At 50.1% G+C, this 141,627-nt stretch overlaps 3 protein-coding genes and 1 pseudogene across 5 annotated transcripts; 1 reads left to right on the plus strand and 3 right to left on the minus strand.

Moving 5' to 3' along the window:
* The first annotated feature begins 1,668 nt into the window (after nucleotides 1-1,668).
* EXOSC3 (exosome component 3) lies at nucleotides 1,669-6,735 on the plus strand. 2 transcript variants are annotated; one of them, XM_062207929.1, is made up of 4 exons: nucleotides 1,669-2,017; nucleotides 3,341-3,490; nucleotides 5,270-5,421; nucleotides 6,298-6,735. In XM_062207929.1, the coding sequence occupies exons 1-4, from the start codon at nucleotides 1,694-1,696 to the stop codon at nucleotides 6,497-6,499; spliced, it is 828 nt and encodes a 275-aa protein (XP_062063913.1). In that variant the 5' UTR covers nucleotides 1,669-1,693; the 3' UTR covers nucleotides 6,500-6,735. The 2 variants fall into 2 exon arrangements, with proteins under 2 accessions (XP_062063913.1, XP_062063914.1); XM_062207930.1 differs by lacking the exon at nucleotides 5,270-5,421 and having other exon boundaries at nucleotides 6,298-6,415.
* Nucleotides 6,736-8,763: 2,028 nt separating this feature from the next.
* TRMT10B (tRNA methyltransferase 10B) lies at nucleotides 8,764-42,403 on the minus strand. 2 transcript variants are annotated; one of them, XM_062207931.1, is made up of 9 exons: nucleotides 42,354-42,403; nucleotides 23,627-23,829; nucleotides 23,052-23,160; nucleotides 21,667-21,791; nucleotides 19,889-20,041; nucleotides 14,119-14,197; nucleotides 13,472-13,539; nucleotides 10,084-10,207; nucleotides 8,764-9,518 (listed from the first exon to the last, which is right to left on the minus strand). In XM_062207931.1, exons 2-9 carry the CDS (start codon nucleotides 23,810-23,812, stop codon nucleotides 9,412-9,414), a joined length of 951 nt encoding a protein of 316 aa, XP_062063915.1. In that variant the 5' UTR covers nucleotides 23,813-23,829; nucleotides 42,354-42,403; the 3' UTR covers nucleotides 8,764-9,411. The 2 variants fall into 2 exon arrangements, with proteins under 2 accessions (XP_062063915.1, XP_062063916.1); XM_062207932.1 differs by lacking the exon at nucleotides 10,084-10,207.
* On the minus strand, nucleotides 16,691-18,552 carry LOC133771849 (KATNB1-like protein 1; annotated as a pseudogene).
* A 3,302-nt stretch (nucleotides 42,404-45,705) lies between the features above and the next one.
* On the minus strand, nucleotides 45,706-92,837 carry FRMPD1 (FERM and PDZ domain containing 1). Its single transcript, XM_062206962.1, has 15 exons — nucleotides 92,737-92,837; nucleotides 80,007-80,164; nucleotides 79,087-79,189; nucleotides 75,393-75,438; nucleotides 70,120-70,227; nucleotides 66,370-66,465; nucleotides 60,946-61,071; nucleotides 59,772-59,891; nucleotides 58,947-59,083; nucleotides 57,806-57,932; nucleotides 57,603-57,698; nucleotides 55,235-55,417; nucleotides 53,775-53,922; nucleotides 50,822-51,589; nucleotides 45,706-48,130 (listed from the first exon to the last, which is right to left on the minus strand). Exons 1-15 carry the CDS (start codon nucleotides 92,835-92,837, stop codon nucleotides 45,774-45,776), a joined length of 4,674 nt encoding a protein of 1,557 aa, XP_062062946.1. The 3' UTR covers nucleotides 45,706-45,773.
* Between the last annotated feature and the right edge of the window lie 48,790 nt (nucleotides 92,838-141,627).

The following is a 141,627-nucleotide window of genomic DNA, read 5'->3' on the forward strand; positions in this document are numbered from 1 at the left end:
CGGGTGCAGGGCCCAAGCACTTGGGCCATCCTCCACTGCCTTCCCGGGCCATAGCAGAGAGCTGGCCTGGAAGAGGGGCAACCGGGATAGAATCCGGCGCCCCAACCGGGACTAGAACCCTGTGTGCCGGCGCTGCAAGGCGGAGGATTAGCCTGCTGATTAAACTTTCAAAAAGTCTAAAAATGCACTTGCAAGCCCGGTGCCTCAAAGTTGGGCAGCTGAGAGCAATCCATCTGCACCTCCCAGTCGCCGGGAGCTCTCAGCTCTGCAGAGGAATCTGGTCAAGTACTGACTGAAGGTGCCAGTTGATAGAAAATGGCAATTTCATTAACTATGCCTGACTCAACAAGTTGGAAGATTGGAAGCCCTGAAGTACCTGTACAAGGTGTTTGGTTTCTCACGTGGGCATCAAAAGTGTGCTCTAGGTAGGAATGTAACTCAGTTACTGATTTTCCCAGGCATGCAGAGATAATATGTGAATGTGATGTGTATTTTTGCAGGGTGAAAAGTCTAGGGGCAAACGTGTGTCACAGTATTACTATATTCATTTATTCATCAGGCATTGTTTCATACCAGACCTTGGACCACAGTCAGAACTAGAGTGGACAGCATGGAAGAGAACACAAACAGGCAAGACCAATACGTTGTTTTCTTCTCTGGTTTTCAACAATGTGAATAGATTTCTTCTCTAGTTACAATCAAGGGTTTTTTTTTTTTAATGATTTATTTTTATTTATTTAAAACGTAGAGTTACAGACAGAGCTCTTCCACCTCCTGGTTCACTCCCCAAATGGCCTCCAAGGCAGGGGCTGAGCCAGACCCAAGCCAGGAGCCTGGAGCTTCATCCAGATCTCCCAGGTGGATTCAGGAACCCGAGGACTTGGGCCATCCTCTGCTGCTTTCCCAGGTGAGCAGGGAGCTGGATGGGAAGTGGAGCAGCCGGCACTCGAACCACAGCAGCCTTACCCACCAGGCCACAACGCAGGTCCCCAAAAAGTTTTTATGTATTTTTTTTTTTTTTTTTTTGGACAGGCAGAGTGGATAGTGAGAGAGAGAGACAGAGAGAAAGGTCTTCCTTTTTGCCGTTGGTTCACCCTCCAATGGCCGCTGCGGCCAGCACATCTCGCTGATCCGAAGGCAGGAGCCAGGTGCTTCTCCTGGTCTCCCATGGGGTGCAGGGCCCAAGGACTTGGGCCATCCTCCACTGCCATAGCAGAGAGCTGGCCTGGAAGAGGGGCAACCGGGATAGAATCCGGCATCCCCCCAAAAAGTTTTACTTTGAAGAAAAAGTACTTTTCCTGGTAAAGGTCAGCACACTTCTGAAGGTAGCATCCGAAAAGAGCCCCACAAAGCAGTTTCCAAAGTCCCTCTGCTCAGCTCCCGCAATTCTCCAGGGATCCTATGAGAAGTATCTTGTAGTCCAGGGGTGCGACCAGAAGTGCAGGCTTCTCCAGGGGACTCAAGCTGGGCGTGGCTCACGCCGACCACAAGACAGGTGTTCGGGTCCTGACACAATCGCAGCCGCCTTGGGCGAGGAGCACCCGCGTGCTGGCAGAGACCCGGTTCGCAGACTTGGGTCCAAGGCCAAACGCCAGCCGCGGCCGGAAGCGGAAGTCCGGGCGTGGGCCGGCTGCTGCGCTCGGAGACGGAAGCGGAAGCTGGGTACCGGAAGCAGTGTTTAGTGACGCCTGCTATGGCTGAGTTGGCGCCTGTGACAGCGGAGTCGCTCGCGGGCAGCGGGGCGCGGGCGGCGCGCACGGTTCTAAACCAGGTGGTGCTCCCGGGAGAGGAGCTGCTGCTGCCGGAAGAGGAGGACGCGGACGGCGCTGGCGGGGCCGGGGAGCGGCCGTTACGCCTGGATGCTGGGGTGCGCTCGCGCGTGCGCGTGGTGTGCGGCCCGGGCTTGCGGCGCTCTGGCGACCGCCTTCTGGTCACCAAGTGCGGCCGCCTCCGCCACAAGGAGCCCAGCAGTGGCAGTGGAGGTGGCGTTTACTGGGTGGACTCGCAGCAGAAGCGGGTGAGCTGGGATCCCGGGGGGGACGGGGAGGTAGGGGCTGGCCGTGAGCGTGGAAGAAGCCGCCGTGGGGCCTTGCTATGTTAAGGTGGGGGGCGGGGGCGCGGCCGTGGACTTGTGTTAAGGGGGGAGGGCGCGGCCGTGAGCGTGGAAGAAGCCGCCGTGGGCCTTGTGTTAAGGGGGGTGGGGTCGCGGCCGTGGGGCCTTGCTGTGTTAAAGTGGGGGGTGGGGGCGCGGCCGTGAGCGTGGAAGAGGCCGCCGTGGGTCTTGTGTTAAGGGAGGGGCGCGGCCGTGAGCGTGGAAGAGGCCGCCGTGGACTTGTGTTAAGGGGGGAGGGTGCGGCCGTGAGCGTGGAAGAGGCCGCCGTGGGCCTTGTGTTGGGGGGGGGGGATGGCGCGGCCGTGGGGCTTGCTGTGTTAAGGCTGATTTGGAACCACCGTGGTCCAGGGCCCACCTCAGCAGCCACTGTATTTAGGATCGTGAACAGGAGGAACGCAGCCTGACAGAGGCCTCTGGAGACTGAATCACGGCTATTGTCTCTAAAATCCCAGTGGTCCTGGAAGAGCAGGCTTGACCTTTGGAGTCCCAGCGAGCAGAACCAGGCTCAGTGAGTGGCAGTTACAGGGAGTTAAATCGCTCTGAGGTCAGAACTTTCCTGGTGGGAAAAAGTGTCTAACAATGGAATGTGCTTTCCCGGTTCTAAGGATCGCAGTGCCACTGGACTTCGATGCAGCAGAAGCTAGGGACTTACTGGTAAATACTGGCTCAAATGAATAGAAGCTGTAGGGGCCACGCTGTGCGCAGCGGGTTAACGCCCTGGCCTGAAGCGCCGGCATCCCATATGGGCTGCTCCTCTTCTGATCCAGCTCTCAGCTATGGCCTGGGAAAGCAGTAGAAGATGGCCCAAGTCATTGGGCCCCTGCACCTACGTGGGAGACCTGGAAGAAGCTCCCGGCTCCTGGTTTTGGATCGTTGCAGCTCTGGCCGCTGTGGCCAATTGGGGAGTGAACCATCGGATGGAAGACCTCTCTCCCTCTCTCCCCCTCTCCCCCTCTCCCTTCTCTGTGTAACTCTGATTCTCAAATAAAAATAAGTAAATCTTAAAAAAAATGAATAGAAGCTGTAAACCTGAGAGTTTATACTGTGATTTCTCTTTTACTGAAAATGGCATATAATCAAACTTGTATGGGTTAACTTGTAAACTTGCATTTCAGAATATTTTAAAATTATCTCTTTAATGACAACAACTAAGGCACTTGCTGGAGATATCTTCCAATGATAGCTTGCCATTTATGGCTGTTCTCTCAATTCTGTTTTCTTTTGTAGTATGTTCCAGTGAAAGGAGACCACGTGATTGGCATAGTGACGGCTAAATCTGGAGATATATTCAAAGTTGACGTTGGAGGGAGTGAGCCAGCTTCTTTGTCTTACTTGGCATTTGAAGGTGCAACGAAAAGAAACAGACCTAATGTGCAGGTAATGATGGTGCCTTTGACCCCTAGGACGTTCATTTATCCAGAAGCTGCCTGACCTGTCTTCAGAGCCTGGCCATTCTCCCAGTTGTGCGGGCTCATCTCTGAGTGTTCAGGCTCTCACAGTCCCTTCAGAGTCTGCAGGAGCAGAGGCACACACTTGGTTTATATTTGTGACGTTGGTTCCTGGGAGGCTTCATCTCGGAGGGGAGAGTTCTGTTTTCTCCGCTGTTATCTGTTAGGTCCGTATCCACTGGACAAGGTCAGGCACAGCCTTAGAGAGGGGGAAGGTCAGGTGGTACAGATCAGCAGCAGCTGTCTGTCCACCCTGCAGAGGAGTCGTCTTCTTACCTAGTTTGCAATTGGCCTTCTCAGGTCGCATAGCCACAGCCTTCCTGTCTACCCAGGCCAGGAACTTGGTGGCTTCTTTGCCCTTTCACCTCTGGTCACTAGTTGCTTAATCCTATTTTGAGCCTACCTCCATCCCTTTGTCTCCACTTTGCAAGTTCAGGCCTTAAACCCCCACCCCGACAACTGAAGTCAGTCAGTGGTCTTATTAACACCTTTACCTCCACCCTCTTACCCCATCCATAGAGGCTTTGGGGAGCTGATATCCCCTTTCTCATACCAAAAGGAAGATTCTTCAAAGCCTGCAGAATTCCTCGGCGTTACCTCCTTCGCTGCATGTGTGAATCACACCATCCTCTACTGAACTCAGTTTCCTGCCCGTGTATCTTGCTTGGTCGTTCAGATTGTTCCCTGTCGGGATTGCACAGGCTCACCCTTTGGCATCTGGGGTGAACAGGACCATCTTTGCGAAGGCATTGCCAGTCATCACTTTTTTTATCTTTGCTTTAGCACTTAACTGAATTTGGCCTCGAGTGAAATCTAATCTGTACATCCCAGCTGCACTCCAAGACCAAATGCTTCTGAAAGGCAGGCAGGGTTTTGTTCCTCTCTAGGAACATGGTCACCGACAAAAAGTAGATTACTTAATGTTTCCTTGAGGGAACAGAACAGTGGAGGTAGGCTCAAAATAGGATTAAGCAACGAGTGACTAGAGGTGAAAGGGCAAGTCCACTCCGTTTCCTCAGTTCTGTCGCTCTGAAATTTAGCCTATGAGACTTCTAAGTAAATCTCATGTGGAGAAGTGTCAATTACCACCGTTGCATCTTGCTTTGGGTCATGTGCATACCTGGAGTTCCTTTCTCTGTCCATAATACTGTAATTCTGTAGAGTAACTTTCTGTAAGATTCTGTTTTCTGTCTGCACTGACTAGCTTGGAAGTTACTAGCTACATGTGGCTGCTGACCATTTGACGTGTGGCTGAGGCACGGATTTTTAAATATCTGATTTTTTAAAAATGCTTTATTTATTTACTTATTTAAAAGGCAGAGTGACAAAGAGGGAGACAGATTTTCCATCCACTGGTTCACTCCCTTAATGGCCACAATAGCCAGGGCCCTGCTGGTCCAGGCTGAAGCCAAGAGCCTAGCATGCCATCTGTGTCTCCCACATGGGTGGTAGGGCCAAGTACTTGGGTCATCTGCTTCCCCAGTACATTAGCAGAGAGCTGGATTGGCTCCCAGCTGGGATTCCCTGACAGCTGCAGGGGGCGGGTGCATGTGTCCATTTTGCCTTCAAGACTCAATTCCAAAGTGGCTGTGGACATCCTAGAGCAGTCAGTCCCTTAGCCACAGAACCGCAGATAGCTAGCATTGAGAATGAACACAACCTGTAGATTGGTGTACTGAGAGGAAATTAACTTTTTTTAATGTCATAGGTTGGCGATCTCATCTATGGCCAGTTTGTGGTTGCTAATAAAGATATGGAACCAGAGATGGTCTGCATTGACAGCTGTGGACGAGCCAACGGGATGGGTGTGATTGGACAAGACGGGCTGCTTTTTAAAGTGACTTTAGGCTTAATTAGAAAGTAAGTCTGGCTTGCCTGCCTTCTGTAATGACTAATCTTTGGGAATTACATTCTTGGTAACTGATTTCTCCTGGAGCTTAAAAATCACTATCCAAGTTAGCATATTTCTAAACTCATGAATTTAGTTGTGTCCCGAACATAAACTTATCAAATCCACATGTATTTGTGTAGCTTCTGGTGCTAGTGTAGTGGAGGGGCTAATACTTCATGCTTCAAGCTCATACTCAGATCTTCTCTCCAGTAAAGCCTGCTGGGCTTACAGGGTCAGGAAGATCAATCTGAAATGTTCTTTTAGCACTGTAGGTAACAAAAAAAGCTATCATTGTGAAGTCTAGAATTGAGGAGCTGAGGGACAGGTATTTGGTGCAGTGGCAAAGCCGCTGCTTGGGCTGCCCATATCCCGGTTCACGTCCTGGCTGCTCTGCTCCTGATCCAGCTTGCTGCTGATGCACACCCTGGGAGGCGGCAAATGATGGCTCAAGTACTCTGGTCCCTGGCACTTAACTGGGAGCTAGAGTTCTGGGCTTCCAGTTTTGTCCTAGTCCAGCTGTTGCAGGTATTTGGGGAGTAAATCACCAGATGGAAGATTTATATCTCTAGTAAAATAAAAAGAATTAAGGTGTTCTGACAATTCAGGGGAAGAAAGCTGGCGACACAGGAGTTTGATTTCCTTGTAAGGGACAGCCCACCCCTTGTGCCTTTGAAAAGTATAAAACTTCTTGGAAGAAAGGGTGGGAAATGTCATCATGCGCCTTTTTGGAATGAAGTTGGTAGAGCTTTGAACAGCTATAGAGAACTGCCCAGGAAAGGAGCCTCTTTGTAAAGGAGAGTCAGGAACACCCTACCACGTCATTAAAGTTCTTTTCTTCCCACCAGGCTGTTAGCTCCGGATTGTGAGATCATACAGGAAGTGGGAAAACTCTATCCACTGGAGATTGTATTTGGAATGAATGGAAGAATATGGGTTAAGGCCAAGACCATTCAACAGACATTAATTTTAGCAAACGTTTTAGAAGCTTGTGAACATATGACAGCGGATCAAAGGAAACAGATCTTCTCCAGATTGGCAGAAAGTTGATGTATGTGGACTTTTTTAATGGATCAGTTGAGCCAAGAGACTGTGGGTTTCCTGGGGGAAACTTTTTTCAGGTAAACCTCTTGTTAAATCTTCAGAAGACAAGATGTAAATGTATATTGTCTTATTAGAGTCCTAAGTATTTTTGTAAGAAAGTTACTGATTTTTACTCATGCTCTGTTGGTGAGAATAACTATAAAATTGTAACTTTTTTGTTCTGTACAATAAAGTTTACTAAAAAGTCATTACAGTTTATTGGAGTTAATTTTTTGTTTTGTTAGAGTGCAGCTTCAATAATGAGGCTGGAACTCTGAAAATAATTCTCTGATAACAGTAAAGCATGTAGAAGACAAAAAGAAACAAAAGCCACCTTTACCTCCAGTATTCAGTGAGTAAGATCTAACAAGTCTTGTTGGCCAAATACCAAGTACTTTCCAATCACTTTCAAATGGGTTAACTCATTTCTCCCTCATAGCTGAAGAAACAGAAAATTTAAATTGGTCTCCATTCCCAACCACTATGTATATGGTTTTAAAATTGGCATTATAAGATACTTATACTACTTTCTAATCTACTTTGTCCATTTCAAATAACATGAATCTCTATCACAATTGCTAACAAAAATTCAGTAGTTGCGTACTTCACTTTTTTCTTATTTTATTTTATTTTTGACAGGCAGAGTGGACAGTGAGAGAGAGAGACAGAGAGAAAGCTCTTCCTTTTTGCCGTTGGTTCACCCTCCAATGGCCGCTGCTGCTGGCGCATCATGCCGATCCGAAGCCAGGAGCCAGGTGCTTCTCCCGGTCTCCCATGTGGGTGCAGGGCCCAAGGACTTGGGCCATCCTCCACTGCCTTCCCAGGCCATAGCAGAGAGCTGGCCTGGAAGAGGGGCAACCGGGATAGAATCCGGCGCCCCGACCGGGACTAGAACCCGGTGTGCCGGCGCTGCAAGGTGGAGGATTAGCCTGTTAAGCCACGGCGCCGGCCACTTCACTTTCATGTTACAGGATTTTTATATATTTTTTTGTTATACAAATAATACTATAAAGATTTCCGAATCTAAACTGTCCAAATCTTAGTTTGCAAAAATCATTTCCTAGAGGCCAAACAAAAGGCTATCTTTTAAGGTTTTGGATAAATGGGAAAGGTTTATGATTAAAGTGAAAAAGGATTTAAAGATTTTATTTATTTGAGAGGTAGAGTTAGAGGGAGAGACAGAAAGGTCTTCCTTCCGTTTGTTCACTCCCTAAATGGCTGCAACGGCTGGAGCTGTGTCAAACTGAAGCCAGGAGCCAGGTGCTTCTTTCCAGTCTCCCAAGTGGGTGCAGGGGCCCAAGGACTTGGGACATCTTCTACTGCTTTCCCATGCCATAGCAGAGAGCTGGATCGGAAGTAGAGCAGCTCATATGGGCTGCCGGCACTGCAGGCAGTGGCTTTACTCACTAAGCCACAGCACCGGCCCTCACCTGTTTTTAAACAATATAAAGACTGGGGGCCGGTGCTGTGGCATAGTGGGTAAAGCTGCCCCCTGCAGTGGTGGCATCCCGTATGGGCGTCAGAGTCCCGGCTGCTCCACTTCCTATCCACTCTCTGCTATGCCTGGGAAAGCAGTGGGAGATGGCCCAAGTGCTTAGTTTCCTGCACCCATGTGGGAGACCTGGAAGAAACTCCTGGCTCCTGGCTTTGGATCGGCACAGCTCCAGCTGTTGCTGCCATCTGAGGAGTGAACCAGTGAATGGAAGACCTCTTTCTCTCTCTCTGCCTCTAACTGCCTTCAAGTAAAAATAAGTAAATCTTAGAAAATCAGTCTTTGGATTTTTTTTTTTTTTTTTTTTAAGTGATCATGACTCCTGAGGGATTGAACAGTGAAGATGAAGGGGCAGCAGAGAAATACCTTTTGCTTCTTTTTGAATTCATTAGTAGTTTAACTAGCAAGTTAACTCATCCAAACGGCAAGAGCAACTATAGGACACAAGGAAATATGAAATTTGTGTAATAAGAGGTAGGCTATTTTATCTAAAATGCTGTCATAATGCAACATTTCTGGCTATTTTCAAGTTAGATTTTTATCAACACTTTTTGTTTTCAGTTTGATTGCTTACAAATATACAGTCGTCCCCTCATCTGGGGACATATTTCAAGATTCCAAGGGATGCTTTATACCACAGAAAATACTGAAACCTGTATATGCTGTATATACCTACCTATGATATGGCTGAATTTAGAAATAAGACACAGGAAGATATTAACAACAATAAAGTGGAATGTTTGCTATAATAAAGTGATTAAAACATGAATTATTTATTTCCAGGATTTACCAATTATCTTGACCCCAATTAACTGTGGATAAGGGAGGACTACTGTATGCAAAGAACCTAGTTTGTAGAAGTCTAAGAAGGATACAGGGCTATTAATACAAATCCTCCAGTAGGATCCTTGCCCATACTCAAAACAAGGGAGTACAGGGCAAGAGCCCCAAGAGGAGACAAAGGAGAGCCAGGTCAGGAAAGACTGATCCTTACAAAGCTGTTGACAGCTCATTACTGAGCCAGGAGAAAAATCAGCATGATCAGAGGCAGCCGGGGAAATGCATACAATTTTATGATGCCAATTTAGTGAAAATTCAATTCTTGACATAACAATAAACAGTCTTTCAGTCTTTGACAGAGACAGGTGAATCAACACATACACAGCCATATAGTTTTAGGGCTAATTGTTATGTAAACTTTTTACTTAAAATATATTCGGGCACTTTCGGTGAGCTAGGCACTATAGGAGATACAAAAGAGCACAAACTGTGGTCCCTGTCGTTAGTAGGTTATATCCTAGGAAGACCCAAGACGTCAAGTAAAGGTGAGTGTGTGCACTGCCACCCTCTGCCCTGTTTCTTGGTGAGGAGGCTGCTAGGCTGCCCATCATTCCACCGAACTGCGCAGCACGTAGCCTTTTCCTGAAGAGACGCCTTTCTTCAGTGCTTCGGGCCAGCTGTGAGTCTCAAAGTAAGTGGCCAGGACATCAAATACTGTTAGAGAGAAACAGAAAACACAGTAACCAAATAATCAAAACCAGTGAATGACTAACGAGGAAATGCATGTTCTGGAATATTTCATTCAACAAGTCTACTGTGCACCACACACAGCAGTAGGTTGTGAGGGGACACAAGTGAAGACAACTACTTGTTTGCAAGGACCTCAGTCTACACTGAGAGAAACAGGCCTATGATAGATATTGCTACAACCCAGAATAAAACAAAGAAGGGGCCCAGATGACCTGGGAGTGGGAGGGAAGCTGGCCAAGATGCTGCTAACCTGAATGTCAAAGAACAAATAGGAAATCACTGGTCAAGTAGGGGCTGAAAGCAGGACATTGTGGGCCAAGTGGACAACTGGAACCATCTCTGCCATAACTGAGCACCAGGGAGAAAATGAAGAATGCCACTCGATGTCCAGCACAGACGCCACAAGGTGTTGCAGTAAAGTTCAAGCACCTGAGTCACTGGAGACTGCTTCAAGGGCCATTTAACTGTAAACACTGCAAAGATGCAGCGCCACAACGCACGCACGCGGTGTGGGCCACGGGAGAAGTACCTTGGTTGATGGCCAGTATCTCTGAATGATAGTTTTTCCCATTCTGGCATCTGACCATGTACTCCTGGATTGGCAAGCGGGCTGTCTTGACAGAGTGTTCCCAAGCCTTTTGAAATGTTACTTTCTGTAATCACAGTTAAATATTTTTATCACAAAATGTATGCAAGTTTATTCTCAACTCCATACAAATTGTGGGAATTCTATTTACAATTTCCATCTCTACTTATATAATTAAAGGATAAACTTTTTTTTTTTTTTTTTTTGACAGGCAGAGTGGATAGTGAGAGAGAGAAGGACAGAGAGAAAGGTCCTCCTTTTTGCCCTTGGTTCACCCTCCTATGGCCGTTTGCAGCTGGCGCATTGCACTGATCTGAAGCCAGGAGCTTCTCCTGGTCTCCCATGCAGGTGCAGGGCCCAAGCACTTGGGCCATCCTCCACTGCCTTCCCGGGCCATAGCAGAGAGCTGGCCTGGAAGAGGGGCAACTGGGATAGAATCCGGCGCCCCGACCGGGACTAGAACCCGGTGTGCCGGCGCCACAAGGCAGAGGATTAGCCTGTTGAGCCATGGCGCCGGCCAGGATAAACATTTAACATAAGTAAGCTTGCATAAGATGATGACCATCGGACTGCTTCATTTTAATGGTACATTTTTGCCTTTGTAATCTGTAGGTTGATATGTAAATAGCTGGTCCTTCTTTCATTCAGTCAACTGCCTGAATCAGTATTACACTGGGAGTTACAAAATTAAGATTTTTTAAATTCTATTATGCATTCTTTATTTATTAGATGATATTCTTCTGTAAGAGATCTCTTGACTATTTTTTATATTTTTCAGTATGGAGTCATGGAACACCAATATTTTAAAATTAAATGCAATTAAGCTATCACCTGTGCTAAAAAGTATACGTATATAAAAATATATCCACATATATGAAAGATATCCATGTAAAATAAGTATACAAAACATTTATGTGTGATCACAGACTACATTGAGGAAGATACACAAGAAAAAAAATTTTTTTAAAGATTTATTTATTTGAAAGAGTTACACAGAGAGAGGTCTTCCATCCGATGGTTCACCCCTCAATTGGCCGCATTGGCCGGAGCTGCACTGATCCGAAGCCAGGAGCTAGGAGCTTCTTCTGGGTCTCCCACAAGGGTGCAGGGGCCCAAGGACTTGGGCCATCTTCTGCTGCTTTCCCAGGCCATAGCAGAGGGCTGGATAGGAAGTGGAGTAGCTGGGACTAGAACTGTCACCCATATGGGATGCCAGCACTGCAGGTCAGGGCGTTAACCCGCTGCACCACAGCACCAGCCCCAATACAAGAAAATTTAACAGTGGTTGTCTTGAGAAGGGAAGCCTCATTTCTCACTCTACTCTTTGTACATTTTTTTTTATTTTTTTATTTTTGACAGGCCGAGTGGACAGTGAGAGAGAGACAGAGAGAAAGGTCTTCCTTTTGCCGTTGGTTCACCCTCCAATGGCCGCCACGGTAGCGCGCTGCGGCCGGCGCACCGCGCTATTCCGATGGCAGGAGCCAGGTGCTTCTCCTGGTCTCCCATGGGGTGCAGAGCCCAAACACTTGGGCCATCCTCCACTGCACTCCCTGGCCACAGCAGAGAGCTGGCCTGGAAGAGGGGCAACCGGGACAGGATCGGTGCCCCGACCGGGACTAGAACCCGGTGTGCCGGCGCCGCAAGGCGGAGGATTAGCCTGTTGAGCCACGGCGCCGGCCTACTCTTTGTACATTTTAACTATTATATCATTCCTTTTTTTTTTTTTTTTGACAGGCAGAGTGTATAGTGAGAGAGAGAGAGAAAGGTCTTCCTTTTTGCCGTTGGTTCACCCTCCAATGGCCGCTGCGGCCGGCGCACCGTGCTGATCTGAAGCCAGGAGCCAGGTGCTTCTCCTGGTCTCCCATGTGGGTGCAGGGCCCAAGGACTTGGGCCATCCTCCACTGCACTCCCGGGCCACAGCAGAGAGCTGGCCCGGAAGAGGGGCAACCGGGACAGGATCGGTGCCCCGACCGGGACTAGAACCTGGTGTGCCGGCGCCGCAAGGCGGAGGATTAGCCTAGTGAGCCACGGCGCCAGCTTATTATATCATTATTTAACATACATATTATCTATGCAATATATGTTAGTAAATATAAACAAAGGAAATTAGCAACTATTTTTATAATAGAAACACGTTTCAAAACTCTGGTGATGCTCCAATTATTCCACTAAAACTCCCATTCAACAAAAGACATTTGGACAATCATATTAAGGATTAAGTGTGAAATTCTGGGATAAGATTTATGGCAGGAGATCAGCACTGTGGGCAGTGGGTTAAGCCACTGCCGGTGACACCAGCATCCCATATGAGCTGCTCCACTGCTGATCTAGTTCCCTGCTAATGCACCTGGGAGGGCAGCAGGGGATGGCCTGGTGCATGGGCCCCTGCCACCCACGTGGGAGACCCACATAGGGTTCCAAGCTCTAGCTTCAGCCTGATCCAGCCCCAGTGGTTGCTGCCATTTTGGGGAGTGAACCAGTGATGGAAGATCTTTCTATCTCACACTCTATCTGTAACTCTGCCTTTCAAATAAATAAATAAATCTTTAAAAAACAAATCAAAACAAACAAAAAACAAGCTTTCAATCAGAAGGGAAGGTGGTTTGGGAAGGAGCAAACTACTCTCACAAAGATTAAACCGAATGCTGAGCCAGTGCTCACCTGGTCAAGATCAGTGTTATGCCCTGTAAAACTGAAGAGAACAAAAGCAGCTAGGGCCAGCCCTGTGGCACAGCAAGTTAAAGCCCTGGCCTACAATGCCAACATTCCATATGGGTGTTGGTTGGGAGTCCCGGCTGCTCCACTTCTTATCCAGCTCCCTGCTAATGTGCCCAGGAAAGCAGCAGAGGATGGCCTAGTCCTTGGACCCCTGCACTCATGTGGGAGACCCCCAGGAGGCTTAAGGCTCCTGCCTCCTGGCTTTGGATTGGCTCAGCTCCAGCCCTTGTGGCCATTCAGGGAGTGAACCAGTGAATGGAAGACCTCTGTCTCTACCTCTCTCTGTAATTCTTTCAAATAAATAAATATATTAAACACAATGTATAGCAATTAACCAAAAATTATTTTTTAAAAAAAAGGCAGCTCAACAGGTCTTTTTATGTAATTATCAAACACAACTCATTCCAGTTCCTGACTGGATTCAGGCTCAGGACTGGGGCCAGTGTGAAAAGAGGTCACGTCACAGCCTGGGGCCAACCCAGGGAGACGAGGCTTGCTCCTCCTATTCCCTCAGTGCTCAGGCCCACTGGGTAAGATTACGACAGAGCAAGAACCTCTAAAAGTGAACACTGCTTTTTAAAATGCAGATGTTGAAGTCAACATGAATACTGACCTTCTGAATACTTTCATCCACAAGTCCACCAAGGATGTAAACTTTGTTTAGAGCAACATCTTCAAGAGCTAATGAAACAATAAAAGTCAGAGATCAAAACTGTTTGTTAATTACTAAACTCAAAGAAAGCAAAAGGAAATAATTAACAGTACAAGCAGAAATTTAATGAAAGAGAAAAAAAGCAGTAACTTGCTCAAGAAAACCAAAGGCCAATAAACAGTCAAGTTATTGGTATTTTTTAATCAAAAAGGTAGTAGACCCAAGGTAGTAGATTTAGAAAGGAAACAAAATTAAAAGAGAAAATAATACTATGAATAGCTTAATAACAGTAAACTTAAAAATTATGTGAAATGGATGATTTTCTAAAACAAGCAATACCTTAGCATTGATCCAAGAAGGACCAATGGGGGCAGCTGAGCAGGGAACCTGGGAAGGGCTGCCTGGCAGCACATAACGCCTAGCGAGGGTGGAAACCCTACATCTGTGTTGCTGTGTGCACAGGGCTGAACACACACAGAGAATCCAGCGAGGGATCTGCTCATCAGAGGAGAGCAGTTTATGTTCAATCTTTGACTGGCTTTGATAAATTCTGCTATGGGGAACAACGGAACAGATCACTACATGAATCCACGCAGTGAAGCACATACCGTGTTCTGAGTCAGGAGTCAGGTACACAAGGGTTTCCAGAGGAAATAAGTTAAAGCAGTCTTCTTCTGTGATATCTAGCTGAAAAACACAAAGGATCCAAGTGGGAAGCTGGTTAAAAGACAGCCACATTCAGTAACTAGCCACTGGACATCTAGTTTCTTATCGTCCGTGGCCCCAGGTGCATCAGGGAGCTGCACTCCTGACAGTGTTCGGTCAGGCAGGGGAAGTAGAAAGGCACAAACATTTAAACTATGAAATGAGACAGAAAGTGATACAGGGCACCCATAGAGGTACAGGGAACAGAACTAAAGCCAGGGAAGACCTGTGGGTGAAGGAAAGGCAGGAGCTGAACTCCTGAGAGGAAGTCAGGTTGATACAGATGAAAGGAGAACCATTCAAAGCAGACGATCACCTAAGAAAAGCAGGAAGACAGCAAAGCAAGGGATGACATTATCTGTGAAATCATAAAAAAGTGCAGTGGGTAGGGCTCAGTGCTGTGGCGCAGATTAATCCTCTGCCTGCCACACCAGCATCTCATATGGATGCCGGTTCTAGTCCCAGCTGTTCTCCAATCCAGCTCTCTGCTATGGCCTGCGAAGGCAGTAGAAGATGGCCCAAGTCCTTAGGACCCTGCATCTGCATGGGAGAACCGAAAGAAGCCCCTAGCTCCCAGCTTCAGCCGCTGCGTCCATTTAGGGAATGAACCAACGGATGCAAGAGCTTTCTCTCTGTCTTTCCTTCTGTCTATAACTCTGTCAAATAAATAAATTTAAAAAAAAATAAAGTGCAGTGGATGAGTGTTTGCCACAGTGGGTAAGATGCCACTTGAGATGCCAGCACCCCATAGAGGAGTGCCTGGGTTCCAGTCCCAGATCGACTCCTGATCGAGCTCTTCTAATGCACACCCTGGGAGGCAGCAAGTGATGGCTCCAGTATCCGGGTCCCTGCAATCCACGTGGGAGATCCGAGACCGAGATTCTGGCTCCTGACTTCAGCCAGGCCCAGCCTTGGCTGTTGCAGGCACATGGGGCGTCAATTAGCAGATCAGAGAGCTCTGCCTTTAAAAGACAGACATAAAGGTGGATATGAGTGCACTTCAGGCGAGATTGTTAAGACAGTAATATCAACACTGGCTGTGTAGCACCACAAAGTACACCCTTCACACTTCTCGCCTAGAGAAGGCCGCCACTGCGCAGCCTCAGCTACACAAAGCAAACCCATGAGGGCGTTCTTAATGACAGTTCTTAGAGGGTGGTCTGGATTCTCATGTGTCTATACTACATTACGACATTCTTGGGAGAGTTGAAAAGCATCCTAGTACTTCCTAAAACTCACTTTAAATCCACACTACTTTTTTTTTCTTAAAAGCAAAAAACAGAAATATCTAGTGAATTTACTCAAGTGAAGAAAGTTTAAATGATACAGAAATGAAAAATATTAGAAATATATACACAATAAAAAGTGAATATAAATTAGCTAATTTCATGGACATTTCCAGTTAAACACTCATACAAACACATATTCAACTTTTTCTTTATATAGCGATAATACATGGCACAATGATTCTGGCAAAAAAAAAATAAAAGATACCAAAAATATTCTCAAGGTTTAAAAATTGTGTGGAATATATCTGAACAATAACATTCTATGTGAATGTAAACCCCCGATGTAATGCCCAGAATTTTATATTGCCAGAAGCATGGTTGGCTTAAATTTTTTAAAACAGATATTGGTATCATCATATATTGGCTTAGTAATAATTAAGGCATTTTGCATACACAGCATCTCAATGTGAACAAAAAATTTTTAATAATTTACTTTGATGTTTTCACATTCAAAGTCTTTCAACAAAAGAAAATATCTGGTCGGCGCCGTGGCTTAACAGGCTAATCCTCTACCTTGCGGCACCAGCACACCGGGTTCTAGTCCCGGTCGGGGCGCCAGATTCTGTCCCGGTTGCCCCTCTTCCAGGCCAGCTCTCTGCTATGGCCCGGGAAGGCAGTGGAGGATGGCCCAAGTCTTTGGGCCCTGCACCCGCATGGGAGACCGGGAGAAGCAGCTGGCTCCTGGCTTCGGATCAGCGCAATGCGCCGGCCGCAGCGGCCATTGGAGGGTGAACCAACGGCAAAAAGGAAGACCTTTCTCTCTCTCTCTCTCACTATCCACTCTGCCTGTCAAAAAAAAAAAAAAAAAAAAAAAAATCTGCACACACTTAAGTGTTTTTTTTTTAATAAAACACAATCTTAAAAAAATCATGATTGGTTTTTTTTTTTTTTTTTAAGATTTATTTATTTGAAACACAGAGTTACAGAGAGAGGTGAAGACAGAGAGAGAGGTCTTTCATCTGCTGGTTCACTCCCCAGATGGTCACAACAGCTGGAGCTGTGCTGATCCGAAGCCAGGAGCTTCCTCCAGGTCTCCCACATGGGTGCAGGGGCCCAAGAACTTGGGCCATCTTCTGCTGCTTTCCCAGTCCATAGCAGAGAACTAGATCAGAAGAGGAGCAGCCAGGACTCAAACTGGCACCCATATGGGATGCTGGAGCTTCCAGCCAGGGCTTTAATCCGCTGCGCCAGTGTCAGCCCCATGATTGGTCTTTGTAGTTTCTAGTAATAAGTTTTGTCTTACTTTTGCAGAGTACAAATTATATTCTTATGCATGACTGTATTAAGACCCAGTAGTTCTTAAACAATGTTATTAAATAACCACATGGATCCCAGATGCAGCAAAGGTGAACAATCTTCATAGTGCCCTTTCACCTTACTGAAGTTGAAGCTGCTCCTTTTGGATACTACTCCACATCAATGTGAAGTAGATTGTTAGGGTTTAATTAGCGGTTTCATTATATGGCTTTTTAAAAGAAAAAATGATTTTGATTTCTTCCACAGTTCAGTTCTCAGGAAAGACCTATTTTTAGAAATCTTATAGTGCCAAGATATCTCAAATAACCAAATGCTGTTTAGTAGTAGAAAAAAAACTCTCAATGCAACTGCAATAAATAAGCATTTATATCCTTAGCTATATTACCAGTATATCCTGGCAGTAAGTAAGATGGTATTCCTATTCCCACAATCCACTTCATTGTTGTTTTAAAATCTGAATATTTCTGTCATTTCTGATTTGATTTGGATGACAGCTCTGACCACCACCTTTTTAGGACTGCTTGAAGCCCGTTTACACGACCTATTACATATTCTTCCAATCTGCTTTTAAGTAATGACTTTATTAGAGGCAACAAGTCCACACGGCAGCCAAGGGAGATCTAGTAAACTGTGGCAAACTGCCTGTGGTGAGCACAGACAGGCAATCCACACCTCCAAGATCTTCTATCCTCAGCAGCTAGGCTACAAGTTCACTTATGCTCCTCTTTCTCCCGAAAGTTGAAGCTACGTTCAATCGCAAACTCCTGCTGAATAAAACTTGGGTCACTGCTGCTTGGTCCTGAGAAACCTCAGGGAAAAACCCACTAGATTTTGATGATGGGCTTTCTGTCTGTGAAGAGCCAGGGTCACTGGAATTAACCAAATATGTGCGACTATCATGGTGTAAGTTTTCAGGCAGGCAACCTGCACAAGCCAGTTCATTTTCTTTATTTGCCATACCATAGCCCTCACTGCTAGGGGACTGTTTTTATTTGTAACAAGGATTTGAAAAGGGGTGATGAACTTTCTTTCTGCAATAGATCACCTTATATAGTTTATGTGCAGTTTTCACAGTTTGTCCAACTGTTCTATTTATGTAAGCAGCCACCTGGGAGATTTTTTAACCTCCTTCATATTCTTATTGGTGAAATTAGAGATCTTTTTTCTAGGAAGATCAGTAGAATGATCCTCAATATTATTACAAAGTTCCATTTTTTAACACTGTGGGTTTCAAATGCCACAGTCTCTTATATACCTGCGCTCACGGTACCACAGTGCCTCAGCCCTGCCCAGGAGCTGACGAACTGTGCCCAGCAGCCTAGCATGTCCCTCGGTTCCCCCACCAGCCACATTACTTTTGTTTGGTTTTAAACTATTTGAGAAGCAGAGACAGAGAGTAAGTGTGCGCACTTGCGCGTGCGCGTTTGTGTGTGTGTGTATGTGTGTGTGTGTATGTGTATGTGTGTTTTCCCATCTGCTGGTTCACTTCCCAAATGCTTGCAACAACCAGGGCTGTGCCAGGACAAAGCCAGGAGCCAAGGACTCCAACCAGGTCTCCACATGGGTGACAGGGACCCAGTATCTTTGGCCATCACCTGCTGCTGGGGAGCACATCAGCAGGAAGCTGGGACTGGTAGCAGGGCTGAGACCCAAACCTAGTTATTCATATGTGGACAGGGCATCTCAGGTGCCAGGCCCAGTACCTGCCCCTAAATTCACATTACTTCCTAAAGCATTCCTCCACTTCCTCCATAACGAACTCTGCATTACCAAGAACAAGAAAGGAGTCATGGGGGCCAGCGCTGTGGCGAGGCAGGTGGGGCTGCCGCCTGCAGTGCCGGAATCCCATATGGGCGCTGGTTCGAGTCCCAGCTGCTCCACTTCCGATCCAATTCTCTGCTATGGACTGGGAAATAAGTTGAAGATGGCCCACGTCCTTGGGCCCCTGCACCCTCATGGGAGACCTGGAGGAAGCTCCTGGCTCCTGGCTTTGGATCAGTGCAGCTCTGGCCATTGTGTACAATCGGGGAGTGGACCAACAGATAGAAGACCTCTCTCTCTTTCTCCGCCTCTTCTCTCTCTGTGTAACTCTAACTTTCAAATAAATAAATAAATCTTTAAAAAAAAAAAAAAAAGGAGTCACGGCACTTTCCAGAAATACTTCTAGAGTATACAATCTAGCATTCAATATACAGGACACAAATTACAGTCCTAGATCCTGGGAATATCAGTTTGTCAATATAGTTGAAGGATGAGAAGATTTTTTTTTTTTTTTTTTTGACAGGCAAAGTGGACAGTGAGAGAGAGAGACAAAGAGAAAGGTCTTCCTTTTTGCCGCTGGTTCACCCTCCAATGGCCGCCGCAGCTGGCGCGCTGCGGCCGGCGCACCGGGCTGATCCGATGGCAGGGGCCAGGTGCTTCTCCTGGTCTCCCATGGGGTGCAGGGCCCAAGCACTTGGGCCATCCTCCACTGCACTCCCTGGCCACAGCAGAGAGCTGGCCTGGAAGAGGAGCAACAGGGATAGAATCGGTGCCCCGACCGGGACTAGAACCCGGTGTGCCGGTGCCGCAAGGCGGAGGATTAGCCTGTTGAGCCGCGGCGCCGGCCGGATGAGAAGATTTTTTAAATGAAAGAATGGAGAAGGTATGAATTCTTCTTTTAGATTTCAACATTGAAAACATGTAATTAACACATACATAAAATTACAGTGTCATTCACTATCTACAGGGGATTGGGTTCCAGGACCTCCAATGATACTCCAATCCAAAGATGCTTAAGTCCTTACATAAAATGCCATAGTATTTGCATATAAACTATGCACATCTCTTAGCATTCTTGATTATTTATAATACTTAATACACTGTGAATACTATGTAAATAATTGTCATAGTGTACTGTTTAAGGGGTAATGACCAAAAAAAAAATCTACATTTTTTCAGTACAGATGTAACTGTTTTCCTGAATCTTTTCAATCCTTGGTTGAGTGACTGCAGATACAGAACCTATGAATTCAGAGAGGCTGACTATACATCAAAATATGAAAAAGCGAAAACACAAACTTTTATCATTACAATACAATCAGTTTTCAGATATTGTAGTTCAAATAATTTGCATAAAGGGACTTACCAAGTAACTGGAAAATCCATCATTCATCCTCAAACACTCTTCATAGAGGGGGCTGTCTGTTGTGAACCCAGTGAGGTAGATCCAAAATGGCCTGTCAGCCTTCTTGTTTGAACCGTACAACCTTCGGATCTGCCCAGCCAGTCTACTCAGTTCCTTCAAAGAAATAAGGACAACCAGGTGGAAACAAGCCAACTCCCTAAATTCATTACCAACAAAAGCTATGAACATAGCAAGTCCACTGAATGCTACTCTAGAAAATGTCATGAACTAGGATGGCCTCTTTTATTCCAGGAGTGAGCACACGTATGTGTGAGTGTGTTACAACCTATGATGTCACAACTTATGGATGAAAGTTCAGATAAAAATGTTAGCTAAGAAATAGTGAGTGCGAGTTAGTGGGAAAGCAGAATTCTTTGTCCTGAGGGCCCTATTGTTATACATTTAATATAGATAAAATTACTTCAGCTTTTACTAAAATCATACCATGTGATGGTGACTATTTGAGTTATTAAAAAGAGATCAGATAACTAGAAATTTTTATACTTCAATAAACTTAGCACCTCCTCCCTAACTCCAACAGATGCCACAGGGGTTGGAAATTTTAACTTCCCATGCTGATTCAGACATCACTCTTACAGAAAGGCAGCTTCACAATCTAGCCCTATTTATTCAACAGAGAAGAAAATGCTGCTGGAGGCAGGCGTTTGACCTAGCAGTAAAGACACCGGCTGTGATGTCTACACCCCTATTGAAGTGACTAGTTTCCGGACATGGCTCTGCTTCTGCTTCCGACTTCCTGCTCATGTGCGCTTTGGGAGGCAGCAGGTGGTGACTGAAGTAGCTGCGTTCCTGCCATTCATGTGAGAAACCTGGACTGAGTACTTAGCTCCCAGCTTCAGCATGGTCCAGCCCTGGTCATTGCAAGCATGTGAGGAGTAAGCCAGTAAATGAGAGTTCTTCCTGAATCTAGACTTGATTTAATCTGATATCTAAGTTAATATAAACAGTAGAGACTTTTGGTTTACCTTTTTGGAGAACTATAATTAAATTCCATGTTAAGGACCTACAGTTTTCCTAATTTTTCTGAAAAACATGCAAACACTGGGGTGGGTGTTTGGTGCAGAATTCAGATGCCATGTAGGATGCCCACATCCCACACAGGAGTGCCTGGGGTCCCGGATCCACTTCCAATTCCAGTTTCCTGCTAATGCATATCCTGGGAGGCAGTAGCTCAAGTATCCAGGTCCCTGCCACCTCTACAGGAGACCTATACTGAGTCCGGGCTTCTGACTTCAGCCTGGCCCATAAATAGCTGTTGTGGACATTTGGGGAGTGAACCAGCAGATGGAAGATCTTTCTCTGTCTCTCTCACTCTACCTTTCAAATAAAAATAAAGATCATAATTAAAATTATTAAAATGGTGATCTCCCAACAACATGCTACCCAACAGATATTCCTCTCCCCAGTAGAAGGCCAAAGAACTGGTGTGTAGAGAAATGAACCTGAAAGACTCACTTCAGACTGGGGACAGCACGAACAGAGAGGCTAAGGGATCAAAACGGATGACAAGGTAAAAATATGCAAGCTAACCGGGGGATGCACCTCTTCTTCCAGATTCTTTACAGTAACCATTTGGAATCTAGTAGGCCAGTGTAGAAAGCCAAACACTGGGTTTATTACAAATCGGACGCTGAAGCTGCTCATATTCTTCCTGACAAATGCACCCTTCTGGGCCTCCCTCATCAGAGCAGGAATTCCAGGCTTAGCGAATGCTCTACCTTCTTTGACATATGGTGGCTCATACTCAAATCAATACACAGTCTTGGTCCTGAGTGTTTGGCTTCCAAAAGCTTCTCTTTGGTTAAGGCTTTCAGAAAACGCTTGCTGTGCTGGGGGCAGACGCCTAGAGCAAAAATATCAGGAAGGAAGAAAAGTGGGAAAACAGAGGAACAATCTTCCACAGAAACAAATCTCCCTGGCCAGCTGCATAGTTTTTGTATAGGAAGAGAAACCTGAGGCTCACGCACGATATTCGTTCATTAGATTCATGCATGGCAGAGTGGTAAGGAGTATAGGCTCTGGTGCACACAGGCGGGTTAAATGCAAGTTTAGTTTGTTCACTTATTAGCTGATTCATCTTGGGCATATTACTTAATTTCTCTGAGCCTCTATGTTTTCACCTATAAAACAGGGATGACAATAGTACCAACATCCTAGAATGTACAACTCTTAGAACTGAACTTAGCACACAGCTCTGAACAAATGTTAATGGTTTCTGGTATCATTCCTTCTAATTTCAAGCTCACAACCTCATATTCACTAGATAGCTTGTATCTGAAAAGCAGCCTTTGGAATGCAGACATTTTGTCACAGTGGGTTAAGCAACTGCTTGGGATACCCGCATCCCTTATTGGAGTGCCAGTTCAAGTCTCAACTACTCTGCTTCAATCCAACTTCCTGGTAGTGACCTGGGAGGCAGAAGATGATGGTTCAAGTGTTTGGGCCCCTGATACCTAGTTTATAGAGATTCAGATGGAGTTCTGGGCTCCTCTTATTTCAGCCTGGCCAAGCACCAGTTATTGAGGGCATTTGAGGAGTGAACTAGTGAATGGAAAATCTGTTTCTTACTCGCTCTCTTTCTCTTTCTGTTTCTCTCCTTTTCAAGTAGATGAAAATAAACATTTAATGAATAAACATTTTTAGGGATTTATTTATTTGAAAGGCAGAGTGAGAGAGACAGAAACAGAGAGCTCTTCTATGCGCTGGTTCACTCCTTAAATGCCCCCAGCAGCCAGGGCTGGGTCAGACTGAAGCCAAGAGCCAGGAACTCCATTTGGGTCTCTCACATGATTGGCAGGAACTTAAGTACTTGTTTCATCATCCCCTGCCTCCCAGGATGTGTAAGCAGAAAACTGGATCAGAAATGGAGAAGCCACGACTCAAACCAGCACTCTGACATGGGATGTGGGCATCCCAATGGTGGTTTAACTGGCTGTGCCACAAAACCTGACCCAAATTTCTTTGATACTATGAACCCAAAAAATAGGACAACAAGCTCCACCTTACAGATATTTGTCCATTTAAATAAAATTCCTATTTGCCTAAGAATATGCAGACACCAGTTTGCTAAACAACAAATATGATTCCATGAGTAATCTATTACCTGGATTTTCAGCACGATTTGCTTTTCTTCTTTCTTTTTCTTGCTTTCTTTTACTCTTCTTTGCTGCAACTATCTTTTCCCAATGTCTCTGTTTCCTTTGGACATTTTTCTTATGTTATCCAGAAAACAAAATTGTTTGAGAACTTCATAAGCACCAAAAAGGAAAATGAATATTAGAAACAATTACTTTTAATTTTTTCACTTACATGTAAAGTTAGGTGAGAAAAAGGATATCATTAAAAACTCTCTACTTAAGAGAAAATAGAGCCCCAGAAAGAGATGTGACCCACCCAGAGACACAGTAAGTTAATCAGGAACGGGGCCAATAGCAGAGTGTAGACTCCTGACCCCTCTGATGTGAATTACAAGCTCCTTTTGAACTTTATTTACTTTTTCCTATGACTCAAATGGAACTGAAATTTTAAACCAATTACCAGGAAGTTAATTCATCACTCAGAATACACAAGACTCACTCCTAGCCTCTTTTTTCCATGATCAGGATCTACCCCGACAACAGGGTGCTCCAGGACATCCCATCATTCAAGGCTCTTGGCCAAGCCACTGACTGCACTCACCGAGCACCATGGTGCAGTGCCTGCGGGTGAGGTCTCCCCACCACCGCACTCGCATCCCACGTCAATCTGCAGAAGCTGGAAGCTTTCAGAGACGCCATCTTCATCTGTGTCCTCCAGGACGCCTTCCTGCTCCTGCACCACAGCTGACCGTGTCTCCTGGGCACTCCCTTCAGACTTCCACTCCATGCGCTCAGTCCCCGCTCCTTCAGAAAAAGGTGCAATAATTTGTGAGATATTACATTACTGTTTACACAGCCATTTTCCTGTATCCAAAAGACCAATGGTGTTAAAATACTGACCCAAATTTAATGAACTAAGAAAAGCAAGTGTGTCTCCCAGAGAAAGGATTAACACAGAACAGTACCAGCACTTAGTTCAGTACTAAGGGAGCCAAATATTCTCCTTTCAGGACAAGCACAATCAGTGACATCTCTAAGCTATCAATCAAGATCCACTGTTGCAGTGACACAGATAGCCAAGCTACCTATTGTGTTCTCCAAAATGTACTGTATGATTGTACCTCAGCCAGCTCATTTTCACATTCTTTAGCAAATATATATTCAGCACCTCCTATTTTCAGCATCCTCCAGTAGAAACATCCTAGGAGAATGAGGGGCTAGCTAAAAAGTAGGACAGAGTGGCACAAAACCAGGCAGGAGTTTGTCTAGGCTCTAGGAGATGTAACAGAACTAGCTTTTTCAAATGATATATTCCCTCCCCTAGACCAGCTGAGTACTGTGGCAGCAGGGAGCCAGTGACCAGTGACGATGTTTAACATTCCTCAAAAGAGCCTGAGGTTGGAAAACATGGACAAGCACTGGTATAGCACATTTAACAAATGATGCCAAAATTTCAGCGGTGTTCAAAATCCCTGAGAAAGACAGTCACAAATGCTCTAGTTGGGGCTGCCGCCTGCAGTGCTGGCTGCTCCACTTCCAATCCAGCTCCCTGCTAACACACCTGGGGAAGCAGCAGAGGGTGACCCAAGTGTTGCACCCATGTGGGAGACCCTTAAGAAGCTCCTGGCTTCAGATTGGTCTAGCTCCAGCCATTGTAGCCATTTGGAGGGTGAATCAACAGATGGAAGACCTCTTTTTTCTCTACCTCTGCCTCTCTGTAACCCTGCCTTTCAAATAAATGAATAAAAAAGAAAGAAAAAAAGAAATGCTCTAGCCTATGGTCAAGTGTCACAGACCAAGAATAGTGTGGCCATTGCCATGATCTTCTGAGTCACACTATTATAGGGAAACTGCATCCTTAAAAATATGTCATATGATTCATGTATATGGTTAAAAAACAAGGTCTTTTATAATGAAAAGTGATGATCCTCACCCCCACCCCTTCACCTCTACGGGCAACCGTGGTTAACCGGTTGTCTTTCATTCTTCTCGTAACTAACACTTTAACCTGAAGTTGTGCTTATACCATTACTTCTTTTTTTTTTTTTTTTTGACAGGCAGAGTGGACAGTGAGAGAGAGAGACAGAGAGACAGAGAGAAAGGTCTTCCTTTGCCGTTGGTTCACCCTCCAGTGGCCGGCGCACCGCGCTGATCCGATGGCAGGAGCCAGGTGCTTCTCCTGGTCTCCCATGGGGTGCAGGGCCCACTTGGGCCATCCTCCACTGCCTTTCCGGGCCACAGCAGAGAGGTGGCCTGGAAGAAGGGCAACCGGGATAGAATCCGGTGCCCCGACCGGGACTAGAACCCGGTGTGCCGGCGCCGCAAGGTGGATGATTAGCCTAGTGAGCCGCGGCACTGGCCTCCATTACTTCTTGATTCATCAGCTTTGAATTCATTTGCCCCTGATATAAACATAAGAACTGAAACCACTTAAATCAACCCCCTATTATTTCCACTTCTCTACATGTTATCTTGCCCTAAATATTTTCTTTGATATAATTTTACATACAGCAAATCACAAAATCATAGGGTACAGTTCAGTTTGTGGAGGGGGTGGTAAAACATACTAGTGTGGTGAATTTTTTTTTAAGATTTATTTATTTCTTTATTTGACAGGTAGAGTTACAGACAGTGTGAGAGACAGAGAGAAAGGTCTTCCTTCTGTTGGTTCACTCCCCAAGTGGCTGCAATGGCCGGAGCTGCGCTGATCTGAAGTCAGGAGCCAGGAGCTTCCTCTGGGTCTCTCATGCAGGTGCAGGGGCCCAAGGACTTGGGCTCTCCTCCACTGCTTTCCCAGGCCACAGCAGAGAGCTGGACTGGAAGAGGAGCAACCGGGACTAGAACCAGTGTCCATCTGGGATGCTGGCACTGCAGGCGGAAGATTAACCTAGTATGCCACGGCACCGGCCCCCTAGTGCGGTGAATTTTGAAAAAAGCACAGGACTGATGCTATTCATATTCTCATCAAGATATAAAACATTTCTATCACTCCCAGAAAGTTCCAGTTCTTTTTGCATTTTCCACATTAATGCCCACCCTGCCAAAGGCAGCCACTGTTCTGTGTTCTACATCATAGATTAGCTGTGCGTATTATAAAATTTCTCATCAATAGACTAAAATATGTACTATTTACAATGTGATTTCTTCCCCTTTAGCAAGTTTTTTTATTACTGGGCAATTCTATTGTATGACTAAGCCACACTTTATTTTCATGCAGCTAGACATTTGAGATTTTCTCCAATTTGAGGATATTTTGATAAAACTGCTATGAACATTCTCGTACAACTGTTTTGTGGACATGTGTTTTCACATCAACTGGCTAGGAAGCTAAAAGTAGAATTGCTGGGTCACAGGATAGGTGTATATGTAACTCAGGAGAAACTACATCAGTTTCCTGAAGTATAGTGCTATTTGAAAGGCAGAGACAGAGACAATGTCTGCTAGTTCACTCCTTAGATGCCCACAACAGCCAGGGCTGGGTTGGATCAAAGCCAGAAGCTAAGAACTCAATCTGGGTCTCCCACATGGGTGGCAGGGACCCAAATACTTGAGTCATAACTGCTGTCTCCCAGGGTGTGCAGTAGCAGGAACTGGAAGAACGTTATTGGGCATTGCCTAAAATAGTCCCTGACAACATGGTGCCTGGTGGATGTGGGGGGGGGGGGGGGGTGTGTGGGTGTCTGTGGCCGCTGCAGTTAAACCACGTGAGATTTGACCACCTGCAGGGATAGGTCCGATTTAGTTCCAGACACGTGGACAGTGCATGATCCCTATACCTCACTTAAGATGCCCCTGTGCATGGTCCACCCATGCTTGCGTGACCTTTTCACTGATTGGCTCCCCTACTGCACATATCTTTCTTAAGCTTTATAAGCCTGCACATTTCCTCAATAAAGTAGTTCCTGCTTCGACAGAACTCACGGGTGCTTGCTGCGGTGTGCTTGACCTGTCGGCCTTACCTCTCCCGTTCGCCTTGTCAGGGAGTGCTTGTACTGTCCCCTGCTGGTCAGGGGCCAGCCTCAGGCTTAAGACCCCAACAGAAGGTGAACCCAAGCACTCAAATATGCAATGTGGGCATCCAAAGCAGCGTCTTAACTACTGTGCCAAACGGTCAGCCCTACTGTATCTTTTTTTTTTTTTTTAGTTTTTTAAAGATTTATTTGAAAAGCAGAATGACATAAAAAGTGAAAATGAAAGAATCTTCCATTTGCTGGTTCACTCTCCAAATGGCCACAATGGTCAGGGCTGGGCCAGGCCAAAGCCAGTAGCCTGAAACTCCACCCAGGTCTCCCATGTGGGTGGCAGGGGCCCAAGTACTTAAGTCATTATCTGCTGCCTTCCCAGGTCCATTAGCAGGGAGCTGGTTTGGAAGCATGGCAACAAGGACTTGAACCAGCACTCTGAGATGCTGGCACTGCAAGCAGCAGCTTAACCCACCGTACCACGATGCCAGACCCTGTGCCCTTTTAAGAGACAGAGAAAGATACAGAGATCACTTCATCCACTAGTTCACTCTCCCAAATGCCCCCAGTGCCTGGGGCTGGGCTAGGCTGAAACCAGGAACCAGAACTAACTCCATGCCTCCAATATGGGTGACAGGAGCTCAGCTATGGTTCACAGTAGCATGAAGCTGGAATCAAAACCTAGAGCTAGGAGTCAAACCCAAGCACTGTGACATGGAACACGGACATCCCAACCGGCATCTTAATCACTATGCCAAATGCCTACACTGTACCGTACCATTTTATACAGCTGTGAGCAGTGTATGAGAATTCCACATGGCCCCTATCATAGCAAATCTGCTGCTGTCAGGGTCCTAAACCTTAGTCGCCTTTTTAAAGAATTTTCATTTACTTATTTATTTGAGAGGTAGAGTTTATAGACAGCGAGAGGAGAGAAGAAACAAAGGTCTTCCACCCCCAGTTCACTCCACAAATGGTCACAACAGCCAGAGCTGGGCTGATCCAGAGCCAGGAACTTCTTCCAGGCCTTCCATGCGGGTGCAGGGGACCAATCACTTGGGCCACCTTCCACTGCTTTCCCAGGCCATAGTAGAGAGCTGGGTTGGAAGAGAGCAGCCGGGACTAGAACTGGCAGCACTGCAGCAGAGGCTTAGCCCACTATGCCACAGCACCAGCCCCATTAGTCATTCTTGCAGAGTACATTGTTATGTTTTCATTACACATTTCACTGACTGATGATGATTCTGAACACTTTCTCATGTTATTTATTAGTCACTTGTAATGTCTTTGTGAGACACCTGATGTCGTGTGCTCACTTAAGCCTTTTAAGTTATTGAACTGTAGACATTTATCATGTATTCTGGATACAAGTCCTTTCCAGATACATTTAGTGGAACTATTTGCTCTCAGTCTGTGACTTGTCTACCCATTTTCTTAACATTCCCTTTTCATGAGCAAAAGCTTTAAATTTTCATCAATTTATCATTTTTTCTTATATATGCTTTTTGTGTCCTCTAAGAAATCTTTGTTTACTCCAAAGTTTTAAAAATATTCTGTTCCCTTCAAAAGTTTTATTTTTTTTTTAAAGATTTATTTATTGGGGCCAGCACCATGGCTCACTTGGCTCATCCTCCGCATGCGGCGCCAGCATCCCATATAGGCACCGGGTTCTAGTCCCGGTTGCTCCCTTCTGGTCCAGCTCTCTGCTGTGGCCCGGGAAGGCAGTGGAGGATGGCCCAAGTGCTTGGGCAGCTGCACCCGCATGGGAGACCAGGAGGAAGCACCTGGCTCCTGGCTTCGGATCGGTGCAGCGCAGCGCCGGCCATGGCGGCCATTTTGGGGGGTGAACCAGCGGAAGGAAGACCTTTCTGTCTCTCTCACTGTCTAACTCTGCTTGTCAAAAAAAATAAAAAGATTTATTTATTTATTTGAAAGGCAGAGAGACAGAGACAGGAGCTCACCCATCTGCTGGTTCACTCCTCAAATGTCTGTAAAAGGCCAGGAGTGGACCAGGCCAAAGGTAGGAGTCTGGAACTCCATCATATAGGTCTCCGATATGGGTACAGGAACCCAAATACTTCTGCTGCCTTCCCAGGCACATAAGCAGGTAGCTGTATGAAGTGGAGCAGCTGAGACTTGAATCAGTCCATATGGTATGTCATTGTTGCAGGGGAGACTTAACCACGGCACCACAAAACAGCCCCAAAGTTTTATACTTCCAGTTTTACATTAAGGCCTATACTCCAAATTAATTTCTTAATTAATCAATTAATTTGAGAGACACAGAGACAGAGCTACCATCTCCTGGTTCACTCCCCAAATTCCTGGACAACAGCTGGGGCTGGGCCAGGCTGGGAACTCAATCCAGGCCTTCCATATGGATGGCAGGGATCCAATTACTCAAGCCATCACCACTGCCCCACAGGGTCTATATTGGCAAGAAGCTGGGGTCAGGAGCCAGAGCTGAGCATCAGTGCCAGGTACTCTGATAGAGAACATGGGCATCTTAACCAACAGGCCAATCACAGCCCCTCATTTTTGTGTCTGGCATTTGTAGAAAAGACTTTCTTTTTCAGCTGAACTGGTCTGGAATTTATATATTGCAATGAACTTGTCCATTTTATCTAAACTGACAAATTTATTAAGATAAAGCTACTTACAAATATCATCCTTTTGAGGACAGTTTCCAAGATGGAAGAATAGGGAGAGAGCTTCCTGCTCTAGTCTAGGGGAAGATAGATTAAAAAAAAGTAGAGAGAGTGCAATCTTAGGGAAGAGATAGGGAGAAAACAGCAGAGAAAATCCATGCAAATTAGAGGGACACTGTAGATCTATGTGGAGGGTAAAGACACACACAACCCAGGACCCCAGCAGCCGAGAGCCTCAGCACCAGTTTGGGAGAATGAGGTGAGGCCAGACTGCAGCAGCCCACCCACTGGCAATAAAGCTGTGGGAGGAGCCTGGCATGAGTCTGGCATGAGCCCTGTGGAGGATAGTGTCCCTGCCAACCTTAAGAGAAAAAAGGGGGTGCATTCCTCTCTCCCTGACCACCTGGCACCAGTGTCCTGTAACTAGCCAAGAGAGGGTGGGCACCATTTTGGACATATGTAACAGCTGCGCCAGCTTGTGTCCATGTGCCCAGCAAACAGCCAACAGGAGATGCCCGAGTATGACTGGGAGAACTGACGGGGGCTTGAGTGCTTGTGACTGTGGGAGCCTTGTGTGCTGCGACTGTGAAAACACCATGGCTCCCTGTGATAGAGCAGGGTGTGGCTGGGTCTTTGGGCAGTCACTGTGGGCAGCTTCACATGCTCAGGACTTCCTGATTCCCTGGTGAGGGTCATTGCTGAGGGATCCGTGTTCACACCAAAGACTGCATGGATCATTTGTGTGGTTCTTGTGGTGGCATGGATGAAAACTACTCCCTGGGGCTAGTGCCCAGGCACTGGAGGAGAGTAGGTAAGCATGAGATTATGCTAGCAGAGCTGAACAAACCTCCCCTGTGATTACAACAAAAAGAGAGTGATTTATCACACCCAACTTGGGTGTCACATTGGACACTCCCCTCACTCTGGAGCACTGAACAGAGCTCTCTGACCACATTCAACACACGCCTCTGGGTAGTCACTGAAACAGTGGACACTCCACTACGCCAGAGAGGCATAGTCCAAAGATAAAAACCATCACAGGGAAAAGGGAAAAAAATAAAAAACACCAAGTATCTCCAAAATGTCTAATAATAAAAACAGTAATTCAAGAAACAAGTATGAGAAAGACAACATGACACCTCTCAAAGAACACAATAACACTTGAGTACTAGAACGTGAACATGAAGAGACTGAAGAAATGCCAGAACAGAATTAAAAAAAAAACTGATTGTAGGATTGCTTAGAAATAATCACAAGTGGCCGGCACTAGGCTAATCCTCCACCTGTGACGCCGGCACCCCAGGTTCTAGTCCCGGTTGCTCCTCTTCCAGTCCAGCTCTCTACTGTGGCCCGGGAAGGCAGTGGAGGATGGCCCAAGTGCTTGGGCCCTGCACCCCATGGGAGACCAGGAGGAAGCAAAAAAGAAAAAAGAAAGAAGTAATCACAAGCAAATCCGTAAACTACAGAAATCCGTACATGACATGAAGGAAAAATTTTCCCATGAAATTGAGATTTTAAAGAGAAATCAAAACAAAATATTGGAAATGCAGAATTCAATAGAACAAAAAATGCAGTGGAAAGCTTTAACAACAGACTCAGCAACGTGGAAGAACATCTGAGTTAGAAGACAAATCTCTGGAAAGTTTACAGTCAGGCCAAAAAAGAGGAAGAAATTAGAAAGCTAAAAAAAAGTGTTGGAGATTTATGGGATACCTTCAAACAACCCAACACACAGGTCTTAGGAGTTCCTGAAGGCGTGGAAATAGAGAATGGATTAGAAGGCCTTTTTAGTGAAATATACAGAAAACTTCCCTAATTTGGAGGAAGAAAAGGATGTCCAAGTACATGAAGCACACAGAACTCCTAAAAGACACAACCAGAAAAAGCTCTTCAGCACGACACATTGTAGTCAAATTCTCCACAGTAAAACAGAAGAGATTCTCAAATGCACTTAAGAGAAAAGCCAGATTACTTTCAGAGGATCTCTAATTAGACTCAGAGATGACTTCCCCTACAGGCTAGAAGAGAATTGAGAGATATATTCCAAGTCTTAAAGAGAAAAAAAATCTGTCAACCCAGAATACTATACCCTGCAAAGCTCTCATTTATGAATGAAGGTGAAATAAAGACCCTCCATAACAAACAGAAATTGAAAGAATTTGTCACCAGCCATCCAACCTTACAAAAGATGCTTAAGGATGGGCTACACACAGAGACACAGTCATCACTATGAAAGAAGGTGAAGGCAGAAAATCTCTCAATAAAAGTACACAGGAAATCCAAAGTAAACATAGTAATATTTACAGAAAAATGGCAGGGCCAAGTCATTACTTATCAATAGTCACCTTGAATGTAAATGGTCTCAGCTCTTCAGTTAAAAGATACAGAATGGCAGAATGGATTGAAAACAAAACCCATCTCTTTGCTGCTAGAAGAAACACATCTCACCAATAAAGATACACGCCGACAGAAAGTGAAAGGATAGAAAAAGATATGCCATGCAAACAGAAACCAAAAAATAGCTGGTAGAGCCATCCTAATAACAGGCAAAATAGAGTTTAACAACAACAACAACAACAACAAACTATTAAAAGAGATAAAGAAAGGCACTACATAATGATTAAGGGATCAATTCAACAGGAAGATGTAACTATAAATGTATATACACCTAATTATATGGCACCTGGCTATTTAAAAGAAATGAGAAGGGATCTAAAGGGTGACACAGAAACTAATACAATAGTAATGGGGGACTACAATACTCCACTTTCAGCAATGGATAGATTAACCAGACAGAAAATCAGCAAGGAAACAACAGAGTTGAGTTAAGCGACACTAAGATCAAATGGACCTAACAGATATCTATAGAACTTTCCAGCCTACAGTTGCAGAATACAAATTCTTCTCACCAGTGTATGGAGCTTTCTCTAGGATTGACCACATGCTAGGCCATAAAGCAAGTCTCAGGAAATTAAAAAAAATCGAAATCATACCATGCATCTTCTTGGACCACAATTGGAATGAAGCTGGAAATCAACAACTCAGGAATTTCTAGAACACACGCAAACACATGGGGGCTGGCGCTGTGGTGCAGTGGCTTAACGCCCTGGCATGAAGCGCCGGCATCCTGTATGGGCATCGGTTTGAGACCGAGCTGCTTTACTTCTGATCCAGCTCTCTGCTATGGCCTGGGATAGCAGTAGAAGATGGCCCATGTCCTTGGGCCCCTGCACCCACGTGGGAGACCTGGAAGAAGCTCCTAGCTCCTGGCTTCAGATTGGTACAGCTCTGGCCGTTGCGGCCATCTGGGGAGTGAACCAGCGGATGGAAGACCTCTCTCTCTCTCTGCCTCTCCTCTCTTTGTGTAACTCTTTCATATAAATAAATAAATCTTAAAAAAAAAAAAAAAAAAAAAGCAAACACGTGGAGACTGAACAACATGCTCCTGAATGAAGATCATTGAAGAATTCAAGAGAAATAAAAAAATTTCTGGAAACAAATGAAGATGACAATACAACATATCAAAACTTATGGGATACAGCAAAAGCAGCGTTAAGAGGAAAGTTTATAGCAAAATTGGTGCCTACATCAAGAAACTGCAGGCCGGCGCAGCGGCCTCAATAGGCTAATCCTCCGCCTGCAGCGCCAGCACACGGGGTTTGAGTCCCAGTCCGGGCGCTGGATTCTGTCCCGGTTGTCCCTCTTCCAGGCCAGCTCTCTGCTGTGGCCCGGAAGTGCAGTGGAGGATGGCCCAAGTGCTTGGGCCCTGCACCAAGGGAGACCAGGAAAAGCACCTGGCTCCTGCCTTCGGATCAGCGTGGTGCGCCGACCACAGTACACCGGCTACGGCAGCCATTGGAGGGTGAACCAAGGGCAAAGAAAGACCTTTCTCTCTTTCTCACTGTCCACTCTGCCTGTCAAAAAAAAAAAATTGGAAAAGCATCAAAAATAAATGCGCTATCAATGCATCTCAAGGACCTAGAAAAACAACAGCAAACCAAATCCAAAATTAGTAGGAGAAAAGAAATAATTAGAGAATAAACAAAATTGAAACAAAAAACAAGAACACAAAAGATAAGCAAAATGAAAAAGTTGATTTTTTAAAAAAATAAACAAAAGTGACACACCATTGGCCCAACTAACCAAAAAAAAAAGAGGAAGAAGACCAAAATCAATAAAACTAGAGATGAAAAAGGAAATGTCAGACACCAGAGAAATAAAAAGAATAACCAGAAATTACTACAAAGAGCTGTATGCCAACAAATCAAGAAACCTAGAAGAGGGGCCAGCACCATGGCGCACTAGGTTAATCTTACACCTGTGGCGCCGGCACCCCATATGTACACCGGTTCTAGTCCCGGTTGCTCCTCTTCCAGTCCAGCTCTCTGCTGTGGCCTGGGAAAGCAGTGGAGGATGGCCCAAGTCCTTGGGCCCTGCACCCGCATGGGAGACCAGGAGAAGCACCTGGCTCCTGGCTGTGCTTGTATTCTTCATTGTGATAGTACTAAAGATTACTTTAATAGTGTTTGGTGTGACTTGTGGTATAATAATATTAATTTTCTGGCAAATAAGTGATATTGTTAAGTATATATTAAGATAAGTAGTTACGTCAAGCTAAGTAATTCAGTAATTGTGAAGTCAGCTATATTAAGTTTAATTATTGATATTATTGTAGTGATATTGATAAGTGTGTTAAGTAGTTAAGTTAGGTGACCAGGCCAAGTAGTTATGTTAAGTATAATTATGTTAAGCATGTTAAATGGAAAAACTGATAAGCATATTGATACTGATGAGTATACTGATCCTAATAACTAAGCAGTAGAGCAGTGTGATAAACCCCTGGTGTGTCCCCGGTGTGTAAGCAATAAAAATCCTTCATTGGAAAGGCAACCTTGTCTCCATGTGTTCCTTTCTTTCCCATGACTGATAAGTCGTCCGTTGCACTTGCTGCTGTTGAGCTGCGTGTCAGTAAGCACTCGCGACAACAGGGGATCCAAAAGATTCCACTAAGAGACTATTTGAACTCATAGAAGAGTTTGATAAAGTGGCAGGATATAAAATTAACACACAAAAATCCATAGCCTTTTTATACACAAACAATGCCACCACTGAGAAAGAACTTCTAAGCTCAATCTCATTCACAATAGCTAAAAAAAAAAAAAAAAAAAAAAAAAAAAATCAAACACCTTGGAATAAATTTAACCAAGGATGTCAAGGATCTCTACCATGAAAATTATAAAACATTAAAGAAAGAAATAGAATAAGATACAAAAAAAAAAAAAAAAAAAGAAAAAAATCTTCCATGTTCAGGGATTGGAAGAATCAGTATCATCAAAATGTCCATACTACTGAAAGCGATTTACAGATCAATGTGATGCCTATCAAAATACCAAGGACATTCTTCTCAGATATAGAAAAAATGATGCTGAAATTCATATGGAAAGCTTATACAACAAAAACAAAGCAGGAGGCATCACAATACCAGATTTCAAGATATACTACAGGGCAGTTATAATCAGAACAGCCTGGTACTGGTACAAAAACATATGGATAGTCCAATGGAAAAGAATAGAAGCACTAGAAATCAACCCATGCACCTACAACCAACTTATGTTTCACAAAGGAGCTAAAATCAATCCCTGGAGCAAGGACAGTCTCTTCCACAAAGGGTGCTGGGAAAACTGGATCTCTACATGCAACAGTATGAAGCAAGACCCCTACCTTATAGCATACACGAAAATACATTCAAAATGGATTAACAACCTAAATCTATGACCCGATACCATCGAATTATTAGAGAACACTGGGGAAACCCTGAAAGACATTCACATAGGCAAAGAGTTCTTGGAAAAGACCCCAGAGGCACAGGCAATCAAAGTCAAAATTGACAAATGGGATTACATAAAATTGAGAAGCTTCTGCACTGCAAAACACACACTCAGGAAAGTGAAGAGGCAACTGACAGAATAGGAAAAATTATTTGCAAACTATGCAACTGATAAGGATTAACAACCAGAATATATAAAGAGCTCAAGAAACTCAACAACAAAACAAACAACCCAGTTAAAAAATGAACAAGGGATTTAAACAGGCATTTTTCAAAAGAGGAAATCCAAATGGCCAACACACATGAAAAAATGCTCAGGATCACTAGCCATCAGTGTTAAGAAAATGGTGCAGTCTTATCTATGGCGCGAAATATACCCTGACACCATCTTAGGCTCTAGCCCCCGCTGCCATTGCTGGAAGCCAGGTGGCCACATGGCCCCACCACAGGTGTCAAGCTCCACTCTCATCCTAATGGGATTCGCTGCTCCTGCTTCCCTGCTTGCCCTCCAGCAAAGTTTTAAAAGGACCTGTTCCTGAACACATGGTTCTCTTCTCTACTGCTCTCTACTCTCGCTCTCTCTTGATCACTCTCTTCTCTCTGCTCTCTCGTTTCCTCTCTCTCTGTCTCCTATACTCTCTTTCTCCTTCCTCGCCCCTTCCCTATGGCCTGCTGAAATTTGCCCCAATAAACCCTTTCCCTTACTCCAGTGTTTGGTGTGATCTTACAATCAGGGAATGCAAATTAAAACCACAATGAAGTTTCACTTCACCACCATTGGAATGGCTTTCATACAAAAATCAACAGCAAATGCTGGCACGATGTAGGGGAAAAGTTACCGAACCTACTGCCGGTGGGAATGTAAATTGGTACAACCACTGTGGAAGACAGTAGGGAGATATCTCAGAAATGTGAATACTGAATATACCCAGCCATCTCACTCCTGGGAATTTATCCTAGGGAAATGAAATCAGCATATCAAAGAGTTATCTGTACCTCCATATTTATTGCAGCTCAATTCACAATAGCTAAGATATGGAATCAACCCAAACATCTTCTACTGAAGATGGGATAAAGAAATTATGGCATATGTACACTATGGAATACAACACAATGGTAAAAAAAAAAAAAAATGAAATCTGGTCATTTGCAACAAAATGGATGAAACTGGAAAACATCATACTTAGAGATAAGTCAGTCCCAAAAGGACAAATACAGTATGTTCTCTTTGATCTGTGATAACTAATAGCGTACCTAAAAGGTAATGTATAGAGGGCCAGCGCTGTGCCATAGCAGCTATAGCTACCACTTGCAGTGCTGGAATCCCATATGGACACCGGCTTGAGTCCCGGCTGCTCCATTTCCAATCCAGCTCTCTGTTAGGGCCTGGGAAAGCAGTGGAGGATGGCCCAAGTCCTTGGTCCCCTGCACCTGCATGAGACACCTGGAGGAAGCTCCTGGCTCCTGGCTTCAGATCGGCTCAGCTCTGGCCGTTGCAGCCAACTGGGGAGTGAACCAGCGGATGGAAGACCTCTCTCTCTCTCTGCCTCTCCTTCTTTCTCTGTGTAACTCTTTAAAAAAAAAAAAAAAAGGTAATCTATAGAAATCAAATTGAATCTTTTGGAGATGCAACAACTTTGAACAGCCCTTGTCTCGACTGTTGAGGAAGTTTATTTTTTCACACTATTTGTCGAAATCTTAGTATAATCATATATGTATAAAGTTAATTGAAAAATGGATCTTAGGAAAAAATGAGAATGTGAATAGGAGAGGGAGGAGGAAGAGGGGTGGGAGTCTGAGTGTTTTATTCGTGTTTGTTGTTTAAAAAACTGGAGGCTGGGTACAGTGGGAAGAATTGTTACCGGAGAAATTGCAGGGTTCTTGTCTTCGCGCAAGAAAGAATTCAGGCGTGAGACAGAGAGTAGTGGGAGGTAAAAGTAGCAAAGTTTATTAGGGTAGGGACATCCGTAAAAACGGATGGGCACCTCTCCAGACAGGACCTGAGAGAGAGTGCCCAGCCTGCATTTAGGCTGGGGTTTTTAAAGAAGTAGGTCTTTATCTTCACATGCTTCCACCTGGAAAGAAAGACTGATAAGAAGCTTCTTCCTGTGGAAGGTCTGAAACAAAGGACTTTATGGATGCAAATGTTATCAGACCTGAGGAAGGGAGCAGGGTGTTTTGAGATGCAGATGCTGGGCTGCACCTGGGAGACTGAGGAAGATTTGTCAGGCAGGAAGCAGGAGGGGGTGAGGGCCTCCTGCCTGGCAGGTTATCAGGTAGAAGGGGGCAGGGCAGGCAGGATGCGAAATCTGGGCGCCTCCGCCTGGCAGGTTATCAGGTAGAAGGGGGCAGGGCAGGCAGGATGCGAAATCTGGGCTTCCCCTGAAACCTTGTTAGGATGACTTTGAGATGCAGATGCATATAGATGTCTTCTGTTTGGGCCTGTCACACACACATAAGCTCATAACTGACTTCCTACCTAACAGAATCACTATGTTCCTACAGTTGTACTTATGAAATGCATGAAGTTTGTATTCCTTAAATAACAGGTTTCTGAAGGAAAAAAAATATCCTTTTAGTATCTGTAGTACCTATAGTGACATCCCTGGGTCTGTTAGGTAGGAAGTCAGTTATGAGCTTATGTGTGTGTAACAGGCCTAAGGAGAAGACATCTATGTCCAGCATATGCATCTGCATCTCAAAGTCATCCTGACAATGTTTCAGGGGCAGCCTGGCCCTTGCATCCTGCCCTGCCCCCTTCTGCCTGACAATCTTCCACAATCTCCCAGGTGCAGCCTAGTATCTGCATCTCAAACACCCTGCTCCCTTCCTCTTGTCTGATAACATTTGCATCCATAAAGTCCTTTGTTTCAGACCTTCAAGAGAAGTTTTTCTATTTACATCCAAAAAGCCCTTTGTTCCAAGAGGAACAGAGGTGGGGAAGCAAGACCCATCTCTTTAAAAACCCCCAGCCTCAACTGGACTGCGCTGCGCGCTCAGCTCTCTGCATCTTTGCTGAGCCGCCCGCCTGGCCTGGCCAGGTGTACTCCACTCACCCATGCAGCCCCGCTCTCCCCCAGTCTGAGCGACTGGGCACTCTCTCTCAGGTCCTGTCTGGAGAGGTGCCCATCCATTTTTACGGATGTCCCTACCCTAATAAACTTTGCTACTTTTACCTCCCACTACTCTCTGTCTCACGCCTGAATTCTTTCTTGCGCGAAGACAAGAACCCTGCAATTTCTCCGGTAACAGGTCCATTATTAACATTCATACTTTGTGTCTTTCTCATTAATAAAATTTTTCCCATGATCTGTCCATTTAGGGGCTTATCATTTTTTTAAAATTTTAGTGATTTTTTTCTCTATTGTTTCTTTTCTGCTTCATTAAAATCTGCTATTTTTTTTGCTTACTTTTTTTTTCTTCAATTTTTTTCTTCTTTCCCCCCAGCTTCTTAGGATTATTGATTTTATAAACTTTTTTTAAAACATGAGTACTTTATATTTTAAACCATAAATTTCCTTCTATATGCTATTTTAGCTGCATACCATTAAATTCTGACATCTTGGGTGATTCACTACTTATTACTATGAAACAAATTACCCAAAACTTAGCAGTTTAAAAAACAATCTGGGATGTACACAGTGGTTAAGATGCTTCTGGGGACACCAGCTTCCATACTGGAAAGCCCATGTTTGAGCCTCACTCTGCTTCAGAATTCCACCTTCCTGCTAAGTCACATCCTTAGGAGGTGATGGCTCGAGTATCTGCTCCCCGCCACCGACACGGGAATCTGGACTGGGTTCCCAGCTTCTGGCTCAGGCCTAGCCCAGACCTGTCCTGCCCCAGCTGTTTGCATCAACGGATGGGAGATCTGTCTTCCTGCCTCTCAAATAATAATTGCGTTCCCACCATCCACATGGGAGACCAGGAGTGAGTTCCTGACTCCTGGCTTCAGTGCTGCCCAGTGTGGGGGTTGTGTGGGCATTTAGGGAATGAACCAGTGGATGGGAGCCCTGTCTGCCCCTTCTATGTGGGATGCGGGTTTTTTTTTTTTTTTTAAAGATTTGTTTTATTTTTATTTGAAAGAGTTACACAGAGAGAGGAGAGGCAGAGAGAGAGAGAAGTCTTCCATGCACTGGTTCACTCCACAGTTGGCCATAATGGCCAGAGCTGCGCCAATCCAAAGCCAGGAGCAAGGAGCTCCTTCCGGGTCTCCCACGCGGGTGCAGGGGCCCAAGGACTTGGGCCATCCTCTACTGCAATCCCAGGCCACAGCAGAGAGCTGGATTGGAAGAGCAGCAGTCAGGACTTGAACCAGCATCCTTATGGGATGCCAGCACTTCAGGCCAGGTCACTAACCCGCTGTGGCACAGCGCCAGTCCCAGGGTTGCAGATTTTCTAAGCAGTGGTTTACTTAACTCACTGTGCCACAACGGCCACCCCATGTCTTTTTTTTTTTTTTTTTAGATTTTGAAAGTGTTGGAGCAGAGAAAAACAGGTCCTCCATCCACTGGTTCACACCCCAAATGGCCAACATCCAGGATGGGCCAGGCTGAAGCCAGGAGCTTCTTCCAGATCCCCCACATAGGTAACAGGGACCAAAGCACTTGGCCCATCTTCTGCTGCTTTTCCCAGGCCATTAGCAGGGACATGGAGCAGGGACATCGGACATGGAGCAGACAGGACACAAACCCGCACCCATATGGGATGCCAGTATTGTAGGAGCTGGCTTTATCTGCTGTCACAACGCTGTTCCTGCTGCACAACACCAGCCCCACACCATATCTTTAACAAACAGTACTCTGACCTGTCACAACTCTTTCTTTAGAGGACGAAACAAACTATAAAGCCAATCGCGAGTCATCTGGATTTTTCTGCATTTAGGCATTCACAAATGAAATGAAAACTTTAGCATGAATGGATTCAGTTAAATTCATTTTATTAGGGTGAGAAAAACACCAATTTGTTAAATGAATGCTACTTTGCCAATAGCCACGTAGTCTCTTCTACCTGTGAACTTCGCAGCACTTTGTAGTTTTATTCGTGTCTGACCATTTAACCACTCAACACTGAGGTCCTCCTCTGTGGCAGGCCTTGCTGGGGAACGACTAGGCAGTAATGCATGTGGATGTCTCTAAGGAAAAGGGAGCTAGGAGAGGGGTAGCTTCAGGAGCTGACAGCTGTCCATTGTTTAAAAAATTGGAAAGGGGCAGGCGCTGTGGCATAGCAGGTAAAGCCCCACCTGCAATGCCGGCATTCCATATGGGTGCCGCTTCAAGTCGCAGCTGTTCCACTTCCGACCCAGCTCTCTGCTGTGTCCTGGAAAGGCAGTAGAAGATGGCCCAAGTTGTTGGGCCCCTGCTCCCACATGGGAGACATGGATGAAGCTCCTGGCTCTGGATCAGTGCAGCTCCGGCTGTTGCGGCCATCTGGGGAGTGAACCAGCGGATGGAAGACCGACATCTCTCTCTCTCTCTCTGTAACTCTCTCAAATAAAATAAATCTTTTAAAAAGTAAAAAAATTTAAATTGGAGAGCCAGAGTTGATCATTTCTCTCGCATCAAACTGAATTCTTTTGCAGGAAGGATTGTGAGATGTAGGTGTCTACATTCACCTACACACTCAACAACTCCCAGCAGTGTTGATGCTTACTGGACTGCACTGGATTTTAGCCCACCACGCCCTTGCCCCGTTTCCCCTTCCTGGTACTAAGCCTCTTTAAATTCCTATAGTCCTTGAGGATATTTTCGGACCAGGAACCGGGGTGCAGTGACCTTGAAAACTTACTAAAGACGACCCCGCCCACTGCCTCCAGGGTCTGTAACACAGCAGACTGGCCACTCCTGAAGGCACGCACCATCTCGTTCCCGTCTTTGTCCCCCTGCTCATCAGCACAAGGCCTGGCACTAAACGGGAGCTCAGAAAAATGCTGAGAGGCAAGCTGGGCACCACGGGAGCACGGACCTGCTGAACTGATGTGGGCCGTCACCTATGCCCGACCTAGCACTTCCTTATTCGAGAATCTTTTCTGAGCCTCCATCACAGGCCCAGCGGGGAGAGGCGGAATTAAGAGTTACTAAGTACCTAAGTCAGAGCACCTGCCCAGGACCTGGGGCTGGCATTCACTCTGCTTCAGGGGATTCCAATCATCGACTCAGCCTGGATTACAAGCCCTCCCAGGGAGCAGGGGAGGAAGAATTCACCTGCACTCCCCAGTATGCGCAGCCTCAAGGGCTAAGAACTTTCCAGATGTTTGACAGTCACAACCCCCTTCTGCTTAGAAGCCGGCAGGGCTCTCCGTTTCGCTTACAGTAAATAACCCAAACCCATACAAAGGCCTGCCCAGGCCATTTAAGTCTACCTCCTCCAGCTGTCTCCCTGCGCACTCTCGGGCCCACCTGCTTTTCCCCAAACACACGCACCGCGGGGCCTCTACGTTCGCGGCCCCGCATTATCTCACTTCCTTTTCGTCCGGCCCTTCCCCACCCCCACAAAGGACGCCCCTTCCATACCGTGCGGGCTGGGGTAATAATCGTCCTCCCCCACCTCGGGCCCACACATGCCCAGACCCTTCGAGTCCAAGCCCTCCCCCCCACGAAGGCGGCCCCCGCCGGCGCCACGCCCCAGGACGGAGCAGCCGGTGTGCCCACGTCTCTCTCCCCCTCACTCCAAGCCGCAGCCCCCCGCGGCCCGCTCCAGGCCTCTCGGCCCCTTCGGCTCTGGAACACCCCGACCCCAGGCCCGAGACCACTCAGCTCCCGCCGGGCCGCCCGCGGTGAGGCAGCCAGGGGAGGCACCGAGAAAGTGAGGAACCGCGGGCCACCTAACCGAGAACCGCTGCTGTCCGAGGCCGGACCTCGCAGCCCTCGCCAGCCCGAGCCCCAGCCGTACCTAACGCCGTCACCTCCTGCTGCGGCCGCGGCGAGCAGCGCGATGCAGTCTGGCCCCGCCCCCACGTCACTTCCGGTTCCTGTCTACGGCCCCGAATGGCATCTAGGGAAATGTAGTTTTCCACCTGAGAGCTCGGTGGGATTGGGACAGAGCAGAGGTTTCGGCTTCCGTTTTCCGCGGAGAGAGCCGAGCCGCGGCCCGCTTCTCTGAGCCTCGGTTTCCCCGTTTGTTAGGTTACAGTCGCAGTCCCTGGGAGACCTTACAGACTCTTGTAGGCAACCTTTATTGGCTGTCAGGTGCTGGACGTTGCGCTACTGGGATGAAACCAAGACTGGGACCACTTTATCCCGCGCCGTGAGGGGCTTGGCCACCCACAGGTGTCCCCGCGATCAGCACGGTGCAGGAGCTGACACGGCCTTTACCTGAGCACACGGCCCCCTTCTCCGCCACCTGGCTGTGCAGGCTTGCCACAGAGATGTCCGGGCTCTGGCGGATAAGGGGTCTAGCCTCTGGGCACTCCCCTTGCTTCGTGTCCCCGCACGTGTCATCGGGGAAACTGAGGCTGGGAGACGCGAAGCAGCTGGTCCAGCCCTAGGCCTGACAGACTCGCAGCCACGCCTCCCTGTTCTGTGGCTGAGCTGAAACATCTCCCTCTCTAGAAAGCAGAGCCTGGTTGGATCCCTCCTGGATCTCTGAAGCTTCTCTCCCGAGCTCCTGCCCGTGCTTCGGACACACCCAGGACCTTTCTTAGTGTTTGCATGGCTGCTGTCCCATTCTTTTGGACCGCAGCCTAAACGTCCCCTCTTCAGAATGGCCTTCCTCGGCCACCCTGTGTCGCACTGGCTCATTCCAGCCCTCTCTTGGCCTCTTCGTTTTTAGCAGCACCTCTCAGTCCGGAATGGATTTTCCTGTGTCGGTCCTACTAATTGGGAGTTCTCTGAGGAGACTGTGCCATGTTCATGGCTGTATTCCCAATGCCGCCACATAGTAAATCTTTGCTGACACAGTACAGGTCTCTTTCTCTCTCTCTCTCTCTCTCTCTCTCTCTCTCTCTCTCTCTCTCTCTCACCAGAGAGAAAGAGGGAGAAAGAGAGAGTGCTCCAATCCAGTATTTCATTCTCAAATGCCTGCCACAGCTAGGGCTGGGCCAGACCAGAGCTGGGAGCTAGGAGCTCAATCTGTGTCTCCCATGTGGGTGGCAGGGACCCAGTTACTTGGGCCAACACTACTGCCTCCCATTAGCAGGAAGCTGGAATTGGATTTTCTCCATTCTTGACACATCCAAATTCTGCCTACAAAACCCATGGCCTGACCCCTCACTGAACACATACTTAGCATATTAGTTCTAATTAATGCTGCCTCCACAGGATGCCTTCCATGATTACTCCTCTGCCCCCGGCTGTAGAGATGAAATCAAAATGGAGTAAGTGTTGCTAAAAGCTAACTGCGTGATTTCCCGCTTCTGTAAAGATCAGTCTTGCCTGCTTGCTAACGGCTATCTTGTGAAACTGTGTGGCGCAAAGTCCAGGGAGTGATGTTTGGGGCCAATTCCAGGAACGGAGAAAAGGCCCAACCCAGTGTTCTAAGATTAGAGACTTGTGCCTCACCACGTTTATCTTACAACTACATCCTGGGCCTGGTAACTGCATGACAAGAAGTTTCAAAACTGAGCCCTAGTGGACAGAATGCTATATGAATCTGTGTAACTCGCTGTTGAGGGCCGCACTCTGGTGAGAGCTGTCGGTCCTGATCGGTTGTTTCGCCTTTCAAATAAAATGTTAGTGTGTGACTGTCGCTAGCCTCTGTAACATTCTGTTTCAGTGAATGAGTGGATGCAACACCGGTCCCCAAATTATTTCTGCCTCCTTTGCGCTCCCATGGCCCCTTATCTGTTCTCGTTGGCACTCTGAGCACAGCGTGCCTTATGTTGCAAATCTCTGTGTGTCCTCTAATCACCAGGAGCTCTTCAAACTAGGATTCTCACCCCATTATTTTTATGCACCGTCCTGCATGAGGCACCAGCTGGCACGGGAGCACCACCAATGGACGCTGAGAGAAAGGAGTCCTGTGGTGCGATGGGTGAGTGGGGAAAGGAAGGCGGGCTGTAAAACACAGCCGCTCCTCAGTCAATAACCACGGGCTCTCACACCGCGGCCAGGCAGCCGTCCCTGCCACCTCACATGCCAGGCTCTGCGTCTCAAGGCAAGGGTCAATGGCGCAGCGCCCCCTGCACCTCACTGTCTCCATAAGCCGCACTGGTGGTGTGCATAAGAAAACGCACACGAGCCCTGGGGAGTGGAGCCACAGGGGCAGCCCTGAGCTCCCAGCTGGCCAGGGCATGAGAGGGACAAGGGGACCCCTTTAGTGAACTCTAGGATCCCAAGGGGAGCCACTACACCACCTCTGGCCCAGAGAGGCCAGGGGGAAAGGCCCCCAAGGTGGTCTTGAAATGTTTCCCTGGCACCTGACAACAAAATGCAGGGCGAATTTCAGACCGGGACAGGCATTCCATGAAAGCTGAGGGTCGGGACCAACACTCACCAAGCGTTTCCTGGATTGTCTTTACTACATGCACAGCCTGTGACGTGGGCACGGGTTAGTGTCCTAGTTTATGCGGAGAAAACGAAGGCACCGAGAGGGTAAGTAGCTTGTCCAAGGTCCACCAGGATTAACTGGGATTAACGGGCTCCAGTGAGATTAGTGAGAAAGGAACCAAATAGATTTCTTTTGCTCTAATATTACCCTTAAAAAGGCAACTCTAATTCTGGGATTTAATATTTAAGTGTATTTAAAACAGAAACAGGGTGCAAGATTCAGGGGTGCAATCTGGGAATAAAGTGTAGAACACGCCTGCCTGTGGGATAGAGGCACCTGCTGCCACCTGGTGGCCACCTATGCTTGCTGCAGAGAGGCCCCCAAGACTAGCAGGCCTCCCGGAACTTGGGAAGGTGGAATCTATCAACTCTTACCTGTGCGCACTGCAAAGGTTATCGTCACATTGGTGTGACGTGAGAAGTCAAGGCTGCTTCTTGGCGACCTTCATTTTTCTTCCCTCGTCCCTGGCTCCTTCCATATCCACTGTGTCCACTCCTTAGATGGTGCACACTTGCTAGTGGCAATCTGTTCATCTATACTGCAGGAGGCCTGTGGCACCCTGACAGGGGCAGGGACTCACCTTGACCTGTAAACCCCAAATCCCAGCACAAGCCCTGACCCAGAGGCAGTTACGGAGGGCAGGTTTGTTGAATGAATACCAAGGACTGCTTTTGACTCAGACTCATCACCACTCTATGAGATTCAGGTCAAGTTTATTTGAATACTCTATATAGTAAACATTTGAGGGGGGTGGCAGGGGACCGGAAGGGCTGTGTCCAGAGCGGTGTCCAGGGCAGGCAGGGGGCCTCCTCGCAGTGGATGGGCTCACAGGGCGGTGGACGCCCGGAACTTCTGGGTCAAACAGAACACGGCGGCCGTGAGGGCCGTGCAGTGGCGGGCCAAGAGCTTCACGCTCAGGTCGTGGTAGCCCCTCTCGCAGGTGAGTCTGGCAGCCTCCACAAACTGGTGATAGGTGTACACCACGTCCCTCAGGTTCCCGGCCGCTTCCCTGTGCCGGCCGGAGCAGCGGCTGCAGTCCGTGAGCTGGAAGCACAGGCCGGCCAGCTGCACCAGGTGCTGGAAGGTGTCGCGCACGGCCCCCTGCATCTCTTCGGGGGACTGGTCCATCCTGATCACGTGCTGACAGCTGGACAGCAGCTTCTGGGAGCCCATGCAGAGGCGGCTCCGGCTTTCGGAAAAGTGCCAGGTGCACTTCTCCGGGGGGTGCTTGTGGCCAACCCCCCAGGAAGCTTCTAAAATGTCTTGCAGCTCCAGCAGGCTCTCCAGGAGCCGGATGAAGCCCTCCGGGGTGCTGGCAGGAGTGGCTCTCAGCTGCCTCAGCGCCCTGGAGCAGAACTCCGGCCAGATGTGGCTTTTCCTGGGCAGGGGCGCGGTGCTGCAGCTGTGGGCCCGGCCAGGCCTCCAGGGCAGAACCAGGCGGCTTCCTGCAGAGGGTGGTGAGGTGAGGGGGGCTGTGGGGTGTGCTGCCGGGTCCCTGTCTTCTTCCTCCGTCTCGGGCTGCAGGCCACGGAAGCACGTGGCGTAGGAGAACTGACAGCTGCATTGCTCCATCCCGATCCTGGGGCCCACGGTCTCATTCAGGCCTGCAAACCCCAAAGCCGTGGCCATTCTGAGACTGGTGGAGACTTCGGGATGGCTCTCTGGGGCAAAGCACAGGAAGGAGTTCTCGGCGGCAAGGCAGACGCTGGACCGGTCCTCTGCGCTTTCTGGCAGGGGGCAGGGGTTTGAAGCTTCTGGGCGGGGCTCCCCTGGAGGGCGGGGCTCCCCTAGAGGGCGTGGCAGTGGCTTTGGCAGCGCAGGGCCAGGATTATAGCAGACTTGCTGAGCTTCGTCCCTTGGGGCTGTGTCTTCTCTCGGCACGTGGTTAAGTGGCTCTGCCTTGACCCCCACTGGAGGGAAGGCTGAGGGAACGGTCTGCTCCCCAAGTAAGAAATCAGGCTCCAAATCTAACTCCACCAATAGTTCTTGTTCCTGGGTCTGGCAGGCCTGGCCGGGGGTTTTTCTGCTTTGTTCCAGGGGGTGTCCCGGGGGAGGCAGTGGGGTCTGCTCCACACCCATCCCAGGAGGCTCCAAGGGGAGGGAGGTCATCACCCCACCAGCCGGGGCCTGTGGCTCGGTGTGTGACACGGAACCCTCAGCGCCACCCGAATCCCTCCCAGCTTCCTCCCGAGATCCGCTGGTGCCATCTTTGTTCGGAACCCAGCTGTCACTTCCCGAAGACGGCTGTCCTTGCTGCCCCTCCTCTGCAGGGATCGGGCTCATGTCCCCTGCCGAGCTGATTCCCCCTTCGTTGCTCCCAGGCCCATCCCTGGCAGGCCGCGATGGCCCTGGGTGCCGGGGGCCCGCTTCTTGCCCGTGATTCGTACAGGACGAGCCCAGGCCCGCTTCCAGCCGCAGCCCTGCCAGCTCGCAGGTGTCTCCCTGAGGGCCGTTTGGCGGTCCTGGGCTGCTGGCCGGGGGCACTCTGTCTGGGTTAGGGGGGCCGCTGTCCCCGGGCTCCTCGCTGAGCTCTTTGGGGGCACTGCTCGGTGGGGCCTGAAGCGGAGGGAAGGTTTGGCAAGGTCTGGTCTGTGCAGTGTCTGGGCCAGGAAGCCCCAGGTTAGAACAGCAGGGGGCGCCCGCGGAGACAGTTACAGGGGCAGCCCCGGAGTTCTCTTTCTGAGCGGGGTCAACCCGGAGGCGAATGGCAGAAATGGAAGACACGCGGGAGTCGATGACCGACTTGGTCTCCATGGTCTCGGGCTCCATCTCCATGATCCTGGACGCGGGGTTCTTGTTCTTGGTCTCCCTGAGCGGCGCCAGCAGCCCCAGGGCCTTGGTCTCCAGGAGGCCCGGCTCCCCCTGCACGTGCTGCAGGGAGGACACGGTGGGCGAGGGGGCCCCCAGGGCGAGGTAAGGCTCCCTGTCGTAGTAGCACACGTCGTCTAGGCTCTCCAGGGAGGCCGCCGGCGCCAGGGGGAAGGAGACCTGCGAGGTATACTCGGTCTGCAGGAGGGACCGCCTTTTCCTCAGGCTCTTGGGGTACTTCTTCAGCCCACCCCTTCTGCTCGTCTCGCTGCCGCCGGGCCCGGGGCGTGCGCTGTCTGCCGAGCTGCAGGTGCCGGCCTCACCCTGCGCTCTCGGGCCACTGGGTTCTGCGGCAGCAATGGTGGCTCTGGGCCCTGGGAATCAAGAGAGGAGAAAGAACATTAATAAACAGACAGGCAGGGACAGAGCTTCGGGCTCAGGACTTGGGCTTGTCTGGGTTCAAACCCCGGCTGGGCCTTGTTACCCAGGCAAGAGAAATCTCTTATTTAAATATATACTTTTAAAGTTATTTCTTTATTGAAACATTTATTTGAAAGGCAGATAGAGAGAGAGAGAGAGAAATATCTTCCATTCACTGGTTCACTCATCAAATGGCCACAATTGCACCTCCTGGGCCAGGCAGAAACCAGAAGCCTGGAATGCCATCCGGGTCTCCCATGTGTGTGGCAGGGGGCCACGTACTTGGGCCATCTTTTGCCTCCCCAGGCACATCAGCAAGGAGCTAGATTGGAAGTGGAGCAGCTGGAACTTGAACTGGCGCTCCCATGCGGGAGGCTGGCTTAAGCCCCTGCACCACAACACTGTCCCCTGCCACGTGAAACCTTGATCCCCTCCATTTCCTCACTGGAAGGATGGGGACAATAATTGCGAGAGAGTTTGTTTTTGTTTTTGGTTGCCCAAGATCTGCTTCATAGTCTTTTGTCACAGTACCCCAACTTCCTTTCAGGGAAGTCACCTCCTACGGGAACTATGAATGAAGTACCTGCCTACCCCAGCCAAGCCGTCAAGTTCATGACCCAGGCACTCAGCTTGGCTCCCTGTGAAAAAACATGGTATCTAGTAAGACCTTATGTCCTGGTGAGACCCCCATAAAAAGGCCCTGCCTGGGGCCGGCGCTGTGGTGCATTGGGTAAAGCCGCCTCCTACAGTGCCGGCATCCCATATGGACGCCGGTTCAAGTCCCAGCTGCTCCACTTCCAATCCAGCTCCCTGTTAATGTGCCTGTGCAAACAGCAGAGGATGGCTCAAGTGCTTAGACCCTTGAACCTACGTGGGAGGCTGAAAAGAAGCTCCTGTCTCCTGGCTTTGGATCAGCCCAGTACTAGCCTTTGCAGCCATTTGGGGAGTGAACCAGCAGATAGAAGATCTTTCTCTCTCTTGCTCTAACTCTGCCTTTCAAAATAATAATAATAAAAAAGTGTTTTAAAAATAAAAAGGCCCTGGGGCCGGTGCTGTGGTGTAGCAGGTAAAGCCGGGGCCTGCAGTGCCAGCATCCCATATGGGTGCCAGTTCGAATTCTGGCTGCTCCACTTCAGATCCCAGCTCCCTGCTATGGCCTGGAAAAGCAGTAGAAGATGGCCCAAGTCCTTGGGCCCCTGCATCCACATCAGAGACCTGGAAGAAGCTCCTGGCTTCAGATTGGCATAGCTTTGGCTGTTGCGGCCATTTGGGGAGTGAACCAGCAGATGGAAGACCTCTCTCTCTCTGTCTCTCTCTGCCTCTCTTTCTCTCTCTGTGTAACTCTTTCAAATAAATAAATAAATACATAAATAAATAAATCTTATTTATAAATAAATAAAAAGCCCTGCCTGAGGTCTCTGCTGTGTCCCCCTGCACAATGGCTGGCCCGAGGGGCAGGGAGGGCTGTTGGTGGGGTTCTTCGGGGGGAGCAGTGAAGTCCGGCCATGGTTTCTGGCCAATGACTAAATTCATTCCCGTAGCAACAACTGCCGGGCACCGTGTCCTGGGCACACGATGATGAAAGAAAGACACTCTGAGTGCCCGCAGCGGGGGGAGTTCTCAGGAAGGAGAGCCATTCGCACTGCGCCACACCAATGCACTCACAGAATCCCAGGCACTGACTGTATGGTGCTGGAGGCAGGTGTGGCAGGGATGGCCACAAGGTCTTGGTCTGGCCCGGGAAAGTGGGGAGCTGCTCCCCAAGGCAGGGCACGTCCTTGGGCAGACGGCGGGGCCTCAGCGGCCGAGGGAGGACAAGGCGAGGCGTGTCCGGGGCGGAAGGAGCAGCACGTGCAAAGGCCGGAGGTGGCAAAGAGACTGGCGCTTTGGCAACATGGCAAGGAGATCTGGTCTGCGTGCCCGGAGTGCAGAGAGGCCTGCTGCACAGCGCCCACTGAGGAACTGGCCTTTCTCCCATGAGCGAGAAACCAGGGTTTCCCGTGGGGAAACCACAGGAAGGAGGGCAGGAGCAGGGAAGCAGAGAGCAGCAGCAATGGGCTGTGGCCGTCCCGCGGGGCACCCTCAGGGTCCAGGGGCTGCTCCCCAGCACCGCCCCTTCACTCTTCAGCCAGTGTGGGACTGTGTGCGTGTGTGTATGTGCGTCTGTGCCCGCAGTGGTCCTGTGCGGACAGACCCTCCGCACGCTTTGTGCAGGAACACACAAAGAACCTGACAGACAGGTGGCCAACAGACCTTCTGCCTCCTGAAGTCACAGTCCCTTGGGCCCCAGAAGGCCTTGCAAGGCCACCTACAACCTGTCAGCCAGGTTCTTCTTGCTTCAAGGTCAACAGGGACACAGCCACTCCCTCCGCTGGCACGCCTGTCACACCCTCCTGTCCATCTTATTCATCCCATAAGGCTCAGTCACCAACTGTGTCTGGGAAGCCTTCCCCAAGCCCTCCTGCCTCTGCCTGCCCCCGGGTCTCTGAACCTCCCTGCAGCCCTGGCTGGAAGCTGTGATGCTTGTCCATCCAGCTCTACCTCCTCAAGGGTGGACAAGGACCCTGCCTCACTCGGGGCTCTTCCTGGGCCTGGGGGGGGGGGGGTCGGTCCTCAGGAGCTGGCTGCTGGGTCTCAGGCCTCACCTGCCAGGCTGTCCGGGGGTGTGAGCTTGTCGGCCGCGTCATAGTATTCTTCATCCGAGCTGCCGTCCTCAGGGGCCAGGGGTGGCGGGGGCATGGAGCTGGGCTGGGGCTCCGGCCAGGCCTGCTGTCCCCGGGACGCGGTGCTGTCCGAGCTGTCGCTGAGGTGGCTGACCGGGGAGACGCTGGAGCACAGGCTGTAGTAGTCGAACCGGCTGCCCTCATAGAGCCTGGGGTCCAGCCTGGCTGTGCTGAGTTCTGCCCCACAGCCGAAGGCCTCGGGAGCGGGACTCTGGGACAACTCCGCCTTCTGGCACGGAGGGCCGGCTCCCTGGGCCAAGTCCAGCAGACAGAAGAAGCCGCCGGCTCCCAGCCTGCCCCTCTCCTCCCGGCAGGCAGAGCCCAGGCTCTCGGGGAAGGCTGGCGAGCCAAAGTGGAAGAAGGAGGCGCCGCTGGCGGAGCAGGCGTCCAGGTCGTCCTCCTCCAGCGCGTCCATGGACTCGCTCGAGCCGCTGGTCCTGCAGCCCCGGCTCTCCGTGTTGGCGGAGTCGGAGGCCTCGGACTCGGCGCTGTCTGTCGTGCTGCTGGCCCCGCAGGTGCTCGGGCCTCTCCTGGCCGCCTCGGGCACGCCACTGTTCCCAGGCCGCCGCTCGGCTTTGGCGAGTGGTCTGCAGGAGCCCAGCTGGCCCAGGCAACTCTCGGAGAGGGGCTCCGGTACGCAGTCTGCTTCCGAGGACTCCTCCGAGTCGCTGCAGGCCCTGGACTCGTAGCCTGTAACACAGGGGACACGCGGGGTTACGGACCATCCTTCCAGGGTTGACGGGTGCCTGCGTGGCCTCTCACCCCTCTCCTGCCAGGTGAGGAGGCGGGCCCAGGAGGGTGACTGGCACAGGGCCCACAAGACTGACCAACACAGGAGCGCAGCGACTCCACGTCCACTTGCTCCAACGTCCTCAGGCCACCTGAGCCACATCTGTCCCGGACGCCCAGAGACAGGATGAGCTCCATCCCCACCTCCTGAGCTCTCTCTCCTCATAGAACCGTGGAGGGTATTGAACTGGATCTGACTGTGCCACAGGCAGCATGGCTCAGGTTGCCCACCCCCTTCTCGGATCTTAGCCCTGTCCTGTCTGGGTGTCAGAGGGGGGACAGGCAGTCAGGGTGCTGCCTGGGATGTTTGCGTCCCACATCAGAGTGGTTTAAGTCCTGGCTCCCCACTTCTGGTCCAGTTTCCTGCTAATGCACACCCTGGAAGGCAGCAGGTGATGGCTCCAGGGCTTGGTGCCTGCCACCCACATGGGAGACCCAGCTGTGGTCCAGGCTCCTGGCTTTGGCCTAGCCCAGCTGTGGCTGTTGGAGGCATGTGAGGAATGAACCAGCAGCTAGGAGATCTCTCTCTCTCTCTCTTTACCTGTCTCTGTCTCTCACATTTCACATAAAATGAAAATAATTTTTTTAAAAAAGAATCATATGGGGTGTCGTATTTAAAAGATCCCTGGTCCTATTCCTGGGGACTTGAGTGAAATCTCAAGGGTGTGAGGCCTAAGAATATGTATTTTTGGGGCCAGCACTGTGGTGTAGCTGGTTAAGCCACTGCCTGCAGTGCCAGCATCCTATATGGGCACTGGTTCGAGTCCCAGCTGCTCCACTTGATAATGTGCCTGGGAAAGCATTAGAAGATGGCCCAAGTCCTTGGGCCCCTGGACCCATGTGGGAGACCAGGAAAAAGCTCCTGACTCCTGGCTTCAGATTGGCACAGCTCCGGCCATTGCAGCCCTCTGGGGAGTGAACCAACGGAAGGAAGACCTTTCTTTCTGTCTCTACCTCTCTCTGTCTATAACTCTAACTCTCAAATAAAATAAATAAAATCTTTAAAAAAATATTCAGGGAATAACTACATCTGTATTGAATGTTAGAGACTTCTTTTTCTTGTCATTCTTACCTAAACAATACAGTATAGCAATTATCTACATAGTATTGACATTGTGTTAGGTAGTGTAAGTAATCCAGAAATGATTTAAAATATCTGGCAGGCAATATGCAAATGCTACACCATTTTTATCTAAGGACTTGAGCGCCTGTGGTTTCTGATGTTCCCAGGGGGTGCTGGAACCAGTCCCCCACGGACACCAAGGCATGACCGCATTTTTCCCTAATTTTATCATCATCTGTTCTCCTGAGATGATTGACACCCATCTCACCCATAGAGGAAACACTGCACACTGCATCACGGTGAGCTACTGAGCTCTCCCCACCTCCAGTCAATGACGTCACACTGGAAGTTGGGAATGGTGGCGGTGCTTATACCATGGCGTTAGGCAGTGTTTCTCCCCTGCAGAGATAGTTGTCAAACACCTGTACCCCTGGGAACACACAGCATCGTGGTGATGAGACAAAAGCCCCACAGAAGCTGGGAGCTGGCCCCAGAGCTATCTCACTTGGCCCCCACTTCACTCCTCATGTGGCCTGATTTCAAGTATCTCCTGTCTCCAGCACCCCCTACTTCTAAACACGGAAGGTTGAAGATTTCTATTATAGTTCAAGAGAATGCAAGAGTGCACCCAAGAGAAGTCAGATCACCTACTTTCTGAACTGATAAGTGACATCTCTCTTGCTGAGAAACGATGAAGCATATGGTGGGTCCTAGAGATGGTCTTGGGAACAACAGGGAATCAGACCTTCCATGACCTTCCATGGCCTTCCATGGGAATCCATGGGCTTCCATGGTCTTCCATGGGCTTCCTTGGCTTTAAGAGAATTTCTGCATTTTCTATTTAGGAGAGATCCACTGCTTACTTGGAAATACATCGAGCAGTGGTTCTCACCCGCTTGAGTTGAAGTCTCAGCTCAACGTAGTCTCAGCTCAACGTAGCTCACCACCTCCCTGCAGGCTGCCGCTAGTTACAAGGTCAGTGAAATGGACTCGTCCTTCCTAGGGCAACCCTCTGGGTCTCACCTTCTTCAGCAGACACTCGGTGCCCTTGTTGTTTGTTTCCAGGCCAGAGGAAAATGGAGGTGACTGGGTCCACGAACAGCCTGTAGTACCCAGCGATCAGGCAGGCGAGGTCTTTTGCACTGTTGGATTCGAGCAGCAAAGTCAGAACCTGGGAAGGCAAAGAGAATTTTGCTTACCAAGGGCCCAGAGATGGGCTGAAGCCGCACAACAGGGCCATGTTGGGGCAGAAACATTTCAAGTGTCCAGGCGGGTCACCAGGTGCCCCATAGTCTCACCTACAAGGCTCTGAGTATGTGTATGTACACATACACAGGTGCACGACCACACGAGACTACATGCACTTGTGTACAATCGCCTGAGTGCACATGCATGTACACACACAATCACAACGCACGCATGTGCACACCTGCACACACAGCTGAGTGAACGCGCACGTGCACACACACAATCACAACGCACGCGTGCGCACACCTGCACACGCAGCTGAGTGAACGCGCACGTGCACACACACAATCACAACGCACGCGTGTGCACACCTGCACATGCAGCTGAGTGAATGCACACGTGCACACACGTTCACAATCACAATACACGCGTGTGCACACCTGCACACGCAGCTGAGTGAACACACACGTGCACACAATCACAATGCATGTGCACACACACAGCTGAGTGAACACACATGTGCACACACGTTCACAATCACAACACACGCGTGTGCACACCTGCACACACAGCTGAGTGAACACGCACGTGCACACACATACACCATCCCAATGCTCATGTGTATGTCCACATGCAGATCACCTGAGGATCCTTGAAGACACACACAAGATACGCAACAATCATAATGCATGTGTGTATGCACACACACATTTGCACATGCACAGTGGGTTCCTCTCCTCGCATCTGTGCGAGGTCTTCTGCCTCTCTACCTTCTACCCTGACCCCTCCCTCCAACCACCCACCCCACCTTGCTCAGTCACACAATGGGGCCCCTTTGGGACCTGACTTGGAAAAGGAGCAGGAATGGGGGGGCAGGGAGAGGGTGATCAGGACAAAGCGCCATTCTTGAGCAGGCTGGATTAAATCAAAAGACAGCGGTATCAATGCAAGGCAGCCCCAGAGGCCCTGCACTTTTTACTCATTCATTTCAGTTTCTACCACTCAAACTCGGGCTGGCGTTCTGGTGCCATGCGTGTGATACAACCCTCTGGTGTGCCCAGCCATCTCTCTGAGCCCAGCAGGACCAGGAAAGCGCATGGTCCAGCTCAGGTCCCTCCCAGGATAATTCACCCTGGGCACCACTTTCCTCTTGATGGGACAGGTGGACAATTCACCCTCGCCAGCAGATGTTGAGCATTAGACTCCATCATGATTCAAAATGCAATAAAGCACCCCAGGATGATCTGCCCAGATTCCAGAAGCTGTGTGCAGAGCGCTCCGCTTGCGGTCGTTACCTTGACGTCTTGGAGGTACACTTTGACCATGCTCACTTTCTCAGACTCTTCCGTGAGCTCGACGCGGCTGATGTTGGCAAACTCGGCCAACGTGGACATGATGTTGAGCTTGCTGTTGATAATCTGGCTAATGCCGTACTTGGCTCCTACTAAGATGGCAATGTAGGATTCTCTGTCCTGTAACTGCGGGAGGGTGGAAGCGGGGTTAGTCTCCATCCATGAGCTGGTGTAAATACACTGCTCATGTTAAGAAAGCCTACTTCCTCCAACAATTCAGTGTATATTTTATAAAGAACTAGAAGACGCAAGTTCAAAGGCTCCTCACACAAAATAAATGTTTAGGAGGGAAATGCTAATTACCCTGACTTATCATTGTACACACATATTGTACATTATCACTGTACACACATATTATATAATGACTTGACCATTATACATTATACACATATATTGAGGTGTTACACTGTACTCCATATAATGAAAAATCATTACATAAAAAAAAGTTAATTAAAAAAAAGGTTCCTCTCTAGTAACTCTTTGATTTCCATTTTGGTCTTCGCTGCCAATCTCTAAGATGACTGCCTACCCCAGGCCCCGTGACAGCGAGATTAGGTAGAAATTTCTCTCCCATAAGCCCCTTTCCAGTAGCACGCCAAACCACAGGACTGTTCCCTGTTCCGGTGACACAGTCCGGGCTTTCACACCTGTGTGCCTACAGCACGCGTGTGCTTCTCTTGGAATCCCCGCCCTGCCATCCCTGCCCGTGGAAACACTGCCCCTACTTTCAACACCTCCAGCACGTCTCCTGCCCACAGCCAGCACCTGCCCAGCCCAGAACAGCCCTTTCCTCCGTGTCACTCCCACACCACTTCCTCTGCACTTTTCTGCCAGCGCTGAGCACTTTACGACTTCTTAACTCTGTTGACTTCGGTTGAAGCCTCGCATTCTACGTTAACTTCCCAGAGCCCGTGGGGCCGGACACACAAGAGACAGCCTCCTTGAGAAACGCCTTGCACACAGCTGAAATTCTGTATTATTGCTGAACTCCTAATGATGATGACCCTGGTGTTTTCTTATCCCGTTCAGATCCATGGTAACCAATGATGTGAGCTGCTGTTAGAACCAAGAAGCAAAACTGTGAATCTGTAGGTCCCGCTATTTTCTAACTGCTGGTGCCCAGCAAGCACCCTGGGCCAGTTCAGTGTGGTCCGTTGCTCCTCCCATTCTCAGTTCTTCCCTCAGACAGGAAGGGGAAGGGACCTCGGGCACAGGGGCCCGAGGCTGGGAGAGGGCTGGATCTTAGCCCTCGGAAAAACTGGAAATTTTTCCTGAACCTTTGAACTCTTCCTTCCTGTCACCCAGTCTCTCTTCCACCTCCTAAGCCTTGCACTTCTACAAAGCCTCCACCTGTTTCCCCCTTCCCCTAACTATGCCCTGCTCTGCCTTTGTCTCAAAGCGTGGATGCTCCTCGTCCATTTGCATGGTTAGGTCAGCAATCTGATGAAACGAGTCCATCACTGGAAAGGACTGAGAGGCACACGAATTCCTCTGAAAGGAGTTTGGCTGATACAAAAGGGAAACAAAACCCCCAAGTATCCGATCGGTGAATCTGCTTTGGGCTGGACAGCTCTGGGCTGAGTGGGGGGTGTGGGGCCCGGAAACCACACACCCCAGCCCCGCCCTGCTGCGAAGCACCTGCTCTAGGCCTTGGCTCCGGAGGGAAGCAGGAGCAAAGACAGGAATAGCAGGATGGCTCCTTTGCTGCCCTTCCCCTCCCAGCCCACCACTCAGGTGTTCCCATGTGAGGGACCGAGCCCAGCCGGGCGGCTGTCTACCTCCTTCCACCTCCTTCCAGCTCAGGCGTCCCCGTGTGAGGGACTGAGCCCAGCCAGGTGGCCGTCTAACCTCCCTACACCTCCTTCCAGATTCCCGATCTTCCCCCTTCACCGCCACACTTCTAGCACCCTCCCCTGGGATGCATTTCCACGGTCCTGAAGTCTGGCCAGAGCCAACGCCTGTGCCCTTCCTCAACCCCTTCCCCTTCCTGTGCTCCACCGGAAGCCAGCAGTGGTGCCACAGCAGCGGCCGGCTTCCGTCTCATGGCTTTGCTTCGCCCTCCCGGGCAGCTGGCTTCATCCTTCCAGGGTGGAAGCCACAGCTTGTTCAGCACTGCCTCCTCTAGCTCTTTTGTAGGCTGATCCTGCGCCAGGGCCCGACAAACACTTGCCAATGGCTTACTATTTATTTTCTCCAACAGTACTAATACATGGTGGAGTCCTGCAGAATTTCCAGCTTTCAGCTACATTGATTGTTTCGAGGATCTAAGGTCTCTGGCAAGAGCAGGATCCCGCAGCTCTCTACTACGTACCATTAAAGTAGCATTAAAGATTTTCCCGCCGTAGGTCTTGAGTTCCCCAAGGATCTGCAGATAATTTAAACGGAGCTGAGCAGCAGAAATAAGTTGCTTAAATAGAAAGAAGAAAGACCCAGTTGAAGTCAGAGTTATTCACTGCCTGAAAGCCAGGCCAAGGCTTCACGACAGGTGCACAGGGAGAGGATGTGAGACGCTACCTTCTGTCGGGGTTCCAGCAAATTCTGGTTCCTTTTCATATGGAAACTAATGGCTTTCTTGATGTCCTTGCCTTTCATGTTTCGGAGTAGAGTTGGAGAGATAAAGTTCTCAATTCCCCAGTCTTTCCTGCCGGGAGACATTGGAGACAAAGGCCCATTTGGACAGTGTGCTTACCTTTGAGTCAGCACTGAGTGTTTTTGTCGTACAGTCATGCGGAGCCTATCTCCAGCAAAAGGAATACATGCACCTGTAGATATAGATTCTCCCTCCCCACCCCCACCCACTCCACAAAAACCACCTCTGCCATTATTCAGAAGTTAGACCCCATTGAGCTCTCTGGAGCTCACTGCTGCGGTGCGGTGTGATACCCTGTGAATCAGAGCAGGAATATGCAGTCCTTTCTCCTACAATCCATATGGCACACGCAGATCACACACTCTCATGGGACAACATATGGCCCCAAGCCCGAGCTTCGGGGTGATGCCAGCCTCGCAGCCTCAAAACCTGCCACGACGTTGTTGAACAAGATTCTCGGTTCCCACTCCCTACAGCTTCAACTCTGTGCACCTGCAGTAGGGCCCAGGACGTGTTTTAGTTGTAAACTATGATCCTCCATTTAACTGTGCACGGCCAGGGCAGGGTTGAGATTTGGCGAGGGGCTAAGCAAAACTGTTCAGGGTAATTCTAAGCTAAGAATCAGGAGGTGATGGAATCCTGGGATTGCCCAGGGGAGGGAGAGGGGGAATAACACGACAGGGATGGGTTCACGCACACACACACACCCACCCCGGTAAGAATTCATTTCCAGAGCATTCCTGCCCTTAGAAAAGCCTAACAACAAAGCCGTCAACAGATCGCCCACGACATCCTCCCTGGGACTGGGGATTCACAAGGGAATCCTGTGTCTGTCCATCTGGAGTTGGCATCAGCCCCAGAGGGAGCAGCCAGACTCTGACATGGGGGGTTGGGGTGCGCAGAGGGGGAGCCGGGCCGGGTGGGAGACAGTGGGGAGGGAAACAGATGGGGAGGTTCTGGCCAGCTGGCTAGGAGCTGATATCGGCTTTCAGGAGAGTCTGGCCAGCCTGGCCCGGGGCCAGCAAAATCACGACGCGATGCAGCTGCTCTCCCCCCGCCACTCACTCTATGTACTTCAAAGAGATCTTCTGGGGCTGGGCACAGGCGTAGATCCGCTCCTGGATGTGCAGGGCGGCGAGGCGGAGCGCCGAGCTGCATTTCATCTCCACCGCGAAGCGCTCCTGGAGCACATCACTGCAGCTCTGCAAGAGGTGGGGGGGGGGGGGGGGGCGCTCGGGAAGCGGAACCGGCTCCGGGGCCCCCGGGGAGCTCGGCTCTGAGACCCAGGCTGACCGTTCTGGGCTGTGTGACCTTGGTGGGCTGCACTGGTGTCTCTGATGGCTCAGTGACGAGAGCCCCATCTACTCTGTGCAGTGTCTGTGCCGCGTAAGTGAGCAGCTGTCAGACCCACAGTGGTCAGGTGACCCGGGGATGCCTCCCCAGTGACGCTTTCTCATCAGAATGAAAACGACCACAGTAAATCTCAGCCAAGGAGCCCCAGGTGAGGTGCCAAGGACCCAGGCGTGGGCTCTGTCACTAAGTGGGAGACACAGATAAATCCCGTGACCTTTCCGGGATTCAATTCCATCAGTTCTAAAACGAGGCTTGGAGGCACCTATGCCCCTTTTAGCAACACAAGCAGAAACTGCAAAGATCCTAAGAACAGTATTGGGAACCGTGTCCTCTACACTGGAGACTGCCTAGATGTCATGCTTCCGTGGAAAAATCTCCTATCACAGCCACTCTGGAACAGGAAAGCAAATTCTAGGGGATAAGTAGCCAGCCTGTCTCAGATACCAACAGCCCCTAGCAGAGAGCTGCTTGCAGGAACCCATGGTGCCTTCTCTGAGAGCAGGCTCTGGGACTGCAGGAAGCACCGCCCCCAGGCACCTGCAGGTAGAGGTATTCAAAGGCCACGGGATCTTCTTTCAGGAGGTCCAGGGGGTCCTTGGGAACAAAACACACCCTGAAGAGGCAGCGGGAGTCACAGGACCCTTCCCTCTCCACCACCTGCGAGGGGAGAGGGAGACAGGATTAGTCTTCTCGCTGCCTTTGTCCTTGCCCGTCTCCCACAAGACTACTTTAGAAAAACAAACAATGAAAGGGCGGCCCCAGAGATTTCGATTTCGGTGCTTCTCAAGACAGCTGTGGGCCTTCGCTCCCAGTCTGACTTCTTTTCCCATGGGTATAAAATCTAAGTTTCTGTAGAGGAAACCCCTCCTTCCTGTGCCCCGGGCGCCTTCCCACAGACCCTCCACGTCTCTGTCTGTGCTTTGCTGGGTGCCTACTGTTCTCTTTTCCACAAATCAGAGCAGGCGCGTACTGCTCTGCACCTGACTTTGGTTATCTCCTTGAACTATCTTCAGGATTGAACTTGACTTTCTGTCCCAATGCAATTGAAATGGAAGTGATATTTTATTATTATTATTACTATTATTGGAAGTGATATCTTTCAGTGGCAAACCTCACGGGGCCGTGACTGGGGTCAGACTCATCTGCCACTCGGGACGCTCCGAGCGGCTTACTTGTGCTGGTCCCTGGCTTCAAAAGCCCCTTCTTGCTTCCCGTTGTTGAAACGCGACTCATTTCTGTAATACTGCATAGTCGATAAGGAGTTGCGGAGTGGACCTGTGCTTGGCTGTGACATTACTGAAAGGCTGGAGGATGGAGGAGCCCAGATGGCCCTGTCCTGTCCCCGGGGCTCTCTCGGGGGTGAAGTCCCACTGCAAAGGCTTAGACACAGCACCAAATGCTTCTCCCCACGGCTCAGAGGCAGCAAGTGCAAGAAAGCATCGGAGCTGGCGGTTAAGCCCTGGGGGCGCTCGGCTGTGGTACCTGCAGACAACTCACCTTACCCCGCTGAGCTTGTCTCCCTGTCTGCAAAAACGGGGATGTCAAGTCTGCGCCCTGCCTACCCCATGCAGGCAGATGGGAACCAGCCCCGAAGCCCATCCTGCCGCCCCCAGGCTGAGCGAGCTCTGTGCCTTCTGGGGTGGGAGAAGGTGCTCGGAACCTGCAGCCACGCTAAGCCTGGGCCGGAGACTGTGGCTGGGGGTCCCCCTACCTGCTGGATGAGCTCCTCCTCGTGCAGCAGGTGCAGTCGGGAGACGCTGTACTGCTCTTCCAGCACCAGCGCGAAGTACTCGATACTGCGGATGGACAGCTTCTCCCTCACCGTGAGGATGATGTCCTGGCGGGCACAGGAAGGATGGGGGCACCTGAGCGGCAGGGTGCGGCTCCCCAGTGCTGCTGGCGTGGGAAAAGCCTGTGCAGACTGGCCCATCGCCACCCCAGGCGGGGCTCCAGCTCCCGACCGTGGGGCCCCGCCAGGCCCAGGACCTGCTGCTCCCCACTCCTCGGGTGCCAGTGCCACTCCTCCGACCACCCACTCTCCAGTGACTTAGAAGGCTGGCGCCACCCACTGCGGGTTTCTGGCTCTCTCGCTGCAGTCTCCGGCTCCATCCTCTCCCTGGAGTCTCCAGGCAGGACCGTACCACCCATCCCTCCCCTATGGCAGACGAACCTGACATCTCTGAGCCTTGAGATTGCCCCTCGTTCACCACAGGGGCCTCTGTCATTGCAAGGCCTTGCTGGCCTCAGGGAACTCGCACGTGCTGTTTCCTCTGCCTCGCACACTTTTCCCAGGCCTTGCCACAAGGCTGCTTGTCCGGCTCCAAGTGTCAGTGTAATTGTCACCTCTTCAGAGAGCGTCTCTAAGTGTGACTGTCTCCGGTACTCTCTGTCCAGGGCTGTGTTTATGCCCCTCATCATTATTTAATGGTAACATCCCCAACAACAGCTATGTTTTCCAGTAAAAGCACATTAAAGCGAGGAGCACGGGGTCTGGACCTAGACCACCGCTTACTGGCTGTGTGTCTCCTGCATAACTCGCATTCTCTCTCTATGCCTCAGTGTTTTCATTTGTAAAATGGCACTAGTATTAACACTTTTCCCATAGGGTCGTTACGTACATTAAATTAAATAGGCTCTTAAAAGGGTATCTCACAGATGGGGAGGATTCAGGGTATGCTAGCTCGCTGGAACCTGTTTCCTTGCTCACTCTAACGGAGGGTCACCCCCCTGAGAACGTCACCTTGCCTGTCCTGGCCCTCCGCTACCTCCCTGTGCCCGGCACTTAGTAAATGCTCAGTGAACTTTCCCTTGGGTGCTTATCGATGCCTGGTCAGAACTTCGAACACAGCTGAGTCCCAAACCATTAGCTCTACCTGCATATCACGACTTCCAATTCCGAATCCTCTCTGCCTGGCTCCGCCAACTTCCATAACCAGCCAGGGACTAAGCCCTTTAGAGCCTGTCTGCTTCCACCATTCAGTGTTAATTGTGTCCACTACGTGCCAGGCGCTGTGCTGGCCGGGACGGGAAGCCCGACCCTCGACCCCGTCCTTTCTCCCACGCCCACTCCGGCTTGAGCACACACGTTCCTCCCCACTTTGCAGAGTGGTGCCCTCTGGGCCCTCCTGCCGCCCACCTGCGCTCCACCTTGCATCTAGATCAGGGGTTGGCAAGCCATAGCTCGTGGACCGAATCCAGCCCACATGTCTGTTTCTGCAATTAAAGTTCTATGACAACAAAGTCAAGTCCACTGGCCACAATGGCAAAGTCAAGGAACTCCGACAGACACCTGATGTCCTGCAGATACTTACTATCGGGCCCTTTATAAAAAGATTGCTGACTCATGATTGAGAGGGACCTGACGAAGCCTTGTAGTGCTCATGCTCTCCCTCACCCAAGACACTCAGCGGCTCCCCACGCTCTCAGCTCCGTATTCCAGGCCCTCAAGCATCAGGTGCCAATCCCCTTCTCCCACTTTACCCTCCGTTGCTTCTCACAACACACCTTGCCCCCAAGCTCCACACACTTGCCAAGCTTGCTCGTTTCGGGGTCTTTGTGGACACCGTTGGCCACGGCCGGATGCTGTCTTCACACACCACTCCTGGCCCTGTCCCCATCATGCCCACCCAGCTTCCCATGTCTGCCATGTAGGCTGCCACTCTCCAGAGGCCTGGCCACCCAGCTGGAAACCCTCTCCGTGAGCCCACACCCCATGCCTCATTGCTTCTGCCGCACTGTCATGATCCGAATCACATTGTACCTCGTGTCACACTGAGTTTCCCATGTCTCTCTCTCTCTTTAAGATTTATTTATTTATTTGAAAGGCACAGTTGGAGAGAGAGAGAGAGAGAGAGAGATCTTCCATCTGCTAGTTTACTCCCGAAATGGCCACAACAGCTGGGGCTGGGACAGGCTGAAGCCAGGAGCCAGGAGCCTCCTCCGGGTCTCCCACTTGGGTGCAGGGGCCCAAGCACTTGAGTCATCTTCCACTGCTTTCCCAGGCACAGTAGCAGGGAGCTGGATCAGAAGTGGAGCGACTGGGACTTGAACCGGCGCCCATAGAGATGTGGCACTGCAGATGGTGTTTTAACCCACTGCACCACAGCGCCAGCCTCTCCAGATCTCATGTTATCCGAGCCCCACCCCAAGATTCTGAACTTCCTAAGAGCGTGACCCTGGGTAGCAAGCTGGTATAAGCCTGGTACAAGAAACAATCAGTAAACACGCCCCAGCCAAATAAAACACTACTTTTGTTGATTTAAATTTTGACATGAGAGCTTTTCTTCTCTTTGGTGAGAAGGGGAAAGAAATCACCGATCAAGTAAGGAGCAATTTCCCCTTTTATTCACCAAAATGCTGATGGAATTTGCTTATATCTGCCTCTCGGTCACAAAGAGCTAAAAGACGTGCTTTTAAAACTGGGGCTATTGCAGACACTGAGATTAGCCATTGTTACCCTGGCTAAGCTCTTGCTAATTTCTCGGACGCTCTCATCTCGGGCTTAGTTCCCTTGCAACATGGCTTTGATTCTAAATCCCCTCCCAGTCTTCTTTGGCCACCCAAGGGGGGAACTCATCTTAAATAAATCAACCCATCCATTCTGAGCCACTTTGATCCAAGATGACAGAAGTAGAACTCTTGTCTGTTTCATTTGAAAACTTTGTATACAGAAGGGATAGAGTAGCAGGCTCTAGCGCAAAGTTCAAAAGTCAGCTAGGAGCCAGCTGAGCTTGGCAAGGTTTGGACTTCCTGAGTGACGTGGGGTTCAACACTGGTCACTTCATACAGCTATTGGGGCATTAAGTGAGGCAGCACAGCAGAAGTGCCTGGGCGAGTGCCTGGCACGCAGTAAGCAGAGTCTGCCCCTCAGGGCCGGCATTTTGGGCGGTAGGCAAGAGTTACGAAGCCGCTTGGGATGTCTGCTTCCCTTATCTGAGGGCCTGGGTTTGAGTCCTGCCTCTGCTCCAATTCCAGCTTCCTGCTAACCCACGCCCTGAGAAGCAGCAGGTGATGGCTCCAATAGTTGGGTCCCTGCCACCTGTTAGTAAAATGGCGCAGTCTTATCTATGGCGCGATCTACACCCTGACACCCTCCTAGGCTCTAGCCCCCACTGCCATTGCTGGAAGCCAGGTAGCCACATGGCCCAACCACTGGTGTCAGCTCTACCCCCATCCTAATGGGATTCATTGCTCCGACTTCCCTGCCCGCCCCCCGCAAAGTTTTAAAAGGACCTGTTCCTGAACACGTGTCTCTCTCTTCATCTCCTGATCTCTCTGTCTCTCTGTCTATCTCTTGATCTCTCTCTTATGTTCTCTTCTCCCTCTTTTCCTTCTTCGCCCCTTCCCTCCGGCCTGTCGGGTTTCCCCCAGTAAACTCTTTCCTTACTCTGGTGTTCGGTGTGTTTTGTGGCGGCCTTACACCACCCCCAAGGGAGACTTGAACTGACTTTCAGCCTCCTGGCTCTGGGCTGGCACAGCACTGGCTGTTATTTGGCAGTGATGGAGTAGATGGGAGATCTCTGTCTCCAGTTCTCTGCCTTTCAAATAAATAAAATAAAATAGTTTTTAAAAAAAAAAATCCACTTCTCCGCCCGCTCACTACTCTGGCCTTGGGATGTCCTGTGCACAGAGGATTTGTGCGGCTTCTCCCGAGCCATGCTGAGGTCCCCATGGGGTAGGACATTTGCAACAGCTCTAGGGATTGCCACAGGAAGGGGCCAGAGGGAACCCTGCGCTCTGCGTGTGTACTGTGTGTGTGCTTGCACGTGTGTACATGTGCATGCGTGTATAAATGTACATGTGTGCACACATGCGTGTGTCTTGGCCACTGTCACAGCAGCACTGGCCCGCCAGAACCTGCTCTTTGCTCAGCATCAGAGGCGCTGGGCCCGAGGTTTACTTTCCCAGTTTTCAATGTTGGAAGAGCATCCACTCCCTATTCAAGAATGGCGAGCGCCATCCCTGTCTGACTGTGGATGCAACCCAAGTGCTGACGCCTCCCATGACCATTCCCCCCAGCCCCACTAGGAAATGCTCTGGGCTCCAGACCTACTGGGTGATTTGCTGTTTCCTGGACGAAGCTTGCTTTGCTAGCTGTTTGCCTCAGCTCATGTGTACCCCAGCCCCGCTGCTCAGACCCTGCCTGTCCCTGGGGAGATTTGGGTTGCCATCAAAGCTGAGCTCAGGCCCAGCCTCTTTCCAAGCCTGGTCTGGCACGTAGACAGCATGCCACAGAAGGTATCGTTGCCTTGTACACTGAGTGCTTCCCTGTCCCTGTCTTTACAGCTTCTATTTCCTTCTGCCCCAGACTCTAGGGAACTCCAAGGCTGTGCATCCTCCCTCCCTGGCCCGCAAGCTCCTCCCTTTACTGAGCGTGGTAGCTCCTCTCAGAGCAGCTCCAATGGGGAGCTCCTTCAGTAGGAGTGGAATGGACTTCAGTGCAGAATGGGATAGCAGGGGCTGTGGCCTACCCGGGTTCCCTGCCTGGGCTTTCAGCTGTGCCAGTGTTTTGGCTGATAGATGGGGTCAGACGGGAGGCAGGGAAGCCTGGTGGTTAGGAGCGAAGGCTTGGGAGTTTTAACATGACCTTGGACATTTCACCTCTCTGAGTCCTGCAAGCTGGTGACAAAAATGTAGCTTGGGGGCTACATTGTGGCATGGCAGGTTAAGTCACTGCCTGTGACACTGGTATCCCATATGGACGCCTGATCATGTCCCGGCTGCTCCACTTCCAAGCCAGCTCTTTGCTAATGGCCTGGGAAAGCAGCGGAAGATGATCCAAACGCTTGGGCTCCTGCACCCGTGTGGGAGACCTGGAAGAAGTTCCTGGCTCCTGGCTTTGGCCTGGCCCAGCCCTGGCTGTTGTGATCACCTGGGGAGTGAACCAGCAGATGGAAGATCAATCTCTTTCTTTTCTTTCTCTGTAACTCTTTCAAATAAGTAAAAGAAATCTTCATTTAAAAAACCAGCTTGCTGAGAGGTTGCACCATTAGCTGAGATAACTGTGCCTGGCTTACTGCAGGTGCACAGGCCGTGCTGGTTGTGAGACCACCAAGGCAGAAGCACTGTGAGATGCCTGGGGGTCCAAGAGCCATCACATTGTCCTGGGAAAGAGGTTCAAGTGCACCCTTAGTACCTTCACGGTTGTGTTGGCCTCAAACTTGAACGCTTTGGTCTGTCCGTTCTCCAGGTACAGCTTAAGCACATTGGGCATGCACAGCAGAGAATTACCCTGGAAAACACAAGAATAGTGTTTTGTCCTGGTCATACCCTCCTCACATAGAGTGTGACAAATCCTTAGCTACCCAACCCTACCCGGTGCAGAGAGCAGGGTCCTCCCCACATCTCCCTGCTGGTTGCCAGCTCACGGGATGCAGCTTGATGAGCCAGGTGACTGGCATGAGTGCAGTCCGAGGGCACCCCGGGGGCCTTAGACCCTACCTGGGGGGCTTGAGGCAAGATCGAGGGTGGGCTGCTGGAACGCTCCCTCAGAGCCCTCCCCATTATATTCCCTGTAGTGAAACGCCACCAAGAGGCAGGGAGATGCCTTCTCCCTCCACTCATCCCAACCATCACCCTGGATGTGAGATCTCCTAGGAGACCCTGACACTCTTGGAGGGCTCTTTGGGAAGAAGGCACAGGAGTATCTGTCTGGTGACCCCATGCCAGCCCGAGACTCTCCCCCTCTCCACCCCTCCCCACCAGGGCCAGCTCTCGTAAAAAGTGGCCTCTGAGTGATGAGCTGCAAATAAAAAGGGCCCCTGGGGCTGGTGCCCTCCGGAACCAGAGATTCTAGAGTTCCCGGGATTTAATCTGGAACAGCCGCCGGCACCTATCTCTACGAGGAGTGCAGGTATCAAGCCCACCTGGGCGAGAGGGTCACCGCCTTCTTTCAAAGTCACCTTACAGGGCAGGTGTTCGGTTCAGCAGTGTAGATGCACACCCCCCACACTGGAGCACCTAGGTCTGATCCCCAGCTCTGCTCCTGACTCCAGCTTCCTGCTAATGCAGACTACGGGAGGCAATGGTGATGGCTCAAAAATTGGGTTCCGGCCACCCTTGTGGGAGATTTGGATTGAGTTCCTGGCTCCTGGCTTTGGCCCAGCCCAGCCTCAGCCTTGCAGGCATTTGGGGAATGAACCAGCAGACAGGAGTATATGCTCACTCTTTGTGTTTCTGCCTCTCAAAGAAATATTGAAACAAACAAAACCTCACAGCCTTTTCAGATAAGAATCCTAAATCTTTCTAAATATAAGGGCATTTCTATCTTTTTTTTAAGAAAAGATATTTATTATTCATCTGAAAGACAGAGTGACAGAGAGATCTTCCACCTGCTGGTTCACTCCTCAAATGCCTGCAACAGACAGGGCTGGGCCAGGCTGAAGCCAGGAGCCAGGAACTCCATCCGAGTCTCCTTGTGGGTGGCAAGGACACCTGAACCTTCTCTGTGGCCTCCCAGGCCTGTTAGCAGGAAGCTGGACTGGAAGTGGAGTAGCCAGGGTACGCTGTCCCAAGCGGCAGCTTAACCAGCTGTGCTACCGTGCCCGATCTTCCAAGCAAGATTCACAGTCATCACTCTGTGTAACTGTTTTTTAAAAAGCCACAGTACTTTTATGGAGGAAAAGGGAATGTGTTCGTATTCCAGTGCCTTTTCACACTCAGTCAGGATGAGGAACTGCCAACTGCTTGTTCTGCTGTTACCTCACTTCTCGGGCTTTGGGTGTGTGGGTGTTAATTTCTGGATTTCCCAAGTGGTAGTTTTTCTCTCCTTGGTTCTTTATTCTTTATTATTTAAAAGAGTTACCCAAAATAGCCATAACAATGTCACACAGCCACCACCATTCCCTTGTCTCCAAGGCTTTTCATCTATCTATATGTATCTTCACATATACATGTGTGTGTATATATATATATATATATATATATATACATATAGTCTTAAAGAGAATTATAATAATAGAATATGCACAATTCTGTGTTTATTATTTACCTAGTACATATTTCACACCCAATTTTTATGTGTGCTTAATGTTTGAATTTTAATGACTTTAAAATATTCTATTGAGTTGAAATATCAAAAATTATTTAACCATCCCTCTGCCCTAGGCATTTAGCATTTTTTCATCTTTTGGATTTTTTAAAAATTTTTTAATTTTTTTTCTTTTGGATATTTTAAATATTGGTACTATAGGTACACTTAAATTATTTTATATACTAAATTAATAGGACTGCAATCCCTGGGATACTTTCTATTGAAACCATTAAGTTTTGATTTTTTTTGCACTTAAAAAAGTTTAAACCAATCTCCAAAGCTAGTGCCAGAGCATAGTTATTTTCTCAGCAATAAGGACTTATCATCTAAGCTCATTTACTAAGGACAAACAGTCAATTCCTAATATTCTCCTCTGTGTTTAACTGTGAGAAAAAGTTAAACAGATTTCAAATGCTGTCTTACTATTTCAGATTCTTCCAGAGTGACTGTGTACCCTGAGGCAGTCTTACATGTTCCAAGGGGAAAAGTTTAGCAACCAGCTTTACCACCTTTAAACACTCACAAGGAGGAAGAGACCCAGTAACCAACTCCCACCGGTCTCGTTGTCTCAGTCTTGTGGGGCTGACGGAGACTCACAGATTCCCCTTGGGGCCCAAACCTGCAAGACTTCCCAGAAACACCTTGTCAGAACCCAGTTCCTCTAAACTCCTGGGCCCCATCAGAACTCTGAACCAACTTTGTAGCTTGTCTTTCTCTGGCCTTCTCAGCCTGGACTCCCATGACTATGGGGTGGTCATGGTCATTTTAACAAACCATCATCCGTGTGGCCTGGCCCACAGCTGCGGCGCCCTTGCTCATGCCTGCCCTACTAGCTGGTTCTCACTCCCACTGCTACTCTCCACTCCTACCTCTCCAGTGCAACACTCTTGAAAGCACACGTTGAACACAAATGCAACTTGCTAAAGAGGTTCAATCCCATCCACTTACACAAACGTGGACACAGAGAGACCCCGAGTCTTGTTGACTTACTACATCTCAAGTCTTTTCTGACTAATTAATGTGTTAGGATTCCCACTGGTCTCTTCTGGGACATATCCACCGTTCTCAAGTCTAACTGAGGTGTGCTCTGTTAAGTAGCACGACAGGTAGAAAATAAGGGCTGATGGATTTGGACAAGGTCACTTGGATCTTTTGCTAAAATGGCCTTCACCCTCCATTCGCTGGTCTCTATAGCTAGAAGGCCAGATACGGATGAGTTCTGACCTGACAGTTTCAAAATCCAATAATTGTTGAACTCAGAATGGACACAGACTAGGCTCTGGTATGTTCTTCTATGTGATCTCAAAAGGTAATATTGTCAATCTTTCTAGGTCCTTACTTCTTCTTTTGTTAAAGGACCTCCCTTGAGGGGTACTGTGATGGCCAGGGACTATGTACACAGAAAGTTTAGGTCATGTAACAGAGTTGGAATAGATGATGGTCTCTTAAAAAGCAATCCTTATCATAACCACTGTTATTACTGATACTATTGACATTCATCATTATTATTGATATTGCTATTCAGAGGGAATAGTAAGTTTGAATGTTCATAATGAAAAGTCAGCTATTGGAGTATGTTGAAATTCCAGGGGCAGGAGACCAGAGACACAGGTTAGCATGGGGCCACACCCAGGTCTTCTCTCCAGTCCCCACATAGAGCCCGGAGCCCCCACCGGCAGCCCCTGTGCATGGCCTGCAGGTGTCTTACTGACAAGGAACACAAGGCCTCTCACAAACGCATTGCCCTCCCTCTGCATCCTCCCTGCTGTGCAGAATCCCAGGGCTTCGGGGAATTTCGGGCCAGAAGGCAGCTCCCAGCTCAAGCGTCACTCAGGCCCCTGAGTGCCGGCGCACCTGGCTGTGTCCACTGACGAGCACCTCCTCCGCGAAGTGCACCTTCACGGGGTTGGTCTTCAGCCTGGCTCTCTTCTCCTCGGTCAGGAAGGAGGACTTGGGGACTCCCTGAAAAACAGCAGCACGGCACATTCTACCACAGCGCTTGCATAAAAGCCATGTGTAGCTTCTCATTTCTTGGAAACAAAAACACAGACTTGACAGCTGTTGCAGAATCCGTTAAAACCCCCAGGAAAAGATGACATCCCGTTAAATATTTCTTTTCATAAAATCCCAGCCCAGACAGTGTCCTCATGTGTCTGAGAACAGCTGGTGATTCCATATGGCAGTCAGACGGCTGTGCTGTGATGAAGACAAGAGAGCTGGACTGGGAGCGAGGAGATCAGAACCCGAGTTCTGCTTCCCAACAGCTGTGAGAACCACCTCGACCACAGATTGTTATGAAAGAAAACGTGAGTGAGTGAGTGAGTGTGTGTGTGTATAATACAGAACAGTATAACTGTGTGGGACTACGGCCAAGTCCTTGCCTCCCCCTGGCCTTCAGCTTCCCCTAGCTCTAATCCCTGTGTATATCCTTCACCCCTCTTGGCCCTGTCCTCTCTTTCCCCAGAGGTATAAAGACTCATCTCAGGTTGATAGGAGTATACGGTGAGGACTTGAACTACACTGTATCAGGCCACATGGAGACACCTGGTGAAGAGCATTTTACATGATCTGGACCAACAGGATGTGATCTTGCAGGATGAAATCCTCACACACTATTTCCTGGCCTAGCATCCCATGCTCCCTTGGTCTGGACAGTCCTTTAGGTCAGTGTCTATGATGTTTACATGTATAGGGTCCCACGATGGAGCTCTGGGCCACGTTCTGGGTGGCTGAGGGAGAGGTACTTAACAGCAATCAGAGAAGCTCCAGGAAACGATGCTCACAGACTCGGATATCAACAGACCGGCACCACGAAACGTAGGAAATGGAAGACGACCCTGCTATTTTAATGCAAGAAGATACACATGGCCTTATGGGTAACTGGAACATTAACGCAACAAGACCCACATTCCTGATTCAGCATCTCAAAAATGCAATTTACTTTGAAATAAACAAATGAAAATTCAGGAAAAGGAACAGAGGAATTGGCAATATTCCCAGAGAAGTATACCTGTAGAAATTACTGATCTTCAGACCAGAAGGATAAAAGGACTAAGGGAAAGAGAAGCTTACAATCCAAAAATTACTGATGAGACTATCAGACTGCTCAGAATAAGTTCAAGTTTCCTACACCTACACCGGGTGAATCTGCGGGACTCACAGACATAACACATGTAACAGTTGCCATCACCCACGTGGAATACAGAATGGAAAAAATGTTAAGGTGGTCAGCTACCAAGTTTCACAGAAAATGAATATGGGAGATTCAGGAAAACCTAGACTGGCAAGCTTGTCATTGATTCTTGGCAAAATCCAAGATAAGAGATGATCAGAGAGTTTTTAGGTACTGATCCGATAACCACCAAGGAGTCACCAAGAACAAGTCCGAGCCAACAACGTTCATTTTTCTTCTGAAGACAGAACTCTAGATCAGTGGGCCAGGGTCCTGTGGATATGGCAGTACTCTTTCATTCTTGCAAAGCATTTGATAAGGTCTCCTGCAATCCTCCCTGTGGAGCAGGCCAGATGCAGAGCCACTGGGTGGATTCCAAACTCGCTGACCTACACCCAAAATAGTTCTGACTTCTAACTAAGCAACTTACCTCCCTGTGGCTCATCCCTGATGTTAGCAATGCCGTGGATGAGTCAGAGAAGTGAATTTACCAAACGCAAGATTGACATGGAATGGCAAGGTTGTCAGCAGATGTCACGCAGCAGAAGCTGGGAGGAAATGTCAAGGAATTAGGAATGTCAAAGAGGGTGCCCAGAGAACCTCACAATCAGGGAAGCTTTAGAAACCAAAGGGCTGGCAAATCACCAGGAACACGGGGGTGGGGACGGTAGATAGAGGGACTCAGGACTGTCAAGAGCTGAAGGAAACAGGGTGAAGTCAGCCGTCAGGGCTGCAAGTTCAACCATCGCCACCCTAAAGGCTTGTGGAAAGGAGAGATCCGAGGACAGAATGGAGGAGAGCTGCAGAGAGAAACCATGGTTGTCTCTCACCCTGGGGACAGCAATCCTATCAGAGCAAGCCCGGAGCTGGATCACGTTGTTGAAAATCAACTGACCAGGAACTGGGAAGAACAGATTCCCTGCTAAGAGGGGAGAATGACTACAGCTGACAGCTGCACACACAGGCTCCTCAGCTCCACGACTCCCTGACCATGAACTCTCACTGTGCCAGAACGGCGGGCCAACACAACATGATTTCACGGGGATTCATGTAAAGGGTGGCCCTGAGGATCAAAGAAATCAGTTGCACAAGCGTGGGACCTGGGTGGGCCCTGGCTTGGAAGCTGTTCACTTGAAAACCAGCTCAGTATTTTCTTGGCCACAAGTTTCAGCCAAGCCAACAGTGTGTGAGTGGGCCTGTGAGGCTGCGAGGTGTTCACCCTTCCTGGCTTCCCCAGCACTCTGCACATGCACCCTCCCTTTCCTGTGCCACGGGGTGCTAGATGGCCATCGTTGGAACCAGGTTCCTTTCCAGGTGTCACCACTGGAGAGAATCACTGTGAGCTTGTACCCGGTGCAGAAGGCTATCAGGGAAGTGAGAATTTAGAAAAAGGCATCTGCAGGAACAGGTGATTCACCAGGCATTTACCCTGGAGAAGAGACGGCTGCACTTCCCAGCCGCTGGAGAGCTGGTTCATTCAAGGTACACTTGCTCTGAGCCAGGGCTGGCCAGGAGGAGTCACGGGAAAGAAGGGCCTCTTATTCTTGGAACCACCCAACCATGAAAGTGGCTGCTTTGAGAAAGAATAGGTTCTCTGTCACGAGAATCTCCAATGCCCCAGCCCCCCTGGGGCTCCTACACTCTGACACCTGCTACCTGTGTACCCTGGCATCCAGAACACACTGCAAGCCACCACTGAAGTCTGGGGGAGCCACCTAATATCTTACTTAAAGGGGAGGAGCTCCCCATTATTCCAGGACTTCTGAGCTCTCCCTGAGTTCTAAGTTAATTCATCAGACAGCAGCAGAACTCAGATGACCACCATTTCTTTATACGTGTTTTTGCTGAACTAAGAGTTGACACTTGAAAGGTCATGAAAAGGAGGCCAGCATCATGAGTTGCATTGAGCCACTGCTTGTGACATCGGCATCCCAAATGGGAGTGCTGGTTTAAGTCCTGGTTACTCCACTTCCCATCCAGCTCCCTGCTAATGTGCCTGGGCCCTTGTCACCCACGTGTGAGACCCATATGGAGTTCCAGGCAATTGGTTTTGGTCTGAACCAATATCAATATGGGACATTGTGGCCATTTGGGGAATGAGCCAGCAGGTGAAGATCCATTCTCTCTCCCTCTCTGCCTCTCTCTCTCTTTTAAATAAAAAAATAAATCTTTAAAAAATATGACTTTACAAAAAGGGCATTTAAAAGAACAAGTTGGAAATCAGTTGTTATACAGCAATATGTATTATCCATTGAAAAATAAGACTGAACCCTATACATACACAATGTGTATATACATATTTTTATAGATGTGATGTTTGTATGTATCTGAATAAACCTGAAGGAATAACCAGGCCAGAAACATTAATTACCTGTGGAATGGGATCTGGGAGAGGAATTAGCAGTCTTTTCTTCTTTTATTGTTACATTGTTTAATTTGTTACTAGAAGCATCTCTTAGTTTTGTTATTAAAAATCTAATAAATAAAAATTGAAATCCATAAAATGGAATTAGCTCTTAGATTTACCAATGTAACAACTTCTCTGTTTTCCAAAACATCACTTATGTCCTAATTTTTATTACTTTATTCTGTCTTACATTTGTCTTCTTAGTCTTTTCTTCCAACTTCTTGCACCGAATATTTCCTTATTAAATATAAAAACTCTTAGGCTATGAATTTTTCTCTGAGTATAACATCAGCTACACATATTAACTTTTAAGAAGTAGAGTTCTAATTTTTAATTATTTCCTAAATAGTTCATAATGGTAGTTTTTCTTTTCCACTTGACTCTATCTTTACTTAGGAAATTGCATTTTTACTTTCGAATGGCTGGATGGTTTTAATTAAATTTTGATAGTTAATAGGTTCTGTTTTATTATAAATTCGGGAAAAGGAATCTTTATGGTTTTGTACTGGGGGAGAATTTATTGAATTTTCTTGGTAGCCTGGTATATGGTCAATTAGATTAAATTATTAAATGCATTATTAACATTTTCTAAGCTCCTAATTTTGTGTTTTGCCTATTCATGGCAAAGGCTAGGAGGTATGTGTTCGAAACCTCTCACAACAAGAATCGTCGGTCCACTTTTCCTCCTCAGTCCCTTGTCCTCTTAGACAGACTTCTTCCTGTAAGGACGCAAGGCTCCTTGGCCCATGGTGGCTTAGGATTGCTATTTCCTTCCTGGGCGCAGGGCTGCCACACCTTGCCCCTGGTGAACCTCGGGCTCCAACACCTCCTGACAACCCGTTAGACAGCCGAGGCAGGTCCTGTCATCGCCATGGTCTTACAAGAGTGGGAACAGACACAAAGCGGCAGCCCTCAGACCTGTCCTGGAACTCCTAGCTGGGTGCCCATCTCAGCATCCCGCTCTCTGCGTGCTCAGAATTTTGTCTTCTTCCTGGACCGTGGACCTGAGGTCTGGCTGCACCTGTTTCTGCCACAGCATCTTTGCCCGGAGGTTGGTCTGTACCGCTCCCCCACCCTCGCCCCACTCCCATCCGGAAGCTGTCACTCTCTGCCCTCTGCCCTTCCTGCTTCTTTTCTGAGGGACACCTTCTGGGGGCACAGGGTCTTGGGGCCCAGAAGGGTGAGACTAACGCTTAGGATATAGAGATTTACCGGCCCGGCGCTGTGGCGCAGTAGGCTAATCCTCCACCTGCAGCACCGGCACCCTATATGGATGCCAGTTCGAGTCCTGGCTGCTCCACTTCCCATCCAGCTCTTTGCTATGGCCTGGGAAAGCAGTGGATGGCCCAAGTTCTTGGGCCCCTGCACTTGCTTGGGAGACCTGGAAGAAGCTCCTGGCTCCTGTCTTCGGAGCAGCTCAGCTCCGGCCATTGCAGCCATTTGAACCAGTGGATGGAAGACCTTTCTCTCTGTCTCTCCCTCTCACTGTCTGTAACTCTATCTCTCAAATAAATAACTAAATCTTTTTTAAAAAAAGGAAAGATTTACCGACGTGCAGCGAACAACCGTGATGGAGAGAGAATCTTCAGCTTCCCTGGGGAAAAATAAAAAGAACACAAAGACATTTAGTCCTTCTGTGTGATGTGTGTGCATGCATATCTATGTGCGTGAGGACCAAAGTGACCTGCAGACTTCTTGTCCAGTTTCTTAGGCTCAGCCGGCCCGAGGGCAGCGGGGAAAATAGAGCCGCACAGGAACCCTGGCTGGCCCACAGCCTGCACCCTCCATGGGGGCTTCCCAGACTCCTCCTCCCCCACCTAGCCAGGACCAGCCACCACCAGACTGAGCCGTCTCACTCGGTGGAGGACTCAGCCAGGGGATACTGGCTAGGTTTATGTCCACAAAAGATTTTAAAGAGAAAATGCGGCAATAACCCAGATAGGTTGTCATTTCAGAAAACCAAGGCTAAACATCTCATTCCATGTGGGTGCCAGCTCGAGTCCCGACTGCTCCACTTCTGATCCAGCTCCCTGCTGATAGCCTGGGAAAGCAGCGGAGGATGGCCCAAGCACTTGGGTCCCTGCACCCATGTGGAAGACCTGGAAGAAGCTCCTGGCTCCTGGCTCCTGGCTTCAGCCTGGCCCAGTCCTGGCCATTGCAGCCATTTGGGGAGTGAACCCGTGATCTCTCTCTGTCTCTTTCTCCTTTTTCTGTAATTCTGATTTATAAATAAAATAATTTTTAAAAGATTTATTTTATTTATTTGAAGGACAGAGTTATAGATAGAGGTAGAGGTAGAGGCAGAGAGAGAGAAAGAGAGAGAGAGAGAGAGATTGATTATATCCATTGGTTCACTCCCCAGATAGCCGCAACGGCCAGAGCTGAGCTGATCTGAAGCCAGGCTCTTCTTCCGGATCTCCCAGGTGGGTGCAGGAGCCCAAGCACTTATGCCATCTTCTACTGCTTTCCCAGGCCATCAGCAGAGAGCTAGATCAGAAGAGGAGCAGTCAGGACACAAACCAGCACCCCTGGCACCCATGTGGGAGACCCAGTTGGAGTTCCTATCTTCAACCTGGCTCAGCCTGCTGCAGCCATCTGAGGAGTGAACCACTGGATAGAAAATCTCTCCCTCTCTCTGTCTCCTCCTCTCTCTTTATAACTCTGCCTTTCAAATAAATAAATCTTTTTAAAAAAATAACATAGGCTCCTTTTAGGCACTGGGAACTCAACCAAAAATAAACAAGCAGTCCTGGTCCTCTCACACACAACACGTGGGCACAGGCACAGGTGCCCGTATGGCCACACAACCTGCTCAGAGGCCTGCAGGCTTGCCCTTCTGGGAGATGGCAATACCACTCGCCATGCTGGGTTGGGAACCCTCATCTGGGCTGCACTTCCCAGAACTTTTCCCAAGGCCCAGTGAGCTGCCCAACACCCCTACCTCTATCCTGTGGCTCCTGCTCATCCTTGGCCAGGGACCCCTTCTCCTTCGTCCTTGTGGGCCAAATTCTACCCAGCACTAAAGGCACAGCTGAAACACCTCTGGGTCTGTCTCTGCTCCATCAAACAACGACTTCCTCCGGAGCTGGAGGGAGCCTCAGCTTTCCAGGGCATCTCCCTGCTGCTTCAGCTGCAGTGTTTGCCCACAAGGGCTGAGCGTGGGATCCATCTGTGCTACCAGCCTCTGGACATCAGGGGAGCCCCCAGGGAGCCTGGCCTGGCAGAGGTGCTCAGTGAACAGAAGGGGTCAAAGGTACCCTAAACACTCAACTTCTGGTCAAATGCTTAAAATTGTACATCCTATTGCTTAGTGGTCAGAGTAGGACAGAGTTAGCAGCAGCACTGAAAATCTAATATTCACTGGCTAGAAGGGGTCACCTTTTAGAAAAAAGCCCAATTTCTGGGAAAGCAAACTTCATGATTTCCAAAATGGTACTTTCTTTTTCAGTGAAATCCTCATTCCTGGATGCCCCACCCACCCATTCAACTTGGTCTCTGGAACTCTTGAAGCAACACTGGGCTTGGCTGTAGAGACCTACTGTCCACATTTTGACAGATTCTCTGTAAATAGATATTTTTTAAAGATTTGTGGGGCCAGTGCAGTGGTGTAGCAAGTAAAGCTGCCGCCTGCCATGCCGGTATCCACTTCCGATCCTGCGCCCTGCTAATGCACCTGTCAAGGCAGCAGGTGATGCCCCAAGTGCTTGGGTCTCTGCATCCATGTGGGAGACCCAGATGAAGTTCCTGGCTTCTGGCTTCAGTCTGGCCCAGCCCTAGCTATTGTGGCTATTTGGGGAGGGGTGAATCAGCGAATGGAAGATCTCTCTCTCTCTCTCTCTCTGCCTCTCCCTCTCTGCAACTCTTTCAAATAAAATAAAGTTTAAAATGAAAAGATTTAGTTAGTTAGTTGAAAGGCAGAGTCACAGAAAGAGAGAGGGAAAGAGAGAGACAGAGGGAGAGAGAGAGCAAGCGAGCAAACTCTTCCATCTGCTAGTTCACTCCCTAAATGAATTCAATGGACAGGGCTGGGCCAGGTCAAAGCCAGGAGCCAGGAACTCCATTTGGGTCTCCCACATGGGTGGCAGGGACCAAGCACTTGGGCCATCACTTGCTGCCTTTCCAGGTGCATTAGCAGGGAGCTGGATTGGAAGCAGAGGAGCCGAGACTCAAACCAGTGCTCCAATATGGAACGATGGTGTTGCAAATGGTGGCTTAACCTGCCGTGCCACAACACTCGTAATGCTGGCCCAAGATTCTCTGTAAATCTTAAACTGAACTCTCTCTCTCTCTCTCTCTCTCTCTCTCTTTCTCTCGTGTGTACGTGTGTGTATGTGTGTGTGTGTGGTGTGTGTGTCCCTGCAGTGATCCGGGGCTTCCTGAAAGCAGAGAGCATCCCGCACCTCCATCTTCTCTCTCTCTGGTCTGTGGTTGTTGTCTGTCATTGGGTGTAGCTGCCCAATGAATGCCAAAGTCGGCTCAGCCAGCCATGAAGGGGCGCCAAGCGAGCCCCGATGTATCTCCAGGCTAGCTTCCACTGAACTCTGCGTCTCCCCTCAGTTTACACTGAAGTCACTATGCACGCAAAGCCTGTGTGTGCCTGCAAAGCGTCTCGCTAGTCCCCTCCCACCTGCTGCTGACAGTCCCCCCTCCACAGGAATGCCAGGAGCTAATTCCATTCATTGCTCAACAGAGCTCCCACTGTGTGCCTGCCTCGGTCTCAGGAGATCAAGGTGCAGGGTCAAGGGGGAGGCGGTCCCACAAATTACAATGACACCAGGCAGACAGTAGGAGGCGCTCTATCAGTGACACCACACAGGCATCAACCAGGTTCCACCTGCACTAGTATCGAAGAACAGCAAAAGGGTTTCGGAAGAACAAACAGTTGTGGTGTGAATTTAGTTCCATTTTCCTACATGCCACAAGCCGGCAGGTCGTAGAGGGCAGGCCTACGGCCCAAACACAGTTACACTCCCGGAAGTGCCTCGCTCAGTGTGTCCGGTGTAGCAGGGGTTTGGTCTAGCACAGCGCTGTGGGCCTTCCGAGTGCGTCCACAGGCAGAGGAAAGAGAGTGATGGCCACAGCCGGCACCCAGAGAGAGGGGCTGGGACTCGAACCCCAGGCTCTCCTGTGCCTCTCGGGACCCGGTCCTTCCTGGTGGCGGGTCAGCAGCGCCCTTCCCATGTCCCGTGTCTGCACTAGGATGACCCGTGCGGCTCTGCAGGTGATGGGAGACGGCCAGTACCTGAGGATATCCACGGCTCGCTCACAGGAAAGGTCTTCGGCAGGCTCATTGTTCATTTGGAGGATCTGATCGCCCGGGAAAAGCTTGCCGTGAGCAGAGCCTCCTGTTGGGCAGAAAACAAGCGATGGTGCTCGTGCCAGGGCGGTCCGGACCCCACGAGGCACCACCATGGCGCAGCCGAAGGGCAGCCCTGGCTCGCCCCCTCCCTTCAGCCAGACCTAGGCTCAGGTGCATCTTAGTCTTCCTGGTAATGAGCTAGCTTTGGACACCTAGCATCCACCAAGGTCAAGGGATGTCGGGAGACTCTTCTGAGAAAGGACACTAGCAGAATCTTCTGATCAACAGAGCTGGCCGGCCGGTCTGCTCCAGTCATCGCTGAAGAACTCTGGGTGTGTGTGCACACCTGTGTGTGTGTCTGTGTGTGAGCTGAAATTAATATTTTTAAGTAGTCCCAGATCTCATATCAATCCTGAGCTCCAGTGTGAAAACAAACACCCAGCTCCTCTTCTTGGCTCTGCTACAGCCTATATTTCACCAAGGCCCCAGCAGAAACAAATCAATAGCTTCTATTACTGTCTGACCAGAAAGTGTCCCCGCAAGGAGCGTGCGAGGCTCAAGGTGGGGGGGGGGGCAGCTTAGCCAAACACTTTCACCGCCCCTGAGATTGGCCAGGGAGCTGTGGACGGGAACAGCCAAGGCCCCTGGGAGTCGGGGGTTCAGAGCAGCGAGTGAGTGTGGGGATCCCTCCCTTGCAGCACCACAGCCCAAGACAGAATCAGGTCAGAGAGGCGTGCCTTGGCTAATCCCCTGGGGTGGCGTCTTCTGCAGTTTCGTGGCAGCACAGAGAGATGGGAGGAGAGGCATGGTTGTTCTCCCGACTAGAAACCAGGCTCCTGGCTCCCTCCCCAGCCAGCCCCTACCTGCCGTCACGGCCACCACCGTGAGGGGAAGGCTCTCAGAAACGTGAAATCCATAGTCCTGGAGGAGGGCATCTTTGTCTATCCTGACCGTGTGCCTCACGGGGGTGAGGGTCTGCGTTGGGGTCCCAGGGGGCCCGTCGGCAGCAGCGACTTTAGCCCTGGAAGAGAGAAAGGCAGGGCTCCGGTTGGTGGCCACAAACTGGGTCAGCCCCAAGCTGCACGGAGAAAGACAGCGGAGCTGAGCAGTCAGCAGCTCTCCCTGGAGGGGGATGAGACACAACCACTGCAGGTTAACACAGTCCCAGGACGACCGAGCGCTCTGCTCCCCAAGAGCAGGTGCAGGTGCAGTGGGCACTCAGCGCAGGGGGAGAGCAGCTTTAACTGCAGGGCAGAGGTGAGGGCATCAGGGAAGCACTTGCTGCCCGGGACGGGAGGCATCTGAGTCACACCTTGACAGAAGCCTGGGCTCTGCCTACGCTGCCTGGGGCTTGGCACACAGCAGCCATCCAAGAACCACTGCTGAACGAATCAATGGTGGGCCGATCTGTGCTGTAGTGGGCTGAGCCTCTGCCTACGGCACCGGCATCCCATATGGGTGCCCCTTTGTGTCCTGGCTGCTCTTCTTCTTCTTCTTCTTTTTTTTCTCTTCTTCTGATCCAGCTCTCTGCTATGGCCTGGGGAAGCAGTAGAAGATGGCCCAAGCACTTAGGACCCTGCACTCTTGGGGAAGACCGGGAAGAAGACCCTGGCTTTGGATTGGCACAGCTCTGGCTGTTGTGGCCATTTGAGGAGTGAACCAGCAGATGGAAGACCTTTCCCTCTGTCTTTCCCTTTTTGTCTCCAACCCTACCTTCAAATAAATAGATAAAATCTTTTTTTAAAAAAATGATGGACCGATGGACAGGATCTGCAGCAGGAAGAGCTGCTTGAATAGACTGCACGAGGGGAACACGTGGGGATTTTCCCTGCAACTGTGAGGATTCCAATAGGAAATCCCAGACAGCAAGCAGCCCCCCACTGAACTCTTTTCTTTTCTTTTTTAATATTCTTTCTTTATTTGAGAGGTAGAGTTACGACAAAGAGAGGGAGAATCAGAGAGAAAGGTCTTCCATCCACTGGTTCACTCCCCAAACGGCCACAACAGCTGGAGCTGGGCTGATCCAAAGCCAGGAGCCAGGAGCTTCTTCCAGGTCTCCCATGTGGGTGCAGGGGCCCAAGCACTTGGACCATCTTCCACTGCTTTCCTGGGCCATTAGCAGAGAGCTGGATGGGAAGAAGAGCAGCCAGGACTCGAACCGGCACCCATATGGGATGCTGGTGCCTCACGCAGAGGCTTAGCCCACTATGCCACAGCACTGGCCTCTCCTCTATTGATCATTAAAATCTGTCCCGGCATGTTCGAGAAGTATCTAAAAGCAGGTGAGCGGAAAGCTGTGCTTTTCCCCCTCTCAGAACCACAAAGCGAGTCATGAGCTATTTTTCGCGTGTCTGCGGCAAATGCTTTTTTTCCCCCCTCGAATGGTCAGTGGTTCTCTGCAGGGAAGGGCGAATGGCGGATGGGATGCGGTGTTTATTGTCACTATAAACAGAGCTGCGGCGGAAGAGCCCGGCCTTCAGGGCTCCACAATCAGGGCCCGGCATAGTTCCCATCCATTTACCCAGCGCTGTCAGGAACTCCGCGTAATGCGAAGTGCGGCGCTCAGCTGAAAATCAGCCCCTGTCATCTATAATGAGCCCCCATTTCTCCAAGGACCGGACACTATGAAAAAGCGTCTCTGGGGCCAGCATGCATGGGACAGGTGCAGTACAAAGCCTCGCGCACACGATCCTTGGCCCTGGCTTAGAATGGACAACCTGAGCCAGCCCAAGAAGCAGAGAGAGGATTTCTCCAAGACGAACCCTGGACAAGGCTGAGGGTCAGCAGAAACCTAACCAGGGTGGGAGAAACGAACAGCTGAGAACACTTTCATGAATACAACCCACAGCTAGTCCTAAGTGAAAATCTTTAAAGCCATAAAAAGGCCTTTAAAAAAGATTTACTCATTGATTTGAAAGGGAGCGTTACAGAGAGGCAGAAGGGGAGAGAGAGAGAGAAAGGTGAATCCACTGATTCACCCCCCAAATGGCTGCAACGGCCGGAGCTGCGCCAATCCGAACCCAGGAGCCAGGAGCTTCTTCTGGGTCTCCCACGTGGGTGCAGGGGCCCACTTTCTTCTTCTACTGCTTTCTTAAGCCGTGGCAGAGAGCTGGATTGAAAATGGAGCAGCCAGGACTCAAACTGGTGCCCACATAGGATGCTGGCACAGCAGGTGGTGGCTTTGCCCGCTACGCCACAGTGCCAGCCCCCAAAAGGCCTTTCTTAACCAAAATAATATACACTGAAATCCAAAAACCAACATTTGTGTTCTTTGAAAAAAGCAACAGGGTGAGGATGCCTCAACACTACTCCCATTTCATGCAGAAAGGGAAATGCTTACAACAGGTGTCAGGGAAGGAAAAGTGATAAAAGGGACAATAGGCACAGAAATGTGGAAATGTAGCACCATATAATTTTTTTAGTGGATGATGACATGTACCTAAAAAATAATGAACACAGAGAACTTCTAGCACTAAAAAAAAAAAAAAAAAGTTATTGGGGTTGAAGGCGAAAAACACCAAGCCATTCGTACCTCATTAAAGCAGATTAGCTGAATGCCCATAAGGTGCCAGGCATTCTTAATGAGCTAACACTGAACAACCAGAAAATGCCAAGAAAGGAGTCAAGTACCCAAATCAGTGGTGTGTATTAATTTAATTTGGGGAGAGACTCATAACCTTGCTGAGATCAATAAAGGAAGACACAAGTAATTGGGCAAAAGTTACAGTGGGTTCCTCATTGCACAAATACTGAAAAATGGAAATAAGTTACAAATTAAAACACGAGCGTGCTTCCAAAAGTTGATGGATACTGGGATGAAAAGATAAGTTTAGGGGCAGGAGTTGCGCTGCCGTTAAGCGGCGCCTGGGACCCTTGCATCCCATTTCCGAGCGCTGGTTCAAGTCCCGGCACCTCTGCTTCCACCCAGCCTCCTGCTACTGCGGCCTGGGCAGCAGAGTGTGATGGCTCCAGTGCTTGGGCCCTGCCCCCCAGCTGGGAGACAGGGGTAGGCCTCTGGCTCCTGGCTTCAGCTTGGCCCAGCCCTGGCTGTTGTAGGCATGTAGAGAGTTAAGAAAACCAGATGGACCGTCTGTCTCTGTTGCTCTGCTCATCGAATAGGTAAAAGTAAATAAATAAAACATTTTCTTAAAAGGTAAAGTTTTCTTTGGTGCAAAAAATTATGAAGTCCATTCAGGAGCTTTCCATAATACCCATTTTCCATGACCTTTTTGAAGCTCTTTCATGTAATGTAAGATATGCACATAAATTTAAATTTTCTAATAGTCGCATGCAAAAAGAAACAAGTAAAATTAATTTTATAAATATGTATATTTTCCTTAACCCAAATACAAAACTCAGGTTTGAGTCCTGGCTGCTCTGCTTCCTCTCCAGCTCCCTGCTAATGCACCTGGGAAAGCAGTGGAGGTGGCCCAAGTGCTTGGGCCCCTGTAGCCACATGGGAGACCTGGTGGAGTTCCAGGCTCCTAGCTTTGGCCTGGCCAAGTCTCAGCCATTGCGGCCATTTGGGGAGTGAACCAGTGGATGGAAGACCTCTCGCTTTCTCTCTCCTCTCACTTTCTCTCTGTCTCTGTCACTCTGCCTTTCAAATAAAGAAAATAAAAATCTAAATTTTTTTTTAAAAAAAGATTTAGTTTATTTGAAAGGCAGAGTGACACAGAGAGAAACTGATTTTCTTTTTTTTTTTTTTTTAATTTTTGACTGGCAGAGTGGACAGTGAGAGAGAGACAGAAAGGTCTTCCTTTGCCGTTGGTTCACCCTCTAATGGCCGCCGCAGCCAGCGCACGGCGCTGATCCGAAGGCAGGAGCCAGGTGCTTCTCCTGGTCTCCCATGGGGTGCAGGGCCCAAGGACTTGGGCCATCCTCCACTGCACTCCCGGGCCATAGCAGAGAGCTGGCCTGGATGAGGGGCAACTGGGACAGAATCCGGCGCCCCGACTGGGACTAGAACCTGGTGTGGCGGTGCCGCAGGTGGAGGATTAGCCTATTGAGCCGCAGCACCGGCTCAAGAGAGAGAGACTGATTTTCCATCTGCTCATTCACTCCCCAAATGACTGCAATGTCAGGGGCTGGGCCAGGCCAAAGCCAGGAGCCAGGAGCTTCATCTGGGTCTCCCATGAAGGTGGCAGGAGCCCAAGCACTTGGGCCATCTTCCACTGCTTTCCCAGACACATGTTAGCTGGGAGCTGGATCAGAAGTAGAACAGCAGGGACGGGAACCAACACTCCTATGGAATGCCAGCATCACAGGCAATGGCTTCGCTCATTTCACCACAATGCCAGCTCTGAAAAAGATACTTTAAAATGTCTGACTCCTCAAGCTTGCCCTCATGGGCCAGCATCCTTGGACCTCGGGCCCTGGCCAGCGTCCACCTGTTTACTCCCCTTCCTAGGCTTCACTCTGGCCCCATCTCTCCCAACACACCAGGTTCACCTCTGGGCCTCAGCTGCCCCACGCGGGGACGTGTGACGTCACATCGAGGTCCAGCTCCAGCGCCACCTCTTGCTTCTCTGACTTCCTGGCTGGACACAAGTTCCTTCCTGTCAGAGCTCAGGCCCTCTCTCAGAGCCCCAAGCACCCACCCTTCCCTGAAGACTCCCTGTTTCCACCCGTCACTCCCCTTCCTGGACATATATTATATTCCCTGCAAGCAGGAACCATGCTTTGTCTACCTCACAGCATCAAGTGAGGATCTCTGCTCGCAGGAAGCACAGGTGCTTACTGTGTGAATAAATGAACAAAATACTGTACATATGCAGTATGGCACCACTGATACAGTACCTCTAACATAAGTAGCAAAAGGTGAAAATGCACATAAACTACTGATAAGCAACAATTTGAATATGCATGGCAGAGTTCAATGCCATTGTCGTTTCCATTTGCTTACTTTAATTCGAGGCTCAGCCCCGTGGCTGTTGGGTCCTGCTCAGGACTCACCTTCTCCATGTCCCAGGGTTCAGTCAATGGTACCACAAAGCCGATGCCAGTGGCTCCAGACAGACTCTCAGGAATCGTGCTCACTGGGGCCGGCACTGTGACATGGTGGGTAAAGCCTCCACCTGCAGTGCTGGCATCCCATATGGGTACCAGTTCCAGTCCCAGCTGCTCCACTTCCGATCCTGCTCTCTGCTGTGGCCTGGGGAAGCAGTAGAAGATGGCCCAAGTGCTTGTGCCCCTGCACCCACATGGGAGACCTGGAAGAAGCTCCTGGCTTCAGATCAGCGCAGCTCCAGCCACTGCAGCCAATTGGGGAGTGAACCAGTGGATGGAAGACTTTCTCTCTCTCTCTCTCTCTCTCTCTCTCTCTCTCTCTCTGCCTCTCCTTCTCTCTCTGTGAACTCTGCCTTTCAAATACATAAATAAATAAATCTTAAAAAAAAAAGAATTGTACTCAACTTTTTCGTGCCCTCATCCCTCTCATCACATAACTCACACCAGCAACACATCTCTACAGATGCCACATCCACAGCCACCGATCTATGTGAGGCCCCCTTGCCAGTCCTTGCTAAGAGATTGCAGCAAGAGGCCCCTAACCGGTCTCCCACTTGTCATCCTTGTATGTCCTGAATGGCGCTTCATCTGGCAGCCAGGCTGAGTCTAGCAACGCAGCCCTAGTCCCACGAACAGCCTCTGCCCATTACTCCAGCCTCCGAAACTAGGACATTTGGTCTTTGTGATGTTCTTGTTCCAGCCAAATAGTCTCCTTTGAGTTCCTAAAGTGCATTGTCTTTGGATAAGCTCTTCCCTCTGCCTGGATAGCTCCCCTGCTGCCACAGGCACACTCTAGAGACCACCCCCACCCCCACCGCCCTGGTCCACCCAACCATGCACTCTACCGCCCACCTCCTCCCTCCATCTTCTGGTGGAGCTATCTCCATCTGCTGGTCGCATCCACAGAATCAAGGAAACGCCCACCCACCCCCACCCACCCCCGTTCCTAACAACCAGCACGGTCTCATGCCCTCTCCACACTGTGGTCAGTGAGGCAAGAACGGCCTATTTCTGGTCCCGCGGCTGAACTCAGAGCCAGCCACGGAGCAAGACTTCCTAAGTGCTTGGCGAACAAAGGAACAAACAAGCCTCGCCGTAGGATCTCAGCAGAATCCTTTCGATGACGGTGATGCTGACGATGACGATGATGCTGATGCTTTTCATACACGTGGGCACCAGCGACCTGACATTTCCCGCATGGAAGGGCGTGTTCCCCAAGAGCAGTGCACAAGAGAGGCCCCGCGGGGTGCTCTGCAGCCCTGGACAGTGTCAGTGGCTTTGACCCAAAGGCCACGCTCGAGCTTTTGTTTGGAATGGGATTACCTACGTAAACGTCCAAAGTGCAGCCTCTCCGCACAGAGCACATTTAATATTTGACTGCACACGGAAGGAAGCCATGCCTGGGACAAAATTTCCTCCTCTGAAGCGTCTGACAAATCTCAAATGAAGCACGGATCCAAAAGCAGACGCCTGCTGCCTCCGTAATGGTTTCCAGCCATCACTCTGAGGCGATTTCTGAGCTCTCACACCGAAGCCTTGTAGGACTCGCAGCGACGCCCACGAAACTCTGCCAGGGAACTGAATGGACCCGAAGGTCCAACCCGAACATGGGAAGTGTGTCGTGAAAATGTGGGCTATTTGTATATCCTACAGGTCGTCAGTTCACGTTTAGTTGACCAATAACACTGGGAAAAAAGACCAGGTGGGAGTGGGTTCTGCTGCAGAGGCCCTCTGGCTTCTCCTGGGCTCGCCAGTGTGTGGGGAAAGATGTTTGCTTCTGCTCTGTCACAGTAAAGAACTCACCTCCAGGTTCCAGCTGGACGTGGGGAAACTACTTCCTGTCTATGTTTAAACACTTCATGGTGACCAGACCGAGTGATGTGAGAAGCCAAATCTGGCATAAAGCGGATTTTGTGATTTAAAGCCTGTTCCAAGAAAGCAGAAATAGAGGCAGTGGTCTATTCTAGAAGGCAGTCTGGCTCATGGTTGTGAGCACGGGGATACGCTTGTGACTGACAGCCCCCCCAGGGGGACATGTGTGCCTGTATGTGAATGCCTTGTGTGCACAAATGTGCATGTGTACGCCCGTGTGTACTGGTGTGAGTGCCTGCACGTGGATTTGTTTATGTGCCTTATATATTCGTGTGTAGACATGTACATGTGTGCTTGTTAGTATGAAGATTCCTGGTAAGTTGAAAAAAATCTCCCTTTTAAGCCCTGAGGATAAAATCAAACAATTAGATCTTGCTGTGTAAAACTAACATTCCTATGGGCCGGCCTTGTGGCATAGTGAGTGAAGGCACTGCCTGCAATGCCGGTGTCCCATATGAGTGCTTGTTCGTGTCCAGCTGCTCCACTTCTGATCCACCTCTTGGCTAATGGCCTGGGAAAAGCAGCAGAAGATGGCTCAGATACTTGGGCCCCTGCACCTGTGTGGGAGACCCAGAAGAAGCTCCTGGTTCCTGGCTTTGACCTGGCCCAGTCCTATCCACTGAATTCATTTAGGGAGTGAACCAGCAGCAGATGGAAGATCTCTCTCTCACTCTCGCTCTCTCTTTCTCACTCTCTTACTATGAGAGCCCTTAATCTATAAAAGTTTGTGGACCTTCTATTACATGCTTTGTACTCTACCAGGGCTGAGGATACTTTATCACACAAGACAGTCATGGTGCTTGGTCTCATACAGGCTGGGAAGGCTGGGCGGAGAAGGTAGAATGGACAGGAGGAAGGAGAGCAACAATGGAGAGGTCAGTCAATGTGTGCTATTCCACCGTGTGATGAGCGCGTTACTACCCTGGAGGGGACAATCATCAGCATGAACCCACGGAGCCTTGCACGGCCAGGAAAGGCCTCTTTTTTAAAAGAAAAAAATTATGTACTTGAGAGAAAGAGAGAGTTTCTATCCACTGGGTCACTCCCCAGATGCCCACAATGACCTCTGGCTGGGGCTGACCTGGAAGCCAGGAACTCCATCCAGATTTCCCATGCGGGTGGCAGAAACCCAGTCACCCAAGCCATGACCACTGTCTCCCAGGGTCTGCAGTGGGAGTCACAGGCCAGAGCCACACAGCAAACCCAGGCGCTCTGAAATGGGACTGGGCATTTTAGCCAGTGTTAATGGCTAGGCCAAACATCTGCTCGAGGAAAGGCCTCTCAAAGAGGGTGATGCTTAAACTCAACCTGAAGGGTAAGGAGCTGTCGTTAAAACTGGAAGAAAAAAACCTTCTGTCCCTGAGATGAGAAAGAGTGTGACTAGGTCCAGGAACTGAAAGGAAGCAAAACACAGGGGAACAGTAAGCAAGGAAGCAAGAGGAACAAGATGAGGCTGGAGGGTCAGGCTGGGTCAGACCGGGAAGGGACGTGTAGGCCATGGCACAATGGTGGGTGGGCTACCGAATGGTGTGGCTACTGTGGAGTTGGAGATGGGAGCTGATGGGAGCCACAGGAGCACTTTACATTTTGAAAAGTCCACTATGGCTACAGAGTGGAGAACTGGCCTGGACAGGCAAAGCCTGAGTGACCACAGCAATGCCCACTGGGACACAGCAGTGGATGGATTGGAGAGACGGTTGAAGGCCAACTGACAGCAGCTGCCGACAGGGTGGACGTGAGGGACTCGAGCACTCAGGCTGACTCTTGGATCTGCTACTTAAGCAACCGGGTGGTAGGTGGTACCATTCACTCTACTCCTGGGAAATATACTTATTTACCCCCAAACTCAGTATTTTCAATTCTTGGCCGTTTTCAATCAGGACACCAAGAGCCCAGCTTGTGCCAAGACTGTGGGATTAGAGGTGAGAAACAGTTTAAACAGGGCTACATGTGATTCACCCTAGGAACACATACAGAAATAATATCTTGGGGCAGGTGCTATGGCTTAGTGGATAAAGAAGCCACTACCTGCGGTGCCGGCACCCCATATGGGCATCAGTTCAAGTCCCAGCTGCTCCACTTCCAATCCAGCTCCCTGTTCATGCACCTGGGAAAGCAGCGGAAGATGGCCCAAGTGCTTGGGCCCCTGCACCCACATGGGAGACCCAGAAGAAGCTCCTAGCTCCTGGCTTCAGATTGGCCCAGCTCTGGCCTTTGCAGCCATTTGAGGAGTGAATCAGTGGATGGAAGATCTCACTTGCTCTCTGAAACTCTCTCTGTAACTCTGCCTTTCAAATAATGTCTTTCACTGGAACTGGCAGGAACCTTTTGATTGTTTTCTTCTGATTCTCAAGCACATGAAAAACAAAACTCTCTAGGCACATGGAAGGATTTCAATGGCATTAGCCATCAGGGTAATGCAGTTCAAAACCACAATGAGATCTCACACCCACCGTCCCTGCCCCTAGAATGGCTACAAGCAAAAATACAGAGAACAGCAAGCATTGACTCTGGAACAGTCACACCCTGCCGGTGGAAATGTACAACAGCGCAGTTACTTGGGAAAAGAGTCTGGCAGCTCCTCAAAAGACCAGAAACAGAATTACCACACAAACCAGCTAATCTCCTCCTAATTATACACCCAAGAGAACTGAACGTGTACGTTCAAACAAAACTTTCATGCAAATGTTCATAAAAGCACGATTCACAGTAGTCCCAAAGCGGAAACAACTCAAATGCTCATACATTATTTGGGCTTATGTATCAACCCCAATGTTTATGCTATGTCAGCAAATGAAAGTGTTATACCCACAAAGGAAATGTCCCATCATGGAATATTACCTGGCAATGAGAAGTGATAGGCTGACCCATGCTATATAACACAGCCAAGTGCAGAAGCCAATCAAATACAAACCACATAGAGCACTGTTTATGTGACATGTCCAGAGTGTGCAAACGTATAGAAATGGAAAGTGGGTCCACGGTGACCCTGTACTGGAGATGGGGCACTTGGGAGTGACTGCTAATGTACAGGAGTTGCTGTTCAAAGTATAGAAAGTGTTCTAAAATTAGATTGCGGTGACAGGTGCACAATTCTGTATATACAAATATTTATACTAAAGGTCACTGAAGTTTGTGTACTTTTTAATTTTTAAAATATTTATTTATTCTGTTTGAAAGGCAGAGTTACACAGAGAGAGGGAGAAAGAGACAGACATCCTCTGGTTCACTCCCTCAACAGCTGCAACAGCTGGGGCTGGACCAGACCAAAATCAGGAGGCTGAAACTCCAGCCAGGCCTCCCCCATGGGTGCAGGGGCCCAAGCACTTGGGCCGCCTTCTGCTGCCTTTCCAGGTGTATTATCAGGGAGCTGAGTGGGAGAGTGGAGCAGCTGGGACTCAATCAGCACCCATATGCGGATGCTGGCATCACAGGTGGCAGCCTAGCCCACTGTGCCACAACGCTGGCCCCATGTGCACTTTGAATGGGTGAATTTTATAATGTGAGAAATGCATGTCAAAAAAGATGGGGGGGGGGGCTTGCTAGAGGGCCACGTCATCTTCTGTTTACATTCTGTGAGAGAAGCAGAGTGTCGGAGGATTCCAAGGTTAAATATGGAGGCCACATCTCTTCCTGCAGGATTGCTTGGAGCCTTGGCTTTGTAGTCTGTGCACCAGGAGTCAGGGGGTGGGGTAGGAGTGGGATAGAGGCTGCCTTCTTCCCCAAACATGTGGCCACAGAAGCTCGTTCTGTGGGGCAGCCTCATCCAGGAATGGGCTTTGCAGAACCTGCTTCGGAAAGCAATGTGCACAGTCACTTTCCCACTCATTTCGCAAGCACTGCCTGACCACACGCAATGTTCCCGAAACTCAGTTCTGGGCTACGGAGATGACGTCAGTACTTTCCCTGATGTCACAGAAGGCGGGTCTAGAAGCAGCAAAAGGAATGTGCTCAAGTAAGTGGAACACAGCAGGAGGAGCACAATACCAACACAACCAACCAAAAATACTACAGGGCCCAGAGCAGGCACTATGGTGCACCAAGTTAGGCCACCACTTGGAACGCCCACATCCCAGATGGGAATGGCTAGTTCGAGTCCCAGCTACTCTGCTGATCTGGCTTCTTGCTAAAAGCACCCGAGAAGGCCGCAGGTGATGGCCCATGGACTTGGGTCCCTGGCTTGGAGTTCCTGGCTCCTGGCTTCGGCTTGGTCCAGTCCCAGCTGTAGTAGGCATTTGGAGAATATACAAGACCTCTCTCTCTCTCTCTCTCTCTCTCTCTCTCTCTCTCTCTCTCTCTCTCTTTCCTATCTGTCCCTCTGTCTTTCAAATAAATAAATCTTTTTTTTTTTTTTTGACAGGCAGAGTTAGACAGTGAGAGAGAGAGACAGAGAAGAGAAAGGTCTTCCTTCCGTTGATTCACCCCCCAAATGGCTGCTACGGCTGGCGCACTGCACCGATCCGAAGCCAGGAGCCAGGTGCTTCCTCCTGGTCTCCCATGCAGGTGCAGGGCCCAAGCACTTGGGCCATCCTCCACTGCCTTCCTGGGCCACAGCAGAGAGCTGGCCTGGAAGAGGAGCAACCGGGACAGAACCAGCGCCCCAACCAGGACTAGAATCTGGAGTGCCAGCGCCGCAGGCGGAGGATTAGCCTAGTGAGCCGTGACAATGGCCAAAATAAATAAATCTTTAAAAAGAAAATTCTATGGGGCCTTGCAGAAGAGATTAATTCTGACTACAAACTGGAGAACAGCTCATGGGAGACCCAGAACTTCAGGCCTTCCATCTTTTTTGGGGGGGGGGCGGGGGGAGTCTAGACTCCTGGAGCTGGCAGGAGGGGTTGTAGCAAAGGAGCTCAGGCCCCAGGAGTCCAGACAAAGAGGCGGTGCTTACAGGAGGAGAACAAAGAGTTTGCTTTAGCAGAAACATAACAGGCGTGAAGCTAGGTAGTAAGACAAATGGCTGGAAAGGAACACAGCTTGATCATGAAGGGCCTGGAACTGTCAACCCAAAGGATGTTTAATCTCCAAGCTGTAAGAAATGGGCACCCCTCACAGGAGGGGCTGTGAGTGCTCTTAAGTGACACACTCTTGGAGCCTCGGTGGCTTCATCTGTGAAATGGGGTTCATGCTACCACCAGCCTTCTCCCACCCGAGCCTGTGAGGACCAAAGAACTTGGCCACGGGGCAGTACAGCCCTGGGTAAAGTCCGCGAGAGAGCAGCGCGACAGCTGTTGCCAGCTCCTTCGGAAGACTGTGTCTCACAGGCACCTGACACGTGATCTCTGGTCTCCGGATGGAGGAGCCAGATGGGAACCTGAGACAGAAACTGGGCTCTTTGCAACAGAACATATTTTGAAGTTCTCTCGTAGCAGGAAATCAGATCTGTATTTGATTTCATCTTATTTCGTGCAGAATGAAGTAGGGACTGCGAGGAAGGCAGAGCGCTGGAAACAAAGACAGGGAAGGAGCAGAAGCAGCAGCCTGCCCGCGTCTTGCATCCAGGACCGGGCAGGGCTCTGCGTGTGTGAGCAAGAGGTGAAAGGCGTGTGCACACCAGCGTGTGTTAGCACGTGTGGGCAGTGCTTCTGCAGAGTCTGTGATTGGGGGTTGAGGGTGTCTGGGGTTGGGGGTAAGAACAAAGCCAGCCCGGCGGCGATCCCTCCTCTCGAGGAGGCAACAAACCGTTGGAGATAGCGACCCTGCCCGGCTCACCGGGCGGAGCTGTCCCGCGAGCGCCGCAGCCATCTCGCCACCATCTGTTCTAGCCGGTGCGCTCTCCGCGTCTGGAATACGCTGCTTTCCAGCTCTTCCATTTACCTAAAAGGAACGAGAGTGTTTAAAGCAGCCAGCGCAGACACGGGAGAGCATATTCTGACAACCCAGTGGGATGTGGCCTGTATCCGCCCAGCCTAAGGTGCGCGGAGGTAGTAACGGGGGCTCCTCTCCCACCTGAAGTCACCCCGAACGGGGGTCTCCACGCCCACCAAGGAAGCAGCTGCAGCAGCTCGGCCCAGAACAGCGCACAGCCTGGTGGCCGGCAGACTGGCTTTGACAGTTCAAGTTTTCTTCCGTTTCATGACTGTGACCCAGAGTAAGAAATACAACTGACTGTGTGACACTGGGCCCAACACTCAGCTCTGTATCCCTGGGCAAAGCGGTCCAGTTCTGCCGGCATCAGGAGCTGCACCTGCAGGGACAGCTGCTTCATCACTCCCTGCAGATCCTTCTCGGTCCTGGGGCTTTTGCTCAGTATCTTATACTTAATTTTTGAATAGGTGATTCACTCGTATAATTCAACACCAGCCTATAAAAACAGATGTACAGTGTCTGTGCAGTGCACATAAAATATGTGGAGAGGGTAGAGGTCATATTAAGTGTCCTTACTCCTGGGAGTGGAGAGAGGAGAGGAGAGGGGAAGGGAGGGGAGGGGACGGGAGGGGAGGGGAGAGGAGGAGGGGAGGGGAGGGGAAGGGAGGGGAGGGGAAGGGAGGGGAGGGGAGGGGAGAGGAGGGGAGGAGGGGAGGGGAGGGGAAGGGAGGGGAGGGGAAGGGAGGGGAGGGGAGGGGAGAGGAGGGGAGAGGAGAGATCTCTCCTCTATCCTTACTCGCCCCCGGTTCCCATGTCCACACAGAAATCATTGCTCTTATCCTCTATTTGTTCTTCCAGAGTTTCTTTATGCCTACACAAGCAAATACAAATATGGATTTTTGCATTTGCTCTTTACATAAAGGGTAGTACACCATAAACTTCATTTGGCACCACACTCTTTTCTCCTTAGGATTTACAGCCTGCGTATCTTTTCACAACACTACACAAAATTTCTCATTGTTTTTTGATAACTATGGAGTATTCCATTGTATGATTGTACCAAAATTTTAAAAGTACTTCTCTGTCGATAGACATGTGGGTTATTGCCAATTGTTTGCTATTATAAACAATACTGTAATGAGTTACGCCACACATATATCATTTCTGTATGCTTGCAATTATCTATCTGGATAAGTTCCCAAGGAATAAATTGCTAGGTTAAAAGTTTCATGCCTCTATGCTTTGATAGGTATTGTCAGGTTACCACGAAAATATGTATGTGCTTGAAAGTGCTGTTCCATAAATTAATGTGTATTGATATTTTTTGATAGTCCATCTCACTTTTAAAAACATTCATCTTAACCCACCAAATTAATTTCTTTTTTGAAAAGATTTATTTATGGGGGCCAGCGCCGTGGCTCACTTGGTTAATCCTCCGCCTGCGGCGCCGGCATCCCATATGGGTGCTGGTTCTAGTCCCGGTTGCTCCTCTCCCAGGCCAGCTCTCTGCTGTGGCCCAGGAAGGCAGTGGAGGATGGCCCAAGTGCTTGGGCCCCTGCACCTGCATGGGAGACCAGGAGGAGGCGCCTGGCTCCTGGCTTCAGATCGGCGCAGCGTGCCAGCCGTAGCAGCCATTTGGGGGGTGAACCAATGGAAGGAAGACCTTTCTTTCTGTCTTTCTCTCACTCTCTATAACTCTGCCTGTCTAATAAAAGAAAAAAAAAGATTTATTTATTTATTTGAAAGGCAGAGTTACACCAAGAGAGAACGGGGTGCTGGTTTGAGTCCTGGCTGCTCCACTTCCAATCCAGCTCCCTGCTGATGTGCCTGGGAAAGCAGTGGAAGACGGCCCAAGTGCTTAGGCCTTTGCCACCTATGTGGAAGATCGGGAAGAAACTCCTGGCTCCTTGCTTTGGTCTGGCCCAGCCATGGCCATTGCAGCCAATTGGGTAGTGAACCAGAGAATGGATGATCACTTGCTCGCTCGCTCTCTCTTCCTGTCTCTCCCTCTCTCTCTTTGTAATTCTGCCTTTCAAGTAAATAAAATCTTTTTTAAAAATTGCAAGGATAATACAGACAGCTCCCACATACCCTTCCTTATTCTCCTTAATGTTAACATCTTATATAATCATTACATTTTGTCAACATTAAGGAATTAACATTGATGCCACATTATTAACTATAGAGTATATTCAAATGTCACCAGTTTTCCTGCAATGTTTCTTTTTTATTTCAGAATCCAATCCAGGATACCACAGCACATTTAGCTAGCTTAGTGCAATTTCAATTGTTCAGGAGCATAAAAAACAAAAGTTTCCAATGGACATCAGTTCTGGCGGGCAAAAAAAAAAAATAAGGTAATAATACAGTCTTCCTTATGAATGTTCAAGTAAGCATACTATTAACCCATAGAATCCTGCAGCAATCAGCAGAGTAGGAGTGGGCAGGACTACAAGGAAAGAATACTAGCCAGGGCGCGTGGAAATGGAGATAGAGGGCAGGTGTTTGGCATAGCGGCTAGGCAGCAACTTAGGATACTCACATCCCAAATCCAAGTGTCTGGGTTTGAGCCCCGGCTCCACCTACTCCTGATTCCACTCCGCTTTCTGCGGATATAACCCTGCGAGGTAGCAGGTGGGGGCTCCGCTACTTGATTCCCTGCTGTCCACATGGGAGAGCTGCTGCTTCTGCAGGCATTTGGGGAGTCAACCAGCAAATGGGAGATCTCTCTCTCTCTCTCATCAAATAAAATAACTTTTCTAAAGCATGAAAATAGGAATCTCAAACTATTCACTTTGAAAATTAGAGACTTACATTTTTCTATCAAATGAAAGTCAAATACAAATTAATAGACAAAAAAGGCTAACATGGATGTGGAATGAAACAAAAATAAGCTCCATTCAGATGAAGGCATGTGTCCATCTAGCTTTATTCTACAATGAGGACATCAAACCTGCATGATGTCCTCAGTTCCAGGCATCTACTTCCTACAAATGTGAGTAATAGAGAGTGGGCATTTAGCAAATAGCGCTTATGATGCCCACATCCTATCCTGGAGTGCCCAGGTTGGATTCCTGGTTCTGGCTCCTGACCTCAGTTTCCTGCTGGTGCAGACCCCGGGAGGCAGTAGTGATGGCTCAAGGAAGTCCCACCCCTGTGGGAGATGTGGACTGAGTTCTTGGCTTTTGGATCTGACCATGGCACAGCCCTGGTCATTGAGGTCATCTGCAGAGTAAATCAGAGGACAGAAGATCTCTTAAATTAAAAGCAAATTAAGTTAAAAATAGAAAATTAATAATAAGAGACCATTTAAACTGGTGAGTTGAAGCGCTCCCCAAATAGTCGCAATAGCCAGCCTTGGCCAGGCCAAAGCTAGAGGAGCCAGGAGCTTCTTCTGGGTCTCCCATGTTGGTGGCAGGGATTCAAATACTTGGACCATCCCCTGCTGCTTTCTCAGGCACATTAGCAGGGAGCTGGATCGGAAGTGGAGTAATCCTCCGCCTTGCGGCGCCAGCACACCGGGTTCTAGTCCCAGTTGGGGCGCCGGATTCTGTCCCGGTTGCCCCTCTTCCAGGCTAGCTCTCTGCTATGGCCCGGGAAGGCAGTGGAGGATGGCCCAAGTGCTTGGGCCCCTGCACCCACATGGGAGACCAGGAGGAAGCACCTGGCTCCTGGCTTCGGATCAGCGAGATGCGCCAGCCGCAGCAGCCATTGGAGGGTGAACCAGCGGCAAAAAGGAAGACCTTTCTCTCTGTCTCTCTCTCTCTCTCACTATCCACTCTACCTGTCAAAAAAAAAAAAAAGTGGAGTAGCCGGGATGTGAACCATTGCCCATATGGGATGCTAACATCACAGGTGACAACCTAGCCTGCTATGCCATACCTGCCCCTGCATATTTTTTAAATTAAAATCAGATATTATACTTCTCTCATTTGCAATATCATGAACATCATTCCTTATTAACATTTAGGCATTTACATCTTCATTTTAAAAGGCTATATAGGCACTGGTGCTATGGTGTAGTAGGTTAGGCCTTTGCCTGCAGTGCTGGCATCCCATGTTGAGTGCCAGTTTGTGTTCTGGCTGCTCCACTTCTGATCCAGCTCTCTGCTTATGGCCTGGGAGAGCAGTGGAAGGTGGCCCAAGTGCATAGGACCCTGTGCTGTGTGGGAGACCCGGAGGAGGCTCCTGGCTCCTGGCTTCAAATCAGCCCAGCTCTGGCTGTTGTGGTCATTTGAGGAGTTAGCCAGGGGTGGAGGACCTTTCTATTTGTCTCCCCTTGTCTCTGTGACTTTGCCTCTCAAATAAATAAATAAAAATATTTTAAAAAATCAAAGGCTATATAGTATCATTTTCTCTGATCATAATTTATTCAATAAATTTATCATTGGATATCTGTGTGGTGTCCGATGTTTCATTATTATAAAAGCTTTGCGGGGCTGGGGCTGTGGTGCAGTGAGTTAAAGCCCCAGCATGCAGAACTGGCATTCCATATGGGTGCCAGTTCAAGTCCCGGCTGCTCCTCTTCCGATCCAGCTCTCTGCTAGGGCCTGGGAAAGCAGTAGAAGATGGCCCAATTCCTTGGGCCCCTGCACCCACATGGGAGACCCAGAAGAAGCTCCTGGCTTCGGAGCAGCTCAACTTTGCCATTGCGGTCATTTGGGGAGTGAACCAGCGGAATGCAAGGTCTCTCTGTCTCTGTCTCTGTCTCTGTCTCTCTCTCTCTCTGGTTTTACCTCTCTGTGTAACTCTGTCTTTCAAATAAATAAAATAATTCTTAGGAAAAAAAAAGCCTTCCGACGAACACCTTTATTCATGACAAATCGCCACTTTGCAGGGATGTTCTTAGGATAAGTTCCTAGGAGTGAAATGATTGGATCTAAGCATACGTTCATTTTCAAGAATTTGGATGCATATGGCTAAACTGCATCCAAGAAAGTACTTCTTACACTCCTGCCAGGACAGACCTTTGTAAACACTGAATATGGAAAATAGCATCAAGCTATTGGCATATACAGTAATATTTAACATATATTTTTAAAATGCAGAAAAATAAATATGACACATACTCCCATCACACTAAGACCATAAAAAACAAGCCCCTTCCTTCCTTCAAGCATCCAGTGCGCCTCTCAGAGGTTAACACAGGTAAACGCTTGTTGGTATTCATGCCAACTGTGCCCAGAAGTTACGCAGGCCTCTCTTGTATACGGTAAAATGTCTCTTCTATGAAAACAGGATCAGGTTACACCAGTGGTCTGTACTTTGTGTTTTTAAAAATTTATTTGAGAGACGGAGAGAAAACTCTCATCTGTTGGTTATTTCCCAAAGGCCTGGGAGGCAGGGGCTGGACCAGCACTGTGCCTCGGCAGGGGCTGAGAACCGCAAACTCAATCCAGGTCTCCCACAAAGGTGACAGGGGCGCAGCCACCTGAGCAAGCACCACTGGCTCCCAGAGTCTGCGTTGTTAGGAAGCTGGGGTCGGGGACGGAGCCCAGGCACTCTGACGGGGGTGAAGGCATTCCAACCGGGCAGCTTCACCGCCAGGCCAATGCCTGCCCCCGGGTTTTGCAATTTCTCCCCTGTGAGTGCATCACAGGGCCCTTTCCAGCTCAGAGCTCATTACAGTTTTAATTTGAAGTTTATTTGGTTACTAGCACATCTCAGCATTTTTCATAAGTACTGGCCTTTTTTGGGTTATTTTCTTGTTTTTCCTTATTTCTCTACGGTATAGTTGGTCCTTTTCTTAACAATTTTTAAGAGCATTCCTTTGCCAGGGACACGAAACCACATCTTATTTCTGTGAGACTTACTCTAGGGGATCAAGGATACAGGCTCAAGTGTTGTCACACACAGACAGGACAGAGGGCACACGTCTAGCAAAGTCCACAGGATTCTGTTTTCAAACATCAACTGCCTAGGAAGGCCCACTGTTCCACTGAGCCAGCTGATAATCCCAGGATGTGGATACCAGCTTGATCTGTCTTATATCAGAGCACCCTGCTTCTAGGAGTCTCAGATGGTAAAGAGATTTTATTCGCCAGATTAATTAATTCATTTGAAAGGCAGAGTTACAGAGAAAGAGGGAGGGATAGAGAGAAAGAGAGATTTTTCCTCTGCTGGTTCACTCCCCAAATGGCCAGGATTAAGCCAGGGGCCTGGAACTCCATCTGGGTCTCCCACGTGGGTGGCAGGGGACCAAGCACTTAGACTGCTTTCCCAGGTGCATTAGCAGGGAGTGGGATTGGAAGTGGAGCAGCCGGGACTTGAGTCGGCGCTCATGTGGGATGCTGGTATGACAGGTCGCTTAATTTACCACACCACAATGCCAGTCCCTGTACAGACTTAAAGCCAACTTCAGGGGCCAGTGTTGTGGTGTCGCAGGTTAAGTTGCTGCTTGCAATGCCAGCATCCATATTGGAGCTGCAGTTCAAGTCCTGGCTGCTCTGTTTCTGATTTAGCTCCTTGCTAACGTGTCTGGGAAAGAAAAAGAAGATGGCCCAAGTGCTTGGGCCCCTGCACCCACGTGAGAAACGCAGATGGAGTTCTAGGCTCCTGGCTTTGGCCTGGCCCAGCCTGGGCCATTGCAGCCATTTGGGGAGTGAATCAGCAACGGGAAGATCTGTGTGTGTGTGTGTGCACGTGCCCTCTCTCTGTAACTCTCCCCTTTTGAATAAATAAATTAAAAACAAAAAACCCAGCGACTTCTACAAAGACTCATTGAAAACCCAGGAGAATGATTAGTAGACAAGAACTATGATCATGGTTTACAAATAGCTCAAGGGTCACCATGTCACAGAAACGCATGCCGCATGATTCTAGGAGGCAGAGCTGGGCTGAATGGGGAAATGCCACAGACAGGAGACTCCCACTCAGGCTGAGGCAGGATCCACGGGTGTCCCAAGTTTTCTCAAGAATGAAGCTCTTTGTCATAGAAAGTATTCAAGCAGAGGCTGCATCACTAAACCCCGCCTGGGTGCAGCAGAGGGGACACACCAGGGGAGCGCAGGGACACTTCCGGGGGACATGGACCAGACGGCTTCTGTAGTTCCGTCCGTCCCTGCAACCTGGGGTCTCCAGTAGATCAAGGATCAGGGAGCCAGGCAAGATGACACTTGTTGTGCTCTTTTTTTTTTTTTTTAAGATTTATTTATTTATTTGAAAGTCAGAGTTTCAGACAGAGGAGGAGAGACAGAGAGAGGTCTTCCACCCACTGGTTCACTCCCCCAGTGGCCAGAGCTGGGCCGATTCAAAGCCAGGAGCCAGGAGCTTCTTCTGGGTCTCCCGCATGGGTCCAGGAGCCCAAGGACTTGGGCTATCTTCTACTGCTTTCCCAGGCCACAGCAGAGAGCTGGATCGGAAGAGGAGCAGCCGGGACTTGAACTGGCGCCCATATGGGATGCCAGCACTGCAGGTGGTGGCTTTACCCACTATGCTGCAGCACCGGCCCCTGTGCTCTGTCTTGACATTCAAATGTCCACATCACTCAGAAAAGTTGAAAGTCCCAGAGTAACTGCAGCAGTGCAGAGGCAGAATGTTCAACCTCTATGGTGTCTCACGGTCTCACTACAGAGCCGCCAGGGATCCCAGATGTGCCCTGGAAGACTGAAGGCCAGCAAGCCTCTCTGCCTCTGGAAGGGCATCAGGCTGCAGTGGTCGCTCACGGGGACTGTCAAGATGCAATCTAGCTAATTGACTTCTATATATAAACATATAAGAACCTAACTAGAAGAATTAATTTGCATTCTATATCTAGGCTGCGGGCAAGCCCATGTCTTCATCCAGGGATCCCCAAAGACCAAACGAGTGGCTACATCAGCCAAGCCATTCAGAGTGCTCCTTGACTCAGCAAGGTCTGAGCAGGAGGGTGTGATCTGCTAACGGTTTTAATATCAGTCTCTGGACTGCGGGCTAATGGAAGAAAACAGGAGCCCAAGACAATCCCCAAACATTCAATCTTCTTTGCAAAAGCGTCTCATGGCTCCGCCTTTCCCGGCTGGGCCCGGCTTATTACAAAGGCTGGGCTCCTCCACAGCAGCCGGGCCCTCAGCCACTCCCACCTCCACCACTCAGGAGAAATCAGTTCCCCCTTCTGCCCAAGCCCCTTTCTGGATCTGCACACAGATCCCAGCCTGAGCATCCTGGGCTCCTTGAACAGTTCCTCGTCACAGGGGATCATTTGAGATCACCCTCCTCTGGGCACACCCAGGGTCCCCAGCCCTAACACACTTCCCGTCGGTTGGTAGGTTGTCTGGAACACAGTGAGTACGAAAAGGCAAACCCTCTCAGGGTGGTAGTTGTCTTACAAGCCAATAGACAATGAAGGATAGAACCCCGCAAACGGGACACGAGAAGTGACAACAAGTGATTTCGGGAATCGAGCACGTGCTCTTGGGAAGTGAGAGATGAAAACAGAGGCAGCAAAAGTCAAAAGAGAAACTGAAGAGCCGAAACACACTTCCGCCACGTCGGAGTCTTAGAAGAGTGGGCAGCCACCCGAGTGAAACTGTCAGATCTGGAATTACGTGAGGACGTTCAGCTCACAAATAACACGAGCTAGCAGAGAGAAGAAAAAAGGGATGCACAATTATAAAGTTCGAGGAATAACAAAAGGCCAATTTCTTGAGCCAAACTATCAAATAGAAAGAATGCAAACAGCAACTCAGATGCACCCCCAAGGCAGGCTCCACATAGCACCCCAAGATCTCACAGTGCACAGATTAAAGAGCCATCCTCAAAATCTGCTTTTAAACAGGAAAAGAGAAGGTCAGTTGGAAAAGGAAAAAAGTAGGCTCATGTATTTTGCCAGCGAATTATCAAGGTATGGACTCAAGCTCATTATTTTCTCTTGGGGGAATGTAAAAGGTTTACGAGTGATATTTGGGATTCCACAAGTGAAAGACCTCCCAAGGAGTGATTCTGTGATTTCTTTTCACTCCACTAGTGGAGGTCTTTTGTCAGCTTAGGTTTTTTTTTTTTTTTTTTTTTTTTTTACCTCTGTCTTTATTTCTTCACTTATTAAACTGTCAGCAACTTGAGCATAGATGGTGCCTTATCCGTACTTCTTTTCTTAGGACGTGTCACATAATAAGACTTGATGAATGTTTGTTGGGTGAGTAGGTGAATAAACAAAGTGAAAATAAAAGCAGGAAAAGCAGAAATGCAGGAAAAAATTAAAACAGATTTTCACATAATAAAGACAGAGTGTTTGATTTTTTAAAAAAAGACATCAACAAAACCAATAAACCAATGGCACAAGTTAATTTGAACAAAATGAGAAAAAACAGACAAGCACTGAAAAAATATTAGAAGGGACAACATTTATTAAACAGAAATAATTTAGATATGCGAAGCAAGACAGGTGACTTTGGAGTACGGACTAGGAATGGATCTTTCTGGAATCTGCCAGGTACATCCTTCAGTTCCTCAGGGGCAGACTCGTGGGTAACAGGTCAGCCTCATAGAGTGGTGTCTCCAAGGGCCAGCGTTTAGCTCGGCGGTTAAGACTCTGCTGGGACATCCACGGTGCCTGGGTTTGGACCCCAGCTTTACTCCTGATTCCAGCCCCCTGCTAATGTTCACCCTGGGAGGCAGCAGGTGACGGCTCAAGTCCTTGGGTCCCTGCCTTCCTTGAGGGAGACCTGGATGGAGTTCCTGGCTCTCAGCTTAGATCTGGTCCAGGCTCCACTGCTGTGGGCATTTGAAGCGTGGACCACCAAAGGCAAAGATCTTTCTGTCTTTCTGCCTATCAAATGAATAAAATACATTTACCACCACCACCACCCCCCCCCCCAAAAAAAAAAAAACCTTTTTGAGAAGAATGTTGCTGCCATGAATCTCGTTTCCGCCATTTGGTATGGAAGCACAGTGTTACCTATCACGAGATTTTCCTAGACCGGTTCCTTGGACACAGCGCAAGATGCACTTACAGGTAGAGTCCTAAGGGAGAAGAATCTGAGACGCACTTAGGCATGCGCAAACCACATCTCGCCCTGCAGCGCTCCCACAGCCGCTGGGGGTTCAGGGGCTCAGAGGTGGACGCTGGACTTTCCAGGATATGCTGAAGACACAGCCGTCACACAGGATGTCCAACTCGCTACGCGCAGTCACTAAAACAAAACTGGCACAGGTGACCAAGGGTGAGACAGGAGCAAGGTAACAGCCCCCATCTCCCAAGCTGTTCTCGGCCTGGAGGTGAGAGGCGTTTGGGCCAGGCAGGAGCCCTGAGCACTGCTTGGCGCGTCCCTTCTAATGTTAGCACAGATTGCCTCTGTCCTCAGCCACCCAAAGGCGCATAAACTGACCCGGAGGCAGTTCAACACCTTTATTCCCAAAAGCAAAGAACCAGGACTGAAAACACAAAATAAAAACTGGAGGCCGGCGCTGTGGCTCAATAGGCTAATCCTCTGCCTTGCGGCGCCAGCACACTGGGTTCTAGTCCCGGTCGGGGTGCCGGATTCTGTCCCAGTTGCCCCTCTTCCAGGCCAGCTCTCTGCTATGGCCCGGGAAGGCAGTGGAGAATGGCCCAAGTGCTTAGGCCCTGCACCCCATGGGAGACCAGGAGAAGCACCCGGCTCCTGCCTTCGGATCAGTGCGATGCGCCGGCCGCGGTGGCCATTGGAGAGTGAACCAACGGCAAAAGGAAGACCTTTCTCTCTGTCTCTCTCTCACTGTCCACTCTGCCTGTAAAAAAAAAAAACACACACACACACACACACACAAAAACTGGGAGTATATCTACACCTGCGGAAAAACTTTGGAAAGTCAATTAAAAAAGAAATCTATAAAAAATAAAAGCTATACAGAACTTGATAGAATGGTGTGTTTATTAAAGAATTATTGCAAACTCCAAAAAATTAACAAACTATATTTTTTAACAGATAAAATGATACCACGCTACTGAGTTCTCTTAATAATGCAAAAATAAGCTTAAATTTATTTGCTTTTTAAAAAGATTTTATTTACTTATTTAAGAGGTAGAGTTATAGACAGTGAGAGGGAGAGACAGAGAGAAAGGTCCTCCATCTGCTGGTTTACTCCCTAAATGACTGCAACAGCTGGAGTTGAGCTGATCCGAAGCCAGGAGCCAGGAGCTTCTTCTGGGTCTCCTATATGGGTGAAGGGGCCCAAGCACTTGGGCCATCTTCTACTGCTTTCCCAGGCCACAGTAGAGAGCTGGATTGGAAGAAGAGCAGCCAGGACTAGAACTGGTGCCCATATGGGATGCTGGTGCCACAGGTGGAGAATTAACCTACTGTGCCACAGCGCCGGCCCCCAGAAGCTTAAATTTAAAATCTGACAAAGATTAAATAAAAAAGGGACATACAGATCAACCTCACTCATGAAACACACAAAATTCCAACATGAGAGACCATTCTAAAAATGTCTTAAAGCTAGAGAATGAAATCATAAACTTTATGTTACTATTCTCTCTACTTTTGTGTAGATTTAAAATTCTTCTTAATAACCTTTGTTTAATTAAAAAAATTACTGCCAGCAAAATCCAGCAGCAACCTATTAAAAGAATTACACCTCATAATCAAGTTGGATTTATCCTAAGAAAGAAAAACTCAATCTAATCACTAAGGAAGACTGTTAATATAGTTCATCTCATAAGTAGAAAAAATAAAAGGGTAAGGTAAATGATATTATGAGAAGCTGGAATTTTTTTTGGATGCAAATAGGATTCATTGAACAGTGAGGGAATAAACACATATTCATATGTGAGTGTGGGCTGCCAGAGGAGAAGCCATCGTGAGTGGGCAGGAGGACTGCCCAGGAGAGGGAGAAAGAGAGAGAGAGAGAGAGAGAGAGCGACCAAGAGCAGGACCTCTGAGTGACTCATAGAGCGTCTTGTGTTACATGTAACCCAGTTTCCGTGTTTGATTAAAAACCAACCTGAACATGGAAATACCAGATGACACAGTATTAGCAAGAAATATTAGAAATCAATGATGTCTTTAGGAAGAAAAATAGAAGCATTGCACCAGAAAGAGAAAACGAAATTGCAAGATTCATCACGACCTTGGAGCCTCTAAGTGGTAAAATGCAACCTAGCTGAGGAATGAGAGGTGAACACAGTCCAGGCAGCGCTTAGCCCACGGGGGCCTGTGGGTCACACGAATGCATTTGGAACTCAGTTTCTAAGCATCAGAGAATGAGTGACGGGAGCGAGGCTGCTCCCCGCGGAAGATGACCGCCTTTAGGAACGCTCTGAGGAATGCACGCCACGGGGTCCAGCCTCGTCCTGCATGGCCCTAGAACAACAACCCTTCTCAAAGAAGGCGAATGTGGGCTTCATGTAAAGAACTTTTCTCTTTGATTCTTCTTCAGTAAATCTTAAAAACGCAACAAAAGCAGACAGGCTGGTATCGTGAACTCCATGTATCCGACTCATCTTGAACATTTATCCATGTAGCTCATCTTGGAAAGGATTGTTCATCATCAGAGCTATCCAAACTGCACTGAGGGGAGTCGGCGCTGTGGCGTAGTGGGTAAAGCCCCAGCTTGCAGTACCGGCATCCCATATGGGCACTGGTTGGAGTCCCAGCTGCTCCACTTCCAATCCCACTCTCCACTATGGCCTGGGGAAGCAGTAGAAGATGGCCCGAATCCTTGGGCCCCCGTACCCGCGTGGGAGACCCGAGAGAGAAGCTCCTGGCTCTTGGCTTCGAATCAGTGCAGCTCCAGCCGTTGAGGCAAGTTGGAGAGTGAATCAGTGGATGGAAGACCTCTCTCTCTCTCTCTCTCTCTCTCTCTGTAACTCCAACTTTCAAATAAATAAATAAACCTTTTTTTAAAAAAAACTACACTGAAGGGCTAGTGCTACAGTGTAGCAGGTAAAGCTGCCACCAGTGATAGGGTTGTCCCATATGGGAGCTGGTTCGAGTGGCAGATGCTCCACTTCTGATCCAGCTCCCTGCTAATGTGTCTGGGAAAGCAGCAGAAGATGGCCCAAGTTGTTGGGCCCCTGCACCCATGTAGGAGACCTGGAAGAAGCTCCTGCTGGCTTCAGCTTGGCTAAGCCCCAGCTATTCCAGTCACCTGGGGGAATTAACCCGTGGGTGGAAGACCTATCTGTCTTCCTCCGCCTTTCTCTGTAACTCTGACTTCCAAATTAATAAATAAATCTTAAAAACAAAAACAAACAAACAAAAAAACGCACTGGCTGCGCAGCTTGTTTCCCAGCAAGGGGTACAGGAACACAGAGACCCCAGCAGGTCAGGAGGTCAGGGATACAGGAACACAGAGACCCCAGCAGGTCAGGAAGTCAGGGGTACAGGAACACAGAGATCCCAGCAGGTCAGGAGGTCAGGGGTTGTAGGGGGACAGTCAGGATGGGAGGGGCCAAGATCCCACGGTTCCCCTTATTTTTTTTGGTCATCTTTGTATCTCCAACATCTAACATAAAATAGGCATTCAGCAAGTTTCATTGAGTGCTTGTTAAATGAGTACACCCTAAAATGAATGAATGAGAGGTGGCATCATGACATAGCAAGTTAAGCCACCACCTGCAGTGCTGGCATCCCATATGGGCAACAGTTTGAGTCCCACATGCTCCACTTCCAATCCAGCTACCTGAGAATGGCCTGGGAAAGCAGTGGAAGATGGCCCAAGTGCTTGGGCCCCTGTACCTCATGGGAGACCTGGAAGAAGCTCCTGGCTCCTGGCTCCTAGTTTTGACCTGGCCCAGCCTCAGCTATTGCAGTCATCTGGGGAGTGAACACATGGATAGAAGACCTATCTCTCTGTGTCTCTCCGTCTCTCTCCGTAACTTTGATTTTCAAATAAATATAAAAAAAAATCTTTTAGCAAGGAATGAATGAAACACAAAATGAGAGGGTAGATCTTGGTCTACATAACAATAATAAACAGAAAAGAAACAGTAAAATAGAGGCCTTCCCACAACATCTAATCACCGATATACACAAGGTCCAAAGATATAAAGCAACCATGGACACAAAACAAAGGAGTTGGTGTTCTGGACGGGGGTTAAGTCGCCACCTGCAGTGCTGGCATCCCATGTGAGCACCAGTTTGAGTCCTGGCTGCTCTGCTTTTTATCCAGCTCCCTACTAATGCACCTGGGAGGGCAGCAGAAGATGGCCCAAGTGCTTGGGTTCCAGGCTCCTGGCTTCATCCTTGCCCGGCCCTGGCCATTGCAGCCATTTAGGGAGTGAATCAGAGGACTGAAAATCTTTCAGCCTCTCCTCTCCTCTCCTCTCCTCTTCTCTTCTCTCTCTCTCTCTCTCCCATTCTCACTCTCGCTCTCACTCTCACTCTCTCCCGTTCTCACTCTCGCTCTCGCTCTCTCTGGAACTCTGCTTTTCAAATAAACAAAAGAACCAAAACAAAACAAGAAACCCAAGTGCTTGGGAAATATCTAGTCACAAAACTAGCATTTTCTCTTAGACTTACATAAATAAAAGGTTCCAGCCTCCCTCCTTGGCTCCCAAGACATCTGGCCTGCCTCCTGGGCCACGCCCACCCAGCCTCCATTCCTGAGCTTCTCTGCACTCCATCCTCTAATTCTGATTGGCTCTCAGCTCCCTTCTCATTTGGAAAAAAAATGGTACTTGTTATTTCTAGACCAGCGGCTCTCAACTGTGGCTGTGCATTAGAAGCATCAGGGGAGCTTTTAAAACTCCCCCATCGAACCCTAGACCAATTCAAAGTGCTGAGGGTGTAAGCCAGGCGCTGGAAGTTTTAAAAGACCCACCCCCCGCCCCCGCGTCCCCTCTAGGGAGTCTGATGTTCACAGAGTCTGGGGCTCACTGCTCCCAACACCCCCCTTGGGTGATCTCATTCGCTCCCACTGCGTCGGTGGCTTTGAGAGCCGATGGCCTCTTTAGTGTCTTCACCAAAGTGTCCCCCAGGCCCTGAGCCAGTGACATCTGATACAGAACTCGCCACCCCCGCTGCTCCGGTCCTCAGAGCCCTCTTCTGCATGGGTCCATTGGCTGAAGGAGACTGCCATTTAATTCTCTAACTGCCCAAAGCAAAATCCAGGGCTCACCTTTGTATCTTGGCTTGTTTCATGCCCCACGTGGATCCAGACGTGGAGTCCTGTCGACTCCGTCCTCAGGTATCTGAACCCCTCACCTCACCTTTCAGCGCCGCTGTCACGGGTCAAACGTCCACTGCATCGGCAATGCTCTCAGAGCCTCCTAGCCAGGCTGCCTGCTTCGGCTTGTCCCTCCCCATCAAGGAATCCTTCGTGACTGCCCGAGAGACAGAGTACGGGACACCCTTCTTCTCAAACTCCTCCAGCGTTTCCCCTTCCTCTTTATTTTAACATTTTTATGTAAATATTTTCATGTCTATTTGAAAGTGGGAGAGAGAGAAAGAAGAGAGGTCTTCTATCCAGTGGCTCACTCTCCAAATGCCTTCAACAACCAGGGCGGGGCCAGGCCACAGCCAGGAGCCAGGACCTCAATTCGAGTCTCCTAGATGGGTGGCAAGGACCCAGGCACTTGAGCCGTCATCCACTGCCTCCCAGGGTGTGCGTTAACAGGAAGCTGAATCTGGCGCAGCGGAGCTGAGACTCAGTCCGGGCACTCGGATATGGGATGTGGGAGTCCCACAGCAACTCAACTCCTGTGCCAAACGCTCACAACTACCTTGTCATTTTCAGGACTAAGTATGAATTCCAAAATACTAATAACACAACTGCATGAGCATTGCTACCATTCATAACACTAATATACTAACATTGCTAGCCAATTTACACGTGGTATCTTATTTAATGCTCATAATAATGATTGGCGATCAATATAAAATCAGTAATTGCAAGCGTAAAAGGACTTCATTTGGGGGCTTAGGCATTGCAACTGGGGAGACACAAGTTCAGATAATTCTGTGTCAGTGTTCCAAGGAAGGCAGAAAAGGTGAGCTTAAACAGGGACAATGTCCCAGAAGATAAAAGAATGTTTAACCAGAATGGCAATGTCCATGCAACAAGAGCCTGAAAAACTCTTTTTAAAAATTAATTAATTTATTTGAAAGGCAGAGTTACAGAGAGAAGTCCTCTATCCGCTGGTTCACTCTTCAGGTGGCCTCAATGGCTGAAGCTGTGCCAATCTGAAGCCAGGAGCCAGGAGCTTCTTCCAGGTCTCCCACATAGGTACAGGGGCCCAAGCACTTGGGCCCAGGCCCTAGCAGAGAGCTGGATTGGAAGAGGAGCAGCCGGGACTCGAACCGGCGCCTGTATGGGATGCTGGCACCGCAGGTGGGCAGCTTTACCTGCTGCCCCGAGTCTGATAAACTCTTGCCATGCACCCGGAGCTCCCGGGCACGAGGTGGGTGGTTTACTGGGTCGCTGCATCCCCCTGTGGTGACCTGAGCGCACACTGCAGGCAGCAGCTAGGATCCTGCAGAAGTCCTGCTTCCACGATGGCCTCACAACCCCACTCTGAGCAGCTCTCAGTGGTGCTTTTTTGATTCTTTTCACACAATTCTCATTTTCAAAAACGGAAACTGAGGCGTGAATGGTGAATGGTATGCTGGCACTGCAGGTGGAGGCTTAACCCAATGCACTACAATGCCAGCCCCTGGTAAATAAATATTTTTGGGGGGCTGGCGCCGTGGTGTAGTGAGTAAAGCTGCCACCTGCACTGCCGGCATGCCATATGGGTGCCAGTTCTAGTCCCGGCTGCTCCATCTCCAATCCAGCTCTCTGCTGTGGCCTGGGAAAGCAGTAGAAGATGGCCCAAGTCCTTGGGCCCCTGCACTCACATGGAAGACCCAGAAGAAGCTCCTGGTTCCTGGCTTTGGATCAGTGCAGCTCCGGCTATTGTGGCCATTTGGGGAGTGAACCATCGGATGGAAGACTTCTCTCTCCCTCTACCTCTCTGCCATTCAAATAAATAAATATTTTTTTAAGATTTATTTTATTTATTTGAAAGACAGTTATAGAGAGGCAGAAGCAGAGGCAGAGAGAGAGAGGTCTTCCATCCGCTGGTTCAGTCCCCAGAATGGCTGCAATGGCCGGAGCTGTTCTGATCCACTCCGATCTGAAGCCAGGAGCCTGGAGCTTCTTCTGGGTTTTCCATGCGGGTGCAGGGGCCCAAGGACTTGGGCCATCTTCTATTGCTTTCCAGGCCATAGCAGAAAGCTGGATTGGAAGTGGAGCAGCTGGCTCTCGAACCAGTGCCCATATGGGATGCTGGCACTGCAGGCAGCGGCTTTACCCGCTATACCACAGTGCCGGCCCCCAAATAAATAAATCTTTTTAAAATTTTTTTTTTAAATCAGATTAGTTTGCCTGTCTCTGAGCTGAAATCAACCATTCCATCCTGTTGCCTCCCTCCTAGTCTTGGCGTGACCGTCAAAGCCTTTGTAATCACCGCACACTCCAGCAGAACTGATGCATGTCATTCCCCAAACAGGCCCTGGTGTCTCATGTCCTCAAGTGTGGTCTGCACCTCCTGTCCACCTATCCTTGAAATTCCCACTCGCACCAGGCCAGCAGAGAACACTGCCTGCTGCTGATTGCCTGATCGTCCATCGGAACAGCTACAGTGACCCTGCCAGCTGTGTGTCGGGCCGGTGCAAAGCTCATTCACATTCCCTACTTTGATATGATGCTTGGAAAACTGTGAAGTCCTGTGACTGGTGTGCCCAAAGGAAGGTCTTTTTCTGAAGCAGTGTGAGCCCAGCTGTGGGACCAAATGTGTCTGAGGCAAGAGTTTGAAGCACAGGAAGTTCACCTCCACCATGAAAAGAAAGGCAGGCCTGACACCTGCTACGACACAGCCCAGCCTTGGAAACCTCCTGCTAAGTGAAGAGGCCAGACACAGAGGCCTCCTCTGGCACGGCTCCACCGCCACAAAATGTCCAGGACAGGCAAACCTAGAGAGAAACCGGAGGGGCAGGCTGCTGCCAGGGGCTGTGAGGAGGAGATCAGAACTGACTGCTAAGAGGTAAGGGGCGTTTTTCTGGGCTGATGAAAACACCCTGGAATTAGACAGTGGTAGGAATGGTACAACCTTATGAATATAAGAGAAATCACTAATTAGGGCCGAAAAGGGTAGATTTTATAACATGTGATTGCACTGCAAAGGAAACACTTAGCAAAGTAAAGAGGCAACTGACAATGGGAGAAAATATTTGCAAACTATGAAACTGTTAAGGAATCATATCCAGAATCTATAAAGAGCTCAAGAAACTCAATAACGACAAAACAAACAATCCAGTTAAGAAATGGGCAAAGGATTTGAACAGGCGTTTTTCAAGAGGAAATTCAAATAGCCAACAGACACATGAAAAAGCGCTCAGGATCACTATCCACCAAGGAAGTGCAAATCAAAACCACAATAAGGTTTACCTCACCCAGGTTAGAATGGCTCTCATACAGAAATCAACAAACAACAGATGCTGGTGAGGATACGGGGTTGGGGGGGGGGGGAGGTGCTCTAATCCATTGCTGGTGGGAATGTAAACTCCAAACAACCATTGTGGAAGACAGTACAGAGACCTCGGAAATCTGAATATAGATGTACCATAAAACCCAGCAATCCCACGCCTGGGAATTTACCCAAGGGAAATGAAATCAGCATCTGCCAGAGTTCTCTGTACCCCCATGTTCACTGCAGTTCAATTCACAATAGCTAAGTTATGGAGTCAACCCAGATGTCCATCAACTGAAGAGTGGATAAAGAAATTATGGGATATGTACACCATGGAATACTAGTCAGTCATAAAAAGAATGAAATCCTGTTTTTTTGCAACAAAATGGATGCAACTGGAAACCATTATACTTAGTGAAATAAGCCAGTCCCAAAAGGACAAATATCATATTTTTCCTTGATCTGTGGTAATTAATAGAGTACCAAAAATATAATGTATAGGAATGAGATTGACATTTTGAGACTGGATGATTGTTGACAGCCCTTGTCTCTTCTGTGGAGGAACAGTGGGTTTTATTCTTCTTACTATTTGTTGAACGCTTTACTTAGTGTAAGGTCAATCTTATGAGTACACAGTAAACTGAAAGTAGACCAACGTAAAAATTAAGAGTGGAGATAGGAGAAGAAGGAGGAGGAAGGGTGGGAAGTATCACTACGTTCCTAAATCTGTATATATGAAATACATGAAATTTGTATACCTTAAACAAAATTTTAAAAAAGAAACACCTGCATTATATCTTGATTTTTTTAAAAAAAGAAAGAAAAAATTTCCTCTGGCACCCAGGTTCTCTCTTTTGTCCCCGTTTCCCTGACGGTAACCAGCACCCTACTCCTAGAACGAGCCTTTTCCTCATCTCCTTCCCCATGTTTCTCTTTGTAAAACTTTCCAGGCATGAGCAGCATCTGAAGGGCTGGTTAAAGCCCAGGTTGCCGGGCTCCTTCTGATTCAGCGAGCCCAGCGTGTGGGCCAAGAATCTGCATGTCTGACAGCCCTGTAGCAGGGAACGCCGAAGGGAGCACTGGCCTAGAAGTCAGGGGACCTGGATGCCTCCCTGGCCTTGCCCTTAATGAAACCTAGCCTTGCACAGGCAGCCAAACCTCTTAACAACGAATTTCTCTAACTGCCAGTTCTTTTTTTTTTTTTTTTTGAGAAGCAGAGTGGACAGTGAGAGAGAGAGAGACAGAGAGAAAGGTCTTCCTTGTGCCGTTGGTTCACCCTCCAATGGCCGCTGGTGCGCTGTGGCCGGCGCACCGCGCTGATCCGAAGCCAGGAGCCAGGTGCTTCTCCTGGTCTCCCATGGGGTGCAGGGCACAAGCACTTGGGCCATCCTCCACTGCACTCCCGGGCCATAGCAGAGAGCTGGCCTGGAAGAGGGGCAACCGGGACAGAATCCGGCACCCCGACCGGGACTAGAACCTGGTGTGCCGGCGCAGCAAGGTGGAGGATTAGCCTATTGAGCCGCGGCGCTGGCCCTGCCAGTTCTAACATGCTATTATCTTGTCGCTTCTCTCCTTAAGTCCTCCAGGGCTCCCCATCCCTAAAACCCAACCTCTTCCCATTGTCCAATTCAACTCCCTCCACTGACCCCAAAAGACCACTCTCCCGACAGACTGGGGGAAAAGGAAAGTAAGGTTTCATCGATAGCATCTTCTTAGGTCTCATGACTATCCTGCACCAGGCAATCCCTAACTCCATTTGGAGGACAAGGAAATGGAGGCTTGGAGGGGTTCAAAAACTTCAAAGTGGGAATGGGACCTCAAGGCCTCATCCTCTAGCTTTTGAATACCCCCAAAACTGGTTGGAAAAGTGGCTGTAGAACCCCAAAACCCAACACGCAGGAGCCAACTGCTGACACGGTGGTGGAAAAAGCAGGTGTTTGTTGCGAAGGGCAGAGCAAGGGGTCAGGCGGCTGCCGCTCACGTCCCAGACTCCCCAGGGGAGTAAAGGCAGTGAGGCTTCCAGTTCAAAGCTGGGGCTGCCAGGGTGGCATCAGCTCAGACGGGGGCCCACGGCGCTCAAGGCCTTCCTTTGCTTGGTCAGAGAGAGGGGACTGCGTGCTTCCTTTGGGATAGCGAACGTGGGGCTCTGACCTGGGTCTAACAGTGGATTGGGTTTATCACTTTGCTTAGAAGAGAGCTTTTTGAAGTTCCTGAAAACTATCTCAACTGAAGTCCAACATCAGCTATAGGGGTGATGGCTGCATTTCAGAGCTTGAAATCCAGCCTCGCACCTGTGTGTTCTTGCAAAAACTGTCAGAATGAAGCCAGCGCTAGATGCTAGCTACGGTAACTATGACTATACCGTGTCGCCCTCTTAGAGAGTTAACCATTACAGAGAAACTGCAGGCTAAGGAAGAGCTACTGGGACCTGATGAGAGCCTCACCAAAGGCTACCAGGGATGGGGCTCGGCTGTACTCTCAGCATGCTTTTCTGTCCCTAAAACAAAAGCCCTGGGTAGCCCCTCCTTGAACCTTTGTTCATGGTCTCCCCACTCTCTAGGATCAACTCAAACCCTTTCTGACCACCCAGCTCGAGCCCTACCTCATCCAGGACGGTGTCTTAGCCACTGGCCTATCACGTCCCTCAGGGTCCCCAGTCACAGGGCTGCTGGACAGTGTGTGACTCCTGCATCCAGCCCACGACCGTCCCGTCTACACTCGTGTGTTCATGTGGATTCAGTTCTTGTAAACTTGGAGGAGAAAAGCACTCTGTGTACAATCCCCACAGGGCCTTCCGGAATGCCTTGAGTTCAGTTGGTGTTGGTTATATTAATAATAATGGCAGGTGTGTGTGTCTGCAATGCTACGGTAATCTCAGAACAACAAGTAGCTTTAATTCTTGAACCTTTTAAGTACAAAGAAAAGGTTGTCAGCTAAGATATTCGGAAAACTCCTGTTTACATTTTGAATGTCAGTCATTTCATGTCGCCCTGGCTCATTACAGGGATCCTAGCTCCGAGAGAGATAAAGGGTGCTGCTCCACATCCGCATGAATTTCTTAAAAAGAACTCGGATCGGGGCTGGTGCTGTGGCACAGTGGATTAATGCCCTGGCCTGAAGCGCCAGCATCCCATATGGGCACCAGTTCGAGACCCGGCTGCTCCACTTCTGATCCAGCTCTCTGCTATGGCTTGAAAAAGCAGTAGAAGATGGTTTAAGTCCTTGGGCCCCTGCACCCATGTGGGAGACCCGGAAGAAGCTCCTAGCTCCTGGCTTCGGATCGGCGCGCCTCGGCCATTGCGGCCAATTGGGGAGTGAACCATCAGATGGAAGACCTCTCTCTCTCTCTCTCTCTCTCTCTGCCTCTCTTCTCTCTGTGTAACTCTGACTTTCAAATAAATAAATCAATCTTTTTTTTTTTTTTAAAAAGAATTCAGATCAAGGCGATGCTTTATCAGAAAACAACAGCTCTGAGGAAGGGAGGCGGGGTTATCATAGCACACAACTATTCCTCTAAGGGCAACTGCAGCCAGGATCCCACGCAGGAGCCCCAAAGTTTTCTTGTGCACACACACAGGGATCCCTGTCAAGCCCTTCATTCACTGTCACAGGCCCTGATATGTGACGACATCACAAGATGTTTCACCCCTGGGCACTAGACGGGCAAGGGAGAGCGCGAAGGATTTTCTTTTCTCGTTCCTTGTTTTGGAATAGCGCCACCTGTCACCCTGTGCCTCCTCCATCTTCCTCCACTCCTCTAACGCCGCCTCCTTCCTCCCTTTTTCTTTCTTTTTCTCTTCCTTTCCTTTCTCTTCTCTTCCTTCCTTCCTCTCTCCCTTTTTCTTTCTACTTTCCTTCCCCCCAGCCCTGCTCTCCCTCTCTCTCTAACTCTCAATAGAAAAGCATCCGTGGCTCAGAGCTGGTTGCACCAAGGAGCTCTGGACACCAGTGCCCTCTGCCCCTGCACCTCACCAGGTGAGAAGCTGGCACAGGAGGTAGCTCGTGGGGAAGCACCCTGGACGGCCAACACCTCCTGGAAGCATTTCCCAGATGACAGTTGACCTCAAACTGCCACTGTGACTGTCAGCGCAGCAGCAGGCAGCCAGAGCCACACCTGTAGCACCTGCAGCCCTCCCCAGAAAGAACCCATGGGGTGGAGCCTCTGCTTCAGCACCAACCTGGACAGTAACATTCATGAAACTCCAGGTTTGATTGTGCTGGGTGGGTGTTTCCCTAGAGCCTATGAAAACAGATGACGATTTGAACCAACAGAAAACCCCATTCATTCACAATCACCAAAAGTCACCTTGAGTGGCACAGGGTACACACACACGCCTTGGGGAACACCAGTGCAGGGCTTCACCATGTTGTGGGGGTGACCCTTGGTGACAGCTGGTGCAAGTTCTTATCTCCACGAGAGCAAGAACTCAACAAACAGACAGAAAGGTGAGCAGAGAGGCCAGAGTTATTCAAAGGCAAAGGGAAAGTCCACAGTCAGGGGGAGGTAGGGGTAGCCTCCAGGGACGAGAGAGGGCCGCCCTCAACAAATCTGGGGTTGTCCGGCGGCAGAGGGGGTGGTTTTCTGGGGGCAGTGCTTCAGTGAATATTCACATAGGGCGGGGCCTGAGCGTCATCCATTCCTTTCCTTTTTTTTTTTTTAATTTGTATGTATCTCATAAATACAACATTAGGAACATAGTAATTCTTCCCACTCTACCTGCCCTCCCACCCACTCATCCTCCCTTCTTCCTCCCTCTCCTGTTTAGTCCAAGAAAGGGAAAGAAAGAGAAAGAAAGAAAAAAAGAAAGAATGGAATAAAAAAACTAAGGGAACGGTTCCTCCACAGTCTAGACAGGGGCTGCTCGATGTTACTGCTTCTCGAAGGTGATTTCGCTTTTTTCCCTTCCTCTTTTCCCTTTCTTCCTCCCTCTTCTTTCCTTTTAGAAACTTCATTGTCTTTGAAGTAGAACCCAAAGATGATACATCTTTTGTGAACTCTTAGACACCACTATAACTTATGAGACATAACAATTTCTGTACCCTTTTTGGACATCTCAGTGTCATGGCGCCAGCTGCATGATGGGAGTAGGTGTGTTGGCTAAGGTAATTTTATTAGGATGACATTATCATCGCGAGAACCCAGCCTGAAGCCACATTGGCTATTTCTAGCCAGCACCAGCTCTAAAGCTGTGTCACCCTGGCAGCTGCAGCCAGCTGGGAAGAGGGTGGGGTCTGGGCAGTGCACGTGAGGCCGCTGTGCACGCCGGGCTGCGGGGAAGGCGCTGGCAATCCTCAGCTACCTCCATGCCTCCATCCGTCACACCCTCAGATTTCACGTCTGCCTAACGGGATTAGAGTCTGTAACAAAGGGCTGAGCCTCTTATCTAGCTCAGGGCAGATGGCTTCAGTGCAGATGCCACGGGTTGGCAGCAGGAACAGCCAGCATGCACAGGGACCCAGGCTGTGCCCTTCTCTTGCAAGTTAGTGACCTGAGGGCATAGGGACCCAGGCTACTCCAGGTAGAAGGCGGGGAGCTGGTCACACGGGTCATCCACTTCATCGGCGGGGCACGGAGCCCTGGAAAGGACACAGGAAAGATGGACACCCCCTACAAGGCCTCGCCTCTCTCCAGCCATCTTCCTGGGGCCCCTACTGCAGCCTCAAAGATGGATGGCAAATGACGTCACTGAGTCACTGCGGCTGCTCATCCCCCTGGATCCCTGGGGCTTGGGGACAGAACTACACAGGGACACAGGGGAGCTGCCGTCAGGTTCCTGTTCCCCTACAAGCTGGACGGGTGGCCCGAGTCCCGCCCCTTCCCTTGCTCAGTTCTCTTGCATGTGACCTGAAGGGGAGCGCACAGAGGAGCCTTCAGAGCCACCTCGACAGGAGCCAGGCACCAAAGCCATGACCGGAATAGGGAACTCTCTAGCGATAGAAAGAATATTAGGGGTGACTGGGGGCAGGCAGAAACGGGGCACGGGGCAGGGAAAGCTGAAGGCCCCAGCGCTTCCTTCTCTCATTCTAGAAAACTCCTGCACTTGGCAGCTGCAAAGGCTGCACATAGCTGAATATTTGCAAAATTGCCAGGCTGTAGTCTTTGAATGAGGGAGCTGTACTGCCGTTAGGTATATCTTTTTTTTTTTTAAAGATTTATTTATTTATTTATTTGAAATTCTGAGTTACCCAGAGAGAGAAGGAGAGGCAGGGAGAGAGAGAGAGAGAGGTCTTCCATCTGCTGGTTTACTCTCCGATTGGCTGCAATGGCCAGAGCTGCGCCAATCCGAAGCCAGTAGACAGGAGCTTCTTCCAGGTCTCCCATGTGGGTGCAGGGGCCCAAGGACCTGGGCCATCTTCTACTGCTTTCCCAGGTGCCTTGGCAGGGAGCTGGATTGGAAGTGGAGCAGCCGGGACCTGCACCGGCGCCCATATGGGATGCCGGCACTGCAAGCAGCGGCTGCACCCGCTACGCCACAGCACCGGCCCCCGTTAGGTATATCTTCATAAGATGTTTTTACAAATAAGTGTAAGCAGAGAAGAAAGAGAAGTGAGATGCACTACCTCAAAGCCCTTGCAAAACCCAACTTTCTGATTCTCAGGAAACAAACGATAGCTCCCCACCACCCCAAATGCTTCCCCCCAGGCCCCTCGCTGGCCTTGTGGGGCCTGTCGCATGCTCCACGGTCACACAGCAGGCACTGGGCCCACGCCTGTGGGGAGCAGGAAGAGGAAGCAGCTGCAGTGTGTGCCCTCAGGAGTTCTGACCCATGCAAGGCAAGGTGGCGAGGGCGGGAGGGCACCCCCAGGGCCTGGGTTCCCCGGGACGGGAGGCCCAGCCCCTCCCTGCTGGAGCCATCTGTGCTGGGTCGTAAAAGTCTCAAGGTTAAGGAAGGCCCGAGAAGCCCACGAGGAGAGCTGAGGGCGCAGGGCTGTTAGGGGTCCTGCTCTGATTGAGGGCCCCATGCAGAACATTCGTTTCCTGGGACGGTGACTCCGGGCATGCCTTGGAGACTCTTTCTTTCTTTCTTTCTTTCTTTCTTTCTTTCTTTCTTTCTTTCTTTCTTTCTTTCTTTCTTTTTCTTTCTTTCTTTCTTTCTTTCTTTCTTTCTTTCTTTCTTTCTTTTTTTGACAGTGAGAGAGAGAGAGAGAGACAGAGAAAAAGGTCTTCCTTTTCTGTTGGTTCACCCCCATAATGGCCGCTGCGGCCAGCTCATCGCGCTGATCCGAAGCCAGGAGCCAGGTGCTTCTCCAGGTCTCCCATGCGGGTGCAGGGCCCAAGCACTTGGGCCATCCTCCACTGCCTTCCTGTGCCACAGCAGAGAGCTGGACTGGAAGAGGGGCAACCGGGACAGAATCCGGCGCCCCGACCAGGACTAGAACCAGGGGTGCCTGCGCCACAGGTGGAGGATTAGCCTATTGAGCCGCAGCGCTGGCCTGGGGACACTTTCATGTCATTCATTCCTTCTACAAATATTTGCCAAGTGTCTTCTATGTGCCTGGTACTGTTCAAAGTCCCAGGATGCATGGTGGGCTCAACAGATGAGGCTCACTACCCCCGTGAAGTTGATATTCTAGAGGAGGTCCCACTAGACAGGAGACAACAAATACAGTACAGAAGATTAATAAGATGGTAGAAAGGAATCAGGATTGGGGCTGGCGCTGTAGCCCAGTAGGTTAAATCTCCATCTAAAGCATGGGTTTGAGTCCCAGCTGCTCCACTTCTGATCCAGCTCTCTGCTGTGGCCTGGGAAAGCAGTAGAAGATGGGCCAAGTCTTTGGGCCCCTGCACCTGTGTGGGAGACCTGGAAGAAGCTCCTGGCTCCTGGCTTCAGATTGGCCCAGGTCCAACCATTGCAACCATTTGGGGAGTGAACCAGTGGATGGAAGACCTCTCTCTCTCTCTGCAGCTTCTCTCAGAAAAGAAAGAGAGAGAGAAAGTGAGAAAGAGAGAAAGAGAGATAGAGAGAGAGGGGGAGAGAGGGGGGGAGAGAGAAAGAAAGGAAGGAAGGAAGGAAGGAAGGAAGGAAGGAAGGAAGGAAGGAAGGAAGAGAGAGAGAGAGAGAGAAAGAAAGAAAGAAAGAAAGAAAGAAAGAAAGAAAGAAAGAAAGAAAGAAAGAAAGAAAGAAAGAGAAAGAAAGGCGCTGTGATGCAGTGGGTTAACGCCCTGGCCTGAAGCACCGGCAACCCATATGGGTGCCAGTTCAAGACCTGGCTTGCTCTACTTCCCATCAAGCTCTCTGCTAAGGCCTGAGAAAGCAGTAGAAGATGGACCAAGACCTTGGGCCCCTGCACCCGCGTGGGAGACCTGGAAGAAGCTCTTGGCTCCTGGCTTCAGAATGGTGCAGCTCCGGCCGTTGCGGCCAACTGGGGAGTGAACCAGCGAATAGAGGACTTCTCTCTCTCTCTGCCTCTCCTTCTCTCTCTGTGTAATTCTGACTTTCAAATAAATAAATTAATAAATCTTTAAAGAGAGAGAAAGAGAGAAAGAAAGAGATCAGGATTAGCATCATTGCCTGGAAGCTGGAAGTCAGGGTGAGACTCAGGCCCCCGACTGAGATCTCTCCCCCATTTTCCCAGGCATCTATCTCCAGTGAGCCACCAGGCTCTGGCCCTTCGGCCTAATTTTCTGAGTCAGCTCCCCAGCCAAGTGCTTAGCTGTGATGCACCTGGCCAAACTCTAACATCCACACATTCATCCCAGAAGGGCTCACTGCGTGCCAGGTGCAGGGGCTGTGGGAGCACGTGAACAAGCACAGCTCCCACCCTCGAGGAGCCCGCAGCCCAGGAAGGGAGTCGGAGAGAGGAACGGGCAGTCCCCATCAGGGCAGAGAGACGACGCGAGCTGCTAGCGAGGCGGGCAGCGGAGGCAAGGCTTCCGCACCTTCTCTTATCCCTGTGGCTGGGCGGGGAGGATCTCAGAGGGGGCTGCTTCGCAATCCTCCGCCTCACAGGCTTTGGCTGTGCCCCACTGGGCCCGAGGGTCCGTACCTGAGATCGCTCACGTACAGAGTGCAGGCCTTGACGGGCCCTGGTTCCAGCCCTAGCTCTTACTATCCATGTGTTCACATGGATCCTGGCACAAGTTACCTTAGCCTCCCCGAGCCATACTGTCATCCATGAAAGGGGCTTAACCTCACCTGCCTCACAGAATACCAGGGGTGCCAGCAGCATACACGGCACAGAGAAAGACCTCACTAATAGCAGTGGTTCTAAGGCCATTGATAGCTTCCGAAGGTTACCCCTTGTCTATCTTGTGCTTAACTGTTTCTTCTAGGCCTCTTTTGTGTCTTTCAGGCAACTCCTAAATTGCATTTCTCTCCAATGGCCTTCAGTCTGAACTACTGGGTAACGAATTACTGAATGAATGAATGAACCAGCTAGGAACTGGACTAAGGGGGAGAGAGAGGCACAGACAACTCTCGGGCTTTGAGGCTGGATGGCTGCGGATGGTGGCCCTTTCATTCAGAAAGGAAACCCTGGGAGAAGGGCAGGTTTGAGAGGCAGGAGGCAGAGTCTGGCTGGGAAGAGCTGGATTTGCGGCTCCCGTGGGCTATGCACGGAAACATCTAGCAGAAATAAGACTCGGGCAGGGCAGTGACTGGGCTGAAACCCTGGGAGAGACTGCTCGTCAGGTTCACCAGGCCCCCGCATCAGAGCAGTGCCCAGGCTCTGCCGCTCCTCCCCAGATGCCCATTCAGGCGCTCTGGGGCAGCACCTGGGCAGGGTCTGTTAAAGGAGCTCCAGGAACTCATCACCTGCCGGGGCTGAGCACCGCTAGGGCAGCAGGAGCCGAGCAGGGGGAGGAATGATGGCAGCGCCATCTTTCAGGGCTGAAGAACCAAGGAAGCCAAGAAGCAAGCAGGGAAGTGGCCACAGGGGTCTGAGAGCCACCAGAGAAGCCGGGGACAGAAAGGCTCAAACAGACGAGGGAGACAGTTTTCCGGGGCCTCAGTACGCCGAACTGAGAACAGCCTCGACCCCGCACACGCCCACCTGTCGGCCTGTCCAGCTCGGGGGTGACGAGACCCTGCAGTCACTAGCACCCCCTTGCCACCCAGTGTGGGGTCCCCCCCCCGTAGACTTGTTAGCTGTTGCAAAGCTTTTTTTTTTTAAGTCCTCTTGCCGACCATCTAGGTTCTAAATCAACGAAATCTGGGACCGTGGACTCAAAGTCTGCATTTGTTTGTTGTTTTCCTATCGAATGATTCATCCGGCATCATTGTATGCCAGCTCATTTTCAAAAGCCTCTGGGCGTGTTTCACACCACAGGCACTGAAAATGAATCCCATGGCGACATCTGAGGGCTCCCAGAGCTGCCCCGACCAAGCTGCTGGCTCCCATGGTGGCCGAGATGTGGCTAGTGGAGGAAGGCAGAATTCCAAACTGATCATGCTAAAAATGCACACACACACACGCAAAAACCCAGTAACAACCACAAGCAACTGAGACCAGTTTCCAGGGCTGGGCCCCAGCTCTGCTTCCAAGAGCTCTTACATATGTCCGGTAACATCGAGGCACGGTTTCCAGCCCTGAGACCCCCTCTCTGAAAGTCCTTTCTTTCCACAGACTTGGTACTGGCCACGAGCTTGTGGGCTCCCGTCTCTGGACTTCAAACTCAAGTTCGGAGCACCTGAAGCCACTGCGTGTCAAAGGGTTTGGTCCAAAAATCAATGCAATTTGTTCCACTTGATGTCACGTACCCTCTTTCCACTGGGCCCGGGGCTGAGAGTGGCAGAAGAGGTCAAGGTTCAAGGTGGATGGGCCTGGCCTTTGGAGAGTTCATCGTGTGATAAGGAAGATGAGACATGGAGACAGGTGGAGGGTGGGGTCCACAGACAGGGGGTAGGGAAACAGCCCCTGCCAAAGAGCAGGGCAGCAGGTGCCTGGCTCACCTCTGCACAGGGCCGGGATGTGCCGACGGCTGCCAGACAGCCAAGAACATCAGCTGCCGCCTGGCAAACAGGACGCTGGGCAAGGGTTCAGGCGCAGGGCCCCTCCGCCTGTCTTCATTAAGCCCTAATGAAGCATTCTGCCAGGAAGCCTCTTCTCTCCCCTCTAGAACTTCCCGGCTTGGCTGCCAAGAGGCGGCAGCCATGGGGTGTGGCACCAAGCGCCGTCGACGTTCAGGGCCCGCTGAAAATGGCAGGACCCTCGACCCAGAAAGCCGAAACCCCTCCCAAGCATTCTGCCCTCTGTCCCCAGCCTCGGTAGGGCTCGGCGTCCAGTGTGGGTCACCCACTGGAAAAGGCCGTGGAGACTGTCATGGCGGTGAGGCTTGTCTACGGAGAAGGCAAAGGCTCCCCAGCAAGACACCAAGGCGCGTCTCTGCGAGCCAAGCACAGCTGACACTAGGGGAGGGGAGAAGGGAGGGACCGCACACTTGAACCCTTCAAAAATGCTAATCAGGAGCCATAGAGCACTCCAGAAAAAGCCTGTGGTTCAACGTAGGGTGTAAACCGTAGGCTAAAGCCAGATCTCTGCTCCAGGTGCCACCGTGAAAGAGATGCTGGGCACAGACAGGGAACAGAAAACAAGTTCCATCTGATGGATGCTATGTTTAGGCAGTAAATTCTTTTCATTTTAATTTTACTTCCCGTAATTACCGTCTGTGCGGCAGTGGAATCCTTTAGAGGATCAGCGAGCTGATCTCTGAGAATCAAAGCTCTAGGGATGCAGCAAGGATGTCGGAGCGTGGCACCGCGGCGGGTGAGTGTGTGCCAGCCTGGGCATCTGCAGGTGCATGCCTCAGCTCGCCCCAGCACTGCCCGCTGGGCACTTCAGTAAAGCCCTTCTCCTTCCAAGTATCTCCTCTTCTCCTGCAGATCTACAGGGACTCTAAGACCCCCGCCACCTTCAAATCCATGACTCTGACTGGAGAGAGGTTCCAGAGTTGGACCCTGGTCTCTCATGGACAGACATGAACTGGACCCCACCGAAGCATACCTGTGGTACCGACATCATGAGCGCCCTGCTCCCCTGGCACCCAGCTGAGGGTCTCTGCACCCACAGCCCCTCCCCACCCACTGCAGCCACTCAGCAGTCGCTGCTAACGGGACTCCTAAACACCTCCAGCCCCACAGGCTTCCCACATGCTCCAGGGGCGTGATCCCTTACATGGACCATGGCCAGAGCGGTCTCCTGCCTTCTGTCTTGCTCCCCCTTCCAATCTATTCCATCCAAACACCACAGGCTAATCTTTTCCTAAGATGCAGATTGGACCTTGCCACTCTCCTGCAAAAGACTGTCATCCCATAACTTTTAGGATGATTTATTATAAGAGTCTGTAGGATGAACTCTGGAGCCAGATCTCCCAGGCCCATATCCCAGCTCTGCCACTTACTAGAACTGCGACTCGGGCAGGCTACATAGCCACTTTGTGCCTCAGTTTCCCCTCTGATAAAATGCTGATTACAATAACACCGGCCTCACCAGGGAGTTGTGAGAATGAGCGAGTATATAAAACATGTTAACTGCTTAGCACTGCGATAAGGACTCCATAAATGACAGCTGCTTTTAATATGTATAGGCCTTCAACGTCCCACCTGTTAGGTCTCACTCCCCTGCCAGCCTCTTGGTGTTGCTCTCTCACGTTTCCCGCCTGCTAGGTGATTCCAGCCCTACGGAACTTCTTCCAGCTTCGGTCGAGCCACTGAGCCCTGGCTCATGCTCTTTCTTTGCCAGGTACACCCTTCCCACTCCTGGCTTCCCCAACTGATTTATTTTAACAGCTTTACTGACATATTATTATCACAGCATACAGTTCACACATTAATTAATGAGTTAATGATTGTCAGCGTATTCACAGAATTGTACAACCATAGCCACAATTAATTCTGAAGCATTTTCATTACTCCAAAAAGAAACCCATTGACCATCAATCCCCATATCCCCCCATCACCAGGCATATCCCCATATCCCCATATCACCAGGCAACCACCAATGGACTCTAATTGACTTTCCATCTCAGTTTATATCCCACTTGTTCGGTTTTCTCTGATCTCCAGCTCTGGGTTGGGTGCTCCCATAGTACCCAGCACTTTCTCACTCTCAGAACGCTACTTGACTATTTCTTGGATATATCTCCCTTGCTAGAATGTAAGTCCATGTGAGCAGGGCCATGGCCATCGGACTCACCATCATTCTTCGGTGCTTCATAGATGCTCGGTAAAAACTGGCTGAATGACCAAAACCATGACTGCTTACTAACCAAAACACAAGCCCTAGGAAGACAGCCCGACTCAAAGAGATCCACACTAACAGTCACTTCCCTGTACTAAAATGCACTAAATGTACTAAAAATGCAAGAAATAACACCAAACACGACATCCACGACGTCCAAATCGACATCCATGACGTCCAAATCTCCTCCCAACTCGTCTCAGCCACCACTGAAATAAGGAAAACTCATAAAATGCGTGTGCACCGGGCATTTTAACGAAGTCAGCTCTGAGTGAAGGGAGATCAGTTCTGGAGGCTGAACAGGAAAAAGCAAGAAAGAGCCACACTTAGGTGCTCTGGTTTATGTGACCGGGCATTACCAAGACATTACTAAGTAACATGAATGCAACTACATTTCACGTAAAATAAAATGTTAGGAAGGCAGGCGAGGAAGAAGGGAGGAAGGAAGAAGAGAGAGAGGAAAGAGGGAGGGAGGGAGGGAGGGAGGGAGGGAGGGAGGAAGGGAGGAAGAGGAGAATAAAGGAGTCGGTTCTGGAAGTTTCCTATAAATCCATTCTGCTCCGCAATTTCTACTTCCCTGCATATTCCCCATTATACAGTTAGAGCTGCATTCCCCAGGATAAGAATCTATGCCCTGGATGCTTATTTCAAGACCCAGTGACCATCATAAGAAAAGCAATTACCGCCTAATTAAACATTAAGATAATTTCTTCAATAGATCAACAAAGTGCAGCTTTGTTATAAAATAAAAACAACCAAAGCCTCCTCCTTCCCCGCTGAGACCTGCTGCAGGCACTGACAGCAGATTGACCTTAGGAAAGCACAGCTCTGGTCATGCCGCACTCTTATTTGAAGCTCCTCAATGGCTCCCACTTGCCGTCAGGATAAAGAACAGACCCTAAGAGGGTATTGGAAAGATCCTTCTCCTCTAGCACAGACCTCATTACACAGCCTCACTTCCTTCTAGTCACCTTCAAATAACCGCAATCCAAACAAACTAGCGAGAGCACCCCGCCAGGCCTTTATCTTCCTCCCGACGCTGCATACAATGTTCTCTACCCATCCCCAAACTCCCCATGCCAAAATCCTACCTCCTTCTAAGCCCCACCCAAATGCCACCTCCTCCATGAGGTCCACACATGCTCTCTACCTTTTCTAGGCTTCCACAACCATTCACTGAAGATCATTTTCATGCTTGTATCACATGCTGGCTTGTGTTCTAGTTATTTCTGAGCATATTCTCTATCTCCTGGTGCGTGATGAATTCAAATACATTTTGCCCTACACTTAACATGGGACATGCAAATACAAAGCAGTTGATGTTGAAAGAATAAATGAAAACACAAAAACGGTAGAAAACCTAATACAATACAGTCAGAAGTGGTCTAATTCATCACCGAGCTTACAGCAGCAGCAAGTTTGGAAACTTAGGAAATACACCTGAGTGGCTGACACATTTTTCCCCCACGCACAAACTTATTTCTATTGGAATTTCCCATTTACTTTCAGCACTGGCCCCCACACAAGAGTTCTTCCAAAAGTTCATGGTGCAAAAAATTTTGGAATCAATGCCCACGTGTACACACACCTCCTACAAGGTATGTGTGTCGCTGCAATGGGAGGACGCAGAGTGGAAAGGGGGGCTATTATCAAAAGCTGGCAGCATCAACATGGAAACTCCCTCTTCAGTGAGATAAACTCAAAATCCACAGAAGACCCCAGGTGAGACACCGCGCTGGCTGTTAGACCAGGGAGGGGATGGCTTCGTCATGTTAGGCATTCCCTCTCCAATACCTGCAGGGCTGTTAGGACAGATAGCTGGGCCCCACTCCTGGAGTTTCGGAAGGTCTGGGGTGGGGCTCAGGCTTTGCTTTTCTCTCAAGCCCTCAGGGGACACTGGAGGGGACCACACTTCAAGGATCATCAATGTAGAAAGTCAAAGAAACCAAGGGATTCAAGTTCAAGGATTTGCTGCCGTTATGTGGCTCAGGCCACTTCTAAAGCTACAAGGCTCATTTTAATTAAGGCATATGGAAAAGCTAAGCCAGATAGTGACTTCTCCTTTTCATGTATAATTCAGAAACTAAATTCTATGGAACAGACTAAGGAGGTCTAGACAAGAGGGTTATGGGACTTTGGGCTCAAGTCCTGATTTGGTCATGAGTTAGTTGTGTACCCAGGGACCACTCATTCCCAGAGTTCAGGCCATCACTAGACCACCTGAAACAGAGATTTCCCACCTGGGTGTCTCCAAATCTTACATGCTACAACCCCACACCTTTGAAAACTGTTGACAATTTAGTTCCAAAAGCACTCAAGTATTGTACTATCTGTATATAAAATGAAGAAAGCCAATGGAAAGCACAAAACAAATGTGAGAAATAATTAGCAGTTAACTTCGAGAAGAACCCACGACAATCCCACCGGGATTATGGAGACAGACAGAACATTTACTCAGACTTCACGAATGATGGGTGCTCATCAACAAATACATCCCAGAAGTGGATTTAAAATACACACAAAGATCCTGTTTGGGAAAACCCAAACAGCTACCTTTAGAGGACAATGGAGAAAACATCAACTCACCAGTCAAGTGGAACTGAAGAAAGAAGCCGGCACCTCCCTCCACCCCAAGACTCCACTCCGGGGCCTCCCAGCGCACAGCTATTTTTATAGATATAAGGCCACATTCTCCAGATCCTGGCCACAAGAGCATGAATATCAAATGACTTTCCCGTTGCTTGTCCATAAGCCCAAGTCAAACGCATCTCTGGGCCATGCTATCCGCGGCCCAGGCCCCACCACTAACAGGGCCAGGGCCCCCTTCCCTGCTGACCCCGGGCAGCAGCAGCTCAGCCTCCCGACACAAGTCTGGCTCCTCTACTTTCAGCCCAACAGGCCCACAAGTCCTCCAGGGGCCATTCTCCTCCTCAGCACCTGAGCCACTGGAACCAGCGGAGGGAGGAAACCCTATAGGTCCTTGATTGGCAAACTGGCTTCCTGTGCACGGAGGGTCACACAGAAAATGCTGCCCTAGGTCTTCCAGTGCAGCCACAGGATGGCCCTGGGGCTTGTCCTGCGCCTCCTAGCACTTGGTGCACTGCTGGCTCTGCCCAGGCGCCTTCAGCCGAAGCGGACAGCCAACAGCATTAGCTCGCTAAACCTCACAGCGGCCGGGGAGGTAGGTCACCCCCAAGTCCATTATCCCCCCTTAACAGATGGGGAAATGACGCCACAGGAAGATTAAATAACCTGGGCCTGCCCCAGGTGCAGCCTGAGCTGGTCTAAGCCCCCGTGCCAGCTTGGGAACAGAGACTGCTCGGGAGCAAGCCCTGTGCAATCCGAGGCTCCTGTGCAGAGTGAACACTGCACGAGAAAGGATGAAAACAAAACAAGCACAGAGGTGACCTGAAAGCTGCTCCCTGGCCCCCTAGAGTCTTAGTCCACCAGAGTTACCTGGAAGGTGGTGTGGGTGCTGAGCCCACGGGAGGACAGAATGGGCCGGCAGGCAGCAAGGGGCCGCAGGCAAAGGGTGAAGGAGGCAGCAGGCTCTGCCCTCTGCCCCCTGAGGGCACTGCACAAACTGGCGATCCCTGACCCGAGACGATGCTCATTCCATTCTTTCATGCAGCCAATACTTGCATATCTAAAGTGTGCAAGACACAGAACCATCCCTGCAGTCAAGAAAATTGAGATGGGGGCCGGCGCTGTGGCTCAGTGGGTAAAGCTGCTGCCTGCGGTGCCAGCATCCCATGTGGGCACCAGTTTGAGTCCCAGCTGCTCTGCTTCTGATCCAGCTCCCTGCTAATGGCCTGGGAAAGCAGCAGAGGATGGTCCAAGTGCTTGGGCCCCTGCACCCACATGGGAGACCCAAATGAAGCTCCTGCTCCTGGCTTTGGCCTGGCCCAGCCCTGGCCACTGTGGCCATCTGAGGAGTGAACCAGCAGATGGAATCTCTCTCTCTCTCTCTCCTCTCTCTAACTCTGCCTTTCAAATAAAATAAAGAAAGAAAGAAGGAAAGAAACTTGATGTCATCCAGCATTGTACATAAACCACCAAATCACTAAAACACAAAGGAAAATGTGGTGAGACCCAGAGCTGAGGGCTCGTTTGACTGCCCAGAGGGCAGGGGGGGTTGGCAGTAGGGTCACCTGGAGCTGTGGCTACCATAGAATGAGAAGCCATGGGAGGCCTTGTGCAGGAGGTGCCCATGCCCCAGAGCATGGGAGACTGAGCTGGGCAGGGCTGGGGAGAAGGGCAGGGAGGGCATGCCTGAGACAGGGCCTGCGGAGGGCACCGAGGGAGATGGCACTGGGCCACTCTGAAGACTGAGGCTTCAGCTCAAGACCCAGTGGGGCTGAGACATCTGGCTAGGATGGCTGGAGAGGCCAGATCACCAGGGGCCTCAGGTGTGGACCCGAGGAGGTCCAGTGTCACTCCCAGCCACGGTGCTCAGCACCATGCCCCGCTCTTGGCATGGCAGGCACGCAGTCAGCGTTAGGGGGCAAAGTACAAGAGGGCAAATTTAATTTGTGGATAACACAAAAGAACGATGAAGACACCAAGAATGTTGCCTCCATTTTTTTTTTTTTTATCCATCGGTACCCAGGCAGGACAACACCTAAGTTGGTGTTAGATGAAATATTCGCTATGCTCTGCCCCGTGTGGAGACCATCAGCTTCTCGCCCAAGAGCACTGTGAAAATGAATGATGAGATGCGTGGAGCTCTTTGGAGATGTGTGCCAAAGACATCACTGTTGTTAATATTTAGAGAGATCCTACCCAGCTCTGAGCTCTTTTTCTGCAGACTAATATTGTGTCTACAGGATAAGGTGATGCCAGGTTGGCCCCTAAATAAACCTTCACAGCCGCCGATGCCCTACCCAGGAACACTCTCCTGAGCCCCGACCTATGCTCCACAGGCTTTGTGATCACAACACACAAAGAGTTTCCAACTTAGGAATCCAACGTTGCCAAAGAAGAGCAAAATAGATCTCAAAAGGTGGGCTTCCTTGAGACCCTACGTTTAAGCACAAGAGTGAGAAAGAGAGCGAGCGAGTGAAAAGTGGAGATTCCAAGGGGAATCATTTTAGCAAAACCCACATCCTAAGCCAGGTAATATTTTTAGGCCCAACACAGTGCCCAAGAAAGGAAGAAGTAAGAATAGCTCCCAGGCTTCAATTACAAATGCAGCGGAGAAAATAATTTCAAAAGTTCAAGGGGAAAAAAAATCAATCTATTTCCTTCCCCCAATGCTTTCACTTCTATAAATACGCTTGCACAAATGGACCCAAGACCACTCTTCCTTCTGAAGACACGAGCTGTCTGGGATCTGCAAGATGAATGATGCGCCCACTGAAGCGCCAACAAGGATGCTCTCCAAACTGCTCTCTTCTTAAATAACCCTCGCTTCCCCCGTCTCGGGCTATAAAAGTCACACATGTGCCTGGCAGGAAATTTTGAAATTTTTCTTTTTTTTGGTCAGAAGAAAATAAGAATTATCCATTAAAATCAACCAGTTGCTAATCACCCTTCCAGAATGAAAGCAAGACATTTTTCAACCTCACTGAGCACTTACTATATATACCGGTTTATAACCTGATTTTCTTCTTAGAAAAATACATGGTAGACATTTCCTTTGTCTTTAGTATTCTACAACATTTTCTATCTTCTATCATATCAGTATCCCTTCTACTTAACTTAATATATCACATTCCTTTCCTGATTGATTGACTGATTTTTTTGAGAGGTGAAGAGATAGAGAAAAATTTGGACAAAGTTACCACCTGCTGGTTCACTTCCCAAATGCCCACAATAGCCACTGCTAGGCCAGGCCAAAGCCAAGAGCTAGGGGCTCAATTCAGAACCCAATTACTTGAGTCATCAGCATTGCCTTCCAGGGTTGGCATCAGAGGAAGCCAAACTCAGGAGTCAGGACCAGGCCGTGAACCCAGGCACTCCAATGTGAGATTCCAGTGTCTTAACACTAGGCCAAACACATGCCCCAGAAGGAGCATTTTCAAACTTAATGCTGCACATATGGTCCATTTTCAGTGTCTGAATACAAAATGCTGAGATATACATCTTTGCACAGTATCTCTCTTGCTATTTTCTTATGATAAGCTCTTTTTAAAAAAAAAAATTCTTTTATTTGAAAGGCAGAGTTACAGAGAGGCAGAGAAAGAAAGAGAGGTCTTCTATCCAGTGGTTCACTCCGCAGACAGCTGCTACAGCTGGAGCTGAGCTGATCCAAAGCCAGGAGCTAGGAGCTTCCTTTGGGTCTCCCATGCAGGTGCAGGGGCCCAAGCACTTGGGCCATCTTCCACTGTTTTCTCAGTCCATAACAGAGACCTGGATCGGAAATGGAGCAGCCGGGGACTTGAACCAGCGCCCATATGAGATGCCAGTACTGCAGGCGGCAGCTTTACCTGCTACGCCACGGCACCGGCCCCGGGATAAGCTCTTAGGAAGGGCACTGTTGGGCAAAAGACTGTGCGTCAAGTTTTCAGTATGGCCAAAGTGCCCTCCTAAGAGCTTATCCCGATCTCACTTCTTCAAGTCCACAGGAAAGCCCCTTCCCCCTTTTGCTCACTGGCCCTGAACTTAGCAGATTCATAGAGGTTGCTGCCTTTCTTTGGCAGCTCTTTGATTCTTCGAGAGGCAGATTTTGCCCCAGATGTGCGGTGTCTGTAATAGTTTTCAGAGTATTTTTGTTGTATACTTCTTTTCATCAGAGAGCCAACATCCTAATCGCAGCCCCAGTTATCCTACTCCCACCCCATCCCACCTCCGGGGCGGTAGGGTGGGCTCCCTGCTGGCCCTGCGGCTTTCACCTTTGCGCATCCTACTCCTTCCAGCAAATGTTCCACGGTCACGGCCAGTGAGGCAGACGTAGGACCCGGTAACCACTCATTTATGCCGTCAGTCACTGATTCGACCAGGGTGAGACTGCAGGCTCCGTACTCGGGGAAAGTACAGAGGACAAGATTGTCAGGAGAGGAAAGGGCATGCGGCCCACCCAGCAGAAGCACGCTGAAGTTGAGAGACAAGGAGGCATTTTGCTGGCAGGTGAGAAGGTCAAGGAGGCTGGGCAAAGGAAACAGCACGAGCGAAGCCCAGAGGCACTCTGGAGCTCTGTGTGTGGAAGGAACACTTCCGTTATTCAGTCAGGACAGCCAGGGAGCAGCGATGAGACTGAAGGGAGAGCCCCGGCCAAGCCCCACTCTGAGTGCACCTGCCAGCCTGCTCCCTGCCCCTGCATCGCCACTCTGCCTTGTGACTCCTTCCTGGCCCTGCCCCAGCACAGGCTTCCTTGAGAACCTTCCTCGGCAAGCATCTCTCCAGACCTCTCTGCCCGGGGCAGCCACCCTGGCACGCACAACAATCCCCAGGGAACAGATGACTGCTCGCTGACCCTGGGGTCGAAGTCTCATCAGTCCAGCAGGACAAGAAGCTCTGGCTGGTGATCTATTCTCTTGTACCCCCAGGCTCTCGACACTGGGCTAAGCCTATCCCTGGCCGTGGAGGCTGACAGAGTCTGACCAGATGAAGCCTGGCAGAATAAATACACGAGAGGAGCCGAGCGTGCACCGGTTGTGTGCATCTAACTGCCATCCAGACAGCCGTGAAAGTGGAAACAGTCTGAAAAATTAGCTCCTCGACACCGTCATGGCAACAGATAGGTCAATTCTCTTTAGGTGTGGGACTCTGTATCTCCCCAGACATCTCTCAGTTGGGCTCACAATAATACTGGGTCACCCGAGCTGAGTATCCCCAGCACGCTGGTGCCTAACGGTGAAATAGTCTAGAATAGTCTAGAGATTTGGATTCTCCTTGTTTCCTTTACAGGAAGGCAGGAGGAGAAGAGAGGAAAAACAGCCCTGAACTCAGGCCATCTCTGCTGGGATTCTTCACATCGATCATTCTAATTCAAAGCGAAAATCCGAATGCCACCCGGGAGGACCTCGTCTCCATCACTCAGGTTTTCATGGGCAACAAACACTTCTAGACAATCCTTCCCTGCAGGCAACGAGCCCACACATTCCTTGAGTGGCGAGGGTCTGGACTCCTTCAGCCCAGGGCTCGCTCCTTGGCATGGCATTCATCACGCTGATGGGCTCGCTTCTCCCCACACTGAGGGGTGAGCTCCACGAAGCTGAGGACTGCAGCTCCACATGCCTATGGACCCGAGGCCTAGAACATTGCTCCGATACACTGGATCATCAGTCTGCATCAAGGAACTAAATGTAGTGGTGGGACTGTAAGGGGCGGTAGAAATCGCCCAGTGCACAGGCAGGAAACTGAGGCCCACACAGGGGAAGCAACCTCCAAATTCACACAGAGTTGGCAGCAGTTGGCAGGTGAAAGAGAGAAAGAACATGGGGCTGGCGCTGTAGCCCAGAGGGTTAAGTCTCTGCTTGCCACACCATCACCCCATATGGGTGCTGGTTCGAGTCCCAGCTGCTCCTCTTCCAACCCAGCTCCCTGCTAATGCACCTGGGAAAGCACGCCTAAAAATGGCCCAGGTGCTTGGGCCCCCCGCACCCACGTGGGAGACCCAGAAGAAGCTCCTGGCTCCTGGCTTCAGGAGAACAAAACTGTCCACAATGCTGTATGTTTGAGTAACCCGGAGCTGACAGGGTTTGGGAAGGATGACAGCTTGGGAGAAAACCACATTTGGTTCCCGACAACCTCTCGCACACAGAACAAGTCCTAGCTCTCTTGGCGGTGACAGCCCTGCAGATCCGACACAAAGGAAAGTAACTCTCATTGAATGTGTGCCATGCGCAAGGGCCGCAGGGATCCTGTCCTCCCTGTGTCTTCCTCTCTAAGCTTAGCATGCAGTTAACCAAGTGAGCAAGCCAGGAAGCAGTGGGGCTCAGGTCTCACAGCTCTCAAACCCACGTGTGACGGCGCCAAAGGCCCAGGTGCTTTGTCCTGCACCTCCCTCCCACTCTGACCTAGCACCAGGGTACTGGTGAGAGCCAGCTGGACTGAGCGAGTGAGCTCACAGGTCAGTTTGGCCATGAACAAGAGGCTGGAAGCCAGGTCCAAGCCCCCTCCCCCGCACCCCCCCACCCCGCACACACACACCCTCCCCCCCCCCCCCCTCGTGCTCTGAAAGAGCAAAGAGCAGGCACTACTCCTTCAAAGTCTTGCAAGTGTTTGGCTCACAGCGCAGACCAACTCCAGGGGCAACTCAACTCCAGTGAGATGGAGAAACAGGGCTAACACGCTCTCGACGTAGCCAGGACACCACCAGTGCCTGGAGAGAGCGCCATGTGGGAGGCTGGGAGCTGCCATCACACTCACAGTCATTCATCTCACGGGCGGCTCCTCTGCGCTGGAGGGGCCCCTCTTCTGGGCTCGGGATGGAGCCGTGGGGCCAGTTACACAGGAACACCCACAACCATCGGAGAGCATCATGTTGGAGGGGCGAGGAGGCTCCCTCAGCCTGGAAAAGACATCCCAGCCGAAGCAGACTTGGACGTGGCAATATTTCAGCACGGCTAGGCCAGGCAAGCTTGTGCAAAAGAGCACCCACAGCTCAGGCGAAGCCGGAAGTGGAGCTCTCCAGACTGCTCCCACCCCTGCCCTGAGGCTCCAAGCCATGCATCAGACCCTCTTCCCGCTAAATGGTCCCTAAGGCACATCCCTGTCAAAGGAGCCTGGAGCTGTTCTTCCAGCACAGCTCTGACTGGCTGATTAGGAAAGGGGCCATCTGGGGCGCACAGAGGGTACCTCTGGGTACACCGCTCTACCTGCCTTTCCTCCTCTTTAGCTCTTATTCAGCTCAAACGCCAGCCCCTCCAGGAAGCCTGCCTGGATCTCTCCCAAGGTGTGCCCAGCGTCTCTGCGTGGGGAAGCCACAGGCAGGGCAGAGGCTGTCTAACTCATCTGTCTCTGCCCTCCCTTCCCCTGCCCACCTCCACCTCCTGGGCCCCAGCGCTGCGCAGGCTTCTCTTAACCAAGTGCACTGAACCGAGCAGTCCAGGAGGCTGTAAGACAGGGATCCTGGAAGTGGTAGCGACGGCGCTGAGCAGACAGCCCGGAGCTGCGCAGTGCCCGAGCCCTCCGGACCCACTGCAGAGGCCCCCCGGGCCCCCCCTCAGCTCTGCCCCCAGGTCCCTGGACCCATGACTCCTGCCCCCCCTCAGCTGCTGTGGTGCCCTGGAGCGGCCCTGGTGCAAGGGAAGCGTGGTTGCACTTGGGCAGCCGGCCTCTGCTGGACGGCGGAGCTTCAGGAGCAGGCCGGAGGCGAGGCGAGGCGAGGCGACTACACCCCAGGATTCCTCAGGCTGCCAAGAAGCACTGCCTGACTTTCTACAGAAAGAGATATGTATCTGGGCACCGAGAATGTAATTCCCCTCCAGTTTAGTGACTCAACCTTGGACTGAACTAGGAGGGAAATGCAGTCGGAAATCCTCCAAACCCATTGATAAAAAAAAAAAAAAAAAAAAAAAAAAAAACAAAACCTGCTCTACTTAGCTGGTGCACGCGGGACAGTCTGAAGGCGTGCACCAGAGCAACGTAGGCTGTCCTGGGCAGTCTGATCTGGAGGCCCCGCCCACGGCGTCCGTCAGGGATGGACCCCCAGAACATCAGCTAATGCTGCGGGAAGGGAGGGACCCAGAACTCGCAGAATGAAGACCTCTGGCCAGTGAGCCTGGGGCACTGGGACCCTACACAGTCAGAAGAAGACAGAGTTGGATCAGTGGGGACTGCAGAGAGCCCAGGACATCCCGGGTCCCATACCAGGAAGCTGTGACTGTGATGCCGCCCGGGGAGAGGGTCTCTGCACGTTGTAATGACGGGAAGGGTCTTCAGGGGAGCAGCTTTCCCTGGAGGACCCTGGAGGATCCCGGAGGGCTCCGAGGCCCATGGCAAGTGCCCTGACAAGGTGAGGCAGGGAGAGACCTGGCACTGACAGAGGCAGAAGCATTGGGATCAAGGAAGCTGAGACCGGACCGAGGCCGCCACAGGCCGGGAAAGGCCAGCAGCTACCAGAAGCTGGAGGGGGCGATGAGGGGACCCCTCATGGTGTCAGGCTCTGGCCCCTGGAGCTGTGACAAAGGACAAGTTTCTGTTGCTTTAGCCCAGGGTTGTGATGAAGTGTTAAACACCCCTGGGGAACCAACAGAGCCCCTTCGAAGCAGTCAGAGCCATGAGGGACCTGAGTCTGGTGGGGGCCGGCTCACCCAGGGTCACCCCGCATCAGCCACCAGCCCAGGGCACTCCTCAGTCTGGCAGATCTGTCCGACACCCAAGTACATGTGGGTCCGCAGAGGCCCACGGTGGCACCCAGATGCCGGCCCCAGGGGGTCCAGGCAGGCCTGAGGCAGTGCTGACATGTGGAGTCTGCGGTGGCCTTGCTCCCTTCTGGGCTGATCGGACGGCCCCTGCCCAGCCGTGTCCAGTTCTCAGCCCCGCCCTGCCGGGGGACTGGATAACATGGGCCATCCCGTCAGGGAAGTGAAGACCCCTGAGCCTCGCTCCCTGTGTCTGAACGTCCAAGGGATGGGCAGAAGAAATGGATTTCTGCGGGGCTTCAAAAGACAGGCTCCAGGCCAAGGGAGCAGCCACGGCCTGCAGGAAGATTTGGGGCTCAACATGACAAAGAACTTTCTAATCATCACAGCCCACTGCGTGTGGAATGGGAGCGCCTGGGGGATTGGCAGGTCCTAGCCAGGGGAATTCCTGCACCACACAAAGGCCACGCTTCATCAGCTCTGGGAAGGCCCAGGACTGGCAGCTAAGAGAGCCCATAAAATCCGTGTGAACCTAAGTTTTCAGAATACAGACAAAGCACACTCTCAACTACGAAGTTTACTACGCGGTTTGTCGTGAAGAACTAAGTGCTGAAACCACGCCGGGAAAGAACTGGGGAAGAAATACTCAGTTCTTCCCGCTTCTGTTTATAAAATGCCCTCACCTCTGGGAGGCAGAAGGAGGAAAAACCTGCAGGTCCAAGTGGCCTCACATTCCAACTGCCCAGCAGCCAAGGGCATGAGCACAGCGACCAGGGGAGCCCCGGACAGCTGGGATGTGCTGTCCTTGTCCAGGGCAACCCAGAGAGGCCAGACTCAGCCATTAACAGAATTCTCTTCCTACCAACAAATAAATGGCACCTCCATCTCCACTGTGGTAATTGCTTTTCCTGGGCATGCATTTAGCGCAGTGGCTTAAGTCATCACTTGGAACTCCTGCAGCCCATCTCAGAGTGCCTGGATTTTTGGCCTCCCATCCAGCTTCCTGCTAATGCACATCCCGCGAGGGAGCAGGTGATGGCTCAAGTAGTTGGGTCCCTGCCACCCACATGGGAGATCCAGATGGAGTTCCGGGCTCCTGGCTTTAGCCCGGTCCAGCTCTGGCTGTCGGAGGCATTTGGGAAGGGCACCAGTGGATAGGAGATCTCTGTCTTCCTGTCATTCCCCGTATCTTTGCCTTTCAAATAAAATGAAGGAAAAAAAAAGTTTAAAATGTTGGAAAGAAAATAATAGCTTCTCCTTTTGCAGCCTGCTGAATTCTGCACTCGGAACAAAGGAAAGAATAAAGCAGTAACTCAGAAGCTTTGCATGGTAGCGCCCACAAGTTCGCCTCGGAGCAGGGTTTTGGGGAGGGGTCATTGGCCCTGGCTTCCACAAGCCCCGGCCCACATCCTGCACCCCAGCCGCTCAGAGGCCAGGAAGCACCGCATTCCTCCGTCGGCCTGCACACCTGTCTTCTCTAGTCAGAACTGCAGGGAGGCAGCGCCGCTCCGCATGGATGGGGTCCTCCGTGCCGCTCCGCGTGGATGGGGTCCTCCGTGCCGCTCCGCGTGGATGGGGTCCCCCGCGCCGCTCCGCGTGGATGGGGTCCTCCGTGCCGCTCCACGTGGATGGGGTCTCCCGCGCCGCTCCACGTGGATGGAGCCCTCCTCGCCGCTCCGCGTGGATGGAGCCCTCCGTGCCGTCCGCGTCGATGGGGTCCCCCGCGCCGCTCCACGTGGATGGAGCCCTACTCGCCGCTCCGCGTGGATGGAGCCCTCTGCGCCGTCCGCGTGGATGGGGTCCTCCACAGTGCTTTGCACTCAGCGTGTTCGACGTCTGCCACGTCACCCTGCTGACCTGAACGTCTGGGGACCTTGGATCAGCCCTCGGGACGGGCCAGGAGAACATGCTATCATACTCCGAGGTGGCCTCCACGCTTGGCCAGCCTGTGATTCTGGCTCTGCTCTTTCTCTTCGAAAGAACCCATGCAAAGAGTAGCCAGGGTGGGAAATGGCTGGAAACCTGAGCCACTTCTAATCGCTGGGAACAATCCCCCAGAAAACACCGTGGCACTTGGGTGACAATAATGGTTGCTGCTCTCACTCACATCCCTGGGGTCAAGCGCCAGCAAGTCAGGCCTCCTGTTGTCCTTTGGACACCAAAACCAAAAAACGCCACCTGGTAGCACAGAGCTGCAGAAGTTTAGTCGTGTCTATAGTTACCTAGACAAATCCTAGCCTGGTCCCCGTGGCTGCCACAGGTCGTGGTCTTGTGTGCGTCTGAGAAGGTAGCAGTTTTATACACCGAATGGCATTCAGGACAAAGCCACGTCTGGTATTTGAAAGGTTTGCACGTAAGATCTTTCACTGTGGCAAAGAATGCTTTCATGACGCAATTAGCATCAAAAGCTCGGAGGTTCACAACGTACAGAAAGTATGCACTTAAAATAGGCCATGCTGAAAAGCCGAATTCAGCATGCCGACTCAGTCTTGGGTTCCGTCAACCGTTGCACAGGAAGGACCCTCCACCCGCGGCATCAGGAGCTCACGGAGGACCACGTGTGCATTTCTGGCTGGGCTCAAGCCACTTCAGAGCTCAGGAAAATCACAGGCTCTTGTCGGGGGAGAACGGCACCGGCATTATCCGGCCGGCACAAGGGCCAGGCTCTCTGCAGACGGCTGGGGGTGGAGAAGGGAGGGCCATGGTGCCTGCCCTCCCAGAAGCTGAGTGGATGCCAGCCACATCCGCAAGTGACCGCGGGCAGCATCCTTCACCACGTGCACGGGGAGATCAGGGGATGGTGAAGACCCTGGAGTGAGGCCACGGCTAAACCAAGCACCTGCTAGGCAGGGGGCCACAGGGAGGAGGATTAGGAGTGGAGGCTGGGGGAGGGGGCTGTGAGATGGGATGGAGATGACCCTTCCTGTGTGTCCAGCTGAACATGCGCACACCTGCGACCTTCTAAAGGGTCTCACACTTTAGCGTGCAGTGGACAGCCACAGGTATGGCGTTCTGAGACAGAAGGGAAAGACGGGGGCGTGTCTGAGAGAGGATGGGACTGCAGTAAGGAGGGAAGAGAGGAGAGGGCAAGAAATAGACCACTACCCACCTGGGAGGGGCCGGGGGAGATGGGCATCAGACACCCCACAGCCAGGGCTCAGGGCCAGAGCTGTGCTCGGAGCTGGGACACTCAGCCCTCCCCATCACTGAGGCCCTCTGGGGGCGCTACTCTGCAGGACTTGCAGCAGGCGAGGGTGGGGAGAGGCAGGGGGGAGGGAGGGGGACAGAGAGGCAAGGAAGAGGAAGGGATCCTGAATTAGAGGGGCCGCAGCCGACCGACCGTCCTGTGCCACCCTGAGTGTGGCAGTGCTACAGGGACATACTTTTCCTAAAACTCCTGACACAGGGTTTTGTTAGGAGGGGCAGAGAGCCTGTTCCGCAGGCTCCCCAGTAAGCATGGCTGCCGGCCTGTGCTGTCAGAGAGGCACGGAGCCCTTTCGGGGCCTCAGGCCTGTGGGCTTGCTGCTCCCTCTGCCTGGAACAGCTCCCTCCCCCACCCCAGCCTTACTGTAACTTTCATTTGGTGCTTCCCACACACACGTGGCATCACTCTAAGCCCTTTGCAGATATCAGCTCCTTTAATCCTCACAACAACCCCGTTATTACCCCAGCTTATAGAGGAGGAAACTGAGGCCCAGAAGGTGCGCTAACCCGTGGCGGCACACTGTGTCAGTGGAGGGGCTGGGAAGCCCGCCCAGGAGGTGCCCAGGTCCCAGGGTCTGCTCTCTCACACACAAAGCTGCCCTTCCCCGAGCGGCACTGCCCTTGGGGAGCTCCAGGCAGAGCTGTCCCCTTGTCTCCTGCAGCTCATGCCACTCAGGGGGATGTTCTCCAGCCACCCACAAACGGAGCCCCAACCCCAGCCACTGTTCTCTCTCTCACACAGTGCCCTGCGTATTTCCTTCCCTTAGAACAACCAGTGCCGGGCTTACTGATGTATGTACTTGTTTATTAAGTCTCCCAGCTTGAACAGAAACTCCAGGAAGGCAGACACCTTGCCTTTTGTTCCAGTGGGTTCCTGAGGCACCTAGAACCGCACTCCGGCACACGGCAGGCATTCCATGTATAACCGCAGGATGACCAAATGAGGGGCAGCGCTACGGTTGCTCCCCGGTGCTAGCCGGGGTCACAGGTATGGCAAAGTGCTCTTCACCCTCCTGTGCTATTCTTCTTTGACCACTGCAAATCCCCAGCAGCCCACAGGAAGGCAGAAGGCAGCCAGCGCCCAGTTGCCAGCAGGGACGGACAAAGCCAACATATTTAGAACTGTGTCTGGCAAGTTCTCCCACCTGGGTCCTTGAGCACACAGTGATAAGCTCGTGGGAGGCAGGGATTGAGTCTTCTGATTAACCCTTCAGCAGCCGCCCACCAGCGGGCAGCACTTACAGGGCACCCTCCACAGAACCCAAAGCCCCTGCCCCTGGAGCCAGGAGGCACCCTGAGTCCACATCACATTGTCACAGGGTCTCTGCCCTGGGAGAGGGAGGGTCTAAATCAATGCACAGGGCAAGACAAAAAGTCCCACGTTTTGCAGCCTGGTGCCTGGCAGCATTTGGTGCCCGGCAACATTTACTGAGCTTGCCTGAGAACACACCGATAAAAGGAACCAACTTTCACCAAACACCCGTTTGCTCTACATCATGTCACCTGATCTTGCGAGTTTGCAACTGTCATCATTTCTCCTTTTACACATAAGCAAAGTGAGGCTCCGGGGCTCAATAGCCCAAAGCCCACAGGGACCAAGCCCAAGTTCTGAGTCCCTCCCACGGCCCTCCCTGCTCTGGAGTCTTCTACCAGACCCTAGGGGTTTTCCCCACTCTGCGCCTTCACCCCCACCCACTCATCACCACCTGTTGCAATCCTCTTCTTCCTCCTACCTCCCGCTGCCTGGGCTTTGCCAGACTCCCCAGTTGGCGTGTTCTCAGGGGCCCGGATGTCATGTCCGTGACCCTCTCTCTACTGCTCTCTAGAACTTGGGCTCCTTGAGATTAAGGCTCGTGGGCAATTTTCACCCATGCTTCCTCCCAAACCAGTGGTGAGAAAGTCTTGCAGAACCTCTAGGGAAAGAAGAGGGGAGAGTGGCTGCACTGGAAGGCACTGAGAGATGGAAGGGTCTGGATAAATTAGCTTCTCACACAGCGCGCCCCCAGGGAAAGCACAGACTTGGGCACCATGGCCCTGCCCCGGGCGTGGAGCACACTCTCAGCAGCCCTCGGGTTTCATAAAGCTTGAAACTTAAAACCAGGCTGTCTAGGAAGGAAACAAAACCATAAAATCACTTCCATGAGGATCTTTTCATGGTGATGCCTTTCACTCACACACCGGGGAGGCACTAACTGCAGCACAAGAGCCACAAGACCCCGGGCCACAGGGCAGAACACACCTGGCGCTCCGTCCACCCGTGACCGCACCGGAATCCACCTGTCCTGCAGGACTGCAGCCCCCTCCAACCTCGACCCACCCGCCTGGGCACGCCTGCCTCGGGTCATTTTAAATCGCCTTGATTGGAAAGCATCTCTGCCATCACATCAGAGTAGAGACAGTCGATGCTGACCCCTGGAACGGTGAGCTGTCTTTTTTCCAAACAAACAACGATTTTGAGGCTTTTACAAAAATAACCGGCTCAGGAAAAGAAACCTTTCCTGATCTATAGGCCACTTTGGAAACCAATCATTAATGCCCTTGAATATTTTATGACGGTCCAAAGCAAGGGAGGAGGGGAGATAGCACTCACCAGTCCCTGCTGTATCTATTTTGGGATTCCCAAAGCAAATTGCAAATGCCTCTTTTATTTTCTCAACACCCATTTGCAATGCTGGATGGATTCCTGGCCAGAGACTGCCTCCACCAGAACTGGTCCTTTCCACGTAGAGACCCAGAGGCAGGGAGCGTTCAGTGAGCACCACTTTCACCCAATTTCACGGGCGGCAAATCCAGTGGTTGGCGGCAGGGACGGGGGGG

Source organism: Lepus europaeus, chromosome 12 (genome assembly GCF_033115175.1).
Source record: "Lepus europaeus isolate LE1 chromosome 12, mLepTim1.pri, whole genome shotgun sequence".
In the NCBI taxonomy this organism is placed as follows: domain Eukaryota; kingdom Metazoa; phylum Chordata; class Mammalia; order Lagomorpha; family Leporidae; genus Lepus; species Lepus europaeus.

Bases quoted from the DNA above. Each gene is read 5' to 3' on its own strand.
- EXOSC3 (XM_062207929.1), top strand. From the start codon at position 1,694: ATGGCTGAGTTGGCGCCTGTGACAGCGGAGTCGCTCGCGGGCAGCGGG. The intron at 3,491-5,269 runs GTAATGATGGTG...TTAATGTCATAG, and splicing joins GAAACAGACCTAATGTGCAG to GTTGGCGATCTCATCTATGG. The intron at 5,422-6,297 runs GTAAGTCTGGCT...TCTTCCCACCAG, and splicing joins ACTTTAGGCTTAATTAGAAA to GCTGTTAGCTCCGGATTGTG.
- TRMT10B (XM_062207931.1), bottom strand. From the start codon at position 23,812: ATGGAGTGGAAGTCTGAAGGGAGTGCCCAGGAGACACGGTCAGCTGTG. The intron at 13,540-14,118 runs GTATGTGCTTCA...TTGTTTCATTAG, and splicing joins GACTCCTGACTCAGAACACG to CTCTTGAAGATGTTGCTCTA. The intron at 9,519-10,083 runs GTACTTCTCCCG...TCTCTCTAACAG, and splicing joins GATACTGGCCATCAACCAAG to TATTTGATGTCCTGGCCACT.
- FRMPD1 (XM_062206962.1), bottom strand. From the start codon at position 92,837: ATGGAAGAGCTGGAAAGCAGCGTATTCCAGACGCGGAGAGCGCACCGG. The intron at 79,190-80,006 runs GTAGGGGCTGGC...TCTGCCCAACAG, and splicing joins GGTGGTGGCCGTGACGGCAG to GAGGCTCTGCTCACGGCAAG. The intron at 57,933-58,946 runs GTGAGTGGCGGG...GTCTCCCGGCAG, and splicing joins ATCTCTTTGAAGTACATAGA to GAAAGACTGGGGAATTGAGA.